Here is a 110,803-nt window from a genome sequence, read left to right on the forward strand (position 1 = left end):
ACGCTACAAGCGTGACACACTTATATTTGAGGAGTTTCTCCCATTCTTTGCGGATACTCGCAAGCTTCATGTTGGATGGGGAGCTTTGCTGCACAGCTATTTTCGATCAGGTTCATCTCTGGGCTCTGCCTGGACCACTCAAGGACATTCAGAGACTTGTCCCGAAGCCACTCCTGAGTTGTGCTTAGGGTAGTTGTACTGTTGGAAGGCAAACCTTTACCCCAGTCTGAGGTCCTGAGCACTCTGGAGCAGGTTTTCATCAATGATTTTTCTGTACTTTGGTCTGTTTATCTTTCCCTCGATCCTGACTGGTCTTACAGTCCCTGCCGCTGAAAAACATCCCCACAGCATGGTGCTTCCACCACCATGCTTCACCATAGGGATGGTGCCAGGTTTCCCCCAGATGTGACGCTTGGCATTCAGGTCAAATAGTTCAATTTTGGTTTCATCAGACCAGAAACTCTTGTTTCTTAGTGTGGAGAGGAGAGTCCTTACGGGTGCCTTTTGGCAAAGTCCAAGGGGGCTGTCATGTGCCTTTAACTGAGGAGTGGCTTCCGTCTAGCCACTCTACCATAAAGTCCTGGTTGGAGTGCTGCAGAAATATTTGTCCTTCGAGAAAGTTCTCACATCTCCACAGAGCCACTCTGGAGAGCTGTCAGTGACCATCAGGTTCTTGGTCACCTCCCTGACCAAGGCCTTTCTCCCCCGATTGCTCAGTTTGGCCAGGCGGCCAGTTCTATGAAGAGTCTTGGCGGTTCCACACTTCTTCCATTGACGAATGATGGAGGCAACTGTGTTCTTGGGAACCTTCAATGCTTGAGACATTTTTTGGTACCCTTCCTCAGATCTGTGCCTCGACACAATCCTGTCTCAGAGCTCTACGGACAATTCCTTCGACCTCATGGCTTGGTTTTTGCTCTGACATGCGCTGTCAACTGTGGGACCTTTATATAGACAGGTGTGTGCCTTTCCAAATCATTTCCCGTACCTGCTGTTTTCGACTCTGTACCGCACCCGCTGTCTCTAACTATGAATGCTTGGCTATGAAAAGCCAACTGACATTTACTCCTGAGGTACTGACCTGTTGCAACCTCAAAAACCACTGTGATTATTATTTGACCCTGCTGGCCATCTATGAACATCTTGGTCATATACTGTTACAGCCAGAAGAGGACTGGCCACCTCTGGTTCCTCTCTCAGTTTCTGCCTTTCTAGGGAGTTTTTCCTAGCCACCATGCTTCTACATCTGCATTGCTTGCTGTTTGGGGTTTTAGGCTGGGTTTCTGTATAGCACTTTGTGATATCGGCTGATGTAAAAAGGGCTTTATGAATAAATTTGATTGACGTCCAATCACTTGAATTTACCACAAGTGGACTCCAAGTTGTAGAAACATGTCAAGGATGATCAATGGAAACAGGATGCACCTGAGCCAGCAAAGGGTCTGAATACTTATATACATTTGCTGACATTTCTAAACCTCTTTTCACTTTGTCATTATGGGAGATTGCGTGTATATAGAGAGAATTTAAAAGAAGGATATAGAAAAAGTCAAGGGGTCTGAATACTATCCGAATGCACTGTATTTTTGTTCAGTATAATTTCAAATAAACAAACAAGTAAGGCTATTATACTTTTCTTGTGATGAGTAAGTTCTATTTTCTTGCCTTCACTACATGACACAAGCTGAACTGGTTTAGCATATACCTCAAAAATATTCAAATATAGTTGCAACTTCCAAGCAGCAGTACAGGGTTCTTTTCAGACAAGCACAAAAATTACCATAAAGCTACTAGTTGGAGCATGATTACAAATTTGCATGTCAAACAATCATAATGTATTGAAGTGAAAAGTGTCATGATTTTGCAAGACTTTGTGGTTATTTGTGCTGGCACGACACCTAGGGTCCTTTCAGTCTCATTTTTTCTTTTGGTCAGCAAATAGTGACTGCGACATGTTGTCAAATGCTACCTTTGACCAGAATCGGTTATAAGAATGTTAACTATATATCAGTATTACAATAATATACATACCGCAATAACAATCAGAACAACTGGTTGGCTAGATGGTCTACTATTGAGTTTAGATATGGTAATGATACAGTAATAATGACACGTAAAGTCATGAGACCTTGCGCAACCTCATGAGAAATTACTATTTTATTAAATTCCAATTAAATATCCAGAACTTCAGTGGGAACACAGCTGCATATTTCAATAGATTAATTCAGTGTTAAAATCCCAACATTTGTTTCAAAAAGTATAATCAACTTCCAACAAGCCTCTTCCTCTGTTTAAATCATTTGTGTCAAAATAATTCAGAGCAAGATTATTTTAAAAGCAGGTATGCCCACATAAGTGAAATTTAAAAAATGTTCTGCTTAATCTCCAACATATGTGAAAATGTGGGGTTTCTATGTATTGTGATAAAAAAACTGAGTAAGTGTCCAATTAGTAGCTAATGATGGTAACTCATTTGTTAAAATCACACCATGCACACTGATGGTGTCATTGAAGATATTCCTATTTTTTAACAACAAAACAAACTAGCAATTTTCACATGTTGTTGCGGTGGTCCTCGAGATTCTGAATATGAAGTTGAAAAATTGTGAAATTGTCCTTTAAGCCTGGAATGTTTCAAATGTTTCCAAAATTGCTTAGACAATCAAATTGAAAATAAGTAAACACCTCCCAAAGAAAAACCACTGTACATAAAGAATAAAAATACAACCACCTACAAAAGTGAAATGTTCTGAGTTGGCGAACCTACAATGTGACACTATACCACCTGCAATTAGTCTGGCATCCAGCATTATTGTTTAAAGTCCCAACAAGGTACCAACACTAATAAATAAACAAAACCGTAATTATGTTTTGCTTAAAAACACTATGACCACTGCACAACAGAACAATCCTCCATATTTAGCTGTGTTTTGAGCTAAAACCCTGTACCAATAATTACAAAATTGTTGATAAAAATATTCCTCTGTTAAGGTAATGGATGTTTTAGGGATAACATATGAGACTTGGGGGCCATACAAGGGAGGGGATTGGATGGACGGGAGTAGTGCTACTCAGTCTTCTCTTCTGGAGTCTCTACCTGTAAGGTGACAAAAGAGCCATTCACTGTGATACACTGAGAATCCTGAATGATTAATGATTTTAGATGGATTTGCCTACAGAAATAGTAAGATACAACAACTAACTAAAAACATCAACCTTCAACCATCAACCTTGGTAAAAGAAATGAGACAGTGTATCACTGATATGGCATGACATACTTCATCTGTCTTGATCTCGCCATTTTCAGTCTGGGTCTCCTCTTTAGGCTCCTCGACCGCTGCTGCCTTCGCCTTCTTCTTGTTATTTACTTCTTTTTCTTTCTGTGGGGTCAATATACATGCATATATGTCAAATAGTCTCTTGCCTGGCACCTCGGAATCAAGAAATTGTCCAAACATTTAATATGGGAATGTGCTAGAAAGAGCACAATGACATATTAAACACATGATAGGCATAAATATACTTAATCATGTAAATGAGTAGATATTGAAAGCAGGTAAATATTACCTTAGCTGGCTTTTTTGGATTTGGTGATGGTTTTGAAGGTACTGGTTTCTGAAAAATACAGAAGACTATATTGGTTCTCAAAGCAATTAATTGCATACCACGAAACAGGACATAAAACACATTATAGAATTTTAAAAAGTGGTGCTTATGCCCTTTATCAAAGAATCACAATTCCAAAAGGAAGCTGTAAAAAATTTAAAATATAAAAAAATATTTACTCACCGATGACAACCGTGCAGATCTCCTTGAAGGCTAATGTAACGAAAATTAACAATACTACTCAAAGGTGTGTGACAACATTTCTAAAGGAATTGAATGAGGATGCTTGATGTATATTCATAATGCAGACAATTGAATATTTCCCTATTTCAAGAATGCATTATCTTTTAACTATTGGGGGTATTTTCTCAAATAATTTGATAAAATCACCAGTGATCACCATTGAGGATTTTAATCATGGTGAAAATTACAACCTGCAGCCTATTCAACAAGGGTGATATTCAGTGTGTGTATAACTTACCTCCTCCTTGACATCGCCATCAGCTCCCTGCAAAATTTATGAAAAATACACGATTTAAGATGATAGATATGCATGCTTTTGTTTCCCAACATAATATCGCTGAATATTTACCTATTGTCTAAAATGAGTAACTGCAAGTTGACAAATTTACTTAGCCCCTTGCAAACATAGGCAATAGCCTCCACTTTGCCCAAACAGACAGCCTCTACTCATTCCAGACAAGCGCTTCAAATTATATGCGTTGAGTAGCAGAAGCAGTTGCACCATTACTTTTTTAAGTGGGGCATTTGTCTTCATCGGTTTTCACCAAATGTATAAGGGGGAGGGGCAGAATCAATTGTGTTCCGCCATCTGGTGTTAAGGGGGAATAGCACCCCCATTTAACGCGATGAACAAAGAAACCATTCAAATAATTAACATTTGCGACAGTCTTAAAATGAAATTATCGAGGATTTTTTATTATTAAGTAAAAGCTATACCCCCCTCCGTGCAGATTTACACGCTCTAACTGTCAAAAGGCATCCGTTTTGTTTCACTGTGTTCCGAGATGGATGGGATGGGAACTGCAAAGCATGGCTGCTTGTGGTTTCAATAGCATGGAGATCCAGTCTAGCTTCAGACAAGATTGTTTACGCCTCTTAAATAATAGCAAAATACATTCTAAATTCTGGAGAATACGGCGATATTTGCAAACCAAAAAAAATCCAATAATTATTTCAAATAGTTTTTTTTACAAGAGTGAACAAATTCGAAGGCTTCATAATATCAGACTGATTTATACGGGCAAAAAGTATATCCGCATACTAATCTAAGCTCTACATACCTTTCTCTTGGGCATGTTGGAATGTAGGTTCTCTTCTTCAAAGAAACTAAAGAGCTATATTTTGTGATTGAGTTCACAGTTTGTAGAGAGTGACGTTCTCTTATTACTAATACTGTAGTAAAAAATAGCACATTAAACCCAGTGGTTGGATGGGGGTGGGGATAGGTGCGGTTAAATGGTGACTGATGTTATGCTTGGCCAATCAAAGGATGGCATAAGGTGTCCCAAAAATAAAGATTTTTAACGTAGTTCATTTACGCGCCAAATTCCTAGTGAAAGTGAATGATGTATTCATGTTTTGTAACAGTATCCACTGACTGGCGCATGACATACGTTATAATTTTGCAATTGTGCAAGCATTCGTGCGCTTAACCAGTGTACTCGAGACCACATATTGAGTGTCTCGGTCTTGGATACACAGTTGTACTCGGTTTTGACTCGGTATCGGGCACGTAATTTCTTGCCGCGACCAGCCGAGTAAAACACTTATCCGCTTCTATTCAACCAGCTCATAAAACCGCTTCGCCCGGCCTAATATATACACTAATTTCTCGAAACGTTAATATCTTAACAGCCTTTATCTATTATAGACATGTTTGCGCTGTGGCGAACCTATAGGCCTTCAGTGTGTGACAAACACCAAATTGAAACTCTGCATGCCGAATTCTGCAAAAATATCCTCCATGTACAACACCAAATAATGCACGCAGAGCAGAATTAGGCCGATACCCACTAATTATCAAAATCCAGAAAAGAGCTGCTAAACTATGCTGTTAAAAGGAAGCGATTCCCAAACCTTCCATAACATCACCAACAGAGAGATGAACCTGGAGAAGAGTCCCCTAAACAAGCTGGTCCTGGGGCTCTGTTCACAAACACACCCCACAGAGCCCCAGGACAGCAGCACAATTAGACCCAAGCAAATGAGAAAACAAAAAGATAATTACATTTACATTTAAGTCATTTAGCAAATTACTTGACACATTGGAAACAATTAACACAAAAAACAGAGCAAACTAGAATGCTATTTGTCCCTAAACAGAGAGTACACAGTTGCAGAATACCTGACCACTGTGACTGACCCAAACTTAAGGAAAGCTTTGAACATGTACAGACTCAGGCCGCCGTAGGCAGACATGGCTCTCAAGAGAAGACAGGCTATGCGCACACTGCACACAAAATGAGGTGGAAACTGAGCTGCACTTCCTAACCTCCCGCCCAATGTATATTATAGACACATATTTCCCTCAGATTACACAGATCCACAAAGAATTCGAAAACAAACCCAATTTTGATAAACACCCACATCTACTGGGTGAAATACCACAGTGTGCCATCACAGCAGCAAGATTAGTGACCTGTTGCCACAAGGGCAACCAGTGAAGAAAAAACACCATTGTAAATACAACCCATATTTATTTTCCCTTGTGTACTTTAACCATTTGTACATTGTTACAACACTGTATATATACATAATGACATTTGTAATGTCTTTATTGTTTTGAAACTTCTGTATGTGTAATGTTTACTGTTAATTTTTATTTATTTCACTTTTGTATATTACCTACCTCACTTGCTTTGGCAATGTTAACACAAGCCCTTAAATTGACAGGTTCGTGATTCTGTTAGGACAGCAACCGTAACACCAGCGCACTCAAGTAGAATAGTGGACTTTTGGTAAAACACAAAAAGGGCCAGTGGTGTAGTGGAGGGTATACGCAGGTATAAACCTATACCATTTTTCTCTTCTCCAGTGGGCATTGCGTATACTTACTTCTTAATCCCTATTTATGTGTATCAACGTAGTGTAGGTATACGATTTATCAATTATATCGTATCGTACAAGAGAGAAATCATTCACAAAGTAGCCTACAAAATCGCAAAGCACGTAAAATATATTCACATGCGCGCTGGGCACAGCCTAGTTTCAACGGAATATCATCTGCAGGTAGAAAGAGTGTGCAGCTCTCAGCTGGTTTTGGAATGGAGCAGCTGACAGATGAATGACGTCCGTAGCAGGTAGGGTACGAAAGACGTTTCAACTTATGATATCTACCAGTAAATGCTAACCAGGTATTGAAAAAGTTTAATCCTAAATGTTGGTTAGTAGGCTATTTGTGATGCGCAATTGTCATCATGCTTGTTTGCATCAAGGTTTTGGACATGGATGGGCCTGGGTGGACAGAGGCCCACTGGGGAGCCAGTGGGCCTACCAGATTGATGTGGTTTAAGCATTACTGTGGATTTCGAATTTGTTTGTTTTTATTTTTCCTCAAAAAAAAGTGTGATTTTGAGAGCGCAAATCTATTTATGCTACACACAACGTTAGCTGCTATGAAGATGTCATTTCATGCCATTAGAGGAGTGGGTGTTAATGACTTCCCCTCATCGTTTTTCGGTGGCTATAAGTAACAGTATAGACTTTACGTCCGTCCCCTCGCCCCGACGTGGGCGCGAACCAGGGACGCTCTGCAAACGTCAGTCATCCTCGAAGCATCGTTACCCATCGCTCCAGAAAAACCGCGGCCCTTGCAGAGCAAGGGGAACCACTACTTCAAGATCTCAGAGCAAGTGACGTCACCGATTAAAACGCCACTAGCGCGCTCCACCGCTAACTAGCTAGCCATTTCACATCGGCTACATATACAAAGCTAGAGATGCAGATGTGATTTTGTTAGCTAGCAAGAACTTGAACGACTGTTATACAGTTAGCATATCTCTAGCATTCGCAAATTCCCTCTGGCTGTCTACTCCGATTTCAGAGCACTCTCGTCTGTGTGTGCTGGAGCACAGAACTGATTAATTTACGAACATGCAACACCTGCTGAATGACAGGTCAGTAAATGTAGGGGGAAAAAGTGAGCCAAGAACCTCTAGATAACATATAAACAGCCTAACCAGCTCTGCTACGGCAAATAAAATGGTCAGTGACGTGGTCTCTCATTTGTGTCTGGAAGTAGCAAGCTCTCCAACTTTAGCCAGTTAGCTTGGGTGCTTGGTTGGGACAAGCATGCATCGACAGGCAAGCTGCAGAAAGAAGATGAGGCTACAGTTCCCCATCGTTTATCAGTGCAATTTTATTGACAAACTAGCTTAAAGTTTGAGGGTTTATCTAATGTTCCTTCCTTAGATTTTAGCTCATCTTGCTCTGCCTAGCATTAGTTGTTGATGTGCATAACTGAGGGAGAGAGCAACTACATTTTCATGGTTGTATGATCAAAAGGACTGTAAAGTTACCAAATGTAAGAGGACTCCCGTGGTGTTAACATATCCATTCAGGTTTATTTTGTGGCTTTTGGCAAATGCATTCTGATAATCTAAAGTCACGCTGTTGCAACTGACTGTAAACACAGTCCAATTCAAAGTGAATGATGGCAGGCCCATGTGGCAAATGGCTTGTTTGTATAAAGGTCTACTGTACCTCTGATTGGCTATAGCTCACTGGTCTGTGTTGACTCCAGTAGTTTGGTTTTATTCACTGCAGTGTCAATTAATTGTCCAAACGCACAGCTGCTTTCCACTCGATACTGCTATAGAATTTTCACAACATTCTAAGAATTTAGGAAAATGTCCATATCTAAGTCGTCGGTTGTCAGAAATGTAAGTGTTATTCTTCCTCGGTGTATATATGAACAGATTAATACGATTGGCATTTAAAGTGGAACTGACAGCAATGTTTCACACACACACGTGATTTTAAAAGAGATGGCTAACAGAAATCACACTGCAATAATTACAGTTCCACTCACCAGATGATCATTTGAAACCTAACTTATTGTTGAAAGTCATTCTTGAAAAGGGAAAAGCTAACAAATTACCAACAATCCTCATTGATAACACCCGCTGCAGCCAGTGCAAACTAGCCGACAACAAAAGCTAACTAGCTAGACAATGGGAAAACTAATACTCTATTGTGACCTGTTGGCCTTCAAAACAACAGAAATTACGATAAGTTTTTGTAAAAATGGTCCCGCTCATTAAGTCAAAATGTGATTGGTTGAGTCCACTGTCACTCCAAATAGTTGCCCTAATACAGTTGAATGGCAGATGCCTTTATCTAGCTTATGGTGGCCTAGCCAATGGCTGATTTAGCTAGCTAGATTTCTCCCCCTAGAGACCAGCAAAAGAAAAATCCTGATTGGATCTTTTTTCTTCTTCTTTAGTGTTAACCCTTTCCAACAAATATTGAAGAAATTGAATCAGATCATTGAAAATAATATAATTATCATTTTATAAATCCTTAGCCCCTCTCTGAAGGCGTAGAAGGCCCAATGTTCCCCACTGTGTTTGGGTTAGTAATAATTCATAGTGGCTCTATTTTTCCTCAACAGCATTTTCTCACTATTCTGAATGTCTAAAGAATCCATGTGGTTCAAAATGTTCATATTTCAGAACTCTTATGGTGTTGATTTGACAAAATTACAATTGGTGGGGCATTTTTCTGCCCCACCTCCGTTATTCACTTTGAAATCGGTCTCGAACACAATACTGCTCTTAACATTAAAACATTGGAAGACGGGACCAAATAGAGTCCCACAGTGAAGGTGTCATAATACCAATTAAACCCAGTGGTCAAACAGGGAAATGGTTCCAATCGTTTTTACACCATTAAATTGTCCCCATATGGGATTTTAGAAACACTTAAAATAAGGTCTGTGTTTCGTATAGGGTTACCCTGTCATGATGTTTAACCATGTAAATCTCTCTCGGACAAGGTCACATGATTTATTTGGCTCCATTTGCGCTCATATTCGAAAATGATCATTAACCTCAAAGTAGACATTACGCAAGATTACAAACCCCAGCAGGCTCCTGCAAGTCATCGCTAGCTGAAACCTTTGCGAAACAGGTATTAGCAGCTAATGGGTATTTCGTTTACAGGCGAATATTGATAAAAGTTACCTTGTCCGAGAGAGATTTGCACAGTTATCGAAACGTCTCGCTAGGGGAAGCCTACACGAAACACAGACCTTATAGTTATAGTTATAGTAGTTCTAAAATCTCCGACTCACAAATGAATGGTGAAAAAACGATTGGAACCATTTCCGAGTTTTACCGCTAGGTTTCATGGGTAATTATGACTCATACTGTGGTACTCAATGACGCTGCCAAATACCCTATGAAAATCCCACCTACTTTCTGTTGCAGATTCGGTACTGTTTTTGAACGGGCTTCAAATTTCTATAATCAAATACATGAAAACGAGGTAATTTACTATATTTGTAAAATTATATTCGTGGATTAATTCGTGGACCTGATGCCTTTTAATGAAGGTTTTCGATTGCGTTTTCAAAATCGAAAACCTTCGTGAAAGCCATTGGATTTAAATTAATCCATGAATATGAATATCATGTTACATATATCTTAAATTACCATATTTTCATGAATTTGATTATATAAGCATGACGCCCATGCAAAAACAGTTTTACACCAGGAAGTAGGCGGGACGTTCATAGGGTATAATCACCCGGATTTTTCATAGGTTTATTCTCTTTTCAGACAGTATATAGTATATAGTAGTTAGAAGGCTATGAGCCTATTACTATATTTTCCTTATGTCTGAGCACATCTATTAGCTTTATTTCAATCATTTGAATTGAAATTCTTGAAAAATGTGAGGAGCATTTATTACTTATTTATAGACTATATGAATAGGATAACAAAATATTAACATAGTCAAATGCATTTAGAAAGCACTACAATATATAGTTTGAACTGTTCCCAATTGTTTTCAGAGATCTGATTTCCATCTGTTGTTACGGTGTTAGAGAGAGAGAGAAAAAGAGAGAGAGAGAGGGAGATCATTTGGAGACGTCGGTGCTTTGCTCACTTGGGTTTTGGGGAGTGAACCAAACAGCCATGGTAATAAAAGTCTTCATAGCATCATCCTCTGGATCGACAGCGGTAAGAAATCTTGAGTATTGAGTAAGCCTTATAGCATATTGACCGTTTATGTTCATTTTCTTGGCAAATTCAAAGTATTTGCATTAGGTGTTTCGGGCTCCTACAAATGAGCTATTGTGTTGTATCTATGCAGACTCTATCATATTAAATCTATTAAGCTCTATGGAAATGATCTTTCTTTTGAAAGTTGTGCATGGGATGTCCCGAGCAATAGAGTAGAAGCTGGGACTGACAGCTGCAAAAATACATTCGTTTCTGTAGTATTCTCATGCATGACAATGCATAGGCTATTGTAATTAAGCCAAAACAATGATTTGATAAAAAGGGCCTTCAATTTGGGAGATATTGATTTGTCATATGACTATTATTCTATTCATTTGTATATTTTGTTAGTTTTGTGTTAACATTAAATTATGATTGTATTGTATCTAAAATGCAATTTACAGCACAGTATAAAATCAAAATAGGATATATAATCACGTATTCATTGTCTGTGAGAGTAGCAGTCTCTTACTCCTGCTCAACCCCCTCTGTGTAGGAAGGTTTTTATGAGTGAGCATGCAGACACAATAATGTTTAGGTAAAGCACTTGGTTAAACAGATCAGATTTTTTCATGCAACTGTTTTCATCCAAATGGCCTTGTGGTGAGGGTTAGGGGTCAAACTTAACTAGACTCTACCATCAAATGTTGACACCTCCACCACAACCTTCCTCCATTTTCCTGTTTCCTGTGTGCCACCACTCCTTCCCTACATACTGCAAAACAACACGCCTAGACTAAAGGACCATTGCCAGTGGTGTTCTGTGCCAGAACAGCTGGACAGGATCAGTCTTTGGACATGTGAACTTCATACCTCACCCAATTGCATCACTCTCTAAAGAATGGTGAGGGTGGCTGAATCAGGCAATGAGCACAATGGCTACAGAACGACTGCCTCAGCTAACCTCTGAAATATCTGGTCTGAAACGACTGATATTATTGCTTACTGTGAATTTGCAAGTCAAAACCATGACTATACAGAAATGTTGTCTATACAGGATTTTCTAGACAGGCTTCTATGTGCAGTGCAAAATTTAGACAGAACAGAAGAGGTTGCAAGGGAACACTGGGCTCTCCTCCTACTGCCATATTTGGTCTGTGCCTGTCTTCTGAGCTGATCCTGGTTGTACAGAGGCCTTATTGGGTCCGTCTCAGTCCCCAGGCTCTCCTGTAGAATGCAGCCCAGCTGCAGAGGCTCTGCAAAGTGAATAGAGGCTTATCTCCCCATACTCCATCCTTTATTACACATCAAAACAGTATTATTATTGTATGTTTATTACTAGGGATGCACCGATATGACATTTTTGGCCAATATCCTATATTGTCCTTGCCAAAAAAACGGTAACGATAACCAATATTTACAATTTTAGTGGTCTTTTAAGCATTCTAGTACAGTTAAATATTTACACACACATGGACGCAGAGGTCTAAGGCACTGCATCTCAGTGCGAGAGTTATCACTACAGTCCCTGGTTTGAATCCATGGGAGTCTCATAGGGCGGCTCACAATTGGCCCAGCGTCGTCCGAGTTTGGCCGGGGTAGGCCGTCATTGTAAATAACAATTAGTCCTTAACTGACTTGCCTAGTTAAAATAAAGGTTACACACCCACACACCACACCACACTGACCAAAAAGTTATTTTGTTGGCATTTACGTATGTCCCCATTACCAGTAAAACATAATCAAAACCACCGAATCACTTGTTCAAAGCCTTGAGTACTTTTGCAAGTTTTAACTCCACGGTCTGTGTGGGCAGTTTTGTTGAGCAGGCGTTTCAATGCCATGACAGAGGGCATCACGTCTGCTGCAGACGCAGTTGATGAGCTTATTTCTCCAGTCAGTTGTTCAAATGGCGCTAGGAGAGTGTTAATGTTTCCAAGTTTCAAACATGTTCTCAAATGCCAGCCCCGTTATGAGAACCAGCACATTCTTGAGCATGCAATACAGCTTTCCTCAGTACGAAATACTTATCGACCCACTGTGCTGTTAGACTCAGCATGCTCATGGGGCTGACATTGCTGGTCCAAATGTCAGTCGTGAAGCTAATAGCAGTGACGCCCATAGCAAGTAACCCCACCTCTTTAAGGAATACCTAGGATAGGATAAAGTAATCCTTCTCACCCCCCTTAAAAGATTTAGATGCACTATTGTAAAGTGGCTGTTCCACTGGATGTCATAAGGTGAATGCACCAATTTGTAAGTCGCTCTGGATAAGAGCGTCTGCTAAATGACTTAAATGTAAATGTAAGTAGCTCATAGATGTGCGTTGCAACAATACTGTGTAACTCCAGTAGAGCAACATCTAAAAAAATTGTGCGTACCGGGGTTCGAACAGCCGGTGAAAGACAACATCATCCACGACAGAGAATGGTTGATTGTCAAGGGCAATGAATTCCATTGTCTTGCCGTTTGTTTACTTGTTGGAATTGTGCGCTTAGTATTTTTCTGCTTTTGTTCTGTGTAGCACTGTATTTTGTGGCGTCATTACGTCATCTACCTACGTTATATAGGTGTGCACGTCAGCTTTGACATCGTTTTTTTCCACATCAGCGTTAAACTAATCATCGGGCTGATGCCGACGTTGCCATTTTTAGCTAATATTGGCCGATTCCGATATGCTCACTGATATACTGTGCATCCCTAATTATTATATTACCTAATTATATATCTCGTCTCCTTTCTGCCGGTAGATTAAAAAGCAGCAGCAAGACATCATGGGTTTCCTAACTGTCAACAAGATTGACTTTAAGGAGTGTGACATCGTAACCAGTGAAGAAAACAGGAAATGGATGAGGGAGAACGTACCTGAGGACTTCCGACCAATGACGGGGGTCCCCCTGCCTCCACAGATATTTAATGAAGAACAGTACTGTGGGGTGAGTGTTGTACTGTACTGACGCCTTCACAGTGTAGTGAAGCTTACTGTCTGAAGCTGATGAGAGGTCAAAGGACAGACAGTATGCTAGCAACTGCATAGTAAAGAAAAGTATGCTTTGATAAGCAAAAGTGCCTGGTTTATATTTTTTCTGTTCTAATTTAAGGTAGACATTCTCAACGTACTCTTTGAGAATATTGCAGCCTGGTACCTTTGTAATAATAATACATTTTATTTTAAGCGCTTTTCATGACACCCAAAGTTACTTTACAAACACAAGAACATCAGCAGGGTAAAAAAGCTATAAAATCATGTATTCAAATAATTAAGAATATGAATATACCCAACATTAGGAAAACCTTCCTAATATTGAGGTGCACCCCCTCCCTACTTTTTGCTCTCAGAACAGCCTCAATTCGTTGGGTACGGACTCTACAAGGTGTCGAAAGTATTCCACAGGGATGCTGACCCATGTTGACTCTAATGCTTCCCACAGTTGTGTCAAGTTGGCTGGATGTCCTTTGGGTGGTGGACCATTCTTGATACACATGGGAAACTGTTGAGTGTGAAAAACCCAGCAGGTTGCAGCTCTTGACACAAACCGGTGTGTCTGGCACCTACTACCATCCCCCTTTCAAAGACACTTACATATTTCTTCTTGCCCATTCACCCTCTGAATGGAACACATACACATGCCATGTCTCAATTGTCTCAAGGCTTAAACATCCTTCTTTAACCTGTCTCTTCCCCTTCATCTACACTGATTGAAGTGGATTTAACAAGTGACCTCAATAAGTGATCATAGCTTTCACCTGGATTCACCTGGTCAGTCTATGTCATGGAAAAAGTAGGTACTCTTAATGTTTTGTACACTCAGTGTATAAAAGTATACTAAACATAAGCACAGACTAACCAGGGAGGTGAACTAGACCGAGGATAAAAGCTAAGACAACAGAGTGTCCGGGTAAGCCTGTGTGAAGAGGTGTGTCTTTAGTGTGGACTTGAATATGTGTATGGATTGTGAGGTTCTGACATGGAGAGGGAGAGACTTCCAGAGTTGGGGAGCTGCCCTGCCCTGCTAAAAGCCTGGTCTCCCATGGAGCGGAGCCTGGTGTAAGGCAGGGTGAGGAGGCCGGTGTCAGAGGAGCGCAGTGAACAGATTGGGTGGGAGTGTAGGGGTGCAGGAGGCCAGTAATGTATGTTGGCACCAGTCCATTGAGTGCTTTGTAGGTGAGCATGAGCAATTTGAAGATGATCCTATATTGAACTGGGAGCCAGTGGAGTTTGATGAGGGTGGGGGGGTGGGGGGGACTCATGCAGCTGAATTTTGAATATGTTGAAGTCTGTCCAGTGTTTTGGAGGGGAGTCTGAATGGCGTTGCAGTAGTCCATGCGTGATAAATCAAAGGCGTGAATGAGGGTTTCAGCAGCGGGGTCAGTGAGAGAAGATCTGAGTCGTGAGATGTTTGGAGGTGGAAGAAGGCTGCCTTGGTGATGTTCCAGATGTTGGGTTCAAATGACAGAGTTGGGTCAAATGTAACACTAAGGTTCCTGACAGTGGAGTTGGAGTGGATTGTGCAGCCGTCTATTGTCATGTTGAGTTGACCCAGTCTCTTGATGACGGAGTTGAGGTCCATGAGCATGATCTCTGTTGTAATAACTTTCTGAAACATACTTAGTGAGACAGCTACCTTTTGTATTGTCGTTGCAGAATTACGAGGCCTTCTTTGATGCCCGTGAGGAGCATGCAGTGTATGCATTCTTGGGCCTAACAGCCCCTCCAGGCTCCAAGGTAAAGACCAAGGCCTTATGGGCATACTACGTCTGTCAAAACCACACACAGAGGACCATACTCATGTGCAAGTTACCAGTCCATCTATTTTGAATGATTGCTTGTTTCCGCTACTACCATGTATTTCACAGCTCTGTTGCCAAACAGAGGCAATGAAGGATGACCTGCAGGTCCAGACTGTTCTGTTGGCAACTGTAAAAATTGTTCCTGTGAAATTACATACACCTTTTGGTGGAAGCATAATTACAATTGGTCTCAACCCTGGTGTTGCATCATTTTCTTAGCACTGTTTTCATACCACCCACAGGAAGCAGAGGCCTTGGCTGGACTGGAGCAACAGTAGCCACATGTTTTTGATTAGCAGACCACAGTGCCCTCTCCTGTCATCCTCCATTCAGCTCTACAGCAGCTTGCCACTGCTCGTCTGGAAAACGTCTTCTCAGACCAATCATAGCGCTTTATTTTGTTGTGACAGGTAATCAGAATGGTATCAAATTGACCAAATGTTGTGTTTTTTGACAATGTCTTTAAAGTGGTGACCTTGTACTGTTACAATAGTTCAAGTCAATGCTGGGCAGTATCCCATGTTCAATATCATATTGAAATCAAGGCAGAATGAGTGCCCAAATACTAGGAATTTAGTAGATGACAAAGACATTCATGCACATATGAGAATATTTAATCCAATGAGATATTTTTCATGTTTGATAATAAAAGTGTTACTTTTACTACTCAGTCTCTCTTATTCTTACCTAGTTTCCTTGTTATTCTTGTTTAGCTCAAATTAACATTGCAAAGAATACTGTTGTCACATAATTGTTTCAGTTCTCCTTACATTCTAAATTGAATGTCACACCACAGAAGGCAGAAGCTGAAAAGCAGGGGCAGTGAGTGTTCTAATTTTATTTCTAACAATGCTTCCTGTTTTTGACATTTGCTACTCAGAAGCTCAGTACAATTAGGGACAGCACATTACCGTGGCTGCTCACCAGTTAGAGAAATCTGTAGCTAATTTATAAACCTTGTATTAGTGGACAGACTAAAGGAACACCATCTATTATAAAAACAGAGGTAGGGATATTGTCAGTATCTGTCATGTGTTTTAACCTATTTTATGTTTTATGTGAACTGGCAAGAGAATCTAAATATTGATTTATCTTTCGAACCTGATAGACTATGTCATGCTAACATGATTATTTGGGGTGGTTTCCTGGAACCAGATTAATGCTAGTCCTGTAATAAAATCTATGGAGAATCACAATTGAAATTGCTAGTTGAATTGAACAATTGCTAGTTGGTGTGGTTTACTGCTATGTTGTATTGAGACAATTTGCACTGTTATGTAGTGGTTGTCATGTTGGGAGAAGCCTTCATCAGAGTCTTCAGGTACAGGGAAGAGGATTGTGACCCCGATTCCACAAAGGCTCAGGAACGTCCACCACATCCTGCCCCCAATATAATTCTGACCCCAGGTTCAATGTCAGGTAAGCATTTGGGATTTGTCTGAAATGCTGCATGTTTTTCTGGATTAGTAGAATATGCTTTATCTTACAATGTTCATATATGATGAGTATGCTGTTTTATAATTGTTTTCATTTTTTATTGCCATATTTTTAAATGTGCTTCTGGTGTATTGACTGCATAGGAAACATGGAAGGTCTGGTGCAGTCTGATCCTAGAGTGACAACCAGGCTCAGTCATGCCCTCACCATCCCCAATAGCCACTGTGATGACTATGGTGACCTGGAGCTCTATCGCTCCTGGTGCTGCACCACCTTCTGCAAAGACTACCCCGACCTGCAGCTCAGAGGGGACCATGTGGGAAACAGGAGCTCAGAGAGCCCGCGGCTGGAGAATGAGGGGTTCGAAGGACCACTTCTTCAATCTCAGGACCTGGGAGAGCTGGAGGCCTTGGAACCCACAGGGCCTGTGGAGCCTAGGGTGCAGGTAGAATCCCAGCCCCTGCAGGATGAGGGTTGCCTGGTCATGGACAGCAGCATCATCACCCTGAACAGGGAGCCTCTATCCAATTCCATGCTGAACGGCTATCTGGAGAGTAAGCTGCTGGAGGTGTACAGCCAGCACATGCAGGACAGCCTGGCCCGGGGCAGCTCTCCCCTGGTCCAGACACCTCCCCAGGGCCTGATACCAGCCCCAGTAATGCAGCTCAGCCTGTATCTCTGTCAGGACCACGGCCTGGACTCCAGTACGGCCCAGAGCATCGTCATCCACTACCTTAGCACCTACACCGTGGCTAGCTCCCACTTCAGCTCCCCCAACCTGCGCATCTCCAACCCTGAGCCTAGAAGAAAGCCCACCTGACTGAAACCAGCAGTAGTTTCACTTTGTCCTCCAACTAACATACTTGACAATGGTCTACAGTTTTAGTTTCGTTTTCTCTGTACTGAATCTGTATACTTGGTGGTCAGTTCTATTTCATTCGGTTCAATAGGTAAATTAAATTGATAGTTTGGGATGGAGATCCCTTCATTTTGTTGAATTGTTAGAAGAAATATCTTTAGAAAATGCCACAATGTCCATAATATCTACTTCATAAATGCAACCAGTTCCTATAATGTAATACTTGGGAGCCTGAGACAATCCCAAGCTTTCAAGTTGAAGGACAAAGAGGAGACAAACTGTAAGGTGAGGGATAACTTAGTCCTTGTAAGCTTCTTGTTTCTGAGAAATGATTCCTCACAGATATTGCAAATCTGAAATTATATTGTCATAACCACAGACTATTACTAAACAGTAAAAAATAGCTATTTTGCTATCTTGGTTGTCAGAAAGAGTTGGAAAATATTGACACCTGCTGTCATACATAAACATTGCATGTTAACTGCAAGTGTCACATAACATTTTGACAAGAAAGCACATTACACACATCGGTGTCAGATCAACATATCAAGCTCTGCCAAATTTGAAACGCTTTTTAATCTTAGATGCAACTGACTGAATAGAATACATGAATATGCTAAAGAACACCTTCCTACTATTCAGTTGCACCCTCCACCCCCCTTTGCTCTAAGAACAGTCTCAATTCATTGGGGCATGGACTCTACAAGGTGTCGAATGCATTCCACAGGGATGCTCACCCATGTTGACTCCATTGATTCCCACAGTTGTGTCAAGTTGGCTGAATGTCCTTTGGATGGTGGACCATTCTTGAAACACACAGGAAACTGTTGAGTGTGAAAAACCCAGCAGCGTTGCAGTTCTTAAAACAAGCAGGTGCGCCTGGCACCTACTACCATACCCTGTTCCAGGGCACAAAAATATTTTTTCTTGCCCATTCACCCTCTGAATGGAACACATACACATGCCATGTCTCAATTGTCTCAAGGCTTAAAAATCCTTCTTTAACCTGTCTCTTCCCCTTCATCTACACTGATTGAAGTGGATTTAACAAGTGATACTAATAAGGGATCATAGCTTTCACCTGGATTCACCTGGTCAGTCTATGTCATGGAAAGAGCAGGTGTTCTTAATGTTTTGTCCACTCAGTGTATAAAAGTATACTAAACATAAGGTGCATATCAGACACTTTCTGGTTTAGCCATGACAGGTTGTTATTTTACCTCTGAGGAGGCCTATCCATCTAGATCACTGTCAATCATATCAAGTGACTCAGGTGGGTAGCTTCATTTCAGAAATCCCCCCCTTAGGCATCAAAGGCAGGGATGTATGACTGGCAAGGTTTATGTGAGTGTGACTATATGATAGCATGTGCTAGAAATGCATGCATTTTTATTTTAGATGGGTGCATCTCATGTGAAAACCAGTATCGAGTGACTTTAAGCATGGTTAGTATATGCTGCTTGGGAGAGGATTAACAGTAAACCGGTGTGTGTGGGGAGCAAGTGCCAATGCCACCACTTCACACCCTGTCGGGAGCCACTGGGTCATACACCAGCCAAGCCAAGGACTATTAGCATGGCACAGTTAGAGCAGCATAGGAGTGGGTAATGGTCAATGATTATGGTGCCCATGCCTCTGATAATTTACCAGAACCAAATGTTCATGTTTATGAATTTCGATGCCATTTTACACCATATAGTGAGACGTATGGGGAGACTTCAATAAAGATACAAGAAATGGGCAGATCTCCAAAGAGTTAGTAATAGGCTTAGCAGGGAAAGATGTCATCATCACCCAGCACAGTGAGGACTGAATTATTAACCATATCCTGGTGGGACTCAGTGGAAGGAAGTTCGAGGGCCTGTAGTGATGTGTTGTGCAACAGAATCATGTAGTGTGCTCACACCATATATAGTTGATTGTAGTTGTAGTAGTTATTTTGGCTATAGGTCGAATACCTACAAAATGTGTCTTTTCCATATAATAAAACATGGGAACATCAGAAAGAAATGATAAGCACATACCCCAGCATTTGTCATGATGTGGTTTTACAGTAACTGAGATATTTGTAACTAACTGAAAAAAAAGACTGTCATTCAATTGTATCTTGCATGTTTTGTTTGAGTCATTACATCAATGTAAATTGCAGGGTGACCCAGTTTTAATATGACCCCCCATACAGGCATTGATGCAAGCATCACTAGGTTTCTATTGGTTAAAACACAATGGCTTCGGTTATGTTCCTACTCATATTGGTTGGAACTGGAAACAGTTAAGGGGCTGAACATATTCCTGATAAAAAAAGGTTAAAAAAAAAATAAGAATATGCTTAATTTTTATGCCTTACGTTCAGCTGCCAATGTTTCTCTATAAAGGCATCAGGTAATTATATATTATTGCACCATTCCCTGTGTCTCTGGAATGAAGCATGTGATGCTGCGGTGTGCAGGGGAGGGAGGGGTTGAAAGACTTTCTCACTCAGAGAGAGAGTCGCTTCTCTACACAGTACAGTGGGGTCGGCAGGTAGGCTACTGTTGAGTGTGTGTGTGTGTGTATGAGAGAGAGAGAGAGAGAGAGAGAGAGAGAGAGAGAGAGAGAGAGGCGGCTGAGTCGTTTCTGTGAGCGCGTGGACTGCACCATAGCATTCCGTACCCAGGATACTGTCACCAGCCATGCCTTTACCCAGTAAGGTGCACTTATGTTATTTGATCTCTGGTATACCGATGCAACATTTCTGATTTGCGACACCCGATGTTCATGCTCTATCAAGTCCTTGTTTGAAGGATTTGAAGACATCGATGATGGCCCTCGTGATGGAACCTATAAGCAAATGGACACCTAAGCAAGTGCTGGATTGGATGAAAGGTAATGATTATAAAACATGTTTCTTTTCATTGGCATGATACTGACAGAATACATTTTGAAGCGACTAACATGTGTAAATTTGTTATATTTTATCTGAATACGTGGTTTAATAAATTGGGGCTGATTTGAGTTAAAACGCTGGTATTCTTTGCATTGAAATATTGATCGTTTGCCATTTTGTGTATCCGACCCTGATGTAGAAGCGCGCTATTCAGTGTTTCCTAATTATCGCCCTGGCCTGATGTAGGCTACGCATTTGTAGAACACCAACCAGATACTCAGACCAACTTATTATGCTACGTGTAAAGGTGTTCAACAGTCAGTTTACCTATAAAAGGTTCACATGTAGATTACCTCATACCATAAAGACTGCGTGCCCCCCTCTCTAACGCATACACACACACACACACACACACACACACACACACACACACACACACACACACACACACACACACACACACACACACACACACACACACACAGATTGAATAAGTGTTAGCATCAATTGAGGCGTTTGCAAAACTAGCACCATGGACAGCGAACCTACCTTATTTGATAATACGTTGACAGAGACTATGATTTACATTGCTACAAAAATCCACCATTGTGGGTAGTGATAAGGAACACATTGCAGGTTGCAAGCTAATCGAACTGGACAGCAGCTTTTGCAACCACAATTGTCAATTTCACCTTTAAGATATGCCTTAACTGAACTCAAAATGGTTGGCGTTACGATGTTCAGTGTGTTTTGAAGAGTTCTCCACTATCTGCCTTAACATTCATATTTCTTTGAGAGAAAATATACCTACCTACAGTTGCTTTTATTATATAGTGTGGGCTAAGAGTACAGCTGAGTTGAAGTACCCCTTTGGTAAGACCAAGTGGATGACAAAACAATTGTTGCGCTACATTACCTGCCATAATCAGATTGTATGTACTGTTATGTTAGTAGTGGCAGACTTCTGTCATTCTGGAGGTGAAACGCTAATTGACAACAAGCCTTCATTGGAAAGAAAGGTGAGCATGAGTAACTTAATGCTTATACATCCAAAGGGTTGAATGACGATCAAAAGAAAGACATTTTAGTTACTGTAACAACCAAATCCAAGTGAGATAGATCTGATCATGTTCTCTCTCACCAGGGCACAAGGATTTACTGTCATCCAACTAAAGAAGCTGTGATGTCAACTCAGACATGGGATATGTTTTCCCACATACAGTAGTTTCTGCCAGCCAAGTGTCAGTCCAGAAGTGCATAACCGTGCTTGCTTCTGGCGCTGCTGTCACAGATGTGTTTACAGCCTTCGCAGCAGGGCAGGGCTCGCCTACGGCACAACTTCTGTACAGCTGATACACAACACAACTAGAAGAACTTCAGTTCAGTCTCAAATTCTCCACCCCAAACACCATGGAAAGTGCATAAGCAAGGTGACATCTTTGTCATCTGTTATATTCAATGCTGTAGGCCAACGGATGATGCCAATACACAGCAAAATCTTGACAGTCTATAAGACTGGTAGAATACAACTGACATAAAGAACAGAGCCGGTCTAATATCTATCCTAAGGTCATTTGAGACAGAATGGTTGCTGATGTGCAATCTGAGACACAGAGAATGCTGATATGCAAGTTGATAAATGTCTTTGTGCAGCCACAGCTACAAAGAATATCCACACCCTCTCCACACCGTAAACTGTGTGTTATTGGTTGCTTTTAATCTCTTGTTCTTAAGTGGTTTTTGAAAGGTGGCCAGTGGACACCGTCATGAGGGGAAACTCTCACCTGATTTCCCCCCCCCAAAAAAAAATCATTAGGGCAATAGAGATTCTATAATTGTGATTATCTAATTCTATAATAAGGGCTTTACACTCCTTGTTACAAAGAACATTGTCTATATATTAGACACTACACACACACAAGTAGGCACAGCATGGCACGCACACACACACACACACACACACACACACACACACACACACACACACACACACACACACACACACACACACACACACACACACACACACACACACACACACACACACACACGCACCAGTTGAGGCATTCATGAAAAACTAGCACCATGGACAGCAAACCTGCCTTGGTAATGCATGCCTTGTATTCATACAACATTCCAACTTTGTGGACCAGGGTAGGGCAGTTGGCAAACTAATTGAACTGTACCTCATCTATTTCATAACCACAATTATCTGTGTGTGAGAATAGGTTCAATGCCAATGAGAGTAAGAGGGAGGGACTGACCTGTTTTTGAGGGCATTGAGGACTCTGGATTATTCCTTTGGGTAAAATGTCGATGTCATTTAGAATGAATACTATATACCTGTTGTATTTCATTCTGTGATAGGTCTGAGGGCAAAAATGAAGAAATATACTGCGAATAATTCACTTCTTCAAGGGGGCTTGCCTCTTGGTCACCAGGAAACTGTTGCCATGGAGCCTTGATAGCTAGAGGAAGGCAACAGAATGGAAATTCCACATGCGGCAAGCTATCAAATGAAAGCACCCTTACAAGAAAAGCATGAAAACAATATCACATATGGAAAGAAAAATGATGTGAAAGTTTCACGAGTCAGACACGTGGTTTTCGGAAAACAACATTTCACATGTATCTTCACCTGAACAAATCACATGGAAAAAATGTCAAGTAGGAAAAACATAGCCTACGTATGATCTTTCACATACAGTCATTCGAAAAGTATTCAGACCCCTTGACTTTTTCCACATTTGTTATTCTAAAATTGATTAAATTGTTCCCCCATTAACCTACACACAAGACCCCATAATGACAAAGCAAAAACAGTTTATGTTTTTCTAAAACTGAAATATGACATTTTCAACAGTATTCAGACCCTTTACTCAGTACTTTATTGAAGCACCTTTGGCAGCGATTACAGCCTTGAATTTTCTTGAGTATGATGCTACAAGCATGGCACACCTGTATTTGAGGAGTTTCTCACATTCTTTTCTGCAGATCCTCTCAAGCTCTGTCAGGATGGATGAGGAGCATTGCTGCACAGCTATTTTCAGGTCTCTCCAGAGATGATTCGATTAGTTTCAAGTCCGGGCTCTGGCTGGGCCACTCAAGGACATTCAGAGACTTGTCCCAAAGCCTGTCCTGCATTGTATTGGCTGTGTGCTCAGGGTTGTTGTCCTGTTGGAAGGAGAACCTACACCCCAGTCTGAGATCCTGAGCGCTCTGGAGCAGGTTTTCATCAAGGGTCTCTCTGTACTTTGCTCTGTTCATTTTTCCATCAAACCTGACTAGTCTCCCAGTCCCTGTCGCTGAAAAACATCCCCACTGCATGATGCTGCCACCACCATGCTTCACCGTAGGGATGGTGTCAGGTTTCCTCCAGATGTGACGCTTGGCATTCAGGTCAAATAGTTCAATTTGGGTTTAATCAGACCAGAAGATTTTGTTTCTCATGATCTGAGAGTCCTTTAGGTGCCTTTTGGGAAAATCCAAGCGGGCTGTCATGTGCCTTTTACTGAGAAATGGCTTCCGTCTGGCCACTCTACCATAAAGGCCTGATTGGTGATGTGCTGCAGAGATGGTTGTTCTTCTGGAAGGTTATCCCATCTCCACAGAGGAACTCTGGAGCTCTGTCAGAGTGACCATTGGGTTCTTGGTCACCTCCCTGACCAAGGCCCTTCTCCCCCGATTACTAAGTTTGGCCGGGCGGCCAGCTCTAGGAAGAGTCTTGGTGATTCCAAACTTCTTCCATTTAAGAATGATGGAGGCCACTGTTTTCTTGGGAACTTTCAATGCTGCAGACATTTTTTGGTACCCTTCCCCAGATCTGTGGCTTGACACAATCCTGTCTCGGAGCTCTAAGGACAATTCCTTCGACCTCATGGCTTGGTTTTTGCTCTGACATGCACTGTCAACTCTGGGACCATTGACAGGTGTGTGCCTTTCCAAATCATGTCCAATCAATTGAATTTACCACAGGTGATCTCCAATCAGGTTGTAGAAACATATCAAGGATGATCAATGGAAACAGGATGCACCTGAACGAGGCTGTAAACCATTAGACCAAGAGGGACAATACCCATTATTGAAGTCACCATGAGAAACCACTACTCTTTCATGTGCATTTTCCCATTTTAATGTCAAGTAGGGCTGTCAATGGATACAAAATATAATTGAGTTTATTGCAGTATTTGATGTGATTAATCATGACTAATTGCATATTGACATGTCCAAAGTAACAGTAAGCAAAATCAGGTACATTTATAAACACACTTTCTTTAACCTCACATTGTTTTTTTTAGTTGTATAGATTATGTATCTTGGCTGTTTTCAGTGAACTTTGAACGCTTTCAGAAAATGCATAAAAAAGTGCGCAAAAATGATAAAAAAGTGAATTTGAGTTAACTGTCAAGATAGCGCTAGTTTTAACATGGTAGCCCTTTACACATATATACGGGTTGAAAATTTCAGGTATGAGCACTGATAAACGCAGTTGCTGTACAGTAACATGCTTTAAATTACGTCAGAGTTCAGGCTCTTCTCTTCACAGCGCTGTATGGGTTTTGACTAATGATGTGTATGAACCCTAAATTGCTTTGCTATGTATTGGCAATTGAGAGACGCTGAAAACACAAGTCGGCCATATTGACACTCCCAAGTAGAGCAGTCCTCCATAGGAATGAATGGAATTACATGTATTTAAGTATTTATTTGCTGTACTGGGGACAGTAACATTAGTTAGTATTTTTTTTTATTAGTAATATTTTTTTTATTTTTTATGTTTAGCTAACATATAATTGAAAAGTTTGCATTACGTTTTCTGTATTAGAATACACGTGTCAAAAATGAATGTAGACATTCATAAATGCCTTTATATAGCTTCCGATTTAAAAAAAAATTTTTTTTACAATGGAGTAGGAGTACCAAGGTGGCTGCGCAGTAATTTCAATACAGCGCCCCCTGTTAGTCATCCAGGGTTTATATACATCATTGGTTTTGACTGACAGCTGTTCTGAATTTGAGCATCGCACGCGACAAGAAGTAACCTCCATCCCTCCGGCTAATTGGGCAACTTTAGTAAATGTTTTGTTGTCTGAGTGAGGGAAATGTTGTAAATTAATAGAACTCTATGTACTTTGAAAGATGAGACGTTGAGGATTATAATAAATACCGCTTTGATGTCATTCAAGCAAGCCAAAAACCTGACTAAATGTGCACTTGACATTTCCATATAATTCAATTAATGTCATTGTGATTATGTAATACTATGATTATGGCTTTACACTTCTTGTTACAAAGAACAGCGTCTATATATTAGACACTACACACACAGGTAGGCACAGCATGGCACGCACACACACACACACACCAATGCACCAGTTGATGCGTTCATGAAAAACTAGCACCATGGACAGCGAACCTGCCTTGGTAATGCATGGCTTGCATTCATACTACGCTCCAACATTGTGGATCAAGGTAGGGCAGTTGGCAAACTAATTGAACTGTACCTAATCTATTTCATAACCACAATTATCTGTGTGTGAGAATAGGTTCAATGCCAATGAGAGTAAGAGGGAGGGACTGACCTGTTTTTGAGGGCATTGAGGACTCTGGATTATTCCCTTGGGTAAAATGTCATTTTTGATCAACGTTTATGATCACTATGTTTGATGTAAAGTTACAAGGTGACATGGCGTCGTACCCGGGCTCGTTTTGAACAGAATTAGCGTATGTTTGTAAATTGTCAAGAACATTCGCAGAGGAACACACACCTGAATTCACTCATTACTCTTTTCAACACGCACCAAAATTACGATATTTCTCTGAACTGCCTTGCGAAAGAACAACACTGCAAGGTCGTATTTTATAACTTAGCTAGTCATTTTGGCAATACAATAAGCTTTCAAATGATGCCCACTTGACCCAGATTTATAATGGGCCATTTGTGGGTTGCGTAAACAACACAAGTAATTGTATGATCGCGGGCATGCAGCGTTGTGTTCCAAACAAAACAACTACAAGTGTGCTTGCCCTAGTTCCTCAACGGTACAGCTAGGAGATCTCAAAAAAGAACCGTATAGTTGAAGACTCTTCTTTAAGTCATTAAAGTGCATTGAAATTACTTAGGAGCTATGCCTGTTAGTCCTCTCACTCAAACCCTTGTAATTTTTTTGTCCTATGTTGCACCTATCTCATATTTTCCAGGAATATTCTTATCATGTTATTGCATGTATCCAGAGTATTTTCAGATTTCGTTAACAACAAATGTTAGAGTAGAGTAGAGTGAATGTACAGTATAATATAACCAACAGTGTAATGTTTGGATTCAGTCTTGTGTCAGGTGAACTGTTGTGTCCTCAACTTTGGTCTAATAATCTTCCTATAGTCTCCAAACTGTTCCGTTTCAATGGCAAAAGTGCATATAGATGGCAGAATTCAGATATGACGTCTTGTTTTGTCGGTATCCACTAAGTTGTTGTTTAAGAAGAAATGTGTGGTAAATGCATGTGGGCCTCCATCTTTATGTACCTCCGCTATTGCTACCATGCTTATGCAAATGCTTTTCAGATTTCTTCTGTAAAGAATCCTTTCAGTTTAGTCCTATCCATATAGGCCAATTCCAACGAGTGTAAAGGGTTAAAGAGGATAAATAAGGAGTTATTTTCTCTTGGCTTCTTCTAACAGTAACTAACCAAGGTATGAAGAAGAGTGGCCTGCGGCTGCAACAGTAACACTCCAAATGAATGGCTCAGAAATCATTTTAAAAACATGTTTTTAACGCACTTCATTCGTTATACTCTGGTAGGCTAAGTTAACGTGTTACAGAATGGTATTATATAAAATTTCAATGCCATATGTGGAAACATTGCTACTGCAACATGTTAACACCACCTTTTCATGTTTGGTGAGTAACTCTATTTCAACACCACATGTAAGTTTCCAAATGTGAAAGTGAGATTTTCACATGTGGAGTCTTCTAACATGTGAAACTGCGAATTTCACATGTGCAACTGTAATTCTTTTTTTTTCTCACATGTGAAGAGGTGGTGTTAACATGTGACCTTTAAATGTAATACATGTGAAAATATGACTTCACATGTGAAACTGCAAACAAAACATGTGTCAAGGGCAGCCATTGACACATGCGCACGTGCGCACACACACACAAATGCACACACAAACAACCCCCCCCACACACACATACGCACATGTTTTCACAAATTTCACTCCCACGAACGTACTGTGGAGACACAAACACACCCACACACAAGGCCATCAATTTTTATGTCAAGGCCACTGTGTGCTCAGAGAAACATTTCTTAGGATCCGTATTGAGCCTCGATTCTGTTACTTAGAATGAGGTCGGGGCAGCAGCACACGAGACAGCAAGACAAGTGTTCGCCACATACAAATGGGGAACATAGTTCAGATGATTTGCCTGACTATACAGACTGTATAGATCGAGATCAGTATTGAATAGATGTACCCTGAGTCATCTGTATATGGCTCTGAATGTATCATCCTTTGATCTACCTAGGCAACATCAAGCTGGCTATTTTGGCCCCTGTTGAATGCCTGTGGCCATGGATGTGTGTGTGCTGGGCTTTGGTGTGTTGACATGGCCCAGCCGGTGTGTGTAATGTGGGTCAGCTCTGTGCTGTGGCCTGCTCTTCTCCAATATGCTCTGTGGCTGGAGATGAGTCATCTCCCGGGAGCCATGGATAGATGCTGTGGTTGAAAGCCGAGACTCTGCTAGTCTGCTCCTTTCTGGGCTTCTCTCTCTCTCTCTCTCTCTCTCTCTCTCTCTCTCTCTCTCTCTCTCTCTCTCTCTCTCTCTCTCTCTCTCTCTCTCTCTCTCTCTCTCTCTCTCTCTCTCTCTCTCTCTCTCTCTCTCTCTCTCTCTCTCTCTCTCTCTCTCTCTCTCTCTCTCTCTCTCTCTCTCTCTCTCTCTCTCTCTCCTGGCCCGATGTACATGGCTCCAACACATAATGCTGCAGTGGACTCTGTGTGGCTCTGCTGTGCTCTGATAAGGATGGCTTTAATATGCTGTGGTGAGAGTGGTTTATCTCCTAGACTAGTCCCGTTTCTCTCTTCCCCCGTTATGTTCTGCTCTACACAAAGAGCAGCTCAACTGGTAGACTGGTTCTGTTCAGTTCTCTGGAGTTGAAACGTGAATGGTTGAAAGCATGCTTCTGGTATTATGTAGGAATTAACACAAAAAATGGCTGAATTGGAAAATGAGTTTTTAGAGTCAATGTAGCCTGGTAGGGGTTACAAATCTTCTTATTTTTTACAGCAATTAGTCTGAATCTGCCAATCACACAGCACTTTATACAACTCTGTTATATTTATAGCTTTCATGGTATATTTCAAACTTAAATAATTCAAAATAAATCAGCACAATCTGCATTCCATACACCTAGTGAATGAGTTAGATGTTGACAGTAAAGGAGACAAAGACATACTATTAAAACAAAGGTGTGCCTAACATAGATTCCCCCCTCATTGTGTGTCCCCCATGCAGGCCTGGATGACTGTCTGCAGCAGTACATTAAAAACTTTGAGAGGGAGAAGATCAACGGGGAGCAGCTTCTCCACATCACCCACCAGGAGCTGGAGGAGCTGGGGGTCACCCGCATCGGACACCAGGAGCTCATCCTGGAGGCTGTGGACCTACTCTGTGCCCTGGTGAGGAGTTCATCTAGACATGCAGGGCTGGAGTCAGGAGAGATGGTCAGGGCAAAGGGCTGTAGAGTTAGACCTCTTGTTTACGGACATGACAGAATAACTTTACTATCGATGCCTTCCAGTGCAACCAAGCCAGTGCAGTCCAGTGCAACCAAGCCAGTGCTCCAACTAGAGAAACACGGTGGACGTGCAGGAGATGTCCAGCTAGCCTAGTTGCTAGATCTGTTTGTGCACCGTTTGAGAGACAAGGCATGACAGACAAGATTGAAGACAATAAAAGGTCAGTAGAAAGTGTCGCTTTATTATCTACAGCCGTCATCAGTGTTATCTGCTGAGTAACAAGGAGTAGAGGAGAGAGGCAGCAGCAGTGCTCAGTGACCAGGGCTAGAGAGGTAGAGCTGAGGCTTGGGCCAAAGTCGCGGCGATGATTTGTGTCCGTTGGAGCTAAAGGCTAATTCAGATTCATTGGTGAATTGTATCCTTTTTTCCTAGATAGAGGTGGAGTGGGAGGAGACTGTGCTGATTAGTGGTGGAGCGGGAGGAGCCTGTGCTGACAGAGGTGGAGTGGGAGTAGCCTGTGCTGATAGAGGTGGAGCTTGAGGAGCCAAGGCTGATTAGAGGTGGAGCGGGGTAGTCTGGGCTGATTAGAGGTGGAGCGGGGGGAGTCTGGGCTGATTAGAGGTGGAGCGGGAGGAGCCTATGCTGACTTCAGGTGGAGTGGGAGGAGCCTGTGCTGATTAGAGATGGAGCGGGAGGAGCCTGTGCTGATTAGAGGCGGAGCGGGAGGAGCCTGTGCTGTGTGCATCAGTAAGGGATGCATGTAATGGGTGTCGTTAGTCTTGGTGTATGATGACTCATACAGAGAGAATCAGGCGTAGGCATGGGAAGAGCCCTGTTAGAGCGAGCTAAGAGCTCTGTATTAACTTGACTGATTCAAAGAGGGGCCACACAGCACACGTCCTCTCTGATGGGCTGAGGAAGTGTCTGATAATAGATCCATAGGCCTAGACAACAGCAGCTGGGAGGGAGTGTGTGTGTGCGCGTGTGTGTGTGTGTGTGAGAGGCTGCCTGTGTGTGAGGTGTGTGTGGAGCTAGCTGAGGTTAGTGTGTGATTCCCTGTGACAGAGCGGCCTGCAGCAGAACATCATTAGAGTGCCTGGGCTGCCTGAGACCCAACATCTCCACACAGACAACCACACACATGTTATCTGTGTCTGTTAATTAGATGGTCTGATGGGGGCTGCCTGGGTGTGTGTGTCAGAATGTGTGTGAATGTTGAGCAAAATGTTCCTCCTTTATGTTCACATAGGGGGCTATAGTATAAGTTTGCGACTGTGTGAGCGTGTGTGTATGAGTCTGTGAACATGTGAATATGTGCTAAGACAGTATAGTGTGTGTTCTGCATCCCATCTCTATTATAGTGATGTGCTGTGATTATCATTGGATGCTGGGACATGTCCCCATTGATCCTGGCAAAGTGCACTACAGCTGAACATTGCGTCACTCTGCTGAGAGGAGGCTGACATGAGTAATGACTGTACTGGAGGAGACCAACAGGTGGAGGGGACAGGAGAGACAGGACACGGATGTGGTCACGCACACGCACACACACACACACACTGCCTTATTAGTGGCCTGACCAAAACGGATGTATGCTGAATAGGTCTCAGTCCCTCTGCTCTGCTTGTGTAAGACAAGACTCTCTGCAGATCAATTGTTGAAATTAATTTATCTTTCCTGGGTTGATTATATGAGTGTGATGGATTGAAAGACAATGCAGGCTTAGTGTCAGTGTGACTGCTGACTCACTTTGACATCAAACTGAGTGTCGGTTGTTGCTGGGAGTTAGATAATTGTTCATCAGTCGGCAGTGACCAGACAGACAGACAGGGCTCTGCTGCTGAGTTGTTGATGTAATAGGGATTTTGCTCCCACCAAATTACAAAAGACATTACAGCCATCAGAGGAAAGTGTCCCCTCCATGCAGTGACGCCTCTCTCTGCCTGAATGGCTCACTGAAAGGAAGGTAGCAGGGAAATGGCTGAGCTGGTCAGTACTCACCACCACCCAGCAGCATAATGGTGTGTTTCCTCTACAGTGGGTCGACTGCCAAGAACAAGGCCTTATTATTGTGCCGCTTAGCTTATTTGCATGGATGTACAGTATAACATATTTAATTCTCCCCCACCTTTTATCCCTTGTCATCCTCTGCATTGACGTAAATAGGTGACTAGCGATGGAGAAGCCCCCATAAAGAGCAGCCTGATCAGACAGCAGCACATTACTTTGATATTTTGAATGAAAGAGGAAAATCAATAAGGGAAGAAGAAGCTATGGAAACACTGGGCTTGTTGTAATTAAGAGTGACAAAGCCAGGAGTCACCATGGCAACTGGGCTGGGCTGGGCTTAGCTACATTGTTGTGGGTTAGACAGGAAGGAGGTATTTCTCCATGGTGACAGTGACTAATGTTGACTAGACACGGAGAATCAGAGACAACTATTCACACACAGGCACACATCTCTAACAGACACACTATTGTGACAACGAGTATGACAGATGAGTGGTCTTCATTGTGTCTATGATGAGGCAAGCATCCCTTTATGTTTACTTGAATAACTCTAGATCCAAAGGATAAAGCTGTCCACCTGGTTTGGTAGATAAATTAAGAGGGAAATCTGAGATTATCTGAGATTATGTGACTGAAGGGATTTGTCTCTATATATCTCTGGCATTTAGATCTTATATGCACTATACATTTGCTGCAGCACTGTTCTGTATGAGCTTTCTAATACAAGTACTGAATATGTCAGTCACACCATAATGTCATTGCAAGTTACTGTTATTTCTCCACGTGAACTTAATGTATCCACATTTGAACTTTAAAGTCAAACACTTCTGGGAGCATACTGGACCATGGTCTAAGGGTACTGTACGCTCTGTTCCAGAACTACGGTCTGGAGACTGAGAACCTGCGTACCCTATCCCACAAGCTCAATGCCTCAGCCAAGAACCTGCAGAACTTCATCACAGGGAGGCGTCGAGGTGGCCATTATGATGGCCGGGCCTCACGCAGGCTGCCCAACGACTTCCTCACCTCTGTGGTGGACCTCATCGGAGCAGCCAAGAACCTGCTGGCCTGGCTGGACAGGTGGGTGTTACATCTCAGCTTCGGGGGTTGAGATTGATGCATCGGAACATCCCAGTTTTGTTAGACTTAGAGTAGCTTATTTTCCCCAGAGGAACTTCATTTGCGTATGCCTAATAGTTTATATATGGTTCTCTTTCATTGTAAAGTTGTTGGGGAAGGCAAGTACTGTCTTATGCAGAGATGTTTCTTTTCTATATCTCACGGACTGCTCTGCACTCTCCTATCCTCTGATGTCTGATCCCTGCATATTGTACTTTCTTCCCTCTTGCCAGATCCCCATTTGTCAGTGTGACAGAGTACTCCTTACTGAAGAACAATATTGTTCAACTGTGCCTGGAGTTAACCACCATAGTACAGCAGGTGAGTTGTCCAGGGGTGGGTAAAGGTTAGGGAATTAATTAACTAGTTAGTGCATCAATATGTCTCTGACAGAACACTTGGCTATATACCTCCATTTTATAATTCTGTTTTGTCGGGAATAAGATGAAGGCCGACTGAAAATAACTTTCCTGTTTTAAATACTCTCAAGAGACAGTCTGCCAAATAAATTCATTTCACTGCACTTGGGATATTTGCATCTGTCTCATCTGATAGGAGCTCAGTTTTATTTTAATGTTTAAAAAAAACATTAGTTCTCTAACTGGTTTTAATTGTCTTGCAGGACTGCACGGTGTATGAGACAGAAAACAAAATTCTTCATGTGGTGAGTTTTAAGTTTCCTTCTATGGGGTTTAATGCCCACAAGACCTACAAATCTTATTATCAATCATTAACTGCCACCTAATACTTAATCTTAGTTAACAATCATAACATAAGCAACTGTAGTCAGTAAACAGTAAAAACTTATCAAATGTTTTCACAATAAGTGGCATGTGAATCATCCAACGTTATATGGGACTATGAATTAAAACACTCAGGAATCTTTACACACACACACACACACACACACACACACACACACACACACACACACACACACACACACACACACACACACACTACTTGAATTGGGGCACATGCCCACACTTGAACATGTGATAATACAGTCACACGCGTCCTCCTCATCGACCAGGCAGGCAGCACTATGGAAGAAAAGGGTTTAGATTATTAATAAGAGTGTGTGAGTCTGCCTGTGTATTTCTCAAAAGCCGCAGTTTTAAGGCCTTTGGTTGGCAGTCTGTGTTGAATAATGCAGAACCTCCCTGCTGCTCCCGCGGGCATTCCTGCCTACAGCAATTAGACAGGGAGAGAGATGGTGAGGCAATAATAAAGGAGAAGCTAGGACAAACTATGTACAAGCCAGACGTGTTTTTGTTTGTGTGTGTGTGTGTGTGTGTGTGTGTGTGTGTGTGTGTGTGTGTGTGTGTGTGTGTGTGTGTGTGTGTGTGTGTGTGTGTGTGTGTGTGTGTGTGTGTGTGTGTGTGTGTGTGTGTGTGTGAGAGAGAGAGCAAGAGAGAAAGTGAGAGAGAGCAATGGAGAGAGAGCCCAACTGGAGACTAAGGGAATAGATGGAAGGTCATGACTGTGTCACTGTAGCTACGCTGTTCACTGCCAGCAAGTTCTGGTCACTGTGCTACTTTTGGCAGTAATAGAAACCTACATACAGTACATTTGACATGACATCTGAAGGACATGGCAGCATCCAGCACTGTTCATACAGTGCTGCATAGACCAATGAGAGACCCCTTTTTCCTCAACTTGTTAAACCTGGGAAGGAGAGCCGTAGCTTGTCTTTGAAGAATGCCCTGTGCGTCTCAGATGATGAATAAACCGAAGAATCGCTCATTAAAAAACGGGTCAGATTCTCAGATAATTGCATACAGTGCTTCATTCTTGTTGCTCTAAAAACGCAAGCAGGAGAAGAAGAAAGTGACTCCAGTTGGCTCCCAGTTGGCTCTTTGTCCTTCAAAGTGATACTGTTGAACTCCAGGAAGTGATGCACGATCCCGATGCTCACAATAGACAATGTAGCAGACAGTGTAGTAGTAATACCTTACACTGTGTGGCTTCTTTTCCAGGTAACTGCCAAAATAAAGGAAACACTTGTCGTGTCTTTACTATCATTAAATTGAAGACTTAGTTGTTATCAAAGATTCTCTGTAATTAGTATTACGCGATCAAACTGATTAATCATGTAACTGTAATTAACTAGGAAGTCGGGGCACCAAGGAAAATATTCAGATTACAAAGTTATCATTTCCTAATATAACCTTTCAGATATTTTATATCTGATCAATTAGTCTTCAAATTAATGAATTATTTACTTTACCTCACATTAGTCTCATTCCAAATGTCGTTAATTGTTGGTTATCTGCACGAACCCAGTCTTCACTATGAGTCATACATACATCAATTGTCTTAAATAATTTATTTACTAACTAAGTAATTCACAGAAATGCATGAACTAACAGCAGATAGTTACAAGGAAATGATAACGGAGTTTCCCTAGAGGGATAAACCGGTATCGCGGCTTGATGGACAAAAGGGGAAGTGGGGGTCAACTGAGATGAGACACTACAAAGTTGATAATTATAACAATTGAAATGCTAATCCTTTGCACATGAACGATCACTCATTCGGGAACAATTACAATCAATATATATATTTACGCTCAGTGTGTCGTCGGGATCTTTGTTGAAAAGTTTGTTTCTGTTGGAGAGTTTTCGTCCTCTGATTTAGTTCAACTCAAAAGGGAATTGGAGTTTCCTTCATTAAACAGTCCAAAATCACATTACACAATTTTACAAACAGTATCATACTCACTCATTCATCTTATACAACAATTAGAGGTAAACCTCATATCTGAGGCTATTATATAAACAGCATTATGGTAATGTGGCCACACCGTCTCCCATGAGCTTCCCCAAGTTGTAACAAACGGACCAGTTCGTAGCTGGATTCTTCCCCGATCTTTTATACCTTCTCCGGAACATAAATGTTGTTCGGACCTCAAGTTCTATGAGGTGGAAGAAATTCCTTTGTTCTCTATGAAAATTCACTCTTTCGTTATACTGTGTGGCCATGAGGAGATCCTCTCCTCAGGAATTTACGACCTCTCTCTGACCACAGCAGTCTGGTTGTAGGAGCAGAGAGCGGGGGATGGTGCTCGCTGTAACCAAAGAGGGCAACGTCATGACACACTTGATTAAATGAGGATTACATAGTATATTGTAAGCAGTTACTTCCACACAGGTGTGGTTCCATGTATAACAATGCCCAGTTTCCCATAATTTTGGCTACCATGGTTAGAAGAAGAGATCTCAGTGACTCTGAAAGAAGGGTCTCAACCCAGCTAGCACATAACATTCTGAGGTGATTTTTGTGTCCTATGGTTATTTTGCATATAACCTTCCCACAACTTTCTTGGAATGGTGTAGGATAGTTGCTTGGCTTTGGAACGTTCTCATCACATTTAAGGAACATGACAAGAAAACATTGTTTTCTTGGTATTTCATTACTTTAACTGAATGTTTCCTAAACGTTCAAATTTAAATGTTGGTAATGTTCTAGGAACGTTCTCCAACTGGTTTGTCATGGGGAATGTTCTCAAATAGTTCAGAGAAGGTTAAAAAAATATTCTGTGGGAATTTCAGTACTTTAGCATAATGATTCTCTACAAGTTTTCTCATGGTTCTATTTAAAGTCATGTTCTCAAATTGTTCCAAGAATGTTAATAGAAGGTCTAAGGTCCCGGGGCTGGGTGTCTACTACGCTAACATATGGAATTGTTTTAAGAAGGTCATACTAAGGATCATTTAGCTATTTGATTTAGAATGTTATTTGATGAAACATTGAATTTGGCCTTACTGCTATTAGCCTATAGAAACACATTGAATGACATATTCATCATGTCAAAACAGATCATTTGTATTTATTTTTGGATTATGTTTTGAAGTGCCTGTCCTATGTCTGAGAGATAAGTTCAGAAAATTATTTCTATATTTTTTACCCATATTTAACCACTTTTTGGCACTAAAGTACTTTCATAATAAAAAAATCTGGTACAGGGTTACCTTCAGATGAGTCTTGTGAGACTTGTGGGCATCCTAGAGCAAAACAAGAGAGTCTAACCTTTTGATGGTGTGGTCATATTAGTGTGTAGCCCAAACTGTTCAGACCCTACTGGCAGATCGGCAGTATTGGCTTCAGACGAGTTCCCTGACACTCGTAGAGCTAAATGGAAAACACCATTGTGAGAGTCTCACCTTTCCATAGAGGGGAAGACTACAGATATTTCCGTGATAAGACCAATTTTTGGAATCTCCTGGTCTGACAAACACTGCTGCAGCTCTGCCACCTTCCACTCCAGATGCAGAAGATCGACATCAACGCAGCATGCAACAAACATATCTCTAGTTGAAACGGGATACATTTTAATGGGGATTTTCATTTTAATGCTGATCAACTTTAGGTTAATAGGGAACTTTTTTCTGTGGGAAATTCAGTACTTCAGCATATCATTTCCTACAGATTTTCTCATGGTTGGGGCGGCAGGTAGCCTAGTGGTTAGAGTGTTGGACCAGTAACCGAAAGGTTTGCAAGATTGAATCTCCAAGCTGACAAGGTAAAAATCTGTCATTCTGCCCCTAAACAAGACAGTTAACACACTGTTTCTAGGCTGTCATTGAAAATAAGAATGTGTTCTTAACTGACTTGCCTGGTTAAATAAAGGCTCTATTTATAAGTAATGTTCTCAAGTTGTTCTCATAACATTAAGAAAACTTTCCATAAAAACCACAAGTAAAGTTTAGTAATGTTATAAAAAAATAATTACATTCTGTTCTCAGCATCAATAAAACTCTTTCTTTCTTTCTTATATCTTGTTAAGTGTGGTCAGTGTGGTCATGGATAGAGAACAGAAGATTATAGGTTGAAAAATAAATGTGTTGGCATGATTAATAGCTAAGGAAATAATTTTCTATATGTCCTATCTGTGATTGGAGTTAAAAAATACAGATAAAGTGGGAAGTTTACATACACTTAGGTTGGAGTCATTAAAACTCCTTTTTCAATAACAAATACCTGTTAACAAATTATAGTTTTGGGAAGTCGGTTAGGACATCTACTTTGTGCATGACACAAGTCATTTTCTCAACAAATATTTCACTTATAATTCAGAGTATGACAATTCCAGTGGGTCAGAAGTTTACATACACTAAGTTGACTGTGCCTTTAAACAGCTTGAACAATTCCAGAAAATTATGTCATGGCTTTATACGCTTCTGATAGGCTAATTGACATAATTTGAGTCAATTGGAGGTGTACCTGTGGAAGTATTTCAAGGCCTACCTTCAAACTCAGTGCCTCTTTGCTTGACATCATTGGAAAATCAAAAGAAATCAGCCAAGACCTTAGAAAAAGAATTGTAGACCTTCACAAGTCTGGTTCATCCTTGGGAGCAATATCCAAATGCCTGAAAGTACCACGTACATCTGTACAAACAATAGTACACAAGTATAAACACCATGGGAACACGCAGCCATCACACCGCTCAGGAAGGAGAGGCGTTCTGTCTCCTAGAGATGAATGTACTTTGGTGCGAAAAGTGCAAATCAATCCCAGAACAACAGCAAAGGACCTCGGGAAAATGCTGGAGGAAACAGGTACAAAAGTATCTATATCCACAGTAAGATTAGTCCTATATCGACATAACCTGAAAGGAAGAAACCACTGCTCCAAAACCGCCAAAAACCCAGACTACAGTTTGCAACTGCACATGGGGATAAAGATGGTACTTTTTGGAGAAATATCCTCTGGTCTGATAAAAAAAAATATAACTGTTTGGCCATAATGACCATTGTTATGTTTGGAGGAAAAAGGGGGAGGCTTGCATGCCTATGAACACCATTACAACCATGAAGTACAGGGGGTGGCAGCATCATGTTGTGGTGGTGCTTTGCTGCAGTATGGACTGGTGCACTTCACAAAATAGATGGCATGTGGATATATTGAAACAACAGCTCAAGACATCAGTCAGGAAGTTAAAGCTTGGATGCAAATGGGTCTTCCAAATGGACAATGACCCCAAGCATACTTCCAAAGTTGTGGCAAAATGGCTTAAGGACAACAAAGTCATGTTATTGGTAGCGGCCATCACAAAGCCCTGACCTCAATCCTATAGAACATTTGTGGGCAAAACTGAAAAAGCGTGTGCAAGCTAGGAGGCCAAAATTCACCCAACTTATTGTGGGAAGCTTGTGGAAGGCTACCCGAAACGTTTGCCCTCAAGTTAAACAATTTAAAGGCAATGCTACCAAATACTAATTGAGTGTATGTAAACTTCTGACCCACTGGGAATGTGATTAAATAAATAAAAGCTGTTATTCTCTCTACTATTATTCTGACATTTCACATTCTTAAAATAAAGTGGTGATCCTAACTGACCTAAGACAGGGGATTTTTTACTAGGATTAAATGTCAGGAATTGTGAAAAACTGAGTTTAAATGTATTTGGCTAAAGTGTATGTAAACGTCTGACTTCAATTTATTGAAACAATGAAAGTTTTAAGGAAGTTACAAAAGTGCGTTAATTAAACCTCCCAGGAAAACTTTCAAGGAACCAGAGTAAAACGTTCTCAGAACCTCCCTATACCTAAAAATAAACGTTTCCAGAACAGGTGAAATTTTCACTTCTGTTTTTAGAAAGTTTAGAAAACTTTCAGTTTTACCGGTCTGGAAACGTATGGCTTCGTTCTCACAACCAATGTGAAATCAAAATGATTAGTTCCCACAACTTCCGAGGTTCCAAATGTGCTAGCTGGGAAAGGAGTATATGGAGTTTTAAACGTGTGTCTCAGTCACCAGATCTCAACCCAAATGAACACTTATGGGAGATTTTGGAGCAGCGCTTGAGACTGTTTTCCACCACCATCAACAAAACACCAAATGATAGAATTTCTTATGCAAGAATGGTTTTGCATCCCTTCAATGGAGTTCTGCCAAGGTGCATTGAAGCCGTTCTGGCGGCTCGTTGTGGCCCAGCACCCTATTAAGACACTTTGTGTTGGTGTTACCTGTATCATTTAGGCATCCAAAGAATGATAGTTATTCAGGCAGTAATTCATATTACCCAGTTGTCAGTGTGAGATGCAGCATATAGAATGATCCCGTCCTGTCTTCTTCTGTCTGCAGTGTAAAACATTGTCTGGGATCTGTGACCACATCATCTCGCTGTCCTCTGATTCGCTGGTGTCCCAGTCGGCCCATCTGGAGGTGGTGCACCTGACCAATATCATGCCCAGCGAGGGCCTGGTTAGTTCTCACTCTATACTATACTATAGATGCCTTCAATCATACCTCCACAGGAGCTGAACAAGGAGTTTGTCTAAGATACTCAGTCTTTGACAGGATAGTTCTATGACAGAGAAAGCAGGCTCACTTTGTTTGCTGTTGCTTACAAGTTTCATAACAAGATATTGGGAAGTATAAGTCTCATCATTATTACTACATTATTCTGCTTTTAAGTTTAATAATGTTCAGCCTTTTTCCTCTCATATTAGGGAATGTACATCAAATCTACATACGACGGCCTTCATGTCATCACTGGGACCACTGAGAACGTAAGTCTACTTTCTGGACCCTGTTACCCTGGAGTAAAACAAATGTTTTACTTTAAACATTCTCTGCTAACCATACCCACTCTTGCCACCATACCTTTAATCTCGGTTAACCCAGAACTAAAGTCTTGCGTAATTGGTCAGATGCTCGATTAAGTTCTGGGTCCATATGTGTTGAGAAGAGATCGGAACCAGCAACTCTATGGGCCAAATGTCCCCTCCCCTTCTTAAATTCAAAAGATGCTAACAGCTGCGAAATCGTGATTTGTCCAAAGCACCGGAACTCGTTATCTCATGCATCCCATTGTATCATGAAAGATCTACGGTACCATTTATGTTTACGTACTGTAGTCTGTCCATGAGAGATTACCATACCTTTGTTTTTGTCTCCTACCATTGGCTTTCTTCTTTGACCCATGAGCTTCTTGTAGTGCTATAAAGATCAGATCCTCTGGTTGGGGCTCTGGGATAACTGTTCAATTAATGCAGCAAATAGTGAACACCCTAATGAACATCTGGGTGTTTAATTGGGGGTGAAACAAAGGAGGGGTGACAGAGGCTTACAGATGGTAGTATTGCACAGAGAACCACAGCTCTTCTAACTGGCAACACTTTCAAAGCAGGACTGGGATGGGGAGGATTCTCTGTAGGAGATGGAGAGGGAATGGGTGCTGCTGTTTAATGTGATGTTTAAGTTTTACTCAGACACACACTGTGACTGATCATTTTTGTTATTTCCGAGCCCCTATGGAAGGAAAATACTGGAGATATTGTACAAAGTTTGCAGTCGTAGTACCACGGTATGAAGGGAGGTATAGAGGCTGGTGATGTCTCTGCCAAGTGATCTAACTCATCTGGTCTTTTCAATTGCTGCTAAATGGTGGCTGAGATTTATATTTTTTATTTTATTTTATTAGGATCCCCATTAGTCGACGCCAATGGCAACAGCTAGTCTTACTGGGGTCTGACATATAATGAAAAATACATTACAGACAAAATACTTTTTGCATTTTACATACATTTAAAAACATACATTTAAAAAAAGTAACACTCTTTAGACTGTTACTGGACATTTTGGGGGGGGACCATCATTTATCTGTCTTCTAAAGCTGTGCCACCGTAGCCTCCCGTTTCAGATCAGTCTTTGCTTTAGCCAACTCCTTTGTTCTGTTCATTATGCCATGTACAGTGCATTCAGAAAGTTTTCAGACCCCTTGACTTTTTACACATTTTGTTAAGTTACAGCCTAATTCTAAAATTGATTAAATCGTTTTTTCTCCCTCATCAACCAACACACAATACCCAATAACCACAAAGCAAGGATTTCAGACATGAAAAACAGAAATATCACATTTACATAAGTATTCAGACCCTTTACTCAGTACTTTGTTGAAGCACCTCTGGCAGTGATTACAGCCTCGACTCTTCTTGGGTATGACTACAAGCTTGGCTCACCTGTATTTGGGGGGTTTCTCCCATTCTTCTCTGTAGATCCTCTCAAGCTCTGTCAGGTTGGATGAGAAGCATTGCTACAAAGTTATTTTCAGGTCTCTCCAGAGATGTTGGATCAGGCTCAAGTCCGGGCTCTGGCTGGGCCAATCAAGGACATTCAGAGACTTGTCCCTAAGCCACCCCTGAGTTGTTTTGGATGTGTGCTTAGGATCGTTGTACTGTTGGAAGGTAAACCTTCGCCCCAGTCTGAGATCCTGAGCGCTCTGGAGCAGGTTTTCATCAAGGATCTCTCTGTACTTTGCTCCGTGCATCTTTGCCTCACTCCTGACTAGTCTCCCAGTCCCTGCCGCTGAAAAACATCCCAACAGCATGATGCTGCCACCACCATGCTTCACAGTATGGATGGTGCCAGGTTTCCTCCAGAGGTGACGCTTGGCATTCAGGCCAGCGAGTTAAATTTGGTTTCATCAGACCAGAGAATTTAGCTTCTCATGGTCTGAGAGTCTTTAGGTACCTTTTGACAAACTCCAAGCAGGGCTGTCAGGTGCCTTTTATAGAGGAGTGGCTTCCATCTGGCCACTCTACCATAAAGGCCTGATTGGTGGAGTGCTGCGGAGATGGTTGTCCTTCTGGATGGTTCTCCCATCTCCACAGAGGAACTCTATAGCTCTGTCAGAGTGACCATTGGGTTCTTGGTCACCTCCCTGACCAAGGTTCTTCTCCCCTGATTGCTCATTTAAGAATGATGGAGGCCCTGTGTTCTTGGGGACATTCAATGCTGCAGACATTTTTTGGTACCCTTCCCCAGATCTGTGCCTTGACACAATCCTGTCTCGGAGCTCTACAGACAATTACTTCGACCTCATGGCTTGGCTTTTGCTCTGACATGCACTGTCAACTGTGGAACCTTATATAAACAGGTGTGTGCCTTTCCAAATCATGTCCAATTAATGGAATTTACCACAGGTGGACTCCAATCAAGTTGTAGAAATATCTCAAGGATGATCAATGGCAGGATGCACCTGAGCTCATAGCAAAGGGTCTAAATACTTATGTAAATAAGGTATTTCTGTTTTCGCTTTGTCATTATGGGGTATTCTGTGTAGATTGGTGAGGATTACATTTAAAAAATAATAATTTTGGAACAAGGCTGTAACGTAACAAAATGTGGAAAAAGTCAAGGGGTCTGAAAACTTTCCAAAGGCACTGTATGTCATTTTTGGCATGACAATAAATTCAAAGTAGTTGGCCAAAGCGTATACTTACGTAGTAGTTAGTATATGACCTATACTGACAAACCATAGACAAAGGTCTCTGATGACAATGATCTGTCTGTTTATATTGCCATGATGGCACAGTCGATGTGTCCTAACCTCTACTTGTCTTACTTGGATACTGTCTGTCACTGTCTCTGCAGTCTCCAGCTGACCAGTGCAAGAAGATCCATGCGGGAGACGAGGTTATTCAGGTCAATCACCAAACTGTGGTGAGTCCAGACTGAGTGTTCCACTGTGGATACTGAGTACAGCACTGAGTACTGTTATGTCATTTAGTCCTACAGGATCTCTCTCAGGGTGTGTGAAATACATTCTGTTCAGTCTGGGTCAGGAAAGGTCAGCTATCATGAATGAGAAACGTCTGCTTTCCTAGACTCTATACTCCTCTTGCCCAGCCTGTCTGGGGACTAAATGCGTTGCCTTTGGAAGCCAAGTACAAGGTGCTTATTTAGTTCTTCCTAGTACCTAATTAGTCCTCAATTAATCATTTAGTATCTGGTAGTTAGGGATTTAATGTACTTGTAAGGATACAGGGGTCTGGATAGTCATTAATTGATAATGAGCTTTTAGTTCCCAATGTAACCGAGTCGGTTCATTTAACGCACATGGGTTGGCAGCACTGGACAATCCATTTAATCTGACATGATCTCACTTTAAACAGCAAAAAGGACAGGCAAATCACTCCTCTATATTCATCAATAGATACCCTAGTTATGGTTAATCAAATTATCTACATCAATGTTTTCTCCTCTTTAGTAGATACATTGAAACACATCTTTCTTTTGGCTTTCTTTTGTAAAATAACTATGAATTAACTGATTTATTTTCAAACAATTGTCAACATGTAACATCACATTAAGGTGTGGGACGTTCACTGTATTACAAGGAACAATAGCATATCTATTTCACTCCAGAGAAGTAGCCACGTTGGTGCAGATGCTATCCTACAGTAGCTTCTAACTAACGTTTTGCTAGCTATCAAGCTAGCCAGGTTTCCTTAGCAGCTTGTACACGGCCTACTGCTCTTGTGGCTAGGACCACGGATTGTCCCGAGAGTGTGACTGTTTGAATCCCTGCTCTTTGTTGCGGTTTCCATCTGTCCTGTGACCGGCCCGGTCTGGGTGTTTACAAACACGACAGAAACAAGACCCTCTGGATGTATTGATCACGTCTTTACTAATATTGTAGAACTTTGTTCTAATGCTGTATCTGTACCCATTGGATGCAGTGATTACAATATAGGGGCTATATCCAGGAAAGCCAAGTTTCCAAAACCATGCACCAGTTAAGAATTGTTAAGGCTCCATGGGTTGATGAGGAATTGAAAAATGTATGGTTGACAGAGATTGGGCAAACAGAGTTGCTAATAAGTCTGGCTGCACATCTGACTGGCTGACTTACTGCAAATTGAGAAATTATGTGACTAAACCCATCATAAAGAAGAAGAAGAAGCCAAGATGATATAACGAGTGATAGAATAAAATTAAATAAATGATGGGCAGAAACTGATGATTCAACCCTGTACACGTCAGCAACCACAGCTAGTGAAATCACTGCAACCCCAAACAAAGAGTTGCCATCAGTTTTAGAATGGGTGGCCAGAAATAAACTGGTCCTGAACATATCTAAAAACTAAGAGGATTGTATTTAGTACAAATAATTCTATAAGTTCTATAACTCAGCTGAATCTGGGAATGAATGGTGTATCTGTTAAGCAAGTTGAGGAGACTAAATTACTTGGTGTTACCTTAAATTGTAAACTGTCATGGTCAAAACATATTAATGTAATGGTTGTAAAGATGGGAAGAGGTCTGTCCGTAATAAAGAGATGCTCTGCTTTTTTGACACTACACTCCACAAAGCAAGTCCTGCAGGCTCTAGTTTTATCTTGATTATTGTCCAGTCATATAGTCATGTGCTGCAAAGAAGGACATAGTTAAGCTGCAGCCGGCCCAGAACAGAGCGGGACAATTTGCTCTTTATTGTAATCAGAGGGCTAATACTGTATTAATACTATACATGCCGGTCTCTTTGGCTAAGAGTTGAGGAAAGACTGACTGCATCACTTCTTTTTTATAAGAAACATGAATGTGTTGGAAATTCCCAATTGTTTGCATAGTCATCTTACACACAGCACTGACACACACACTTAATCCACCAGACACGCCAGCAGGGGTCTTTTCAAGTCCCGGGGTCCAGAACAAATTCAAGGAAACTTACAGTATTATACAGAGCCATGATTGCATGGAACACCTTTCCATCGCATAAGTGAACAGCAAACCTGGTTTCAAAAAACAAATAAAGCAACACCTCACGGCACAATTCCTCTCCCCCACGGGACCTTCTTATTGTGTGTATGTACTGACATGTATATGTAACTGATAGCTACACACACACACACACACACACACACACACACACACACACACACACACACACACACACACACACACACACACACACACACACACACACACACACACACACACACACACACACACCCTACATGCTAATGTTTTTAAATGTATGTAAATTGTAAAGTAGTTTGTCTGTAATGTATTTTTCGTTATTTGTCAGACCCCATTAGCTATTGCCATTGGCGTTGGCTGATGAGGATTCTAATAACAATCTGATCAAAATCAAAGCTTTGCAGCATTCAGCATTCCTTCTATTTTTGCCAGAAGTAAATGTTTGTTTATCCTACTGTGGCTTATGCACACATGTACAGAAGCCACAGTAGCTACGTCATCCACTGATGAAACAGTGGCAGCTTTAGAGGTCACGACCTACTGTTTGTGTCACTTTGCATTGAGGTCTGTGTATGTTCTCTTTGTCGTTGCTGCAGAGGCCCTCCAGGCTATTTAAAGACCAGTAAATATGATTCTAGTGGAATTGGAGATGTAGTATGAAAACAGCTGGCAGGAGATAATAAACTAACATCTAATATAAACAATGGATTGGGAGGACTGTGGCATTTTCTGTAATTTGTTTGGGTTGGTGGATGCATTAATCAGGCCACTGATGTTGTCATACTGAGCAGGGGCAGTGTCCTAGCTCGGTAGGGGACCATTTCTAGTAGGCCTAACTGCACATTTGTGATATATTTTTAAAAGGTAAAGGGCACAGTACTTCCTCCTACCTTAACAAAGATACACTAATACATTGTGGTTGCGGTAGCTTATTTTACTGTGTATGGAAAACTATTTTACTGTATGATCAGCCAATCACATAGATGATACATTTTATGACATGATGCTGTGTCCAGAAACATGAGACAGTGGTTGTGCCAATGAACTTTCATAATATTAACAAACTATAGTTTTGGCAAGTCAGTAAGGACATCTACTTTGTGCATGTCATTTTTCTAACAATGGTTTAAATACAGATTATTTCACTTAAAATTCACTCTATCACAATTCCATTGGGTCAGAAGTTTACATATGCTAAGTTGACTGTGCCTTTAACTGAATGGTCACATGCCTTGGCAAACATCCAATAGAAGCCTACAACTGGCAAACTTGTCCTGAGGGCCAGAGGCTAGCTAGCTTATTACATGCTTTGTCCCAGCTAGCGCATACGTTTCTGACAAACCTATGTTTCTTAGAGCTTGGTAAGAACATGGTTGTCCTATGGTTATTTTTGCATACAACCTTCCCACAACTTTCTGGGCATGGTGCAGTATTGTTGCTTGGCTTTGGAACATTCTCCAAACATTAAAGGAACTTCACAAAACCCCCTTTTTTTATGGTGTTTTGTTACTTTAAACAGAACATTTCCTAAAAGTTACAACATGATTACATTGAGTAACGATTTTGGTTTGTTCTCCAACTGGTTTGACATTGGGAATGTTCTCAATTAGTTAAGAGAGAGTTAAGAAACAACGTTCTTATGTGGGAATTTCAGTACATCAGCAAAATGTTTTCAAAAGGTTTCCCTATTTCTATGTTTCCTAAAAGTTCAACCGTGGTTACATTTAATTTCAATTTTGTTAATGTTCTCGAAACATTCTCCAACTGGTTTGACATTGGGAATGTTCTCAAATATTTATTCTGTGGGAATTTCAGTGCTTCAGCATAATGTTTCCTAAAGGTTTCCTCATGGTTCTATTAAAAGCCATGTTTTCAAATTGTTCAAAGAACGTTAAAAAAAAACTATCCATAAATAACGCAAGAAAACTTTAGTAGCGTTCAGAGAACGTTCTAAGAATGTTATTTAAAACATATACTTTCTGTTCTCAGCGTCAAACAAAACTATCTCTATCCTCTATCTTGTTAAGTGTATTCTGGTGTGATTTTTTTTACTTTTTACTCATGTCATGTCTATGCTAGTATGGCTTAAATTCGCTAGCTAGTTAACCAATAACTGTAACAATGTAATTGATAGACAATAAGTGCACATTGTGCAAATATATTTTTTTCAATAAACATTGGAGATTAAGTATAGTTTTAAATGTTGCCAACAATCTGAACCAAACCTGTCAGTTTTGCCCCATAGTTGCGCAAGCATCGGTTTTGTTTTAATCTCACTTTTGCCGTGTCACATTAAAAAATAAATGTATTTGCATGATTAATGCTGAAGGAAAATAATTTCCATGTGTCCTACCTGTGCTTGGAGTTCAAAAAAGTAAACCCAAAATAAGGTAGCAGTGTTATTAAAAGTATTATTGAAACTTTCAGTGAAAGTTTTAAGGAAGTTATACAAAAAACTCAAAATTACCTACAATGGTAATAAAACCACCCTGGAAACTTAAAAGGAACCAGAGTAAAACTTTCGTAAAACCTCACTTCAACCTAAAAATAAGTGCTCTCGGGACAGGTGAAATGATCACTTCTGTTCTCAGAACATTTAAAAAAACGTTACCAGTCCAAAAAACACATGGCTTCGTTCACCACAACCAATATGAAACAAAAAACACGTTCCCACAACTTCTAAGGAACCAAATGTGCTAGCTGGGGTGTGATCTGCCACTGCAGGCAGTGGATGTGTTTTTTTTTCTAGATGCGTCTGCATGTACAGTACCTGTCAAAAGTTTGGACATCTACATTTGAAGTGGAAGTTTACATACACTTAGGTTGGAGTCATTAAATCTCGTTTTTCAACCACTCCACAAATTTATTTTGGCTGGGGACAGTATAAGGTGCCCAGAATAAACTGCCTGCTACTCAGTGCCAGTTGCTAATATATGCATATTATTAGTATATTTGGATAGAAACACTCTGAAGTTTCTAAAACTGTTTGAACGATGTCTGTGAGTATAACATAACTCATATGGCAGGCAAAAACCAGAGAAAAAATCCAACCAGGAAATGGGAAATCTGAGGTTGATCGTTTTTCAACTCATTCCCTATTGAAGATACAGTGGGATATTGGTCATGTTGCACTTCCTAAGGCTTCCACTAGATGTCAACCGTTTTTAGAACCTTGTTTGATGCTTTTACTGTGAAGTGGGCGCGCATGAGAGGGGAATGAGTCAGAGGTCTTCCAGAATGCATTGAGCTTGTGACGCTCGTTCATGTGAGAGTTAGCTTGAGTTCCATTGCATTTCTACAGACAAAGGAATTCTCCGGTTGGAACATTATTGAAGATTTATGTTAAAAACATGTACACATCTATACATCGTTTGACATGTTTCTACGTACTTTAACAGAACCTTTTTTACTTTTCGTCTGCTCCTAGTGAACGCACTTCGTGAGTTTGGATTTGTTGACCAAACGTGCTAAAAAAAGGACCTATTTGGACATAAATGATGGACATTATCGAACAAAACAAACATTTATTGTGGAACTGGGATTCCTGGGAGTGCATTCTGATGAAGATCATCAAAGGTAAGTGAATACTTATAATGTTATTTCTGACTTCTGTTGACTGCACAATATGGCGGATATATTTTTGGCTTGTTTGGGCTCTGAGCGCTGTACTCAGATTATTGCATGGTTTGCTTTTTCCATAAAGCTTTTTTGAAATCTGACACAGCGGTTGCAGGAGAAGTGTATCTAAAGTTCCATGTATAACACTTGTATTTTCATCAACATTTATGATGAGTATTTCTGTAAATTGATGTGGCTCTCTGCAAAATCACTGGATGTTTTTGGAACTACTGAATATAACGTGCCAATGTATACTGAGATTTTTTAAACATCAACTTTATCGAACAAAACATACATGCATTGTGTAACATGAAGTACTATGAGTGTCATCTGATGAAGATCATCAAAGGTTAGTGATTCATTCTATCTCCATTTCTGGTGACTCCTCTCTTTGGCTGGTGTGACGACCCTCCCACTCATTCTCTCAACCAGCTTCAACACTCACTTACACTACTGATGACTGATTAACACACACCATTGTATATTGTACTTAATTTACTTTATTTAATAAATATATGTTTTGTTACTCCTTATCTCCACGTTGTCTCCCTTTTGATACGGGCTTTGAGCCGGTTCGTGACACTGGAAAAATGTCTGTGTTTTTCTGTGACTTGGCTCTGACCTACCATAATCATTTGTGGTGCTTTCGCAGTAAAGCCTATTTGAAATCGGACACTGTGGTGGGATTAACAAGAATAGTATCTTTAAAATGGTGTGAAATACTTGTATGTTTGACGACTTTTAATTATGGGATTTCGGTTGTTTTGAATTTGGCGCCCTGCACATTCACTGGCTGTTGTCATATCGATCCCGTTAGCGGGATCACAGCCGTAAGAAGTTTTAACAAACTATAGTTTTGGCAAGTCGGTTAGGACATCTACTTTGTGCATGACACAAGTCATTTTTCCAACTATTTTTATTACAGACAGATTATTTCACTTATAACTCACTGTATCACAATTCCAGTGGGTCAGAAGTTTACATACACTAAGTTGACTGTGCCTTTAAACAGTTTGGACAATTCCAGAAAATTGTCATGGATTTAGAAGCTTCTGATAGACTAATTGACATAATTTGAGTCAATTGGAGGTGTACCTGTGGATGTATTTCAAGGCCTACCTTCAAACTCAGTGCCTCTTTGCTTGACAGCATTGGAAAATCAAAAGAAATCAACCAAGACCTCAGAAGAAAAATAGCAGATCTCCACAAGTCTGGTTCATCCTTGGAAGCAATTTTCAAATGCCTGAAAGTACCACGTTCATCTGTACAAACAATAGTACACAAGTACAAACACCATGGGACCACGCAGCCATCACACCGCTCAGGAAGGAGAGGTGTTCTGTCTCCTAGAGATGAATGTACTTTGGTGTGAAAAGTGCAAGTCAATCCCAGAACAACAGCAAAGGACCCTGTGAAGATGCTGGAGGAAACAGGTACAAAAGATCGTACTTTGTTTTTAGAAATGTCCTCTGGTCTGTGGAAACAAATATAGAACTGTTTGGCCATAATGACTATTGTTATGTTTGGAGGAGAAAGGGGGAGGCTTGCAAGCCAAAGAACACCATTACAACCATGACGCACGGGGTGGCAGCATCATGTTGTGGAGGTGCTTTGCTGCAGGAGGGACTGGTGTACTTCACAAAATAGATGGCATCATGAGGGAGGAATATTATGTGGATATATTGAAACAACAGCTCAGGACATCAGTCAGGAAGTTAAAGCTTGGATGCAAATGGGTCTTCCAAATGGACAATGACCCCAAGCATACTTCCAAAGTTGTGGCAAAATGGCTTAAGGACAACAAAGTAAAGGTAATGGAGCGACCATCACAAAGCCCTGACTTCAATCCTATAGAACATTTGTGGGCAGAACTGAAAAAGCATGTGCGAGCAAGGAGGCCTACAAACATGACTCAGTTACACCAGCTCTGTCAGGAGGAATGGGCCAAAATTCAGCCAACTTATTGTGGGAAGCGTGTGGAAGGCTACCCGAAACGTTTGACCCAAGTTAAACAATTTAAAGGCAATGCTACCAAATACTAATTGAGTGTATGTAAACTTCTGACCCACTGGGAATGTGATGAAAGACACAAAATCTGAAATAGATAATTATCTCAACTATTGCCACTAACTACTGCCACATTCTTAAATAAAGTGGTGATCCTAACTGACCTAAAACAGGAAATCTTTACTTGGATTAAATGTCAGGAATTGTGAAAAACTGAGATTAAATGTATTTTGGCTAAGGTGTATGTAAACTTCTGACTTCAACTGTGCTTATTCAAGGGTTTATCTTTAATTTTACATTTTGTTTTACAATATAGAATAATAGTGAAGACCTCAACTATGAAATAACACATATGGAATCATGTAATCATGTAAACTTTGAGATTCTTCAAAGTTGCCACTCTTTGCCTTGTTGACAGCTTTGCACACGCTTGACATTCTCTCAACCAGCTTCGCCTGAAATGCTTTTCCAACTGTCTTGAAGGAGTTCTAACGTATGCTGCTTTTACAACATTTGTAAATGTTACAACATTCCAAGATGGCGTAGCAGTCAGGCGTCTTTGTCTTCGTCTGATCTTCATCTTGTCGTGTCCCGTGTATATATCTTTTTTCTTTGCATATATTTAGTATATATTTTTTAACCTCAACTCCAACATTCTCTCCTGCAACCCGCCTCACCCAATGTGGTATGGATCTGCTATTTTCTTTACTTTAGAACCGGAAGCCCCAACAGAAGCCAGCCAGCTAACTAGCTACTAGTTAACAAGCCACTGCTAGCGGTCATCAGCTAACCTTTAGCCCGGACATCTCCTGCAAGTCTGCACAGCGCGATTCATCCCAGAGCATACCGGACTCTTTCCCCCACATCTCCGGATTCCTACCGCAAGCTCTGAACCTTTTCACCTCGATCATCGCAGCTTTCTAGCTGCCATCCAAGTGGCTACTCCTGGCTAACGTATCTGTCCCGAAGTAGGTACCAATTAGCCTGGAGCTAGCCTCTGCTAGGCCCATCTCCTGGTTAGCTGAAGAGGTCCATCAGCCACTCCTTGGGCTACAATACCTATTTTGCCAATTGGCCTGGACCCCTTTTACTGCAGATACGGAGCCCCGCCGATCCTTCACGACTGGTCTACCAACGTAATGCACCCGAGGGGGTTTTCAACAGGCTTGCCTGAATGCCCATCTGCTAGCCTGCTAGCTGCTGTCTAGAGTATATCGGACTGTTAGCTGAAGTGGCCCAACAGCCAATTTTCTTGGGCTACAATACATATTTTGTCAATTGGCCTGGACCCTTTTACTACACTGAGCTCTGCCGATTCATCACGACTGGTCTGCCGACATAACTGCCCGAAGGGGCTAGAACTGACTCTTCCTCTTGCCTTTCTAATCAACCTGGCCCGGGTATCCTGGAAGGATATTGACCTCATTCCGTCAGTAGAGGATGCCTGGTTATTCTTTTAAAAGTGCTTTCCTCACCATCTTAAATAAGTATGCCGCATTCAAAAAATGTAGAACCAGAAACAGATATCAACCTTGGTTCACTCCAGACCTGACTGCTCTTGACCAGCACAAAAACATCCTGTGGCGTACTGCATTAGCATCGAATAGCCCCCGTGATATGCAACTTTTCAGGGAAGTTAGGAACCAATATACACAGGCAGTTAGGAAAGCAAACGCTAGCTTTTTCAAACAGAAATTTGCATCCTGTAGCACAAACTCCAAAAGGTTCTGGGACACTAAAGTCCATGGAGAATAACAGCACCTCCTCCCAGCTGTCCATTGCACTGAGGCTAGGAAACACTGTCACCACCATTATCCATGATAATTGAGAATTTCAAGAAGCATTTTTCTACAACTGACCATGCTTTCCACCTGACTACCCCTACCCCGGTCAACAGCCCTGCAACCCCACAGCAACTTGCCCAAGCCTCCCCATTTCTCTTTCACACAAATCAAGATAGCCAATGTTCTGAAAGAGCTGCAAAATCTGGACCCCTACAAATCAGCTGGGCTAGACAGTCTGGACCCTCTCTTTCTAAAATTGCAATTGTTGCAACCCCTATTACTAGCCTGTTCAACCGCTTTCATATCGTCTGAGATCCCCAAGGATTGGAAAGCTGCCACGGTCATTCCCCTCTTCAAAGGGGGAGACACTCGAGACCCAAACTGTTACAGACCTATCTATCCTACCCTGCCTTTCTAAGGTCTTCGAAAGCCAAGTTAACAAATAGATCACCGACCATTTCGAATCCCACCGTACCTTCTCCGCTATGCAATCTGGTTTCCAAGCTGGTCATGGGTGCACCTCAGCCACGCTCAAGGTCCTAAACGATATCATAACCGCCATTGATAAGAGACAATACTGTGCAGCTGTATTCATCGAACTGGCCAAGGCTTTCGACTCTGTCAATCAACACCCTTGGTTTCTCAAATGACTGCCTCGCCTTGTTCACCAACTACTTATCAGACAGAGTTCAGTGTGTCAAATCGGAGGGCCTGTTGTCCGGACCTCTGGCAGCCTTTATGGAGGTGCCACAGGGTTAAATTCTCGGGCCGACTCTTTTCTCTGTATACATCAATGATGTCGCTCTTGCTGCTGGTGATTCTCTGATCCACCTCTACACAGACGACACCATTGTGTGTACTTCTGGCCCTTCTTTGGACACTGTATTAACTAACCTCCAGATGAGCTTCAATGCCATACAACTCTCCTTCCATGGTGTCCAACTGCTCTTAAATGCAAGTAAAACTAAATGCATGCTCTTCAACCGATCTCTGCCCGCACCTGCCCGCCCGTCCAGCATCACTACTCTGGACGGTTCTGACTTAGAATATGTGGACAACTACAAATACCTAGGTGTCTCGTTAGATTGTAAACTCTCCTTCCAGACTCACATTAAGCAAAATTAAATCTAGAATCAGCTTCCTATTTCGCAACAAAGCATCCTTCACCCATGCTGCCAAACATACCCTCGTAAAACTGACCATCCTACCGATCCTTGACTTTGTCATTTACAAAATAGCCTCCAACACACTACTCAGCAAATTGGTTGCAGTCTATCACTGTGCTGCCATCCTGTTAGAAGATAACAGATTATTTTATTACAATGGTTAAATTGGATTTTCATTGTGTTCAATGGTGTTATTTGCCCCCTAGTGGCGCTTTCTGGTACTTAGAAAGTCAACGCAAACGGAAGTTCAGAATTTGTTTTGCACGCATAGAAGCAGCTACAAACAACGCTACAGTGCAGGTCTTCCAATGTAGTTATTTCTTGTCACGCTTCAGCCTTGGAAAAATATTTGTTTGTAAGTTCGATTCAAGCATTTAGCTAATGATGATAATCTTGTTATTGATATAGTTTCTTACATATCAATGTTGGTTGCATTTACTCTTGCAATGCCTTTTGTGTATGTCGTTTGCTGTATTACTTTGCTCATGCGTCATGCAAACGAATTGTAAAATATACAATACTGTAGTTTTGTTACTGTTTTTAGTGTAATATGCTTTGTTATTCTACATAGATGGTTATACATTATTAGAGTAATGAAAGGAGCAATGACCATATGGTTAACAATTAGCTATATGGTTTGGCATCATGCCAGATGCATGGTACCTTAGCGCGTGCTTTGTATTTATGCAACTTCAAATGTTTAATGTACAGCTACAGTATGTCGGTGTGAATTGAACACTAAAGTATATTCTTTTCTGTATTTTGCAGTTTCACAACATAAACGTTTCAATATATTCATTCAAGAAAAGTCACGCCTTGGGAGTTTTATTGAAGACTTAGTTGTTAGCTATCTGTCTAGTTTTGCATGGGAACGCAACTCAAGGGCAGAATAATCACAGTGCCATCCGTTTTGTCACCAAAGCCCCATATACTACCCACCACTGCGACCTGTATGCTCTCATTGGCTGGCCCTCGCTTCATATTCGTCGCCAAACCCACTGGCTCCAGGTCATCTATATGTCTTTGCTTGGTAAAGCCCCGCCTTATCTCAGCTCACTGGTCACCAAAGCAGCACCCACCCGTAGCAGGCACTCCAGCAAGTATATTTCACTGGTCACCCCCAAAGCCAATTCTAACTTTGGCAGCCTTTCCTTCCAGTTTTCTGCTGCCAATAACTGGAACGAATTGCAAAAATCACTGAAGCTGAAGACTCATATCTCCCTCTCTAAATTTAAGCACCAGCTGTCAGAGCAGATCACTGCTCCTGTACATAGCCCATCTGTAAATAACCCATTCAACTACCTCATCCCAATACTGTTTTTTTTGTTTTTGCTCCTTTGCACCCCAGTATCTCTACTTGCACATTCATCTTCTGTACATCTATCACTCCAGTGTTTAATTGCTAAATTGTAATTATTTCGCCATTATGGCCTATTTATTGCCTTACCTCCCTTATCTTACCTCATTTGCACACACTGTATATAGACTTTTCTATTGTGTTATTGACTGTTTGCTTGTTTATTCCATGTGTAACTCTGTTGTTGTTTGTGTACCACTGCTCTGCTTTATCTTAGCCAGGTCGCAGTTGTAAATGAGAACTTGTCCTCAACTGGCCTACCTGGTTAAATAAAGGTTAAATATATATATATTTTTATAAAAATACATTTAAAAAACTGCGGTCCAACTCATCCCAAACCATGTCAATTGGGTTGAGGTTGGGTGATTGTGGAGGCCAGGTCATTTGATGTAGCACTTCATCACTCTCCTTGGTGAAATAGCCCTTACATATTCTGGAGATGTGTTGGGTCATTGTCCTGTTGAAAAACAAATGATAGTCCCACTAAGTGCAAACCAGATGGGATGGCGTATAGCTCAGAATGCTGTCGTAGCCATGCTGGTTAAGTGTGCTTGAATTCTAAATAAATCACTGACAGTGTCACCAGTAGTGTCACATCACCTCCTCCATGCTTCACGATGGGAACTACACATGAAGAGATCATCTATTCACGTACTCTGTGACTCACAAAGACACAGCGGTTGGAACCACAAATCTCAAATTTGGACTCATTAGACCAAAGCACAGATTTCCACTGGTGTAATGTCCATTGCTCGTGTTTCTTGACCCAAGCAAGTCTCCTCTTCTTATTGGTGTCCTTTAGTAGTGGTTTCTTTGCAGCAATTTGACCATGAAGGCCTGATTCACGAAGTCTCCTCTGAACAGCTGATGATGAGATGTGTCTGTTACTTGAACTCTGTGAAGCATTTATTTGGGCTGCAATTTGAGGCTTTTAACTCTAATGAACTTATCCTCTTCAGCAGAGGTAACTCTGGGTCTTCCTTTCCTGTGGCGGTCCTCATGAGAGCCAGCTTCATCATAGTGCTTGATGGTTTTTGCAACTGCACCTGAAGCAACTTTCAAAGATCTTGAAACGTTCCGGATTGACTGACCTTCATGTCTTAAAGTAATGATGGACTGTCATTTCCCCTTTGCTTATTTGAGCTGTTCTTGCTTTAATATGGACTTTTACCAAACAGCGCTGTCTTCTGTATACCACCCGTACCTTGTCACAACACAACTGATTGGCTCAAACGCATTAAGATCTGTTTATTGAAATGCATTCCAGGTGACTACCTCATGAAGCTGGTTGAGAGAATTCCAAGAGTGTGCAAAGCTGTCATCAAGGCAAAAGGTGGCTACTTTGAAGAGTCTAAAATCTATTTTGATTTGTTTAACACTTTTTTGGTTACTACAGGATTCCATATGTGTTATTTCATAGTTTTAATGTCTTCACTATTATTCTACAATGTAGAAAAAAATAATGAATGAGTAGGTGTGTCCAATCTTTTGACTGGTACTGTATATAGAGTATGTGTGTGTATTGTAGTGTATGTACAGTAATTGTGTCTGTCTGTCTGTGTCTTTTTAAGATGTTTGTCGTCTTTGTGGGAGTGAAATGGGCCATTGCCAGTCGGCATAACTGTTGTGAACACAGAGACAGTGTCTCAGCCAAACAGTAATGTGTGTGTGTGTGTTTTTACAGTTTGACTATGTCGCCATGCCAGTCTCTGAGTTGAATAATGTAACCTGTTTACAGATAAGTTGCATTATTAACATTGGCACTCTACAGAGCACAGAGGTATTGAGAGGTGCTCAGCGTGGCGTAGAGAGGGAGGAAGGGAGAAGGAGGGAGGGGGACGTGACCTGCTTTCTCTGCTCCCCTGCCTCTACTGGAGCCTGCCTGGGAGCACACCGCCATCAGTAGATCCAAGCTCACTGTAGCACAGCTGCACACTGTCTGTTGCGGGTCAGAGCCCAGTAGGGCTTGGCGCTGATGCTTTGCGATGCATTATAGGTTGGCACGAGGTGCAGCACTATCAGTTTGTTTAACTTCTGTTAAACGTTGTTTAACATTGTACAACAGATGGGACAGAATTTTGAAAATGGTTATGTTCAGTCAAGAAAATAAATAAATGGAACAACATTTTGTCTACATTGTATGCAACACTTTCCAGCACATGCTGTTTAGTTAACTGTTTTTGTGCAAAACACCATTCTTATCCAAGCACTGTAATTTGTGGGAATGGGCTGTAGTGTATTGGAAGGGTTTTGTAGTTGTTTTCACCATCATTACCTCCGGTGCTCCTCCTAGGCATAGTTGGTTGAAGAGATGTTCAGAACCACAGTAGCTACTGTAATTTACTAGCTCTATTGTCATGATTGGTTGAGTATTTCTTCAGCCTCACTGAGAGTGTTGAATTGTCTCTCTCCTCTGTGGCGTACCTGTGCAGGTGGGCTGGCAGCTGAAGAACCTGGTGAATGCCCTCAGAGAAGACCCCAATGGAGTCATCCTCACCCTGAAGAAGAGACCTCAGAACACTCTCACGTCTGCCCCTGCCCTGCTCAAGAATGTACGATGGAAACCCCTTGCACTCCAGGTAATTGTATTATGATGTTTGAATATTTGTTTAGGATTCCTTCTGGTAGATATGAATAGCAATTATTTCACCAATTCATCTGGTTGCTGTTTAATTTTAGCGATAAGGAACAAAGCGCTCATTATTGATAATGACCAACTGGCCTAGAAGCTCCTTATGAGTGCCGCAATGTTAATAAATTAGATTATGATACATGATGAATTAAAGGGTAATTGTCTGTGTAAGCACTTAACTTAGAACTCATACCTGGTCACTCTTTAATTGAGTTCTATTGGATTGTGTGGAGTGTAATGATTTATATATACACTACATGACTGACAGGGGGGTGGTATTTTGAAGCCCACGCCTCAATTTTGGTACATGTAATTTTGTACTTTAAACATTTAATTTAAATACTGTAGAATTCCATTCATTCCTATGCTTCTTCTGTGGAAAGCCAATGTGGCAGACCGGTGGCTTCAAAGTCTCTCATCAGCCAATACAAAGCATCAGCAATCCAGGGTTTATATACATTATTGGTGGCGCGTCAGTGAAAGAGATGGTGAATCCATTGTGCTGCTCAGTGTGGTTGTAGTACAGACAGTACAGTATGGGGACTGGCTGGGGGAAACGGGCTGCCTGAGGAGGAGGAACAAAGACAGAACGCTAGCTGGGGAAGATGACGGTAGAGGGGGTTGGGGGTTTACTTCATAACTGCCTGGATGGTTTTTCTTCGGGAGCCCTGTACTGCGTGAGAGCTATTTTTAGGTCTGCACTAGGCTTACTCATTTTCATGCTGCATGGGTTGCCTTGATGATGCCCAGGACCGTTTCTGTGGTTACATGTCTTTGGCATCTGCAGTGAAATCAGTTAATGTGTTCAGATAATCAGCACATCATTATCATATCTCAAAATGTGAAGCCAGAATGGTTGCTCCTGTATGGAACTGTGATGAGGTTGTGCATATGCACTGCAGTCATGTCAGGGAAATAATGATGTATAGATTATTTGGTACAGTGGCATGTATTTCAGTCTGAAAGGAACAGGGTTCTGCTTGAGCTATGCTTCATTATTGTGGCTGAATAAAAAATTAAAAAATGGAGTATTGGATTGCCTTCCAGGGCGGTTATTGTTGGCAGTCTTACAGGTTAAACAAACAAATACACACAAAGGTTACCAATCAGTCACGAACAGTAGAATTCACCCAGTGTTTGGTTAATGAAGCACCTCAGAGTTAAATGACAGCATGACGGATGACTGTAGGAGCCGTTGACATATGGTATGAACACTGTTAGAGTGACTTTGTCTCTCAGGACTGTTTATGATGGATGTGTCAGTCAAAAAGAGTCAGACCACCGGAGCTCAACACGACTTGGAGAAAGGGTAGGCTGTTCTATTATTAAATGAACTCTTTACCAAATAGATGATGACAGAGGAGCCTATGGACAATCCAGGTAGTAGAGGACAAAGACAATGTGAGATGAATTTGAAATGAATCTTCAGTGAACCACCATCAAGCACTCAGTGTTTCCAATTGTGGATAAGAGTCAATGAAGAGTGAACCTAGCCATCTGTTCATCCTGTGTCATACAGTAGTACTCTCAGTCAGCTGCCCTGGACAGACTGATAGGACACAGACAGAACCAAGGACAGAGGTTAATGCCGAGGTTAATGTGGCTGCTCATAGCGGGATCACTTCCAGCTGTAATAATTATTTTGTGCAGGGTTGTCTTTTTATAATAATACAGTGCAGTTGGAAAGTATTCAGACTCCATTTTCCACATTTTCTTACATTACAGCCTTATTCTAAAATTCTCAATCTACACACAATGCCCCATAATATAACATTTTGCACATTAAAATACAAATTTGAAATAACATATTTAGACAAGTTTTCAGACCCTTTACTCAGCGATTACAGCCTTGAGCCTTCAAGGATCTCTCTGTACTTTGTTCCATTCATCTTTCCCTCGATCCTGACTAATCTCCCATTCCCTGCCACTGAAAAACATCCCCACAGCATGACACTGCCACCACCATGCTTCACCTTAGGGATCGTCCCAGGTTTCCTCCAGACGTGACACTTGGCATAGGGAATCTTGTTTCTCATGGTCTGAGTCATTTAGGTGCCTTTTGGCAAACTCCAAGCGGGCTGTCATGTGCCTTTTACTGAGAAGTGGCTTCCATCTGGCAATTCTACCATAAAAGCCTGATTGGTGGTATACTGCAGAGATGGTTGTCCTTCTGGAAGGTTCCCCCATCTTCACAGAGGAACCAATAACATCAGGTTATTGGTCACCTCCTTGACCAAGGCCCTTCTCCTCTAATTGTTCAGTTTGGCCGGGTGGCCAGCTCTAGGAAGACTCCAAACTTCTTCCATTTAAGAATGATGGAGGCCACTGTGTTCTTTGGGACCTTAAATGCTGCAGACACTTTTTAGACTCTTCCGTAAATCTGTTCCTGGACACAATCCTGTTTCGGAGCTCTATGGACAATTCCTTCGACCTCATGGCTTGGTTTTTGCTCTGACATGCACTGTCACCTGTGGGACATTTTTATAGACAGTTGTGAGCCATTCCAAATCAGATCCAATCAATTGAATTTACCACACGTGGACTCCAACTTGTAGACACATCAAGGATGATCAATGGAAACAGGATGCATCTGAGCTCAATTTTCGAGTCTCATAGCAAAGGGTCTGAATAGTTATGTAAATAAGGTGTTTCTGTTTTTTATTTTTAATGTATTTGCAAAAAAATCTAAATCTGTTTTCACTTTGTCATTATGGGGTATTTTGTGTAGATTGACGAAGGAATTTTTAAAATTAAAATCCACTTTGGAATAAGGCTGTAACAGGCTGTAACAGGTCTGAATACTGCACTGTAAATGCCATTAGCAGACGCTTTTATCCAAAGCGACTTACAATAATGCGTGCATACATTTTACATATGGCAGGTCCTGGGAATCAAACCCACTATCCTGGCCCCATGCTTTACCAACTGAGCTACAGAAGACCAGAAGATCTTGTTTTGTTTCCTAACCTATTCATAACCCACTGCTTCATATTTTCGAAACATTTTGTTTCCTGTTTTGGTCTGAGAGACATTGTAACGGCGTTCGTTTGTCGAAAGAGAGTCGGACCGAAATGCAGCGTGGTGGTTACTCATGACTTTAATGGAAAAAGTGACACATGAAATAACTATACAAAATACAAAATACATACATGGTCCTTCTGTAGCTCAGTTGGTAGAGCATGGCGCTTGTAACGCCAGGGTAGTGGGTTCGATCCCCGGGACCACCCATACGTAGAATGTATGCACACATGACTGTAAGTCGCTTTGGATAAAAGCGTCTGCTAAATGGCATATATTATTATTATTATTATTATATTACAAAACAACAAACGGAACGTGAAATCTAATTACAGCCTATCTGGTGAAACTACACAGAGACAGGAACATTCACCCACGAAATACACAGAGAAACCCCGGCTACCTAAATACGGTTCCCAATCAGAGACAACGAGAATCACCTGACTCTGATTGAGAACCGCCTCAGGCAGCCAAGCCTATACAGCACCCCTACTCAGCCGCAATCCCAAAATACTACAAACCCCAATACGAAAATACAATAACATAAACCCATGTCACACCCTGGCCTGACCAAATAATAAAGAAAACACAAAATACAATGACCAAGGCGTGACAGACATAAAAAATCTAACAGTTGGGGTATTTTCTTTTGACAGCACTGAGCCAACACATTTACACCATCATTTGAACTTTTCTTGTAGTGATGTATTAATAATGAAGAAGTACATAAAATGAATTTCTATTTTGAGTGGTATTTATTATTAATTACACAAGTCCAAGAGAAGGAGTGAGCTCTAGATGTTCCGAAGCCTCCATGGTCATACAAACTTATCAGGAAGGAATATGGCTCTGATTTCTTTGATAGGAGTTCAAGGAAAATTACAGAGCAATGATAATTTATCGTAGAAGTGGACTCGAAAGAGTAAAAGGAAAATATATGAACATTTAGTTTTTTGCTTTACGTTGTAATGTGATTTTCACAGGACCTTTACCAGTCAGATGTTATTGGGCACGGGGTTGAGTCATCACAGTAGGTTAGATTTCCTAGTGTATCTCCTGGCAAGAGATGGCTCATCCTCACCACACTTGACACATCTTGAAGAAATGTCCTCTGGTCTGATGAAACAAAAATAGAACTGTTTGGCCATAATGACCATCATTATGTTTGGAGGAAAAAGGGGGAGGCTTGCAAGCCGAAAAGTACCATTCCAACAGTGAAGCACGGGGGTGGCAGCATCATGTTGTGGTGGTGCTTTGCTCCAGGAGGGACTGGTGCACTTCACAAAATAGATGGCATCATGAGGGAGGAAAATTATGTGGATATATTGAAGCAACAGCTCAAGACATCAGTCAGGAAGTTAAAGCTTAGTCGCAAATGGGTCTTCCAAATGGACAATGACCCCAAGCATACTTCCAAAATTGTGGCAAAATGGCTCAAGGACAACAAAGTCAAGGTATTGGAGTGGCCATCACAAAGCCCTGATCTCAATCCTATAGAACATTTGCGGGCAGAACTGAAAAGGTGTGTTGGAGCAAGGAGGCATACAAACCTGACTCAGTTACACCAGCTCTGTCAGGAGGAATGGGCCAAAATTCAGCCGACTTATTGTGGGAAGCTTGTGGAAGGCTACCCAAAACGTTTGACCCAAGTTAAACAATTTAAAGGCAATGCTACCAAATACTAATTGAGTGTATGTAAACTTCTGATCCGCTGGGAATGCGATGAAATAAATAAATGCTGAAATAGATAATTCTCTCTACTATTATTCTGACATTTCACATTCTTAAAATAAAGTGATGATCCTAACTGACCTAATACAGGGATTTCTTACTAGGATTAAATGTCAGGAATTGTGAAAAACTGAGTTGAGATGTATTTAGCTAAGGTGTATGTAAACTTAAACTTCCGACAACTGTATATAGTCGTGATCCCAGAATCCCTTGTTGTTAGGGGTCCTGTTGTTATCCCCTCTATTAGTTGCCAAAAACCTCTCATTTACTCAACTTTTCGCCACATTTGTTGATAAAGAAATCTGAAAATACTCTGGATGCATTGAGTAACATGATAAGAATATTCCTGGAAAATGTGGGGTAGGTGCAACATAAAACAAACAAATTCAAAGAAGAGTCTTCACCTATAAGATGCTTTTTGATCTCTCCTAGCTGTGCCACTGAGGAACTAGAGCAAGCACACTTGTAGTTTTTTGGGTTGGAACACAGCCCTGCATTCCTGATATCACACAATTACTGTTGTTTACCTAATCCAAAAACATTCCATTATAAATCGCAATGTAGGTCAGGTAGGCATCATTTGAAAGCTTGTTCTATTGCCAACATGACTAGCTAAATTTTAAAATACGATATTACGGTGTTAGGTTTTCAAAATACAATTCAGAGAAACAGATGGTAATTTGTGTCCACGTAGTTAAGGAGTCATGAGTGCATTCAGGTGCATGTGACGACACAATAGACCAACAGGCTCATTCTGGTCAGGGTATGACGCCATGTCGTATGGTAACTGTACATGAAACATGATGATCATAAACATTGACATTGTATATGACATGAGTTTTATATTATGTAAATGTGAAGTACACATTTGGACTGACAGGTGTTTGGCTTGCTTGTATGACATCAAAGCGGTATTTATTATAATCCTCAACGTCTCATTTTTCAAAATACGTAGAGTCACCTTAATTTACAGCATTTCCTTCACTCAGACAACAAAAAAATGTGCAAAAGTTGCCCAATTAGCAGGAGGGGTAAGTCTCGTTGCGAGGTGCTCAAGTTTATAATGACTGTCAGTCAAAACCCACACAACACTGTGAAGCGCAAAGCCAACGCTCTGACGTCATGACTAGCATGTTACTGTACATCCACTGTGTTCCAATTGAGATGTTTATCAGTGCCCGAATCTGCCATTTACAACCTGTGAAACATGGAGAACTCTATTCTATAGGATCATGTCATAAAATGCTATGAATTAGAAATAATTGCATTTAGGAAATTGTTGAATCCTTCTGCATCCTGCTCAGTCTTGCTGTCTACATGAGTCCACCCTTGTCCCTACAGCCCATCCCCACCAGTCCCAACAGTGAGTCCAACACCCCGCCCAACAGTATGGGGACCATGGGGATGTCCTCTACGCTGGACAGTGGCCATGACGTCTTCATCCTGTCCCCAGTCTCTGGCCTCTATGGACACAGGTGAGCCTACCAAACCCATACATACAGCTACTGTTTACTGTACAGTTTAGTCCGGTTGCGCCTGCCTGATCTTCTCAATACCCTACCTGTTAATCACAGAGACGAGATAGGCATCATGTCCTGCGACGACATCAGCAAGTACAGCATGGAGAAGATGGGTATGAAGGGCTCGGAGTCTCCCAGCTTCTACCTGGACCACGATGGGGGCAAGTACTTCACGTTGGTGGAGGAGGATTGTCTGGCCCTGGGGCAGGAGTACGAGACTAGGGGTCGCTCCACCGGGGTCAGGCGGAGGGACAGGACACCCACCCATGGTGAGTCACTCAGCCCAGATAGGTAGCACTACCAACCAACCACCCTCTTCTCTCTGGGCAGTAGTGTAATGTTAAAAGAGCATTGAAGAGTGGAATTCCAGGCGAGGTGGGTAGCTCTCCTCTCCTGCCTTCGTTTAAGCTCATTCTCCTACAGTGTATCCAGCTGTAACTGGCACGTGGAGAACGTATAGCCCCATGGCAATTGCTATGTATAGTCGGGATTATTATTATACACCCCAGCGTATTCATGTTTCACAGAAACCCCTCCCTCTCACAGCCCAGCACCACCCCCCCATGCCCACAGTCAGACATCCCCTGTCATTGCCCCTTCATCATCATCAGCACTGCAGCAGTAGGATGGCCAGCATCAGGATGACATCACCTAAGATCAGCCTGACTATTCTACATGCCACCCCTGTCTGCACTTTACATGATGAGCTCGTTCACATTACTGCACGGGACAACTCTGGAATATTTAGTGAGTGACACACTGTCTGTATATACTGGGATAAGGAAAGGAGGTCTTTGCCAGCCCTTGACAATGTACAGTATTCTATCTGTCCATCAGACAGAAATGGCTGTTGAGGCTCTGTTGAGGCTCAGTTTGCCGTGTATTGTACAGTGTGTAGTGGTGCAGAGATAAATCCCTTTGGCTCTGCCAGACATAGTGTTTTTCATGTTAACAGTCTGCCAGGGAAGTGACAGTGGATTCCTTCCAAGCCCATAATGGCTCCAAGCAGGGTACGATCTGCTCATCCCAGTCTGTGGAGGCACCATGTGTCATGATAAGGCCCATCACAGTCTCTCTCATGCTCACACATTCACACACGTGCAGCAGGTCTACCGTTTCCCCTTCACTCTAAAGTTCACTTCTTTTCAACTGGATTCCCATGCTATAACCTACTCCTCTTATACCCCTTACTTTCCCTGCACTTTAAAACCACTGTCAGGCAGACATCCACCCACCCACCCACCCACGCACAGCCACTCCACTCTCACCCTCTCCTCTCCCTCTCAGTGAGACAGCCCCCACTCTTCCCTCAGCTCCTAGCTTTCCCTACGCTCTTCCCTCAGCTCCTAGCTCTCCCTCCGCTCTTCCCTCAGCTCCTAACTCTCCCTCTACTCTTCCCTCAGCTCCTAACTCTCCCTCCACTCTTCCCTCAGCTCCTAACTCTCCCTCCACTCTTCCCTCAGCTCCTAACTCTTCCCTCAGCTCCTAACTCTCCCTCCACTCTTCCCTCAGCTCCTAACTCTCCCTCCACTCTTCCCTCAGCTCCTAACTCTCCCTCCACTCTTCCCTCAGCTCCCAACTCTGCCTCCACTCTTCCCTCAGCTCCCAACTCTGCCTCCACTCTTCCCTCAGCTCCCAACTCTGCCTCCACTCTTCCCTCAGCTCCTAACTCTGCCTCCACTCTTCCCTCAGCTCCTAACTCTGCCTCCACTCTTCCCTCAGCTCCTAACTCTGCCTCCACTCTTCCCTCAGCTCCTAACTCTTCCTCCACTCTTCCCTCAGCTCCTAACTCTGCCTCCACTCTTCCCTCAGCTCCTAACTCTCCCTCCACTCTTCCCTCAGCTCCTAACTCTCCCTCCGCTCTTCCCTCAGCTCCTAACTCTGCCTCCGCACTTCCCTCAGCTCCTAACTCTTCCTCCGCTCTTCCCTCAGCTCCTAACTCTGCCTCCACTATTCCCTCAGCTCCTAACTCTGCCTCCACTCTTCCCTCAGCTCCTAACTCTCCCTCCACTCTTCCCTCAGCTCCTAACTCTGCCTCCGCTCTTCCCTCAGCTCCTAACTCTGCCTCCGCTCTTCCCTCAGCTCCTAACTCTTCCTCCACTCTTCCCTGAGCTCCTAACTCTTCCTCCACTCTTCCCTCAGCTCCTAACTCTGCCTCCACTCTTCCCTCAGCTCCTAACTCTCTCCTTCCTCCACTCTTCCCTCAGCTCCTAACTCTTCCTCCGCTCTTCCCTCAGCTCCTAACTCTGCCTCCACTCTTCCCTCAGCTCCTAACTCTTCCTCCCCTCAGCTCTTCCCTCAGCTCCTAACTCTTCCTCCACTCTTCCCTCCAGCTCCCAACTAACTCTTCCTCCACTCTTCCCTGAGCTCCCAACTAACTCTTCCTCCACTCTTCCCTCAGCTCCTAACTCTTCCTCCACTCTTCCCTCAGCTCCTAACTCTTCCTCCGCCCTTCCCTCAGCTCCTAACTCTGCCTCCACTCTTCCCTCAGCTCCTAACTCTGCCTCCACTCTTCCCTCAGCTCCTAACTCTGCCTCCACTCTTCCCTCAGCTCCTAACTCTCCCTCCACTCACACCTCAGCTCCTAACTCTCCCTCCACTCACACCTCAGCTGACATGCTACTTGGACTTCTTTCCAGGTGACCTCAGGCCAGTTTCCATGCCAACGGATTACAACTGGATGGCAGAGACAAAGGAGCCAAATATGTACAAGAGAGGTAGCAGAGGTGGGTCCTTAAGTTCAGGTAGTCTCCTCAGTACCCCCCTTAAATGCCTTGACTCGGAGAAGGAAGTAGCTTTTGTTTCACTGCTTCTGCAAAGTACAGACTCCTAATGAGGACCAATCACAGTCCCCACTGTCAACAACATGACTAATCATCTGCTTCTTTGGCAACCTTTTATTCATTTAACTGGAACTGCCACAAGTACTGGCAAAGAGCACAATGGTTTCTTTAGACTTTACATATAACCAGGGAATCTTGACAGAAACATGAATGCATATTTAGAACTATTTTTAAACTGTACTGTATAAAGATGAAGCTATCACAAGAAGCTCAGACATTTTTTTTTTTACAAAATAAGATTCAATCTATTATATATAGACAACATGTTCATGTCAGGCATGAATTGAGTTGAAAACCTAATATTTGTTTTGCACATGGCTGATTTCAGTGGTGTTTAGCTTTGTGAGACTATGTATAGCAGATATGTTGAGTGAGCTGTCGTGAGAGCATCTCACTCCCACGACTTTTGTTATAAATAGCGAGTGCCGATATAAAGAACATATCTGCCTCCCTCTGCTCTGAAACCAAACTGTTGGAGGCCTGCCCTCACTGATGGAAGGTAACGTGACAGAGGTTGGTTTCTGTGGAAACATGCAGGTCTGTGAGGTTAATGAAGCTCTATCGACAAAAGCTATGGAAACAACATTAAACATTACCTCAGGGGCTGCTCACACTTTGACTCAACATCAGACCACAAGTATCGAACCAGAAATCTTCTGAATGTTTATATTCCTTTCAAATGATGCTTCCTTATACCTTTGGTAAGAGTTTGTTTTACCATCAAGCATTTGAATGTGATAGGCACTCTAGGACTCCTAATGAACAAATAACAACCTCTCTGGGCTTCCAAATGACACAACTTTGCACTCCTCTTTCCCTCCTTCCCTCTGCTAGACTCAGACAACTCCCTGCTACGTTACCTGAGTGACGACAAGATCCTGGTGATCCAGGAGGAGCCAGATGTTTCCAGGGAATGCAAGCGGGACACTGGGCGGCGTTCCCGCAAGAAGAGCCACAACCCCAGCAGCCCCAGCTATCCCATCAGCCCATCCATGCTGGCCCCGCCCATCAGACTGGACTCAGGACCCCCAGAGGGCCTGTCCTTCTCACTGCCTGAGAGCAACACTGTGCCAATGTACCACGTGAGTCATCACAGCTACTATTTTTATTTGTCAACCTGCATCAAGAATGACATTATGGCTTTTAACGCAGTCAGACATAGTGGCATAATGGTTTGGCAATCCAGATTCAACATATTTGTGTCACAGAGCAGTGATATTTTTGTGGTTAAAGCCTTTTTGAGGTCACAATATTAGATAAGTGAGTCAGAAGTTTGCCACACTGCCATCCATACCACCTCTACTTCCACAACCCCAGACACTCCATGGTTCCTGCCCCCGATCTTCTGATCTGCCTGCCTGGTCACAACTGGAAACACGGTCCACCCTCTGAGATGACAGTGTGCTATGATCTCTCTCTCATATCTCTCTCTCTCTCTCTCTCTCTCTCTCTCTCTCTCTCTCTCTCTCTCTCTCTCTCTCTCTCTCTCTCTCTCGCTCTCTGATGCGCTAATCTGCTCTTTACCTTTCCGCAGAGAGCTGGAGACACACTGAGAGCTGACACTGACAGGTGAGTGAGCAGTTGTTCTCCATGGGGTCAAGGGGACAATCTAGGCATGATTTTGTGAGGAACGTTGATTTATTTGATGATTGAAAAAAAATTATGTGTGGGACTTGGTTTTTGCCTAAACTATGGAGGCTAGTTGTGTACCTTCCAATTTGGTTTGTATCATACTGCTATCAGTAAATTGAAAGCTTTTTTTAATCAACTATCAACATTTTACTGATATATACAGTACTTTATATTGTGCATGTTTTGATATTGGATTTACAGTATATTAGTTACTCACTTCTACAAATGATTTTTAATTCAACCAATGACTCTTTTGAGTAAAGTAAATTGCCGTCATCCTGCATACCACCATATGAATAATCCTAGTTGATATTATTTTTTGTCTTCAGTGTGTTGTAACAATTGATTAACTTAATTGAATTGGCCTCAAGGGAATGACATTTAAACATACATCATGAGGGTTGCCAAGCAGGCAATAATTCCCCTTTACCCTTCACTGACCTAAATCATATTTTCTGGTTCTATTTAAGAAACACTGTGCTTTGTTCCAATTGATGCTACAATCCAACCCAATTCAACATCTTGCCCACAGTCAGTGTTCAGTGGATGCTCCAACCATGTAGTTATAAAATAGTACAGTAGGTCTGGCAGTAGAGAAGTCCTCTCAGCCATTTTTACAGTGATGAGTGCTGATTAAGGTGTTCATAAATGGCCAACATGCGCAGCACATCCCCTCAGCGGTTTCCGTTGTGCTGTGCTGAGCTCTACTGATACACAGAGACTGGCTGAATTGGATTTCCTGCCACCTGCTCTGTGGTTTAGCTCACTTCTTTCACTTGCTGGAAACAATACAGTACTTGTCCAAATGTATCAGGCTTTAGTTTAGATCATTCTCTTTGGTAGAATGGATGCACTGGCGCTCAGTTGGTACACCGTGTACATGGGTAAGGTGTCAGTATGATGGTTAGATACCTGCCATGTGTTTGACATCCAGTCCACTGCATGTTACACACCCAAAAGAGATGTTTATGTACCTAATACGCTATGATTGACAGTAGGAAAGCTGGATCTGAGTGTATTACAAAAGTAAGTAGTGAGACCTATATTGAGAATGCCATGTGATGTCCATTTCTTCAGTCAGTGTCCATGTTTCGGTCCCACGGTACCACCAGTCAGTAGAGCCATTTCCAGATGGGCATTCAGGCCAGCCCTGGGAATGATACAGATACTAAGTTCTTTGGGATGAATTCTAGCATGAGATAGACTCAAACAAATCAATGTTTAATGTACTCCATGTAACTTATGCATTCATGTCAATGGAATATACATTAATATTTTACTCACATACAGTAGATATCAAGTTACAATTCTGCTTTTTATGATGAATAATATCGATGTAAGGATTAGTTTGATACCAGTACATGATGATCTCATCCCCAGATAAAGAGGATTAGCATCCATTTTATTGTAGGCTTACAAACCTGATCTCCCCTCTCCTCAGGTATGCTAGTTTTGGCATCGAAAGACAAGGAGGCTCATCCATGAGGAAGGTAAAGTCAAAGATTTAAATACTACTGTTACTCCCCTGTTATGAGTCCTGTACTTTAGACACCTGTTCTAATCAAACCCTCTCCTCTTCCCTCCCATTGCAGTCATTTCACTATGCGTCTTTAAGGACTAAGACCAAAAAGAGAACCAAAGGTGAGACGTGGGATAAGTCCATTCACTGTGAGGATTCTTTTGGTGATCCTTTGTCAATCATTTTACATTAGGATTTGTGATGGGTTTGAAATGATGCTAGTATTGAGGTTATCATCCCGGGAATGTTTAGTGTGTCCATGTGTCTATGAGAATTCTCTGTGATATCCTGCTCTCCACCCAGGTTCTCTGACTAGCGCTAGCCGCAGGCGTATCTCCTGTAAGGACCTGGGCCATGGGGACTGTGAGGGCTGGCTGTGGAAGAAGAAGGATGCCAAGGGCTACTTCACCCAGAAGTGGAAGAAGTACTGGTTCATCCTCAAGGACTCCTCGCTCTACTGGTACACCAACCAGAATGTAAGCTGCTCTCTGACAAGTACATTACAGCTGTCAAACAATACTTTATTTTCTCTTATCTGCCACAACAGGCTTGCTGTTTACCAACACTATCTGCAGAGTTGTCTTGGTAACTCACACAAACATAGCCATATTCCAGACACTGAACCATTTATGTTAAAGTGTCATGTAGTGTACAGTACATTCAAGTATGTCTGATATCCTTAATTAGGTGTGTCATCTCTACAGACATACTGCAATGTATTGCTTCTCATTTCCCTTACCTCTCCCTTCCTAGGACGAGAAGGCTGAAGGTTTCATCAGCCTACCCGAGTTCCGAATAGATAGAGCAATTGAATGCAGAAGGAAACAGTGAGTGTTTTTGTGATGAATGTTTTTTTGTCTCTGAATCTGTTAGTGAACCTGGGGATTTAAAAGAAAAGTCTAAATGAAACACAAAAACAGATGATGCCGTTGCGTGGCATAAATATTTGATTTGAATAACGAGGGCTTTAAATAGCCGTGGCACAAAGTGGCAGAAGTAAATAATAGGTGTCTATTTCCACCTGAGAAGGGTCACACAGTGTTTCTTGGTAGTCTTAAACAAATCCACTTTGAAACAAAAGTCAACACCTCACACACATGGTTATGGGCTTTAAAAAAGAAGATACCTGTACCATGTTGAAGTCTATTACAATTTGAGTTTGCATCCCAATATTAAACCGTTTGACATAGAAACACCAGATTCTCTGTGTTTAAAAAAAAGTGTATTAATTATGAAAATATTAAAAACATTCCACCCATTATAACATTCCACTTTTTAAAATGTAATTAGGCAAGTCCGTTAAGAACATATTCTTATTTACAATGATGGCCTACCCCGGCCAAACGCGGACGACGTTGGGCCAATTGTGCACCGCCCTATGGGACTCCCAATCACGGCCGGATGTGATGCAGCCTGGCTTTGAACCAGGGACTGCAGTGATGCCTCTTGCACCGAGATGCAGTGCCGGGAGCCCCTAGGTCATTTGACTGCAGGAAAGGGCTACAGGAACAGTGTACAGTACATCTACCTGGCCATTGTACCACATGGTCTGGATCTCAGGCTAACAGAATGAAGTAATGCAAAATGGAGATGTTTGAGAATCAGATGATCTACAAGACTGTGCAGACTAATTAAATGTTGTTTTTGCTCCTGCTGCAGTGCCTTCAAAGCCTGCCATCCCAAAATCAAGAGTTTCTTTTTCGCCACAGACTGTTTGGAGGAGATGAACAGGTAACACTATTTTTTCTAGCATTACCACCTGTACTTTGATGGTAGGGTTAGTTAGTGTGCTTTTTTCATATAATGCTTTCTTGATTGTAACAGCATGTACTTTAGCTTACATATTATCTAAAAACATCTCAGTTTCAGAGAATTCATAGCTGGAGCTGTGACATAGTTTTTCTTTCGTTCTCAAACATGAGGAATAAGAAAATATACTTTAGGTTGGTAGTGTTGTTCTACTGAGACTTTATTTTTGTGTTTTTTTTCTCCCGAGATAGTGTAAGATGATAAAGAGCAGTAAGTCTCTTGTTTCAAAGAGCCCTCTGGGTCAGCAGCTACTGCTTTGTTTATCAGAAACAGTTTCATCTTTCCCTTGGGTTGTGACTGATTGACTTGTTATTATCTCTGGCTCTTTTCTGTGTAATTATGTGGCAGTGTTGATCACAAATGCCCTTTATTGATTGAGTAGCATTAGCTAAATAAAGGATTTGAGAGGATTCAGAAAGACTGCATATCATAACATCGATATACTTTCTTGTCTGCATTGGTTATTACTGCATTGTCGGAACTAGAAGCACAAGCATTTCGCTACACTCGCATTAACATCTGCTGTGTATGTGACAAATAAAATTTGATTTGGATTTGGATTTTTGTCTTCAATGCAAACGGTTAATAATTAATATTCTTAAGAAATATAGACCACATAACACATCAAACCTCCTACCCCACCCAGTATGGTATCAGTTAGTCAGTTAACCATCTCATGTTGTGTGTCTGCACCCTGTCCTGTTACCCATGTAGATGGATGAACCGGCTGGGGCTGGCGGCGATTGGCTACACACCTGACGATAAGGTTCCACGGCCCGATGAAGGTAGGACAATCTGACTACATATTTAGTGACATCAAACAACATTGTTGTGATGTGTAAATCAAATGATTTAAGGACATTGAAGTGAAATGTTAGGTAATTGTATTAGATCAATGCCTATTGTACTGTAGTGCAAGACATACCGTATTGGTATGGATGAGGTCACCCAAGCTCTTTAGTTTATTGATGTTTAACTTTGACGTTTCAGATTATTGGAGTGAGAGTGACCAGGATGAGATGGATGGTTCTATGACTCTGAAACAAGAGGGCATGTCATCTCGCTGTGACACCTACCACCGCACCCCATCTGTGAGTGCAGGCCACTGGTTCACACTTTGGAACACACACTCACATGTACACGTTCACTGTGCACGCACACACACACACACATACATAGTGGTTCTATCAATATCATTAAATACCTCTGTCCACTGGCCCCCTTCCAGGTGAACTCCTCCAGTCCGTTCCCTGAGCGCCACTTCTCCAGTGAGTCCACGTACTCCCACTCCTCAGCTGAGGACTCCCGTCCGGACGTCCCTGGGAGCACCCAGTCCTCCGGCTGCCGCCCCACCCTCCGCCCCACCCTCCGTGACACCCAACGCCGCTCCTGGCAGGACCTGATTGAGACGCCTCTCACCAGCTCGGGCCTCCACTTTCTGCAGACCGTGCCGGGGGAGGGTGACAGGGGTGACGGGGGCTACGGCAGCGGCCACATGGGAATGGGTCAGCTGCTTATGTCCCCTGAGCGCCGACGCCAGGCCACACTGCCCACACAGAGGCGTCGACAACCTGACAGAGATGGGCCCTTCCCATTGGTGGACATAGAGGAGCGCGAGCAGCGCCTTCACTGTGCCCACAAGCAGCGCAGCCAGAGCCTGCCCCGGAACAGGGACGTGCAGGGCACCAAGGGAAGCCTGCACTCAGCAGGACCCTCAGAGGAGAGGAGTGAGGATGACGAGGTGCCATTCAGAAAGCACAACTCCAAGAAACACCAAGGTAAGGATGCACTCTAGCACTTCCTGCTCTCGCCAGGCTTCTCTTTAGGACTCCTCAGACTTCAAGTTACACATATACCTTGTTATGCCTTGATTATATATTTATTTGATGACAAGGTACATTGTAAAGCTTTTATCCAAGTTAAAATGGTTGAATTAGGTTTAGCACAGAGCTTTGAAATCCTGTCCTACTTTCTCCCCTCAGATTCTCAGTCTAAAGAGCGAGGTCATGATCATGAGGGAGTGGATGGCTTCCAGGAGCTGTATCGCTCCATAGAGCGGGCCAGCCTGTCTGCCCTGGGGGAGCAGAGGCCCTCCACTAAACAGGATTTCAGACGCTCCTTTGTCAAGCGCTGCAACGACCCTGTCATCAACGACAAGCTGCACCGCATTCGTGCCCTGCGCAGCACACTCAAGGTACGGAGAGGGCGGGACACAGCCACAGGGCAGGCTGTGGCCCAGTCATAGGGCAGGTATGAGTCATAGGGCAGGGTGGAGTCTTATGGAGGTACAGAGGGTGGTACAGGTCCAGTAGGTGGCTGTCTATGGTGATGAGAGTGAGGTGGCATATGAGTGGGGTCATTGGGGTAGTATGTAAGCCAAACACTAACTGATGTTTTCCCACAGGCCAAAGAGGGTGATCTGGCCATTATCAGCCAAGTACTGGACGACTCCGGTCTAAACTCCCAGAAGTTCCAACAGTGGAAGCAGCAGCACCATGAGCTGTTTGTGGACATCTGTGAGTTCAGCTCCGTCCCGACAGAGCCCCACCCCGAGGGATCCGACCTCTCACCCCTGTCCCCACCACTGATGATGCACACCCACTCCTTCATCGAAACTCACGTTTGAGACACGAGTATTCAGAGACAGAGTAACAAGGAGACACTGTGGAATCATGCCATTATCTCTTCCCCCGCAATCGTTTATGCAGCCAGGGTCTACCATCACCATTCCTTTCAAACTAACTGACAAACCAATCACTGTAATATGTGTACATACTGCACTGAGGTCAAACATAAGAGTAACTGTTGGTGTATATACTGTATATTGGATAAAATAAGGCCCCCACGGGGTGCCATTCTGCATGCCTGAAGAGAAACTATCATTCATTATCTTTAAAACAGAAAATGCAACAAATGATAGATTGAAAGAGAACTTAACAACAAAAAGTTGTAACTGTTTTTGGCTGATGCAAATACATTTTTTTTCTTCTATTGTATTTTTTCTTATTTCATTGCTTGCTTAAGAGGAAGGGAGTTTAGTTTTTATTTCCTTTTTATTTCCCCTTTAATGCTGCTTTAAGAGAGAGCTATGTCGCGACTGGCTAATTGGCATCATTCTGATTACAACAATGCACCCCCTACTGGGGCACCATGGTACTGTGTGACCCTGAAACCCACGGAAAGAAAGACCCAATCTGTTTAAAAGTATGTACTGTATGTATGTATAAGTGTGGAGAGAAGATGGGTGTGTGAGGGAGAGGGAGAGAGAGAGAGAGATGGAGGTATTTGGCCTTTTAGTGTATGAGGCTCAGTAGGGTTTTATAATGCATTTCTGTTGTATGTACAGATGTTGCATGTTTAACATGTATGTATAATTATGTAGATTTTGTTTGAAATTTAAACAAAGTAGTTTAGCCAAACACAGCTCACCGGAATGAAACTTTTACATTTATTGATATATCTTTGTAGCTATTATGATTTTGGCCATCATTATAGAATTTGTTGGTGAAATTGATTTTTTAAATCAAACAAACATCTGCATGGTAGTAAACATGTACATGTGGCCATTGGGGTTGAGAAATGTGTTAAATGAAAAATATGATATTGTTTGCATAGCAGCACCCTCTATTTAAAACTGTGAACTATATACTTGTGAATGCAATCTTTAGATTCTGTGACCACAGAATCTTTTTACTTATATTTTTCTTAGAAAAATGATCTAAAATACAAAAAGCATTGAGTCTCCTGAATGACTGTTTGTGCTTCACTCCAGCTGTTAGAGAAATGACCTCCTGATCTTCAGGATTGATTCAGGTCCTGAGTTCTGCTCATGTATTCTGTTCCCTTTCTGTGTCTCTGTTGATTTTATATGTGAATGTACTGGTTTATTTTAAAAAGGATCCCGGAAATTGTCAACGTATATCTATCTGCTTAAGTTGTTTATTTCTACAGGTTGAGAAGTAGTACCGTAGTACTTCAATGTGACTGCATTCTATCTGCGCAAAATACATGATCAACAACTCATAACACATTTTTAATGTTTGACACACTTGGTTGTTTCTTTTCTAGGCCTATTTACTTGACTTTCTTTTACTTGGTTTCTATTTTACTTCTATCAAATTTCAATGATAATGTTTTACTTTGCGCCGCTTAATACTTGTACCCTATTCCTGGCAGGATATTGACATTGCTTCAATTCACCTGCAATTATCATCCAGTGTTGTGTCCTGGTACTTAAAATGCTTTTTAGGTGTCAGTACATTTGTTATACAGTATAACTACACTGGCCCGGCTACATGTCATAATAGACATACTACTAACACTTCTAAAATGTCCGCAGTTGTTGCTCTAAATTCTCAAATTTTATGAAGAGCAGTACATGTATTGTAGAATGTATTTCATTTAACCAGAATGTAATTGTTCTCACAATGTTTTAAAACATTGTACATGAAATCTGTCCAATCTGTCCAGGGTTCCACTGTGTTATTTTGGAGGTGTGCACCTCATAGTACAACTGCGCAGGTGTGTAGCTAAGATGTAAGTTGCACTGCGACATTAAAAAAGGAACATATTGCTCTTTTTTGGAAGTATATTATTATCTGTTTATCTGTACATTAACTTATAAAAACATTGTTCTTGAGAAAGAGAAATACATTTATTCTTCCTATGAATCAAAAGTAGCTTTTGTTTCTCAGAAATATATATAGTACAAGGTTGTAAAAATCCAATAAACTGAATTACCGCACAAATTAATGCATTTCTGTGTATTTATTTCGATAATAAAACGTTACAAAATGAGGCTACCCTGAACTGAAGCAGTTATTCAACCCTTCAGGGACCCACATGTGCAGGATTTTTCGATGATAGGACAAGGAATGAAAACACTACTCTTTAAATAAAGAGGAGAACTGATTATTAACGTTGCTTTTTGTATAGCATTGTTACTTTCGAGGTCATACACTGACCAGTAAAATCAATTTAGCGGCAGAAACAGTCTAACAGGATTTAACGCGTTTTCCTATGATAAAGTTGGTTCCTCATCGGCACCGGTAAGACTCTGAGGTGGAGTTACCATCATGGCTGCCACGGTAAGTTTTCTGCCATGCAAACCTATCCTAAAACATGTTTACCTCGAGTTTGAGCTGGGACTCTAAGGTCTTTTAAAAAGGTCGAATAATTTACATTTGTGTATTTAGCTATGTGTATACATTTACCAGAATGGCGTCAGTATAACATGCAGTTTGCTTACACGCCCCTTTTAGAACATGTTGTACAAACGCAAATTATTGTGGTAGAACTATGTCCATGTTATAGATATCTATGAATGTGGAGTTTAAAGTAGATCTAAAATTGTATAGTAATGTAGCCCAGTGTTTCTCTGTATTTCAGGATTAACGTTGTAGGTAGCCTACTCTTTAAATATGATTAAAGAAGATTAAGGTGACCTTCGAAATCTCTCCTAAACTTGTTAGCTAGCTTAATTGTATCCATTTAACGTTCATTATTTCACTCTAGAAGATCCTGCTCAACAAGCTCAATGTCTTATCTCTCTGATGAGGATCAAATATTGCATTCTTGGTAAAAAAAAAAAAATGCAACCATGATTTAATAAGAAAATACTGTTCTGGTAACTGTAATACTATTCATGACAATTAGGGCTGGGGCTTGCCAGAGACTTCATGATATTATCACGATACTTGGGTGCCGAAATGTGTTACGATTCTAGCTATAGACCTATTTCGATTCCATACTGAGATTTTAATTGTGATTTGATGTTCCAAACATATTGCTCACTATATAACTTCTCTGTAGGGTTTTCAATGGTTAGCTTTTCCCGCGGCAGGCTCCATGTGAACGACAATCATGTTGCTGTGTTTTAATTGTTAGAAACTTCAATAATCATCATGTCACTGGTTTGAAACATATAGCCCTTATATCAGTGAGAATTAATCTTTCAAATAAAAAATATATTTACATGCATGGCCACGCAGTCATGGGTGAACAGGGAGTACAGGAGAGGGCTGAGAACGCACCCTTGTGGGGCCCCAGTGTTGAGGATCAGCGAGGTGGAGATGTTGTTACCTACCCTCACCACCTGGGGGAGGCCTGTCAGGAAGTCCAGGACCCAGTTGCACAGGGCGGGGTCGAGGCCCAGGGTCTCGAGCTTATTGACGAGTTTGGAGGGTACTATGGTATTAAATGCTGAGCTGTAGTCGATGAACAAATCAAATCAAAGTTTTTGTCACGTGTGCTGAATACAACAGTGAAATGCTTACTTACAGGCTCTAACCAATAGTGCAAAAAAAATGTGTGTGTGTATGTAAGTAAAGAAATAAAACAGTAAAAAGACATTTGAAAATAACAGTAGCAAGGCTATATACAGACACCGGTTAGTCAGGCTTATTGAGGTAGTATTTAGATGTAGGTATGGTTAAAGTGGCTATGCATATATGATGAACAGAGAGTAGCAGTAGCGTAAAAAGAGGGGTTGGCGGGTGGTGGGACACAATGCAGATAGCCCGGTTAGCCAATGTGCGGGAGCATTGTTTTTTATTTTTTAAATTTTAAAAAAAGTTTATTTTATTTTTACAGGGACAGTGCACATTAATCAACGTTTCAGTAAAAGTGCCGGTTTTAGCCAGCCGGCTAATTTTCAACCGCAGTCCCTGGGCAGGTTATTAAAAACAATTACAATATAGACAATAGCACCATAGACATAGCAACATAGGACAAGCAAGACATAGCATACAGACAGAGCAACATAGAACAAAAAGCAGCAAGACAAAATTCATAAAAGCAACAAAGTGTTTCCATACCTCACAAGCTACAGACAACATGGAAGGCGGCAACACACAGCTAGGGACCATGTTCACAAATCTGATTGACCTTTAGCCATGTCTTCAAGCATTTTGTGAAAGTGTGATATGTGGTGCAGTTATGTGTGTCTGATGGCAGTGTATTCCAGACATGGGAAGCTCTCACAGAGAATGCAGATTTACTAAAGGTGCTTTTCCTTAGGGGAACTATACAGTCACCTCTCATGGCAGACCTTGTGGATCTGCTGCCATATGTCTGGGTTTTCTGTTTAACAAACATATTGAGTGGAGGGGGAGCCAAGCCATTAAGGATCTTGAATACAAGACATGCGTTGGTGTATTGCACAAGATTTTCCCAACTCAAGAGCTCATGTTTTCTAAGGATGTGACAATGATGATGGCTATTGGGCTTCCTATCAAGCACTTTGAGAGCCTGTTTGTAGACAGACTGAATAGGTTTTAATGTTGTACAGCAAGCTTGGGCCCAACTAGTCAAGCAGTATGTTAAGTGGGGGAGTATCATAGATTTGAAGTACAGTTTTGCTACCTCTGTAGTCAAACAATTTCGTATAAATCGGAAATTAGCTAGATTGAATTTAGTTATTTGAATTACCTTTTTCACATGCTTTTTAAAAGAGAGTTTGGAATCAAGTATGATGCCAAGGTACTTAAAATCGGATACCACCTGGAGCTTCTCCCCTGACACATAGACATCTGGCTCAGTCGCATCTGTTGCCCTCTTTGTGAAGAACATGCTAACAGTTTTTTTCACATTGAGATGCAAACACGAGTCACTGAGCCACTTTGTAACCTGGACCATTACAGTAGTGAGTTCTTGTGCAGCTTGTTGTTTGCTCTTTGCATGCACATATATCACTGTATCATCTGCATACATTTGAACTTCAGACCCAGTACAGACAGAAGGCAGATCATTAATGTACAGGCTGAACAGGAGGGGCCCCAGTATTGACCCTTGGGGCACGCCCACATCATAGCTACGAGTGGGCGACAGCTCATTGCTCACTCTGACACACTGAGTGTGTCAGGTTGGTCTGGCCAATTGAGGTAGTATGTACATGAATGTATAGTTAAAGTGACTATGCATATATCATAAACAGAGAGTAGCAGCAGCGTAAAATAGGGGTTGGGAGGCGGCACACAATACAAATAGTCCGGGTAACCTTTTGGTTACCTGTTCAGGAGTATTGTGGCTTGGGGGTAAAAACTGTTAAGAAGTCTTTTTGTCCTAGTCTTGACACTCCGGTACCGCTTGCCATGCGGTAGAAGAGAGAACAGTCAATGACTGGGGTGGCTGGGGTCTTTGACAATTTTTAGGGCCTTCCTCTGACACTGCCTGGTGTAGAGGTCCTGGATGGCAGGCAGCTTTGCCCCAGTGATGTACTGGGCCGTACGCACTACCCTCTGAAGTAGAGGTCGACCGATTAATCGGAATGGCCGATGTTAGATCACCACCAAAACAGAAAAAACAGCCAAAGATAGTCACAAAAGCAGAATTAGAGATAAAATTAATCACTAACCTTTGATAATCTTCATCAGATGACACTCGTATGACATGTTTTTTTAAAATGTGTGTATATATATATTTTTTTAACCTTTATTTAACCAGGCAAGTCAGTTAAGAACACATTCTTATTTTCAATGACGGACTGGGAACAGTGGGTTAACTGCCTGTTCAGGGGCAGAACGACAGATTTGTACCTTGTCAGCTCGGGGGTTTGAACTCGTAACCTTCCAGTTACTAGTCCAACACTCTAACCACTAGGCTACGCTGCCGTATTACACAATACATTTATGTTTTGTTCGATAATATGCATATTTATATCCACAAATCTCGGTTTACATTGGCGCCATGTTCAAAAATGGCTCCAAAATATCCGGAGTAATTACAGAGATAACAGAAATACTCATCATAAACCTTTGACGAAAGATACATGTTTTACATATATTTAAAGATACACTGGTTCTTAATGCAACCGCTGTGTCAGATTTTTTAAAAAACGTTACGAAAAAAGCATACCATGCAATAATCTGAGACGGCGCTCAGACTTAAATATATTTCTCCGCCATGTTGGAGTCAACAGAAAAACGAAATTACATCATAAATATTCCCTTACCTTTGATCTTTCATCAGAATGCAGTGCAAGGAATCCTAGTTCCGCAATAAATCGTTGTTTTGTTCGATAATGTCCATTACTAGTGTCCAAATAGCTTTTGCGAGCACGATTAGCCCACATGTCCAAAAGCTGGCACCGGTCCAGGTGAACTCGGATGAAAACTTCAAAAATGTATATTCCAGGTCGAATAAACTAGTCAAACTAAGTAGAGAATCAATCTTCAGAATGTTATTATCATATATATTCAATAACGTTACAACCGGAGCATTCGTTTTTGTCTACAGAGTAATGGAACGCAAGGCGATATAATAAGTACTGTGCATAACCAGCAACTGGCATTCTGCCAGACCAGTGACTCAAATAGCTGTCGGTCCCACATCACACTAGAGGCTTCATTCCACGTTCTACTGACTGTTGACATCTAGTGGAAGGCGTAGGAAGGTGCGAACAGATCCATATCTTATTTGGATGTGAATAGGCAATGAGTTGAAAATCAACCAGCCCCAGAATTTCCACTTCCTGTTTGGAAGTTTGCCTGCCCTATGAGTTCTGTTATACTCACAGACATAATTCAAACAGTATTAGAAACTTCAGTGTTTTCTATCCAATAGTAATAATAATATGCATATATTAGCATCTGGGACAGAGTAGGAGGCAGTTCACTATGGGCACGCAATTCATCTAAAGTGAAAATGCTGCCCCCATCCCTAAAAGGTTAACTAGGTAAGCTCATTACTTATTTTCAGTGACTGCCTAGGAATGGTGGGTTAACCTTGTCAGCTCGGGGATTTGTTTTTGCAACCTTCCGGTTACTAGTCCAACTAACCACCTGCCTTACATTGCACTCCACGAGGAGCCTGCGTGGCAGGCTGACTACCTGTTACGCGAGGGCAGTAAGAAGCCAAGGTAAGTTGCTAGCTAGCGTTAAACTTATAAAAACAATCAATCTTAACATAATCACTAGTTAACTACACATGGTTGATGATATTACTAGTTTATCTAGCGCGTCCTGCGTTGCATATAATCGATGTGGTGCCTGTTAATTTTTCATTGAATCACAGCCTACTTCGACAAACGGGTGATGATTTAACAAGCGCATTTGCGAGAAAAGCACTGTTGTTGCACCAATGTACCTAACCATAAACATCAATGCCTTTCTTTAAAATCAATACACAAGTATATATTTTTAAACCTTGTGTTCCGTGCAAGCAGTATATGCAGCAGTTTGGGCCGCCTGGCTCATTGGGAACTGTGTGAAGTCCATTTATTCCAAACAAAGGCTGTAGTTAATTTGCCAGAATTGTACATAGTTATGACATAGCATTGAAGGTTGTACAATTTAACTACAATATTTAGACTTAGGGATGCCATCCGTTAGATAAAATACAGAACGGTTCCGTATTTCACTGAAAGAATAAACGTTTTGTTTTCGAAATGATATTTTCTGGATTCGACCATTTTAATGGCCAAAGGCTCGTATTTCTGCGTGTTATTATATTATAATTAAGTCTATGATTAGATAGAGCAGTCTGACTGAGCGATGGTAGGCAGCAGCAGGCTCGTAAGCATTCATTCAAACAGCACTTTTGTGCGTTTTGCCAGCAGCTCTTCGCTGTGCTTCAGGCATTGAGCTGTTTATGACTTCAAGCCTATCAACTCCCGAGATTAGGCTGATGTAACCGATGTGAAATGGCTAGCTAGTTAGCGTGGTGCGTGCTAATAGCGTTTCAAACGTCACTCGCTCTGAGACTTGGAGTAGTTGTTCCCCTTGCTCTGCATGGGTAACGCTACTTTGAGGGTGGCTGTTGTCGATGTGTTTCTGGTTCGAGCCCAGGTAGGGGCGAGGAGAGGGACGGAAGCTCTACTGTTACACCGGCAATACTAAAGTGCCTAAGAACATCCAATAGTCAAAGGTATATGAAATACAAATGGTATCGAGAGAAATAGTCCTATAATAACTACAACCTAAAACTTCTTACCTGGGAATATTGAAGACTCGTGTTAAAAGGAACCACCAGCTTTCATATGTTCTGAGTAAGGAACTTAAACATTAGCATTTTTACATGGCACATATTGCACTTTTCCTTTCTTCTCCGACACTTTGTATTTGAATTATTTAAACCAAATTGAACATGTTTCATTATTTATTTGCGGCTAAATACCATCGCTCAGTCAGATACTTAGATACTTGTATGCTTGTATGCTAAGTCAGATTATATGCAACGCAGGACACGCTAGATAATATCTAGTAATATCATCAACCGTGTTTAGCTAACTAGTGCTTGATTGTTTGATTGTATTTTCTAAGATACGTTTAATGCTAGCTAGCAACTTACCTTGGCTTACTGCATTTGCGTAACAGGCAGTCTCCTTGTGGAGTGCAACGAGAGGCAGGTCGTTATTGCGTTGGACTAGTTAACTATAAGGTTGCAGGATTGAATACCCCGAGCTGACAAGGTGAAAATCTGTCGTTTTGCCCCTGAACGAGGCAGTTAACCCACCGTTCCTAGGCCGTCATTGAAAATAAGAATGTGTTCTTAACTGACTTGTCTAGTTAAATAAAGATTAAATAAAGGTGTAAAAAAAAAAAAAGATTTCCAATTGTTATGAAAACTTGAAATCGACCCTAATTAATCGGCCATTCCGATTAATCGGTCGACCTCTAGTAGATAATGCGGTCGGCATTTGATTGTGAGGAATTCTAAGTCAGGTGAATTAAATGACTTGAGTTCCTGTATGTTGTTATGATCACACCACGTCTCGTTAATCACAAGGCATACACCCCCGCCCTTCTTCTTACCAGAGAGATGCTTGTTTCTGTTGGCGCGGTGTGTGAAGAAACCAGGTGGCTGTACCGACTCCGATAGCGTGTCTCGAGTTAGCCATGTATCCGTGAAACAAAGAACGTTAGTCTCTGATGTCTCTCTGGAAGGCAACCCTTGCTCGGATTTTGTCTACCTTGTTGTCAAGAGACTGGACATTGGCGAGTAGTAAGCTCGGGAGCGGTGCGCGATGTGCCCGTCTATGGAACCTGACCAGAAGACCGCTCCGTCTGCCCCTTCTGCGGCGCCTTTGTTTTGGGTCGCTGTCTGGAATCCAATCCATTGTCCTGGGTGGTGGGCCAAACAGAGGATCCGTTTTGGGAAAGTCGTACTCCTGGTCGTAATGTTGGAGTTGACGTTGCTCTTATATCCAATAGTTCCTCCCGAATGTATGTAATAAAAACTAAGAGTTCCTGGGGTAACAATGTAAGAAATAAACAAAATACTGTATAGTTTCCTAGGAACGCGAAGCGAGGCGGCCATGTAGATCATTTACGCTTACACAGATAGCCTAGATAATTAACATAGGTGGTAGTCCCTGTCTTCTGTACAAGTGCTGTAACATGGAGATATGGCCATAGGGAACACTAACCCTATACAGGTGTGTAGTAAGTGAACCTATTGTTTTGGGGAAATCATTTCTCATTGATATGAAGAATACGTTCCTTATTTCTACAAAACCATACTACAGGCGACGCTTTGGTAACTTTCAGGGCTCTTAATAAAAGTCTCCCGGAAGATGTCGTTGTCAATAGGTGCTAACATGCTGACCACACCGCCCATGTTGTGTGCGCGAGCATTGCATAATAAATTTACACGTTATTCAATCGTTGCACCCACACTGCTCGCTAGCGTCTGCGTAGCCAGACGCTAAAATAGAACTTGGTGGATTTTTGGAGAATATACCCACGTGGGTGATTGAAAGATGAACTGAGGTCCACACTCCAGTCCAGTTGGTGGTCCAGTTGGTGGTAGTAATGCACCTTAAAATTGGTTGCCAACCGCCATATAAAGTCTGAAGAAGACTAACTCTGAAGGAGGAGAGATTACTAGAAACAAACTGTTACCCTTTTATCTGTGAATTAATTGTTGTAGAGGACCTTGTGCATTTCAGGTTAAATAACAACCCAATGTTTATCTCACGACAAATTAACTAGCAACAGCAAGCTAGCTAGCTAAATTGCCATAAATGTTTAATGCTTTTCGACCTGTCCCCAAATTAATATAGTTGGTTCAGAGTTTGTTTTGATGTTTCAACCTGCGTGTCCTGATCGCGTCTGGTGTTGGTGGACAAAATCAACATGCATGCACGCACGCAAGTGGTCTGGTCTGCATTATACGGTAGTTAGCGTCTATGAATGGGCTAACTATATGCCTGCTGAAAGAAAACGAGTTTTGATCAGTCAGGGAAATAAAAGTGCTACCTACAGTAGCAAAAAAAATACAAATTGATAATTGGATTCAAATATCGATATATTAATCACTAATGATGATGCAGTATCATAATTTCCATTATAATAATTATCTTTAGGCCTATCCTTTTCAACATAATTTACAGTAAAATATTTTCCAATATAGTTCCAAAGTAGGACTGGCTGGCACAAAACGGGTGTAAGCCTATATTTTACTGGATTCAACTGTGCTTCATCAATAACTGTTGATGTGAATTTCAGACTGGAAAACCACTTTAGGCCTATCCTGACAAAGGTCTGTGTTTGTGTGTCTCTCTGCAGGTAGTGAAGCTGGCGGTGATCCCAGCAGCAATGGGATTGGCCTCATTTCGAGTTTATGCCATGAGTCAGTACAAAACAGAGACTGTGCTGCTCTCCCCTAGAGAGGTAATCTAAGAACCAAGATGTAGAATTTACTCAAGAACAGTTACTTATTTCTATTTCTCGTGTGTTTTTATTGTACTTTACTTTTTTGTACATATTTTATATTACTACTGATATTCATAACTACATTGTTGGGAAAGAGCAAGCAAGAAGGGCATTTCGCTCTGCTTGTGCACGTGACAATGAACTTGAAACCTGATGTATGTGACTATTGCCACCTTTGTTGATCCTATTGATCTATTGTACTGTCCTCAGTTGTCCATCTATGCTCCAGACCCTCCAACAATGCACTACATGAATGAGCAGCCTGGAGCTCTGCAGAACGGGCTGGGTGTGGTCCGGGTGGGGCTGCAACCATACGTTACTGCCGTTAAGGTATAGAAACACGAACTGGTTCAAATGGCCTCTTTCACTGGTGACTGACTTGATTGGTTGTGTTGGCTGATGTTGAATATTCATCAATATACGTTTTTAAGAATGACTTGCAGGAAGTTTTGGAATGGCTCTTTAGTTCAGTTATTGTAAAAATCGACTCTTACGGAGAACTCAAATTTTGTGTTCGATGCCATGAGATCGATAGGTGAGGGACTTTATCAAAATGGCTGCTTTTGTGGTATAACTTATGTAATATCTCAGTTGGTTTGTTTTGCAAACAAGTTGTATTTTGTGCTAATTTCTGACCATTGTTTTTCCAGAATGCTTATACCTCTGTCAAGGTCGGAGCTGTAACAGTCTATACTGCTGGACACGGTGAGGAGTGGGGGAGTTCTGTTGACACATGAGTAGGTCTGTTCTGCTATCTCTGCAAAACCTTTTTTCCATGTTTATTTTACCTAGATACATATGAGTTCCTGAGAGATCCTTCTCCTGGTTTTATGCCGAGGGTCGGTGTAATCACAGTCTCTGGGTTAGCGGGTCTGATCCTGGCAAGGAAAGGTAATGAGTTGCTGCATTAAAGATATTGCGGGAAGTCCGCTGTTCAGGAGGATGTGACATTACAGATAGTTCAGAAAGAAATGTGTTGTGTAAAACTGGTGATTGTCTCTGATAGAATAGGGCATTGTGTCTGATCATTCTATATCTATGCAATGTACAGAACGTTTCACATCACTGAATACGGCCCAGATTATTGACCATTATTATAGATGATCTGAAATGTACACATTGCAGTAAAATGTCTGAAAAAGCAGGTTGCCAAATGTCTCTTTGGTATCATGTTCCACTATGTACAGTAGCTGACTGGTTATTTCTCTGCAGGGTCACGTCTGATGAGGCTGGGGGTTCCTCTGGGTATGGCCACTGTAGGCACTTCCGTGTGCTACCCCACTCAGACAGTGGGTGTTGTAAAGGTATAATAATTCCACAGATTAATGTACAGGCACACTTTTGCCCCAGCTTCCTTTTGAGTGTCACTAAGATCTTTTTACTCACTATTATATAAATATAATGAGATCCAATACTTTAGACTGTTTAGACACCTTTTGTATTATTGCACAATATTGTTTTTTTTTAATGCAGATGTCAATTTTAAGTCGGAAGCTTACATACACTTAGGTTGGCGTCATTAAAACTAGTTTTTCAACCACTCTTTCTTTCTTGTAAACAAACTATAGTTTTGGCATGTCGGTTAGGCCATCTACAAGTAATTTTTCCAACAATTGTTTAGACAGATTATTTCACTTATAATTCACTGTATCACAATTCCAGTGGGTCAGAAGTTTACATACACTAAGTTGACTGCCTTTTAAACAGCTTGGTAAATTCCAGAAAATGATGTCATGGCTTTAGAAGCTTCTGATAGGCTAATTGACCTCATTTGAGTCAATTGGAGGTGTACCTGTGGATGTATTTCAAGACCTACCTTCAAACTCAGTGCCTCTTTGCTTGACATCATGGGAAAATCTAAAGAAATCAGCCAAGACCTCAGAAGAACAATTGCAGACCTCCACAAGTCTGGTTCATCCTTGGGAGCAATTTCCAAATGCCTGAAGGTACCACGTTCATCTGTACAAACAATAGTACGCAAGTATAAACACCGCTCAGCAAGGAAGAAGCCACTGCTCCAAAACCGCCATTAAAAAACCCAGACTACGGTTTGCAACTGCACATGGGGATGGAAATGGTACTTTTTGGAGAAATGTCCTCTGGTCTGATGAAACAAAAATAGAACTGTTTGGCCATAATGACCATCGTTATGTTTGGAGGAAAAAGGGGGAGGCTTGCAAGCCGAAGAATACCATCCAAACCGTGAAGCACGGGGGTGGCAGCATTATGTTGTGGGGGTGCTTTGCTGCTGGAGGGACTGGTGCACTTCACAAAATAGATGGCATCATGATGGAGGAAAATTAAGTGGATATATTGAAGCAACATCTCAAGACATCAGTCAGGAAGTTAAAGCTTGGTCGAAAATGGGTCTTCCAAATGGCTTTAGGACAAAAAAAATAAGATATTGGAGTGGCCATCACAAAGCCCTGACCTCAATCCCACAGAAATTTTGTGGGCAGAACTGAAAAAGCATGTCAGCAAGGAGGCCTACAAACCTGACTCAGTTCCACCAGCTCTGTCAGGTAGGAATGGGCCAAAATTCACCCAACTTATCGTGGGAAGCTTGTGGAAGGCTACCCAAAACGTTTGACCAAAGTTAAACAGTTTAAAGACAATGCTACCAAATACTAATTGAGTGTGTGTTCTGACCCACTGGGAAGCTGAAATAAATCATTCTCTACTTTTATTCTGACATTTCACATTCTTAAAATAAAGTGGTCATCCTAACTGACCTAAGACAGGGAATTTTTACTATGATTAAGTGTCAGGAATTATGAAAGCCAAATACATTTTAACTCTGTTAAGGTGCATGTAAACTTCTGACTTCAACTGTATGTACATTTGTGTAACATCCATGTGCATATGAGCTAAAATTGTAGCTGAAACTTGTGGATTCCCTGTGTTATGCCATAGGTGCCTAACAATGTGTTTCTGTTCTTCTGCAGATCACGGGGCAGAAGATGTATGCAGCAAGCCAGTACACTACATCATCTATGGCATCCATATTTAAATCAAAGCCCAAAGAAGTAACCCCCCCAACTGTCAGTCTTGAGGTAAAACAGACTATTGACATTACTGATGCTTTTTTCATCTAGTCGTTCTTATATTTAAATGGTTTTCACTGTGGAAAACTTGAGTACCAGCGTTCTAGCTACAGTGGGGAGAACAAGTATTTGATACACTGCCGATTTTGCAGGTTTTCCTACTTACAAAGCATGTAGAGGTCTGTAATTTTTATCATAGGGTCTCTTCAACTGTGAGAGACGGAATCTCAAACAAAAATCCAGAAAATCACATTGTATGATTTTTAAGTAATTCATTTGCATTTTATTGCATGACATAAGTATTTGATACATCAGAAAAGCAGAACTTAATATTTGGTACAGAAACCTTTGTTTGCAATTACAGAGATCATACGTTTCCTGTAGTTCTTGACCAGGTTTGCACACACTGCAGCAGGGATTTTGGCCCACTCCTCCATACAGACCATCTCCAGATCCTTCAGGTTTCGGGGTTGTCGCTGGGCAATACGGACTTTTAGCTCCCTCAAAAGATGTTCTATTGGGTTCAGGTCTGGAGACTGGCTAGGCCACTCCAGGACCTTGATGCTTCTTACGGAGCCACTCCTTAGTTGCCCTGGCTGTGTGTTTCGGGCCGTTGTCATGCTGGAAGATCCAGCCACGACCCATCTTCAATGCTCTTACTGAGGGAAGGTTGTTGGCAAAGATCTCTCAATACATGGCCCCATCCATCCTCCCTTCAATACGGTGCAGTCATCCTGTCCCCTTTGCAGAAAAGCATCCCCAAAGAATGATGTTTCCACCTCCATGCTTCACGGTTGGGATGGTGTTCTTGGGGTTGTACTCATCCTTCTTCTTCCTCCAAACACGGCGAGTGGAGTTTAGACCAAAAAGCTCTATTTTTGTCTCATCAGACCACATGACCACCTCCCATTCCTCCTCTGGATCATCCAGATGGTCATTGGCAAACTTCAGATGGGCCTGGACATGCGCTGGCTTGAGCAGGGGGACCTTGCATGCACTGCAGGATTTGAATCCATGATGGCGTAGTGTGTTACTATTGGTTTTCTTTGAGACTGTGGTCCCAGCTCTCTTCAGGTCATTGACCAGGTCCTGCCGTGTAGTTCTGGGCTGATCCTCACTTTCCTCATCCCAGCCTTGTGCAGGTCTACAATTTTATCCCTGATGTCCTTACACAGCTCTCTGGTCTTGGCCATTGTGGAGAGGTTGGAGTCTGTTTGATTGAGTGTCTGGACAGGTGTCTTTTATACAGGTAACGAGTTCAAACGGGTGCAGTTAATACAGGTAATGAGTGGAGCTTCTTAAAGAAAAACTAACAGGTCTGTGAGAGCCGGAATTCTTACTGGTTGGTAGGTGATCAAATACGTATGTCATGCAATAAGATGCAAAGGAATTACTTAAAAATCAGACAATGTGATTTTCTGGATTTTTGTTTTAGATTCCGTCTCTCACAGTTGAAGTGTACCTATGATAAAAATTACAGACCTCTACATTCTTTGTAAGCAGGAAAACCCGCAAAATCGGCAGTGTATCAATTACTTCTCCCCACTGTAGGTCAATGATTTATAGATCTAACAAACTGTTTAAAGCTCTCTCATGAGTTGAAAACTTGAGTTTGAACAGCATTTTTTAAATGGATTAAACAGAACTTGACCAATGTTTTCCTGTTTACAAGCAGCAAGCCCCCCAAGCTACCATCCCTGAGCCAGAAGTATCAGAGGCAAAGACCCTCCCTGAAGCTGAATCATCTGAACCAGCCACGCCTGCTGTTGACAAGGCTTCCCCCACTGAACCTAGTTCTGCCTCAGGCCCCGTAGAGGGTGCTCCATCTGTGGTCGAACCTGCCCCTCAGTCCACCACAGAGGTGGCCCCTGCAGAGGGTTCTATTGACACTGAGCCTACTGCAGCTGAACCTGAGGCAGTCACAGTGGTGGAGCAAGAGGCTGTTCAGACGGCCCTTGTGCCTGCCCCTGCACCTCCTGTTGAGGAAGCTGCTGAAGAGATTCCTGCACCTGCCCCTGTTGAGGCTGTCCCTGTACCTCCCCCAGCAGCGGAAGTTATTCCTCTCCCACCTCCTGCTGAAGAGACAGAGCTTCCACCCCCTGCACCTGTTGAGGATGCTGCTCCTTCACCCCCTGCACCTGTTAAGGAGGCTGCTGCTCCTTCACCCCCTGCACCTGTTGAGGAGGCTGCTGCTCCTTCACCCCCTGCACCTGTTAAGGAGGCTGCTGCTCCTTCACCCCCTGCACCTGTTGAGGAGGCTGCTGCTCCTTCACCCCCTGCACCTGTTGAGGAGGATGCTGCTCCTTCACCCCCTGCACCTGTTGAGGAGGATGCTGCTCCTTCACCCCCGGCAGCAGAAGAGGCTGCCCCTGCACCTATAGAGGGGGTTGCTGACCCACCTCCTGTAGCTGAAGAGACTGCACCTGCTCCTGTTGACGAGGCTACTCCTCCAGCTACAACAGAGGAGCCATCTGGGATTGTAACAAAAACTGCTGGTGAGTCACGCAAATCAATGTGAAGCAGTAGAGGCTGGTGGGAGGAGCTATAGGAGAACGGGCTCATTGTAATGGATTGAATGGAACAGAGTCCAACATGGTTTCTGTATGCATGATATCGTTCCATTTATTCCATTACAGCCATTACAATGAGCTCGTTCTCCTACAGCTCCTCTTATCAGCTGCCTCTCAGAAGATATCTTCATCTAAATAGTTGGCTTAATCTTCTTTATCAGATATTGATGTCCACTATAAAATTATATTTTTTGTAATTCCAGGGAAACCCAAATTTGCACCAGACCCTAAGTTAATTGACCTTGGCCAGGCCAGCCCTGAGGATGCAGACCTGTACAGCACGCGTGGATGAAGAATGACAGGGATATGTGGGAGGGAGGGGAAGGTTAAGGGTAATCTCCAGAAATTAAAAAATAATAAAGCAACACTTTTTTTAGGTGCCTATTTCTCTCTTTACCTCAGTGATAGGGAACAGTTAGTCCTATACAGGCTGTGTCCCAATTATCCACTCTTCTCCCCAAGTGTGCAATTGCATACTACCGGTCATGGATTTAACAATTTCTATCCATGTCAGGGAGGAGGATTGAGAATCAGGTTGCAGTGTTTGAATTTTGACCTCTGGAGTCATCTGTTTCTTTGCATGGCCTGCAGTTTACATGTAGACACCCACAGGGAACAGGGAGCAGGTCATCATCTGCATCCACAGGCACAAACTGACATCTTTACACCCTACTTCCAGAGCCACTACACAAGGTTTACTTACCAATACTTACTCAGTGGTCAGTTCATTATGTACACTCTAGTACTGGGTCGGACCACCCTTTGTCTCCAGAACAGCCTGAATTGTTTGGGGTGTGGACACGTTGCTCAGTTAGTATCAAGGGACCTAACGTGTGCCAGGAAAACATTCCCCACTCCATTACACCACCGCCGACACCAGGCAGGTTGGGGCCATAGACTGTTTGCGCCAAATCCTGACTCTGCCATCAGCATGACGTGACAGGAACCGGGATTCGCAGGACCAGGCAATGTTTTTCCGCTCTTCAATTGTCCAGTGTTGGTGATCGCGTGCTCACTGGAGCCGCTTCTTATTAGCTGAGATGGGTAGAACCCGGTGTGGTCGTCTGCTGCAATAGCCCATCTGTGACCAGGACTGACGAGTTGTGCGTTCCGAGATGCAGTTCTGCACACCACTGTTGTACGTTGTCGTTATTTGCCTGTTTGTGGCCCGCCTGGTAGCTTGCACTATTCATGCCATTCTCCTTCAACCTCTCATCAACGAGCTGTTTTCATCCACAGGACGGATGTGGGTGATTGTTTTTTGTTTGTCGCAACATTCTCTGTAAACCTTAGACACTGTAATTTGTGAAAAGCCCAGGAGATCGGCTGTTTCTGAGATATTGGAATCATACCATGCTCAAAGTCACTTAGGTAACTCGTTTTGCCCATTCTAACGTTCAATCGAACAGTAACTGAGCGCTTCACTGCCTGTTTTATATAGCGAGCCATGGCCATGTGACTCAGTCTTGTCTGAGAGCGGACCATTTTCGTGAACTGGATGGTGTAAACTGGTCACAGAATGTAGATTCATTTGTGGAGCTCGTTAACACTGTTATACTGTGAAAGAAGTTACTCAAACAAATTCCGTTACTAACCAAACTGGACCATTTATACAATAAGAATTCATAATAGGCATTTTTTTTTTTACTAGGGACTTGTCATTTACTTAGGTCACTGCTACGCTGTCGTTTTTTCTGTCTTGTGAATTTACCTTCTCTTATTAGTCAGGTCAGTCCATGCAAATATTTTCCATGTGGCATTTTGTGAGCTGTTCTAAAACGCATTCATATTTTTATAGCATTTGTAAGACCTTGTAGAACTGGAGTTGAACCTTTTTAATTTCTAAAAACCCAACGTATATGGATGTGTGCAGTTCTTGCGCAAGATGGACACTTCCCAACATGCCCACATACTAGAGGCACCTGGAGGACATGTTATGGACTGACTGGTTTGATACACTACAAGGCCAAAAGTGGATTTGGCTATTTCAGCCACACCGGTTGTTGACAGGTGTATAAAATTGAGCACACAGCCGTGCAATCTCCATAGCCAAACATTGGCAGTAGAATGGCCTTACTTAATAGCTCAGTGATTTTCAAAATAGCACCCTCATAGGATGCCACCTTTCCAACAAGTCAGTTCGTCAAATCTCTGCCATGCTAGAGCTGCCCCGGTCAACTGTAAGTGCTGTTATTGTGAAGTGGAAATGTCTAGGAGCAACAACGTCTCAGCCGCCAAGTGCTAGGCCACACAAGCTCAGAGAACGGGATCGCAGAGTGCTGAAGCGCGTAGCCCGTAATAATCACCTGTCTACCGAGTTTCAAACTGCCTCTGGAAGTAACATCAGCACAAGAACTGTTAGTTGGGAGCTTAATGAAATGGGTTTCCATGGCTGAGCAGCTGTATACATGCGCAATGCCAGCGTCAGCTGGAGTGGTGTAAAGCTTGCCTCCATTGAACTCTGGAGTAGGACCACCACTTGGCGGCTGAGACGTTGTTGCTCCTAGACATTTCCACTTCACAATAACAGCACTTACAGTTGACCAGGGCAGCTCTAGCATGGCAGAGATTTGACGTTCTCAGGAGTGATTAATCACACTTCACCATCTGGCAGTCCCACGGACAAATTTGGATTTGGCGAATGCCAGGAGAACGCTACCTGCCCCGATGCATAGTGCCAACTGTAAAGTTTGGTGGAGGAGGAATAATGGTCTAGGGCTGTTTTTTGTGGCTCGGGCTAGGCCCCTTAGTTCCAGTGAAAAATCTTAATGCTCCAACATACAATGACATTCTAGAGAATTCTGTGCCTCCAAATTTGTGGCAACAGTTTGGGGAAGGCCCTTTCCTGTTTCAGCATGACAATTCCCCCGTGCACAAAGCGAGATCCATACAGAAATAGTTTGTTGAGATCAGTGTGGAAGAACTTGACTGGCCTGCACAGAGCCCTGACTTCAACCACGTCAAACACCTTTGTGATGAATTAGAATGCAGACTGTGAGCCAGGCCTAATTGCCCAACATCTTGTGGCTGAATGGAAGCAAGTCCCTGCATCAATTTTCCAACATTAGTGGAAAGCCTTCCCAGAAGAGTGTAGGCTGTTTTGGCTGCAAAGGGGACCAACTCCATATGAATGATTTTGGAATGAGATGTTCGACAAGCAGGTGTCCGCATACTTTTGGTAATGTAGTCTATGTGTGTTGAAATCATTTGAATGATGTCCTAGTACTTGATGTCAGTTTGAAAATACTTAAAAAAAAAAAAAATTTAATAGAGCTATCAATGTAATTTCATATTTTTGGGGGTATGTTTCAGATAGGAGAACATATTTGACAATTTGACATGTTTTAACACTTCCCTGAATTCAGCTGTTGGATATCAATCTTCACCATGATAAAAGTTTTGTTTTGTTCATTAGAATAACCAAATATGGAATAAAGTAATTTTTCTCGATCTCCACTCTCCTCACTTTTTAATCCGAGCAGTGAAACCGTGCAAATGGAAAAGTGTTGTGATAGCCATGCAAAGATGTGATTTAAGAGGAGTATTTGGTATGAAACACTAGAGGGCGACAGTGTTTGCCATTCAGGCAAAACCAGCATTTTTATGAACCATGTCCATGTTTAGAGGAAGTGGTTTAAAATGAAGAAAAATAGGGGTATGGAAAGGAGAGACATTTTGATTTTCTTTCATATCAAAACATTTATGCAGTAGTAGGCCTACTGAATACTAACTGGTCATTGGGACTTGATAGACTGCAGTGAGTGTGCCTTCATAGCCTGTGTTTCATTATCGTTGGCTCCATGGCGTATTCCAGGCGAGCCTCCATTTAATTGGTCTCTGAAGCTGATACCCTCCCAGATACACCATCCATAAACACAGCATGAAGGTTGCTTATGGAATGTGACCCTGGTCTGACCCTAGCCAGTCTGAGGCACTAGGAACTGGAATATTAGACCCTGGTAAACGAGATCCCCTTTCCTGGTTTTGATTATTGCAACATGTTCAACACGTTACTATGCTATATACTCCAATGCCAGAATGGCCAGAGAGAATCTTATGTTAGCGTTCCCTTTAACTGCTTATGTATCAATTACTTTGAGGGTACTTATGAATATTGAGGAAAACAGTGGTGTTTTGATCTCTGTAGGGGATTGGTTCCCTGGTCTGCAATGCGTCACCGTTTTGTAAAGCCAGGAAAACCCCAATGATTTATGATTTTTGTATTTTTATGGAAATCTCAAGATTGCTTAAACATTCCCAAGTACTTCCATCCAACTGGGTCTATACTCACAGGGGAGACATCTGTTTCTCTTGGATAGCAGTGAGGCTCACAGTTCACACGTGAAGATTCTACAGGAATTTACTTGTGCCCCTTAACTCTTTTACAAGATTTTTTAAAAATACAATGGGAAGATTGTGGTGACGAGTGGTAGCTGTTACAAACAATGATGCATTATAAAGTATTTAAAGGTCTATTTTCTATAATTTCCTAGTCTGACATTACATGAAAACATGTGAATAGCTGCCAACTGAGTATAGTTTGAGGACAGCAGGTCTATCTAAAGACACTTAGGCCTTAGTCATTGCCAGATGCTCCCAATGGACATTAACATGTGAGAACGGATGAAGTTACCTCTATCCTAATTCTTTCTGACATTTATCTACACATAGCTTCAGATGAGTCGGTGTCATTTCCATAGTAACAGGACATTCCTCCTCTTTCTGAGCCACCACTGGGTTCACAGTACATGGAGCAAAAGCATTTGTCTTCCCTTTGACATCATGTCACAGTTTTATCGCTCCCCAGGCTCTTGCTCCCCCATATTTGCATCCTGTGCCTTTTCTGGTCCCACAGTCATGTTCCCTTTTTTTTCTCCCGGATACAGGCACATTCTCAGGGGCATTTTCCTCCTCACCCCATATTGGAGAAACTCACATCCACATGGGTCTTTGACTGTAGGCTGTTGATGTGGATACACTGTAAAATTGATTTTGTTTCGGGTAGTGCAAGTGCAAATCTCTTTTCATACATGCAGTCATGCATCGTGGACTGTTGTCACACACAATAACTGATGTGTTTTCCCTTGGCTCCATCAGTCACTCTCATTATATGAGAGATAAGACAGTCGGTTAGCTTTGGGTGTCATGGCTAAGGTTTCCCACAGCTACTGCAGTGAACTCTTCCAGTTAATTAAGGAAGCTGTGAAATGTATCTGACTGTTTGGACATGCGTATGCTAAATATTTGTATAAGCGAACCTGTAGCTGAGTGGGGGGTTGACACAAGATAGTTTAGTAATCCATGTATGTCACTCTTTTTTTCAGCCCTTAATGTAATTCAGCCATCAAACTAAATCTGATACACGCTTTTATAGAAAGGTTACAAGATTGAATCCCCGAGCTGACAAGGTAAAAATCTGTTGTTCTGCCCCTGAACAAGGCAGTTAACCCACTGTTCCTAGGCCGTCATTGTAAATAAGAATTTGTTTTTAACGGACTTTCCTAGTTAAATAAAGGTCAAATACATTTAAATAGTGAAGTATTGAATTACATAATCTGTATATGACACACAGCTACACCATTTCCATTATTAGCTTGTAAAGACATACAAACTATGTCATGTAAAAACAAACAAATACCGTCACATTGTTTTTCAGGGCTATGAAATGTTTGAATAGGACATAGAGGACACACAATTTGTATCTTTCACAGTCAGTGGTACATATTCTCAACTCTCTGGTGAAATTAGTCCAAACAGACATGTTCTTGTGGGCTATTTGTGTGTTGCTCTTTGCAAGAGGTTACGAGAAGAGAGTTTGACCTGTGAGCATCACTGTGTTTAGAACAAACACTGATTCTCACCCAGCTCCTCATTGGACAATGAACCCCAGCCAGATTGCCCCATTAATTTCAGCATACTCTATTGAATGGGGCCCCTCCAGATGCAGGGGGTAAAAACTGCTCTCCCTAAATGTGAGAAACAACCAGGAATCTCCTTCTCCGCCCTCCCCATCTTAATCCAATACAGACATGTGGTGGATTATGCAAGTACTGGACATGCTGTGTTTTCCCATGTTTCAGTGCTGCCAAAATATGCTCTGAGAGCCTAAGTGGTGAGTTACAACCCACGGTCTACATGGTTTTAATTCTGAACCTGAGAACCTCCAAACCCCTCAGGTCATTCTGTCCAACAGGGCATAGGGGGAAGAAGGAACAGTCTTGAGACTCTTTGCTGGTTACTATGAACCATGTAATTGATACAGTATGCTCTGGTTGATATTAGTGCTACATTATTTATCCATATTATTTGTCTTGTGTTTCAAATGGGAACAGCAATATTGATATCATTTCTGTAGAAAATAAGATTCTTTCGATTTGATGTCTTGAAAATATGTGGACACCTGCTCGTTGAAATGTCATTCCAAAATCATGGGCATTAATATGGAGTTGTTCCCCCTTTGCTGCGATAACAGCTTCCATTCTTCTGGGAAGGCTTTCCACTAGAAGTTGGAACATTTCTGCGTGGACTTGCTTCCATTCAGCCACGAGCATTAGTGAGGTCAGGCACTGATGTTGGGCGATTAGGCCTGGCTTTGCATTCGGTGTTCCAATTCATCCCAAAGGTGTTCGAAGGGGTTGAGGTCAGGGCTCTGTGCAGCCCAGTCAAGTTCTTCCACACTGATCTTGACAAACCATTTCTGTATGGACCTCGCTTTGTGCATGGGGGAATTGTCATGCTGAGACAGGGAAGAGCCTTCCCCAAACTGTTGCCACAAAGTTGGAAGCACAGAATTGTCTACAATGTCATTGTATGATGTAGTGTTAAGATTTCCCTTCACTGGAACTGAGGGACCTAGCCAGAACAATGAAAAACAGCCCCAGGACATTATTCCTCCGCCAACAAACCTTAGTTTACACTATGCATTTGGGCTTTTAGCTTTCTCCTGGCATCTGCCAAACCTAGATTTGTTTGTTGACGCTCCTGACAAACAGTTATCGTGCTGACAATGCTTCCAAAGGCAGTTTGTCACACTGTGGTGAGTGTTGCAACCGAGGACAGATGATCTTTACGCGCTTCAGCACTGGGCTGGTCCCGTTCTGTGAGCTTGTGTGGCCTAGCAATTCGCGGCTGAGCCATTGTTGCTTCTAGATGTTTCCACTTCACAATAACAGCACAGCTGACCGGGGCAGCTCTAGAAATTTGACGAACCGACTTGTTGGAAAGGTGTAAACCCAGTTCCTACCTTTGAATATAAAAATAGATTTTATCAAACAAAACTATGCTACATTTTATCTCTGGAACCCTCAGGATGACAAACCAGAGCAAGATTACTGAATGTAAGTACTTCAGATGGGAATGTATCAAACCAGTTGCCGTGATAGTTTTTTGTTGTTGTCATAAATACAATGCTTTTAATAATAAATATTTAGGACTAACTTATTCCTTGCCACCCATTCTGAAACGGTCAAACCTCTACGGGATCGCCCCCCCCCACCCCCCGTGCGACGGTTGAGCAAATGTGCACTAATGTGATTAGCATGACGTTGAAAGTAATACAAACATTTCCCAGGACATAGACATGTCTTATGGGAGAAAGCTTAAATTCTTGTTAATCTAACTGCACTGGCCAATTTACAGTAGCTATTACAGTGAAAAAATACAATGATATTGTTTGAGGAGAGTGCACGGTTATGTACTTGAAAATGTATCAATTAACTAATTAGGCACATTTGGGCAGACTTGATACAACATTTTGAACAGTAATGCAATGGTTAATTGGATCAGTCTCATCCATATATTATTCCAATTCCAGTAGTGATTCCAATTTTTATAGTACGCATAATATATATATATATATGCGTACTATCGTGCTCCACACTCTTATGCGCCGAGTGCATTCTTCAACCACATTCTCTTGTGTACGTTCTTGTGAGGACGAGAGTGTGGAGGATGCATAAAACAATACATTTGAGAAGCACTCGCACTCCCCATACTGTATTACCTCACGCTTCACCTCCCATTCACTGAACCGTCTTCCAGCCAGGACAATGGCAGCAATGGATGAAACAAGATTTACACAAAGCACATTTTTTACTTCATAATTATCAGCTAGATATGTGAATCGTAATAATTTAGCTAGCCAGCTAGTTAAACAGGCACAAATTACATAAAGCTAATTTTATGCAGGGTAAGCAGGTAAACATGCCAAATAAATACATTCTGTGTTAATTTAACGTATCAACGTAGTCAGGCAACATATGAAATAGGCAACATTTTTTTTATTCCAAAGTCGAAGTGTATTTTCTCTCGCTACAGTTAAAAAAATGGCCGCCATTGATTTCAAGAAATGTTGCGTCATTTTTTACGTGGTTGCATCATATTTCTTTGCATGATTTCTGTTGAAGCTTGCATCGATGCATGCTTCAAAATACATACAAACAGAGTACGCATTCGAGAAGTGCTCTCCGTGCTCCGTTTCGCCTACTTTGATTTGGACTTATACTCCAACTCTCCCGTGCTCCAATTTGCGTGCTCTGAGCACGGAAGTATGCATTTTGAGAAACACCCTGAAACAGACTGTAGAGAATGATGCACTCCCAGATACACATGCTCTATTTTCATTTAATCTATGATGTACTAAATGCCTTGCTAAAAATCGATGTAAAAAAATCCTCAGAGGCTGATTCTCTTGATCCCTTCTTACTGCAGCTTTCTGCCACCACTTATTGCACAATCATTAACCTATATTTTAATTTGGCAATTGTTTCTGGTGTTATCCCTAAGATCTGGAAAGCGGCACGTCCTCCCTCTACACAAAGGAGAAGATCCTTTTGACTTAGAAAACTACCCTCCAATTTCCAAGTTCTCACCTTTCCAAAGTTTTAGAATCCCTGGCCAACTCTCAGCTAAGAACTTGTTTTACTTCTCATTCTATTTTAAATGTGCAACAATCTGGTTTTAGACCGTTTCAGCTGCTACGCTTGTTTTATAGGATGTGTTAAATTGTTTCTAGATGATGTGTTAAATTGCTTAGATCATAACCATTGTGCTGCCTTATTTATAGACCTTTCCAAGGCCTTCGACATTACATTCTCATTCAAAGGGTGATTGAAATATTTCTGGATCAGGCTTCTTGCAAGTGGTTTGAGAATTACCTGTCAGATAGGACACAAAGCCTGATTTCTGATGGTGTCAAGTCTAGTTTAACAAAAGGTGTACTGCAGAGGTCTGTATTGGGACCTGTTCTTTTGACTATTTATATAAATAATATTGGTCTATCAGTTAACTTTATGCAGACGACACTGTTATGTATGCCATTGCCCCCAACTGTTGACAAGGCTATGTTAGAGCTGCAATCTGTTGCCTTTCAGAAGGCCCTGGTTGGTTTAAAATGTGTACTTAATGCAGGCAAAACTAAATATACTGTATGTTGTTCTCTAATTCTTGCAAAATGTTTCTAATGAACTACATATTTATTCATTGGATGGTACCTCCATAGATCGGGTTCCCGCCTATAAATATCTGGGCATTTGTATTGACAAAGATTTAATGTTTAAAAAACATACGGATGAGCAAGTTAAAAGCTCTCCCTAAATAACAGGTAGCAGATTGTATAGTCATCTTTCCTGACAGTTCTTCACAATGGTGACACCATTTACCAGATTGCAGCAGTTACTACTCTTAAGCTTTGGATGTCGTCTACCATAGCGCCCTTCACTTTATCACAGATGACATTTTTAATACTCACCACTGCATCCTGTATCAAAAAGTTCTCTGGTCCTCATTAAAGTCCCGTATATCACTTCATTATTCCCTTTTCGTTTGCAAAGCTCTGCGACACAAGCTTCTGACCTACCTAAATTAGGTGTTAAAATCGAAATACCAAACCAGTTCACAAGGTTGGCAAACTCTTGAGGTTCCTCGGTTCTACACCGAACTATGTAAATCCAATTTTTAAAGCACCTCTGCTGGAACCAACTACAAAATCCATTAGAATTGGATGTTCTTGTGCCGCTGAGGCAATTAAAAATATTGATTGGGGACCATACTGAGCAATGTAATTGTTTTTCTTGAATATTTGTGTTGTGCTGTATTTTACTTGTTTTTATATTATAGTTGATTTTTGAGTTTCTTATTAAATTGTATATGCAGGGTTCCCTTGTGAAAGAGACCCTTGTCTCAATGGTGACTCCCTGCTTTAATAAAGGTTAAAAAAGTGCGTCTTTCGCAAATTGTAATTAAAGGTACACCAAATTTAAAGGGATGGCTTTAGATAAATGTATTGAAAATCTTATTGAATGAAAACTCCACGAGAAAATCTGTTGGCCAGCAAGTGGGAGGGTTTTCAGCAGTTTAATTAAATGTATTCTGTGCGCGCAAGGGAACCACGCCTGCAAAGCCCATTTTTATTTTATTTATTTCACCTTTATTTAACCTGGTAGGCCAGTTGAGAACAAGGTCTCATTTACAACTGCGTCCTGGCAGTTGTAAATTAGTTACCCAACTGCATAAGGTAAAGCCTCGTTCACATTACCCATAGGCATTCTGTTACGTTGCACTCTGTTTATGGCGTGCATTTCAATGGGGACGTTCACAATGGAGAGGAATGGCCCCCATAACCCCCCACGGACACTACGTACTTTGACATTTTCAAAATGTTGTTTCTTCAGTCCAGCCAGAGTCCGTCAAGGAACAAGAAGTTACCAAACCAACGAGAAATATGAAAAGATGTGGTTTTCGGTGATGGCTTTATAGGATAGCTAGCAACTTGTAAAGAGTTACCCTTTCCCAAAAGAGTACTATTTTAATAGTAATGTTAAATAATACACATTGGCTGTTAAGCCAATTATGTTATGACTGTTGGCTCCCGTTTTAAGGTTATTGGGATAGTTATGAAGTTTGTTTTTGATGACAATTATTATGTGGAGGTTGCTAGCTACAGTAGCATCTTCAACCGAAGCTAGTTTTACTTGCTATAGAGTTAGAGGAAAAAGTAACTAAACAAAACCTGTTTTATTATCACCTGAAATAATATATTTATCCTGTCTTGAATGAAAAGTTCATATTTTTCAATCTCTGATGAGAGACAGAAGACAGCCTATCTTGTGTTACAAACACTCCACTTGTCGTTCAGTAGCGGGGCAGGACTCAGTGAAGATGTTGTACTGCAATGTGTACAGCACATAAGTCTGACTGCGTAGGAAATGTACGCCTTTCCTAAGTCTAAATTGGGCCCATAGTGAGTAGTGGCTACATAAGCAATAGAGGATTTCTTTTTCATCATGGATATTTTGGTAGTGAACACTGAGTTTACTGTAGCAAAACTTTAAGCCAGATTACCATATAATTTAGGTCCACATATGTGGATTTTTCTGAGAATTTCTACCTCATCTCCAGTAGGCTACTTGGATATTTAAAGATACCACCACCTCACTTGCATCTGGCTCTGCTTGTTCCTCATGCATACTAGGAGGTTTGGAATTCCATCCTCTTTGAAGTGCAACATGAACTTGTTGACTCTTGGCTGGCTGAGAGGGAGGTGAGTAATGTCTACATCCTCCCTAATCCTAATGAGAGATGGCTGTAATGAGATCTACAGGACAGATATCCTCCCTGTTACCCTGACACCAGGTCACTACTCTCCCTCCATACCTCAGCCACCGCACTCAACCTGGACTCAGGGGTAGATGTAGTATAGTAAATGTAAACCGGGACACTCCAATTAGTGTAATATGTTACGTTTCGTATGGTATTTATTAATTTGTGGATGTTCATCATCCATTTTGTATATGTTACGATTTACAGTTTGTATCATGTTACAAATTGCAATTCATACAATATGATAATTTGCTAAATGTATATGTTACAAATTACAATTTATGGCTAATGTTAGCTAGGTGGCTAACGTTAGCTAGACTATGGGGTAAGGTTAAGAGGAAGGGTTAGGGGAAGGGTTAGTTAACATGCTATGTAGTAGGAGCAAAATAAAAGTAAGTAGTTGAAAAGTTGCTAATTAGATACAATTGTCATTGATGACCTTTTGGTTCGTGTTATAATCCCATCCACCCTGACCAACCACCCTACTTTCATTTTTGCCCTTAAGTAACCTTCTGTTTTATGGAACTATACCAAACGTAACAAATCATACTAATTTGAGTGTCCAGGATTTACATTGTACTATGTTACGTCTAGTCTATGAGACCAGGCTGTCACACTACACCGTTCAACAGTAGACATGGATGATTCATCTCCTTACTGATCGCACAACGTTATCTAGTCTGGCAGCACCTTACCCAATCACTGCTCACCTTTGAGAGGGTTCTTGTGTATTGTTACAAATCAAATAATCATAATGCTCAATTTTCTGTAATTTCAGAGCTGTAATTTCTGTAATTTCTATTAAGCTTTTGACACCATAACACTCAAGATGCAGTCAATATGATTTACAGCAATCAATATGATTTACAGCAATCAAGATTTGCAATTGATGTCATCCTTCATCGTGCAGTTCAATTCTGGACTGGCCTCTTTTAGGGAAATCAAATCAGCAGCATAACTGTTATTTTATATAATGTGTGAGATTTTCACCGTCTACTCTGCACCCCCAGTAAGATTCTCTTGAACTCTGATAGAAGAGTTTTGGACTGAGCCTGTGTATGAGGTGCTAATCCAAACTAAAACCATGTCATGGGATTTATAGGGGCAATCTGCAGTTCGAACAATAACAAAGTAGGCACTCCACCACTGATTTGGTAAACAGCTGAGGCATGGGGCTGGATAAATGTAACCACTCCCAAAGTCACAGACAGAGCTATGGATAGAAGGACTGACCATCCATCATATCAAAAGTATAGTTTTATTCATGATTTGAGGCTGTACAGTGTTTGTTTACATTGTTTGCAAACATTGGGGTAAAACAAGTTTATTTTAGGTTCTGATTGAGTACGACAGTGGAGCTAAGCTCATAAGTTATATTCTTCAAGAATCAATGGGTCTATATCATTAATTTAGAAGTCAAAATATTGATGTTTTAACTGCAGATTGTCCCTTTAAGTGCCCCTGTACTATGTCTCTAGACGTCAGATTGTTTTTATGAGGGGAGCGGGACATAGAGGAGTGACGAATGCCTGGCCTGGCCCATAATGCTGGCATGTGGTCAAGTTCCTCTTTCATAGACATGGATGACTCCCTATGGGCCAGTGAGGGTATAAAAACCACAGAACCAAGTCTTCTTACAGCCAGTGTTCAGGCAAACGCATCACGGGACTAACTTTCACTGAACAGGAGAAGATATAAGGTAAATTGACTTCATGTGAATGTTATAGTGGCTTTGAGATGTTTAAATAGTCATTTTTATGTTAGCTTGGAAGAAAGTTTTATATCTCAGGGATTCATTCAGATTGTACATTCTAATTGTATTGCAGAGGAAAATTATATGTAATCAGTATTCAAAATGATGCTCTCTATTATACTTTAAGTCTGTTATTAGCCTCATTATTAGTGCAGAGTATTTTAAAATAACTCTACAGAGAATATTTTAGTGTTTTTCTCAATTTCAAGAGCTGAACTGTACTCTGTTAAGAACTCCTTTCACAGGTTTAAAAGTTTAACATATTGCTAGAACGTTTTGTCACACTAAAGTTGATACATTAGAACTGTGATATTAATTATATAACATCCATAAATGGTTTTCAATATGTAAAAACTAATGATACATAACACACTGAAGGTATTCAATTTTCTATACCCAATGTGACAAATTATTTATATTTGGTCATAAATTGTATCTACAGTACCTCCTCCAATTATATTAGTTTCAATTGACACTCAGTGTACAAAACATTAGGAACACCTGCTCTTTCCATGACATAGACCAGGTGAAAGCTGTGACCCCTTATTGATGTCACCTGTTAAATCCACTTCAATCAGTGTAGATGGGGAGGACAGGTTAAATAATGTTTTTTTTACATGGATTGTGTGTGCCATTCAGAGGGTGAATGGGCAAGACAAAATATTTAAGTGCCTTTTGAACAGGGTATGGTAGTAGGTGCCAGGCACACCAGTTTGAGTGCCTCAAGAACTGCAACGCTGCTGGGTTTTTCCACTCTCAACAGTTTCCCGTTTGTATCAAGAATGGTCCATCACACAAAGGACATCCAGCCAACTTGACACAACTGTGGGAATCAATGGAGTCAACATGAGCCAGCATCCCTGTGGAACGCTTTCAACACCTTGTTGGGTCCATGTCCCGACGAATTAAAACTGTTCTGAGGGCACAAGTGGGTGTAACTCAATAATAGGAAGGTGTTCCTAATGTTTTGTACACTCAGTGTATTACATATGTAATAAATATTGAGATATAAATGTAAATATATTACATACATGTACAATACTTTCATATAGAATAAAGGTATCCAAATCACCTTATCATTGATGTTGCTCTACCTTTATCACACTTTCAAATACAAAATGTTATTTTTTTAATAATAGGTAAGATCTTAAAAGATCTCCTGAGGAACGCAGCAGCCAGCCAGTCACCATGCTATGCAACATGCATTACTTTTCTATACTGCATGTGCTGCTTGTTGCTTAAACCAGGGGTTCCTAAACTATTTCACTTGGGGACCCCCTTCCAGCATTGGGGAACATCCCGCGTACCCTCTGCGTGTGTGTGCCACGTCTATTTCTATGGGCACAAGCACTGTTTATGACACAAACTGTTCACCCCCCTCTTGTTGGTGGACAGAATTTGGCAGGTTTAAAGCTTATTTCCTGCAATTCTACACATTTTGTAATGGAGTGCAAAGAAAATTGAGTAGTTTTAATGCAAATGTTCTTGCAATTCTATACATTTTGCCATGTCTAATGTGTATTCATGTGTTAGAGTGACCAAAAAATGTCAACAAAATCTATGGGTTAAAAAAAAAAATTAAAAAAAAAAACATTAGCTGACATGGGCTAGTTGATCTGGACATTTGACAAGTTATAAATAGCTCTATAAGGTATGCAATGACTGATATGACAAGAGGAACTGATGATTCACTACCTCATTTCGAAATTGGACCTTGTGCATTCTACTATTACAACTTTCAAGAGTGATTTTAAAGTCGGACTGAGTTCCTCACAGTTTGGGAACCATTGGCATAGACTACTGCATGTAGGGGAGTTTCTCATGCAAAGGGACACTGGAGAGGGGATTATATCCAACCCCAGAACCCCCAGAGCCCTCTAAAACAACCAACCACATGTTCCTTCTGTCTCCTCCTATATAACACTATCCAGATGGACTCCAGCCTGCACAGAGGAGGACTATCCAATACATATTCGCAAAACAACACCATCCAAATAGCAAGTCCCAAATGGGCTGTACAAATGTATTTCTTTTTCCGTTAGGTTCATGACAAATTAAAATGGTTTGGGGATTCTTATATCTGCTGTTAGAGGGGCTAGAAAAATACAGAATAACACCCTATAATACGATTATTTTACATACGGCTATTATCACAAAAATATTTGGCTGTCATCAGAATGTAATATATTCAGTCTTGGCTGAGAACACCTCATTCTTCAGTTGGCCCACCCTGTATGTGTCTACTAACATTGAGCAATTTCTTACCATGCTTGCCAAAACTGTCTCATTGTGTTTTAGTTACTGACTTATTGCAACTAGTGCATGTATTTTAGGTTACAGATATTTGATTTTGTTAGGAGACTTTGTTTCTCTAATTTAAAATGTTGCTGATTTTCTGTTATCTTACAGGCCTTAGTGGGAGTTGGCTGTAAAAGCAATCACGGACACAGAGTACCCATGGCATCGACACACTCTAACCTCTCAATGGCCACCAACTCGTCAGAAGATTTAATGATCAATTCTTCCTCATGTGATTCCATCTCCCCCTCTCTGCATCAGAACAAGCTGATCCCCACCATCTACAGTGTCATCTTTGTCCTTGGTTTCGTGGGCAATATCTTGGTGGTGTTCGTGTTATGTCAAAAGTCCAACCGTAAAACAGTGGCCAACACTTACATTGTAAACTTGGCCCTCTCAGATCTGTTGTTCCTGATCAGCCTGCCTTTCTGGGCAATCTACTACTCCTTTGACTACAACTGGATGTTTGGTGGGCTGATGTGTAAGCTATGTGGCTGCCTCCTCTCCCTGAACGTCTACGCCAGCATTTACTTCATTACCTGTATGAGTGTGGACCGCTACAGAGCCATTGTCTATCCCCTCCAGTCTCAGTGCAGCAGGAACCTGTGTCGGGCACGAGTGGTCAGCGGTGTGATCTGGACCATCGCCGGCCTCATGACCATCCCCACCATGGCCTTCCGAGACACCTACCACCTGAAGGAGCTGGGGGTCACGGCCTGCGTACTCATCTACCCACCTACCCAGCCCTACTGGTTCCCAGGCCTGGCCCTGACCAAGAACATCCTGGCCTTCTTGGTGCCCTTCACAGTCATCGCCAGCTGCTACTGCCGCATCGGGAAGCACCTCCTGGGGGGACAGCCCAGCCTGGACAAGAGTTCCAGCAACCTGGACCGCGTAATGAAGATGGTGGTGGCTGTGGTGCTGGCCTTCTTCGTCTGCTGGTTCCCCTTCCACGTGCTGACCTTCCTGGATGCCCTGAGCACCCTGGGGGTGATGCACAGCTGTTGGGTGCGCCAGGCCATCATTACCCTGATGCCCTTCACCCTCTGCCTGGGCTTCTCCAACAGCGCCATCAACCCTTTCCTCTACTGCTTTGTGGGGAACCACTTCCGGGAGCAGCTGTGGCGGCTGTACGAGGAGAAGGCTCCCAGGCTGTCCCAAAAGAGAGACTCCATCAGCACCAGGCTCAGCTCCTTCTCCAGGAAGCTCAGCGACCTCAAGGACACAGGGCCACTGGAGACTCTGGACCAACACAGTAGGGGCCCCTAGTCTAGGGAGGTTACATGGCAGGACTATGAGAGGCCTGTCTGTCAGATGTGTAACAGTTGACACCGGGGATCCTGAATAAACCCCGTGCCTAGTCTCCAGGGGACGTTAACCCCCCTATCTACTCCTAATTAGGGACAACCTGCAGGCTGGACAGAGGGAATATAAACATAGATTTAAATGTCAGTTTAACATCCCATGCCACCAAGCTCATGTTAGGGGGAAGGGATATTATATCACCAAATCTACAGTATATGTGCTGGGTAAACCTGTCATGTTTTCTGAGATACACAGGCCAGTGTGATAATAAGTGTGTGAAATATACAACTACAGTGTATGTGCCTTTGTACTAGTTACAATAATGTGGTATGTGTATGTTGTTTTTATTGTATATAAGTAACAAAAATATGTCAATGAACACAGAGCCTTCTAAACGGCAAGAAAATGTAAATGCAAACATCTACTGTGAACTGTATAATTTGTGTCTCTTGAACCATAATTAACATTGTATTGTGTCAAATGTACAACCATTATCAGGATACGCTATGAATGATATGTTTTCCAGTCACTCTTCATTTGATATAAAAGAACAATGAAAGCCAGACAGTAATGACAGCCTTCTTGGTGTGAAAACAAAACATATATTCAGTTAAGGCCATGATCAAGTTGAACATGGGAAAGCCAGGAGTTGAGTTTGCATCACATTGTAGCAATATGAAGATGCATTTGATTGTTTGTCATACAATCACAACTTGCTGTTTTTTTTCTCCTGACATTTCTGTTTGCAACAGTAATGGAGGCAAGGACATAGACTGAGTAACAAGCATTGATATAGGCAGTTGTACTGCCACTCTGTGGCTGGGTTTGATAACTGCAGGTGCAAAGGAATTCTCCCTGATTGATAATTGCGTAGTTTTTATTTCAAATTGTAGTTTTAGTTATTAAAACCCTTACAGACCCATCATATTATCATCTAATATGGTCTGAACATTACAATGAACAGAATAGGGAAAAACAAATCAAGGTGACGTACATGTAAATACAGGTACTGTACTTCAATACTGATTCCTGATGGGTTTTCCTAATGACCAGAGAGTACAGATGTAGGATCTTAATTGGATCACCGTGTTGCATGAGAGTGTATTGGACATATTTGAGGTTTAAGAAGGCTTCTGAAGTTTATAATTTCCACTTTGAAATTTCAGATTGATTTTACCTTTCGAAAAATGTGTCAACCCCTGCAATCTTCTTTTCATTAATTAGAATTCACATTTCCTGTTGCTGCAGGATTATTTTCCTGCTGTAGCAAACTGGCTCAAATTAAGATCCTACATCTGTAAGGCTATGTGTGATCTTTTCTTTCCTCTTAGGATTTGATATGATTTCCTGTTGATGCTACCGTACTGTAAATACTACCATACCGATTGTGTGTCAGTGCTATTCATTCATAGTGATGGCAAGCTTCAGTGTGATAGAGCATTTGTCTGTTTACCATGGAGTTATCAGCAAGGCCACTACTGAGAGGATCCTGGGTGCAGTGGGGAGAGATGGGAGCCATCGACTCAGTGAGAGTGTGGCCAATACCTACCGCCTATGTGTTCTGTGAGTATTTGAACAGTATTGTTGATCCATCGTAGGTTTAGTTATTACCATTTTGATTGACTTTAGCTATAAATTCACATTTGCATCAATGCTGTTGTGACGAAAACTCATCATTTCTCAGCAAGGCGGTGGATAACAACTTTACAGAATGAAAACAACAGATGGATGATATGACATGCCTTTTTGCATGACAAATACGCACCTGTGTTTATATCTTTCTGATTCATGCTCATACAGACGGGTTGTTCCATTTAATTTGAGTCCAATTTACACAGACTCCCGAATACCATAAATATTGGACTGTAATGTACTGTACAGTACGATTACACTTAATCACTTTTCATTGAATTGCTGTTATCATATTTTTCAGCTATTTTCACTTAAATATTTTTCTGTTATTTTCACTGAAAGATGCAAAGATGTCTATACCTACAGTATTCCAAATCAAGGAGGGGCCCTGGAAAGTTAAGATAAATAATAAACATGATATCAATATCCATTGGTTAGCAGTAGATTACCACATGGGAACACATGAATTACAATAATATACTGTACATTCATACACATGTTCTTACATTCCAATTATAGAAAGCACATCCCTTAGGAGGTATGGCCTCAAAACGCTACAGAACATACAATATTATAACACGTTAATGAGGTATTAGTGACAAAACCTCAGTTATTTTGGAAATAGCAAATGATCCTGACTTGACCTGAATGAACAGATAAGGTGTTTCTGTGTTTCAGATGGAGGGTAGAGTACAGACACGATTATTCAGGACGATAAGGAATCTGATAGCTGCCTTTGGAAATCCATCTGACGATGCCCCTCCTCTACCCTGTGGAAAACCAACACACTAACACTGACCAGCAGGACCTATGAGCTGATGGCTCCTCTTCAAAGATACAAACGTTGACAACAATATATATATAAAACAGTGAAACGATTCAATTTAAACAATTTCTGTTTGATTATTTTCATGGACCAGCTAACAATTTAAACCACTGAATACACTCATATTATTTATTAGTATTATTATTATATTATTTCATAATACAGTGAAAGAAACAACATCAAAACATATGGATAAAGAATTTGCACATTTATTTATTAAAAGTCAAACCTTCAAAGTACCTTGTTTTTAATATGAACTTTCCACACCCAATATATTAACTTCTTCTCATTATTTACACCCACTTCCTGGAGCACTTGCAGAAAATACATGCCTCTTGGTCAAAGCCCAGAGTAGAAAATGCAATCAAGCG

At 41.6% G+C, this 110,803-nt stretch overlaps 6 protein-coding genes across 12 annotated transcripts; 5 read left to right on the forward strand and 1 right to left on the reverse strand.

Moving 5' to 3' along the window:
• Positions 1-2,125: 2,125 nt before the first annotated feature.
• Positions 2,126-5,093, reverse strand: LOC118390249 (non-histone chromosomal protein HMG-14A-like). 2 transcript variants are annotated; one of them, XM_035780615.2, is made up of 6 exons: positions 4,911-5,093; positions 4,088-4,117; positions 3,790-3,819; positions 3,568-3,615; positions 3,279-3,380; positions 2,126-3,097 (listed from the first exon to the last, which is right to left on the reverse strand). In XM_035780615.2, the coding sequence occupies exons 1-6, from the start codon at positions 4,923-4,925 to the stop codon at positions 3,068-3,070; spliced, it is 255 nt and encodes an 84-aa protein (XP_035636508.1). In that variant the 5' UTR covers positions 4,926-5,093; the 3' UTR covers positions 2,126-3,067. The 2 variants fall into 2 exon arrangements, with proteins under 2 accessions (XP_035636508.1, XP_035636509.1); XM_035780616.2 differs by having other exon boundaries at positions 4,088-4,114; positions 4,911-5,092.
• A 1,557-nt stretch (positions 5,094-6,650) lies between these two features.
• LOC118390248 (adapter SH3BGRL-like) lies at positions 6,651-16,253 on the forward strand. 4 transcript variants are annotated; one of them, XM_035780613.2, is made up of 5 exons: positions 10,366-10,524; positions 10,646-10,814; positions 13,547-13,732; positions 15,442-15,522; positions 15,830-16,253. In XM_035780613.2, the coding sequence occupies exons 2-5, from the start codon at positions 10,770-10,772 to the stop codon at positions 15,863-15,865; spliced, it is 348 nt and encodes a 115-aa protein (XP_035636506.1). In that variant the 5' UTR covers positions 10,366-10,524; positions 10,646-10,769; the 3' UTR covers positions 15,866-16,253. The 4 variants fall into 4 exon arrangements, with proteins under 4 accessions (XP_035636503.2, XP_035636504.2, XP_035636506.1 ...); XM_035780614.2 differs by having other exon boundaries at positions 10,368-10,524; positions 10,679-10,814; XM_035780610.2 differs by lacking the exons at positions 10,366-10,524; positions 10,646-10,814 and adding an exon at positions 6,651-6,929.
• Positions 16,254-16,352: 99 nt separating this feature from the next.
• On the forward strand, positions 16,353-20,035 carry LOC127905946 (TLR adapter interacting with SLC15A4 on the lysosome-like). Its single transcript, XM_052457195.1, has 3 exons — positions 16,353-16,593; positions 16,869-17,006; positions 17,168-20,035. The coding sequence occupies exons 2-3, from the start codon at positions 16,877-16,879 to the stop codon at positions 17,842-17,844; spliced, it is 807 nt and encodes a 268-aa protein (XP_052313155.1). The 5' UTR covers positions 16,353-16,593; positions 16,869-16,876; the 3' UTR covers positions 17,845-20,035.
• A 428-nt stretch (positions 20,036-20,463) lies between these two features.
• On the forward strand, positions 20,464-75,673 carry LOC118390250 (connector enhancer of kinase suppressor of ras 2-like). 2 transcript variants are annotated; one of them, XM_035780617.2, is made up of 24 exons: positions 20,464-20,748; positions 29,271-29,434; positions 32,382-32,584; positions 32,857-32,944; positions 33,246-33,287; positions 39,716-39,835; positions 40,084-40,143; positions 43,010-43,078; positions 57,483-57,629; positions 63,773-63,906; positions 64,006-64,220; positions 66,591-66,677; positions 67,629-67,876; positions 68,329-68,363; positions 69,868-69,916; positions 70,019-70,067; positions 70,249-70,421; positions 70,699-70,772; positions 71,605-71,676; positions 72,469-72,539; positions 72,745-72,845; positions 72,983-73,532; positions 73,737-73,948; positions 74,159-75,673. In XM_035780617.2, exons 1-24 carry the CDS (start codon positions 20,682-20,684, stop codon positions 74,378-74,380), a joined length of 3,252 nt encoding a protein of 1,083 aa, XP_035636510.1. In that variant the 5' UTR covers positions 20,464-20,681; the 3' UTR covers positions 74,381-75,673. The 2 variants fall into 2 exon arrangements, with proteins under 2 accessions (XP_035636510.1, XP_035636511.1); XM_035780618.2 differs by lacking the exon at positions 66,591-66,677.
• A 1,001-nt stretch (positions 75,674-76,674) lies between these two features.
• On the forward strand, positions 76,675-94,470 carry LOC118390251 (MICOS complex subunit MIC27). Its single transcript, XM_052457196.1, has 9 exons — positions 76,675-76,841; positions 85,260-85,364; positions 85,617-85,736; positions 86,057-86,111; positions 86,199-86,297; positions 86,619-86,710; positions 88,352-88,459; positions 90,126-90,945; positions 91,224-94,470. The coding sequence occupies exons 1-9, from the start codon at positions 76,830-76,832 to the stop codon at positions 91,310-91,312; spliced, it is 1,500 nt and encodes a 499-aa protein (XP_052313156.1). The 5' UTR covers positions 76,675-76,829; the 3' UTR covers positions 91,313-94,470.
• Positions 94,471-104,191: 9,721 nt separating this feature from the next.
• On the forward strand, positions 104,192-109,626 carry agtr2 (angiotensin II receptor, type 2). Of its 2 annotated transcripts, XM_052457197.1 has the most exons (3): positions 104,274-104,317; positions 105,135-105,299; positions 106,781-109,626. In XM_052457197.1, exons 2-3 carry the CDS (start codon positions 105,264-105,266, stop codon positions 107,936-107,938), a joined length of 1,194 nt encoding a protein of 397 aa, XP_052313157.1. In that variant the 5' UTR covers positions 104,274-104,317; positions 105,135-105,263; the 3' UTR covers positions 107,939-109,626. The 2 variants fall into 2 exon arrangements, with proteins under 2 accessions (XP_035636519.1, XP_052313157.1); XM_035780626.1 differs by lacking the exon at positions 105,135-105,299 and having other exon boundaries at positions 104,192-104,317.
• The last annotated feature ends 1,177 nt before the right edge of the window (positions 109,627-110,803 follow it).

This window comes from Oncorhynchus keta, chromosome 11, assembly GCF_023373465.1.
Source record: "Oncorhynchus keta strain PuntledgeMale-10-30-2019 chromosome 11, Oket_V2, whole genome shotgun sequence".
NCBI lineage: Eukaryota > Metazoa > Chordata > Actinopteri > Salmoniformes > Salmonidae > Oncorhynchus > Oncorhynchus keta.

Excerpts from the sequence above, each read along its gene's own strand:
- LOC118390249 (XM_035780615.2), bottom strand. Across the intron at positions 3,820-4,087 it reads ATGGCGATGTCAAGGAGGAG|CCTTCAAGGAGATCTGCACG; the intron begins GTAAGTTATACA and ends TCGTTACATTAG. Across the intron at positions 3,098-3,278 it reads GCGAGATCAAGACAGATGAA|GTAGAGACTCCAGAAGAGAA; the intron begins GTATGTCATGCC and ends GTCACCTTACAG.
- LOC127905946 (XM_052457195.1), top strand. The coding sequence starts at position 16,877 with ATGTTGGGAGAAGCCTTCATCAGAGTCTTCAGGTACAGGGAAGAGGAT. Across the intron at positions 17,007-17,167 it reads GACCCCAGGTTCAATGTCAG|GAAACATGGAAGGTCTGGTG; the intron begins GTAAGCATTTGG and ends TTGACTGCATAG.
- LOC118390250 (XM_035780617.2), top strand. The coding sequence starts at position 20,682 with ATGATGGCCCTCGTGATGGAACCTATAAGCAAATGGACACCTAAGCAA. Across the intron at positions 33,288-39,715 it reads AAAACAAAATTCTTCATGTG|TGTAAAACATTGTCTGGGAT; the intron begins GTGAGTTTTAAG and ends TTCTGTCTGCAG. Across the intron at positions 67,877-68,328 it reads ACACTGTGCCAATGTACCAC|AGAGCTGGAGACACACTGAG; the intron begins GTGAGTCATCAC and ends ACCTTTCCGCAG.
- LOC118390251 (XM_052457196.1), top strand. Across the intron at positions 85,365-85,616 it reads TGCTGCTCTCCCCTAGAGAG|TTGTCCATCTATGCTCCAGA; the intron begins GTAATCTAAGAA and ends TACTGTCCTCAG. Across the intron at positions 86,112-86,198 it reads AGTCTATACTGCTGGACACG|ATACATATGAGTTCCTGAGA; the intron begins GTGAGGAGTGGG and ends TATTTTACCTAG.
- agtr2 (XM_052457197.1), top strand. The coding sequence starts at position 105,264 with ATGTCCCGACGAATTAAAACTGTTCTGAGGGCACAA. Across the intron at positions 105,300-106,780 it reads AAACTGTTCTGAGGGCACAA|GCCTTAGTGGGAGTTGGCTG; the intron begins GTGGGTGTAACT and ends GTTATCTTACAG.
- LOC118390248 (XM_035780613.2), top strand. The coding sequence starts at position 10,770 with ATGGTAATAAAAGTCTTCATAGCATCATCCTCTGGATCGACAGCG. Across the intron at positions 10,815-13,546 it reads CATCCTCTGGATCGACAGCG|ATTAAAAAGCAGCAGCAAGA; the intron begins GTAAGAAATCTT and ends TTCTGCCGGTAG. Across the intron at positions 15,523-15,829 it reads CAGCCCCTCCAGGCTCCAAG|GAAGCAGAGGCCTTGGCTGG; the intron begins GTAAAGACCAAG and ends TACCACCCACAG.